The 144,179-nt window shown below is 40.0% G+C and overlaps 1 protein-coding gene across 1 annotated transcript; it reads right to left on the bottom strand.

Moving 5' to 3' along the window:
* Positions 1–38,019: 38,019 nt before the first annotated feature.
* PRKCH (protein kinase C eta) lies at positions 38,020–131,633 on the bottom strand. Its single transcript, XM_034433543.3, has 14 exons — positions 130,397–131,633; positions 94,535–94,598; positions 88,669–88,819; positions 85,911–85,945; positions 85,501–85,589; positions 82,287–82,416; positions 79,122–79,249; positions 77,339–77,482; positions 76,117–76,290; positions 71,122–71,276; positions 55,618–55,756; positions 54,352–54,540; positions 40,546–40,689; positions 38,020–39,610 (listed from the first exon to the last, which is right to left on the bottom strand). Exons 1-14 carry the CDS (start codon positions 130,754–130,756, stop codon positions 39,464–39,466), a joined length of 2,049 nt encoding a protein of 682 aa, XP_034289434.1. The 5' UTR covers positions 130,757–131,633; the 3' UTR covers positions 38,020–39,463.
* Positions 131,634–144,179: the final 12,546 nt, after the last annotated feature.

The raw sequence follows: 144,179 nt of genomic DNA, 5'->3' as shown, positions 1-144,179 counted from the left end.
ACTGCAGTTGTTAAATTAGTAACACGGTTATTAAGTGAATCTTGCTGTTCTGACCTAGGCTTTATGAGACAGTAAAAAACACACAATTAGTCACAAAAACCCTCTTTTTATTTCAACGGCTGTGAATTCTGCTCATTCATAGCCCATGATGAATCACAAATAGTTTGTAAAGAGTCCAGAGAAGTCTGCCACAGTCCTTTGGGATAAGGCTGATAAGTACCCACCTTTATCTCCCTTGACACGCTGCCAAAACCTAATTGGCAATTAGCTTTGCAAGGCCATAGGAGCACAGGGTCAAAACAGAGCTTCAGAATTTAAACCAACCGGCATGAACAAAGTTGCTCCCTGAAAAGGCTCACGTGCCTTTGCTCCTCCTTTATGTCTTATTGGAGGGGCCAATCATCTCTAAGCCTTACTCCCGAGTCGCCCCTTTTGTCTTAACTGTTCTTGCCTTCTGGCAGCTCTGTGCATATGCGCACTGGGAACAGGTTCCCCCTGTTCCTCTGCCTCGCTGATGTCAGACTCTGGAGGCTCCAGAGTCAGCACATAATTCCCAGATGGCCCCATCTCTGCCTCTGATGCAGAGCCCTCGTCTGAGCCTTCCCCAGACTCCAGGACTGGCCCATGGTCCCCAGCCTCCTCACTGTCCGACTCTGCTGCCAGCTCTGCAGGCTGCCGGTGGACCACAACACTTGCTTATCCACTGACTTTGCTTGTCAGAAGGTCGCAAAAGGTGATCACATGATCCTGGGACACTGCATGCAACATAAATATGAGTCAGTTGCCAAGTGTCTGAATTTTGATCGCAAGACCATGGGGATCCTGCATAAGTCATAAGTATGAAAAACGAATGTAAGTCCCTTTTTTCAGTGCCATTGTAACTTCAAATGGTCACTAAATGATCTATTGTAAATTGTGGAATACCTGTAATCACATACAGTCCTGGAAGTTGGAGTATAAACGCCCCCATATGACAGAAGGAGCTACTGAAGCTGAGTTGCCTACCTCCAGGCTTGGTTGGGTTCTGAAGTCAAGAATTGCAAATCAGAATTTCAGTCACAGTCCTAGGCCAGTTCAGCTGGGACGTGACTTGGTATTATATGTCGGTCACATGAGCAAGCTTAGTGTGTGTCATCCCAAAGTCTAAGACATTGAAGGAGGGGATTAATAGAACACGTTACTGAACTTCATTTGCACACTTCACAATTATGCCAGCTAAACTCTAGCAAGATCCACCCAACGCTGTCTGGAAGAAAAATCCAATTAAACATTCATTGACTTCTGCCTTTAATCTATAAATAATGCTTTCAACTCGAACCAACAGAGATTTATCAGTGGTTGCCACATTTCTTCTCCCCAGCCCAAATAGATGTTTCCACCCAGTAAGGTTTGGAGAAACCGCCAAATTGGCACACAATTAGAAAGTCAAGGAGGAACTGAATGACATATTATAGGGCAGGGTATGGCCAACTGGCAGGAAGATTATGAAGGAATACCCCATGCTGTAATATTTTATTACAGTTCCCATCCATCACTTGTGACTTTTTCACATGAAATTCAAGACTACCCTGTTTCCCCCAAAATAAGACATTCCCTGATAATAAGCCCAATCAGGCTTTTGAGCTCATGGCAATAAGGCCTAGTGCTTATTTCAGGGTTCAAAAAAGATATAAGACAGGGTCTTATTTTCGGGAAAACATGGTAATTGAACAGTTTTCCATGGCATCTCTGTGCTAGAACAGTTTTCTGATGAAAAACCTTGTAAGAAGAAAAATGTTTCAAGCCCAGAATGAATAAGGCTGACATCTTATAAATGTTGTGCTTTTATATGGCTTTCCACCTTGCTAAGTAAGATTTTTTTAAATTTGGGGTTATCTTAATGCCTACATTTTGGAAAATACAAAACTCCAACATGTTACATTGATGTTTTCTATAGTACGAAAAGAATCTATTTGCAGGGTGAAATACCACAGAAATGAACTCCAAATTTTCTTTCCATTCTCATTTCCACCCAGTTTGCATTGTAAATACTTGCATTCTCATCATCTTTTGCTCCCAGCAAAAGAAAAAAATTATAGGTTATCCATGGAAAGAAAAGTTGCTTATATTGGCTATAACCCAGAATCATTTTAAGCACGAAGAACTTTGCCACTTATTTTTAAATAGAATTGTGAATTGCAGCCTTTATTAGTGGCTGTTTGTTTGTTTGATTACATCAGCCTTAACCTGCTTTGACATCAAAATGCTCAAGGCAACCAAGGAAAATATGCTTAGAACCAAAAAGAAAACCAGCAAATGTTTCACAAATAAAGCATCATAAAAATAAAACAACTGGCAAATTGGATAAATATCTGTGTCAATAATTCAATAAGAGAGGAGGACTATATAAAAGGTACATTATAAAACAATATTCTCCCTTTTTATTAAAAACAAAAAACAAAACATTTTAAACACCATTTTTATTACGTTTTGTAAGCTACCCAGGGTTACAGTGGGTGACTAGCCATATACATTTGCTAAATAAAGAAATAACATAAATTGGGTAAACAGCTACTTTGGTGTAGTGGTTAAGGCATCAGACTAGAAACAGGGAGCCCATGAGCTCTAGTCCCACCCTAGTGGGATGGTCACTCCTAAAGTCATTTAGGAGTGACTTTGGGCCAATCATACACTCTCAGCCCTAGAAAGAAACCTTGCCAAGAAAAAAAAACCTTGTAGGGACTTGTTCAGGCAGTTTTCAAGAATTGTTGGAACAATTGTTCCAATATCTCAGAGGTTGCCACAAAGAAGAGGGAGTCAAGCTATTCTCCAAAGCACCTGAGGGCAGGACAAGAAACAATGGATGGAAACTATTCATGGAGAGAAGCAACCTAGAACTAAGAAGAAATTTCTTAATAGTTAGAACAATTAATCAATGGAACAATTTGCCTCCAGAAGTTGTGAATGCTCCAACACTGGAAGTTTTTAAGAAGAGATTGGACAACCATTTGTCTGAAATGGTATAAGGTTTCCTGCCTAAGCAAGGGGTTGGACTGGAAGACCCCCAAGGTCCCTTCAAACTCTGTTATTCTATATTCTATAATCTAACTGGACACAACTGAACAGGAAAAAAGTCTTGGTAAAATTATCTGCAGCACATCATATTGTGCAAACTCCGCTTACTTGATGAGTATTTATGATGCAATGTATTATACAAGTCCAGAAAAGAAATTAATTCAATAACCAAGATAATCATGTTGAGTAAATGTAACCACTTGGGCATACATTTCCTAATCTAGCAAGGCTTTTCTTACTAAATGAACTGTTTAAACTGTTCAAAAGGTTTTGTTGTAGCATCCCAAGTGCAACAGGCCTAACAGAGATGTCCACGTCACCAAACTGACAATATATATGTTCAATGACATGATCACACAAGTGCCACAATTACATACTTGTGTCAGTACAGTACAGTACAGATCTCTCAGTATGTCAGGTGTGCCTCCTTTCAGATTTCAGGAAAGAATGACCCCGACTCCATTTTCATAGATAAAGGTACTTTTACTGAAATTGAACTGAATGCAGCCAAGGAAAGCAAGATCTGAGGCAATAGGCGCGAAAATCACATATAGAAAGCATCCCCTCCCAACTGTCCAGCGTAAATCATCCAATCCAAAGGTCCTCCAGAGGTCAGGTGGAATCACACGTCTGGCAGTGTCATCAATCTGGAATGTCAGGACCGTTGACTCGATAGCAGCTTCAAAGGCACAGGACTGCAACTAAGATTCGCTTTCATTTCTCCTTTCCTCCCATCCTCCAGCACGCTTCCCCCTCTAGCAACTTCCTAGCTCCCCCTCCCCCATTACCATGGCAGCCAACAAGCAAGCATTGAAAGATCGGAGGCTGACACAGTAGTTGATGATGTATTGTCACCCCTTGTAATTATTGGCCTCCTAATCCCATAGCAATAGCAATAGCACTTAGACCTATATACCGCTTTACAGTGCTTTACAGCCTCTCTAAGCAGTTTAGAGAGTCAGCATATATTGCACCCAACAATTTGGGTCTTCATTTTACCCACCTCGGAAGGATGGAAGGCTGAGTCAACCTTGAGCTTGGAGAGATTTGAACTGCCAAATTGCAAGCAGCCGGCAGTCAGCAGAAGTAGCTTGCAGTACTGCAGTGCGCCACCGTGGCTCATAGTTTTATAGTTTATTTGATTTGTATACCGCCCTACTCCCGAAGGACTCAGGGCGGTGAACAGCCAACAATAAAAGACATAAATACACAAAATTTAAAAACCCGATAAAATCAAATTAAATTATTTGGCCCAGACAAATTAAAATACCCCAATAATTTAAAAACAGATTAACAAGAACCCAAGAAGAATCTGCATTCCATGGGAGTCTAACTTAGAACCAAGAAACACAAAACAAAGCCAATGTCCTAGTCCTAAAGCACGGAGAACATGGATGGTGTGTGATGAAATCTCAGAAGCCAGTGAGCTTTTGTACAAAATGGTGCTACTTTTAAGTGCAAAATGTTCCCATGTAGGCATGTTCACGGCCAACAGCAGAATCAACAGGCCTCTGTGATCAGTCAGAGGGGGCTTTTATTAAGAGTAAATGCAGCAAGGGAAGCAATTGCAGCTTGCATCATCTTTCCCAGCAGCTATTTTTTTTTTTTCATAAGTATTGCCTTAACCATCCAAAAATGAAGCAATTGGCACAGGCTTGATCATACTTGATTCATGGACAGGAACGGTCAGATGATGTTCTGGGAATCTTGAATTGCAAGTTACAACAAGAGCCAAACTAAACAATTTTTCTGACTGAATTTAAAAGGGACATCTGGAGTTAAAGTGGAAAGGAAAAACAGGCAGAAACAAGTCAAAACAGTTTAGTATCTGAGGCAGAATTTTCTGCTGTTATTTCTGCATTCCCCCACATAAACTGTGGCAGTAGAAATAAACAATAGACTGCATCATTAGTATGTATTTTCCTTTCCCTCTTCTGACCACTTCAGAAGGCAAAGACTTGCATCCATTTTGTATATCTTATGATTCTAAATAATGTAGGCACCAGCTGCTGTTGTTTCTATAGAACTATAGTACTTCTCACCATTGTGGAAAAGCTTGTGAGTAAATCAGGGGTGAAATCTACTTACATTCCCTACCGGTTTGGAAGTGCGTACTTTATGTCATGTGCACACTTGGACCCTCTGCGCATGTGCAAAGCCTTCTGCACATGCGCAGAGGGTCAAAAACAAGTTACAAGTAATGATATCTGGGTGGGTCGGTGGAGCCTTCTGTTGCTGCTGCTACCGGTTCGGCTGAATCGGTCTGAACCAGTAGCATTTCATCCCTGTCTACCCTGTCAGATTTCACACCAGGAGCAGCAATAAATATGAGTCCTCAAGAAATTCAAACTTGCTTTTAGTAATATCAGAAATTGCACAGGTGTGACCTGGCTAAAAAGATTACTTTCTGAAGCCAAAAATACAGCTATCAATCCTTACAGGGATACTAAAAATTGCCATGTACAGTACATCAGGAGTGGGTTCTACTTACCTTTACTACCAGTTCGCAATGGGGCCGCGTGCACGCTCTTCTGTGCATGCACAGAAGCTTCTGCGCATACACAGAAGAATTTTGATGACTTCGGGGACAGTGGGCGGAGCCTCCCACGGGTTTTACTACTGGTTCTATAGAACCGGTGCGAACTGGGGGCAACCCACCACTGCAGTACATGCACCGTGTTCGTGTTCCGTGTTCCATCACTTGTTCATTTGTCAAGAAGCAATTTATTACAAAGTGATTAATTTCTTTTCTGCCCAATCCTTTGTTTGGGTTGTGATTGTATAAAATGATAAGTTGAAAAGCTCACACAATGAGCAACTTAGCCACTATTTTACTTCCTCCCATTTCACATGGTTGTTTAACCAAGCCTTGTGTTGCATCATTCTAACTTGAAGCAGCCTACAGGACTGGAAACCGGTACTAGTAATCTATAATAATCCAGTAATGTCAAGGACATTGATTTCAGATAACATAGTAAGGCACAAAGTTTATTAAGTAGCAAGTAGCAATTTATATCTGGCAGGATACACATGCTGATTAGCTGAGCATTTTAGCTTGTAGTATTATGTGAGTTTTTTTAAAAACCTCTTTGTTGTATAGTTGCAAAAGATCTGGCTAGACCCTTCTGAGCGAAGTACCACTCCTGTTAGGTTTAGTTATTGCTACTCCCACTGCCATCACTACCATTACCTCCTAGAAAGATCACTAACTAAGGATGGTGCAACCATTAAGTAATGGTACAGATAGACTTTGACTTATGACTATTTGCTTTATGACATTTTGACTTATCACTGGCTTTGGAAAGGGTACTTTACATCCTGTAAAGCCCTTCTAATTGTTGCAAAATATCAGAACCCCTCCCACCCCAGGGGTGGGTTCTACTTATCTCCGCTACTGGTTTGCAACAGGAGCGCGCGTGCGCACTTCTGCGAATGCGCAGATCATTCATGATGATGTCCGGGTGGGTGGGCGGAGCCTCCCGCCTCCATTGCTACCAGTTCGCAAGAACCAGACCGAACTGGGAGCAACCCCCCACTGCCCCCCCCCACTATTAGGTGATTGTGATCTACATCCTTGGCAATCTGTTTGCACTTATGACTAGATGCCAAGCATTCCACGATCATGTGGTCACAATTTGCAATTTTCTCTGCTGGTTTCTCCAGAGAGTTAATAGGGAAATCATTGGGAAAGGTTGCAAGCTACTGCTGCCTGCTGAAATGACTCCCTGTGGTCTCTGGGGCCTGGCTGAAAGAGCTGCTGCCAAAGAATTTCAGTTCTGTTCCTACTTGAATTTCAGCAATCTAAATAGGTACAGAGCTGAAGTCCTTCAGCAAGCAGCTCTTTTGTTCTAGAAGCTGACTGAAACATTTTACCCACTGAAGGATTTCAGCTCTGATAGTGCAACAATCAATCATGAGTGCAGTTACTTGGCATGCCATTTATTGGGATTGGAGCTATAGGGTTGGTTCTCTTCGGTGATGGGATTCAAAAATTTTTACTATTGGTTCTATGGGTGTGGCTTGGTGGGTGTGGCATGGCTCGGTGGATGTTGCTTGGTGGGCGTGGCAGGGGAAGGATACTGTAAAATCTCAATTCCCTCCCCACTCCAGGGGAAGATCACTGCAAAATCCCCATTTCCTCCTGATCAGCTGGGACTCAGGAAGCAAAGAATAGATGGGGGCGGGGCCAGTCAGAGGTGGTATTTATTGATTCTCCAAACTACTCAAAATTTCTGCTATCGGTTCTCCAGAACTGATCAGAACCTGCTGAATACTATCTCTGGTTCCCTTGAAAAAATGCCCCCTTCTCGGTTGTCCTTTGCTTCTTAATACCTTCTGCTCCAGCTTGAGCAAAGCAAAGCAGCCCTACTTCTGATCACACTGAGCTATCATGAAATGCTGTATGTGCTGTGGGAAGCCACCTCCCTCCTAGAAGAATGAAATATTTTGAGGAATATTTTAAAAAGGCAGATTACTATATTTCCCAAAGGGAGAATTGGAGAAACATGTTTTTTGAAGAGGCAGAAAGCAACCCCGACTTTCCTTAAAAGCCCCAGCAGATACTGAGGCCAGCTTTTAGAAATGCAGATTTGGTAATCCATTCAAGACAGGATATTTTGAAACAAAGGCAGAATGGTAGGATTAAAAGCAGACATCACTCAAGATCCAACACAGGACAAAGTCATTAAGCAACAATAGGAATTATTACATCACCCTCAGAGCAGTCAAAACGTCAACCAAACTTAGCTCAGACAAACACCTAGAATTTGTACTTTGCCTATAGAACCAGCTATGACCCCTACATAACCCCTACATGATCACATAGAAATCTGACAACAGCCAATAGAATATTAAAGGACATGTTCCTGCATAGGAACAGGAAGCTCAAGTGCAAAGCTCAAAGAAGGTATAACACCTCCCCCCCAACTCCATTTTGTCAGCTGCACCAGAACATGTGCTTGGTGGTTCGATTCATCATTAAACCTTCTTTCCAATTAGCCTCCATATTTCTCCTTTCTCCTGAACCAGATGGATATTTCTTCCGAGAGTGCAATTTTTATATATTTTATTTATTAATTAAACAAATATTTATACATGTGTATTCTTTTGAGTGGTGATACTGTGCAGTAACTTGAGGATATATTGGGTTTGAAAGAAAAGGATCCAATTTTTTTAAAAAAACTTTTTTGCATAGCTTTTACGCTTTCAGCAATGCAAAAGTTTTGTTGTGTATTACAGCAGTGATACTGCCAATATTCTTTACCTCTCACTCAGCTTTTCTTTGTCTTCACTGTAAAATAAAACTCTGCTCCAAATAAAGAGCATTTATATTATTCCCTCTCCCCCCCCCGCATCTTCCCAAAACACGATGGATGTGGCACTTAAAATGCCTGCCAATGCAAAAGTTGACTTGATTGCTGGTAGACTGGCCAAATAATTGTTTACCTTCTAATAAGCATTGGCAATAAAAAAAAAAGAGGCTCTTTGGTTAAGTTTTTAAATGTCAGTCCACCAGCAGACAAATGTTGGATGTTTTATATTATATGTTCTCTCTTTCTTTCTCTCTCACACACATGTGCACGTACACACGCACACAAAACACACATTATGAAAAGAGTTCAAGTGGAGACATGAAATTAGTCAGAACAGTGAAACTGAAATGTACACCATGCTATTCTCTTTCAGCTAACCAACTGAAATGCAATACTTGATATGTCTCCATTTCAATTTAAAATACACTTAGTATATTAATATTTTTTTTGTTTTATATACATTGAAACTTTTTATTTAATTACAGTTACCAAAACAATCAAAAGAAGGAATGAAATAATTCTAGAGTCTGGGAGAGGGGATTTCAACAGACCATATATATTTGCGTTGTGTTGTCTGTTTGTGAAATAGAAGTTAAATTTATTGAGAAACGGATAAAATGAGCACAGAGAATATTATACTCATATTCAGAAGTACTTACACATCAAGCAATTGTGAACCAGCGCAAAGGTTAGGTTCTGGTGGACAGAGGGAGCTCACCTCCTTTATAGATAGGGGGCAGAATAAAGTAAAGGGATTAAACTAAAGGATGGAAACTTCTTGACTGTGTGTACGGGAAACAGCTTGAGAATAACTACCGGTAAACAGTTAAACCAATGGCTGAAAAAAGGCGGGAACCAGAAGTCTTCGGGACCAGTCTCATCTTCTGGGAGAATCTAAATACCATAAAGTGAATAGTGGATTAGATAGTTTACAAGAACAGAGGTGAACAAATGGGACAAATTTTAAAATTAATTCTACCTCCAAAGGCACAAGGAACATAATAGCAAAATAATGAAAGCATCAAGAAGCTATCTATATTATTTATTTGATTGATTGATTGATCGATCGATCGATCGATTGAACTATAGTCTGCCTTTTCTCCAGGAGCTCCAGATAATTACACAGAAAAATGTGCATTTACTTTATTTGTACACTTACCTTCTGAAGAGAGGGAGTGGGAGATTAGATTGAAATCATCTGTGTCTGAAATCTTGACTTGGAGCTCCCTAATTCTGGTTCAACATTATAACTATTATGTCATATTGACTATTTTTAATCTTTTTCTGTGGGCTGGGGAAATTAATCCAAGTTCAGAGAGAGAGGGAGAGAGAGAGGGAGAGAGAGGGGGAGAGGGAGGGAGGGAGGGAGAGAGAGAGAGACAGAGAGAGAGAGAGAGAGAAACTTTGGACCAGTCACTATTTCTCCAGCCAATTTATTTCATCAGATTATTGTGGAGACAGCTAGAGAAGAGTGGGTTGTATATGTTGCCTTGAACTACTACAAGAAAAGTAAAAAATACCTAATAATTAAATAAGCTAAATCTGCCATCCCCAATAGATCCTAATTTTTGCTTCTCCCACTGTCCGAATGGCAAAAATCATGCTATCCAAAGTTGGTGATTTTCAGTCAGATTTTGGCAGCTTGATCTTGAGAAAGCTCTAGGAACATAAATGTAGAGCTGAGGCCACCCGTTTCTGGCCTAATTCTCCAGCAGTAAAATTCCTCTTGGTCCACAAAAGCAATATGTGATTGGGTTAAGCTGCAAGAATGTGCTATCGTTGCAACATTTCTCAAATGTTTTCCCAGTTTGTTATGATTTGCAGATTGCTGAAAGACCTGTTGCCCAATAATCATCCTATAAACATAATAGACCACTATTTGCAGATTCTCTTCACATGGTCTGTCCATGAGGCCTCTGGCTCAGACAGATGTTTTCGTTTGGGAAGTTCTCAAAACCTAAATTAAAACGTAAGTAATTCTCTTTATTCTCTTCCCCCACTAGCATCTGCCCATCCTTTACAGCAAGCATGGATGGATTTCAGGATTGTAAAAACTGATTTCATTCATTAGAACAATACCAAGCCCCTGCCAGAGCATAATGAAGAATGACTATCATGAGAGATGGAGCCAGTTATTTACTACCTGAAGTGAGTCACACATTGAGATGCCCTAAATGGTAGGATGGCATCTTTCATATGTAGGATGACCTCTCCTGGAAAGTATCTGCCCATTCCACCAGGTCTGATAGGGTGGGTGCACTCCAGGTTCCTTCTTTAAATGTTGTAATTTCATGGGACCTAGGAAGTACACCTTCTCTGACACAGACGCTGCTGTGTGGAACACTTTCCCCCCTGAGATTTGGTAAGGTCTTGAAGAGCTGGCTCTTCCCACAAGGTTTGGAGTTGAGTGAGGCTAGTGCTCACTACAGTTGAATGTCTACATGGAGGGAGGTGTTGCCTTTGGTACATCAGGAGTTTGGTTAAAGTTTTTATAGTTTATGTTTTTATTATTCTGTGAACTGTCCAGAGTGGTGGTACATAAGATGAGTGATTTTATTGAACATTCAAAGAAATACGTAAATAAAATCTATTTTGCATGCATCAGTTGACCAGTTTGACTGTTATAGCTTAGTTCAGTTGAGGGAATGGTTCAGTGATGGGTTCCTCCTGGTTCGGCCCGGTTCAGCTGAGCCGGTAGCAGTGACGATATGATGTCACCGAACCGGTTCTCTTTGTTCGGGAGCTGGACCCTCCCCCCCCTCATGTTATTCTTACCTTTTATTTGGCCCTGCCCCCAATTTTTCGCTGCCTCCCGAGTCCCAGCTGATTGGCTGGAAGGAAAAAAACTGTTTAAACTCTTGCAGCGGGGCTTCAAAGGGCCGCCCTACAGCTGATCAGTGTTAAAAGGCAGTGTGTGGTAGACCAGTGTGCTCGAAAAACAAATGGGTAGACCAGGATGCTCGAAAAACAAATGGGTAGACCAGGACGCTCGAAAAACAAATGGGTAGACCAGGATGCTCGAAAAACAAATGGGTAGACCAGGACGCTCGAAAAACAAATGGGTAGACCAGGACGCTCGAAAAACAAATGGGTAGACCAGGACGCTCGAAAAACAAATGGGTAGACCAGGATGCTCGAAAAACAAATGGGTAGACCAGGATGCTCGAAAAACAAATGGGTAGACCAGGACGCTCGAAAAACAAATGGGTAGACCAGGATGCTCGAAAAACAAATGGGTAGACCAGGACGCTCGAAAAACAAATGGGTAGACCAGGACGCTCGAAAAACAAATGGGTAGACCAGGACGCTCGAAAAACAAATGAGTAGACCAGGATGCTCGAAAAACAAATGGGTAGACCAGGATGCTCGAAAAACAAATGGGTAGACCAGGATGCTCGAAAAACAAATGGGTAGACCAGGACGCTCGAAAAACAAATGGGTAGACCAGGACGCTCGAAAAACAAATGGGTAGACCAGGACGCTCGAAAAACAAATGGGTAGACCAGGACACTCGAAAAACAAATGGGTAGACTGGTACAGCTCTACAAGCAGTTAAAACCCTGGTAGACCAGTACCTCTGCTAAAGAATTGTCACATGACCATCAAGCCACGCCCACAAAATAAGACACGCCCACAGAACCAGTACTAAAAAAATTTAGAACCCACCCCTGGAATGGTTCAATGTTCTCCCCCACACCTGAGGATATCAGGCTAGCTTGGGAATTAAAATAAAGCAACAGAATAACACATTTATAGGTGAAGTTTGTCAAACATGATCCTGCCACTGGTTGCTCACTAGTTTACTAATTTGACACTCCAATACATTAAAACAGTCAGGATAGGCCTGGCTTGCAACATTGGAGCCAAGTAATACATGGAATATGGAATGCTACAGAAGTCCGAGATCTGGATTTCCTCATTATGAAGCTCTAATTTGCACAAGAAAAAATTAACCATCTGATCATTTGCCTGAAGTGGTGTAGGGTTTCCTGCCTAAGCAGGGGGTTGGACTAGAAGACCTCCAAGGTCCCTTCCAACTCTGTTATTCTGTTTTCTGATCATTATAATATTTGTAAATTCTGGCTTCTGGGATAGTAGGCATAATATAATGACATAGTCATATGTCATTAGATTTGTCTTTGAATGCATTTGAAAGGATTAGAAAAGCAACAGAGTTGGACATTAAGATAGTCAGATTGGATCAATACATGACAAATATTGTGTGTGTAGCATACATGTGTGAGCAAATATGTTATAGGTTGTAGGTGGAAGTTATGTGCAAAATCTATTTAATTTTATTACTGAATCTTGGAAATATTATGTGATTCTAACTGGCTGTCCATGTGCACTTTCTTTTTTCTTGTGTTATTATGCCAGGCATATTGTTATTGCTGGCTGTTTCTGAAAGAATAATTCTGCAAAGTCTGCACTTTCAACATTTTCAAGAGCCGTGGTGGTGCAGTGGTTAGAATGAAGTATAGCAGGTTAACTCACTGCTCACGCCAGGAATTCGAGTCTCACCGGCTCAAGGTTGACTCAGCCTTCCAAGGTCAGTAAAATGAGGACCCAGATTGTTGGGGGCAATACGCTAACTCCGTAAACCACTTAGAGAGGGCTGGTAAAGCACTGTGAAGCGGTATATAAGTCTAAGTGCTATTACTATCACAACTTCAAAATTTAAGTAGCTTTTGTGGGATCCATCATAACTTCATATAGTCGCTAAGCAAGTTCATATTAATTTACTTTATTATTTTAGTAATTCTGGTTGTAATAAAAAGAAGGTACAGGGATAGGATCTGAAAAGCTTATCCAAACTATTATTGCTCTTCATATACTTTGGACTTTTATCTTTCGTAATCCCATTCTGGATGAGTGTTATGGAGTTTGAAGTCCAACACAGATGGTGATTACCCATATTAAGAATGTTTGAAGCAGTGGGGGGTTTCAATTTTTTTTACTACTGGTTCTATGGGTGTGGCTAGATGGGTGTGGCATGGCTTGGTGGGTGTGGCTTAGTGGGCATGGCAGGGGAAGGATACTGTCAAATCTCCATTCCCATCCCACTCCAGGGGAAAGTTACTGCAAAATCCCCATTTCCTCCCAATCAGCTGGGACTTGGGAGGCAGAGAATAGACGGGGGCTGGGCCAGTCAGAATTTTTACTACCAGTTCTCCGAACTACTCAAAATTTTCACCCACCTCTGGTTTGAAGAGAAGAACACCACAATCTTACTGAAGCTAAACTGAGCAGGGTCTACTCCGCTTTAGGATTAAAAAATATTTTTGAAAACATGCTTTAATCTCTAGCCTTGAAAACCTGAATACAGATCACTCTATACGCATTATACATGCACGACATCAGTGGACTCACTTTTCATAGCTCATTTAAATTCATTGGCTAGTACTGTGGGTTTATTTATTTATTTATTTAAAACATTTATACAGCTGCCCCTCTTTCAACCAACTCTAGACGGCTATATAAATGTTTTAATTAAATAAATAAATAAAACCACGATAAAACCCAGAGAAATTAAATGAGCTATGAAAAGTGAGTCCACTGAGATCACGCACATATAATGGGTATAGTGTATAGTTAACTGTTTTAATCAAAAGTTACAAGATATATAAAATCATTTAAAAGCCTATAAAACATTAAGAACAAGAAAAACCTTGTGCCAATCCTTGTTAACATGCTATTCTCTAACCTTCCCCAACGCTTAATGGAAAGGTAAAGGTTCCCCTCGCACATATGTGCTAGTCGTTCCCGACTCTAGGAGGCCGTGTTCATCTCTGTTTCAAAGCCAAAGAGCCAGCGCTGTCTGAAGATGTCTCCGTGGTCATGTGGCCGCATCATTAAACACCAAAGGCGCACGGAACGCTGTTACCTTCCCACCAAAGATAATCCCTATTTTTCTACTTGCATTTTTTACGTGCTTTAGAACTGCTAGGTTGGCAGAAGCTGGAACAAGTAATGAGAGCTCACCCTTATCAAAATCCTTATCGAAGACTGAAAGGGTGAGAAGGCTTGCCAAACTTCCGGGGGCAAGGTGTTTCATGGGGCAGGAGTTGACATGGAAAAAGCATACTTTCTAGCTCCAATCAGATGACAATATTTGGGGGAAGGGACTAGGAGTGTACCTGCCTTATGTGATCTGGTAGATGTCCTTAGGGAAAGATAGTTCCCCATATAGCCCGCCCCTATGCCATATAGGGCTTTAAAGGTGATGACCAGCACTTTGAATTGCCCCAGGAAAGAAACTGGAAGCCAGTGCAGCTCACACAACAGAGGTGTTTTATAGATAAACCTAGGGCCCTTCATTACTGTGTGCATACTATTGCATTCTGGACCAATGGAAGTTTCCAAGTGATCTTCAAGGGCAGCCTGATGTCGTAATCCAGATGAGAGGAGATCAAGGTGTGAGTGACTATGAGCAAGCCTTGGTTCAGGGAAAGACGAAGCCATGACACATACAACCTATTATTTGATGTGGGCTGGTGGCAGTCCCACATACCCTCTAATATCCAGTTTAGGCACTAAATCTCAATCTCAAACTGTAAATCTGTAATGTAGCACAGTGGCTATAAAATACAATAATATTCGCCAACGCTCTGGAGAGACGGCATTTTAGGTCAAAGCCTCAAGCAATTTAAGATGCGATTATTTAATAGCTTGCATTGTGAAAGCAGTCAGTTTGTCCATTGCCTAAACCTGGCACTTGGATGTAAATACTTTCTATCTAAATTTAGGACTTCCCCAGCAGAAGACAGAATGAGAGGAATGGCATTGCTTTATTGAATATGCTTATTATGAGCTTTAGTGCAACACTTAAATACCTGGTGTTGAGGTGGGTCCTATCATGCCCAAAAATGTCCTACTACATTGAGGAAGGAGATAGTAAAATGGGGAGACTACAGGCATACCATTTAAAAAAAATAGTTTCCCTATATTCCCAGCTTGAGAGCTATTTGGGAATAATAGCATGTCACATTACAAGGAAGGTTGCTAGAAGCTGATTCCTTTCTGCAAAGATTCTTCTTTTTAATTTAATTTAATTTATTTAATAAGTTTGAAGGATTTGGAGGATTTTAAAAATTATGTTATGGAAATGGTTTCATGTTGCTTGTTTGTTGTTTTGATTCTTAACTTCCTGAAGTCTTACGAAAAAGGCCAGACTAAACTGTAGGTCCGTAAATTCCAACAGAAAGCCCATAGATTAGCTCATTTTTTTTTATCCATAAAGGGTTTCTTTAAAAGTGATAAAATTTCAATATCTCATAGGTGCAGTGGTGGAATGGAGAATTTTGTTTGATAGGGAAACAAAAAAAAGCTCAATTGAGTATTCCTTTTGCTGCTTTGGAATCTTTCCTACCCATACTCTGAAAATAAGATATAAGATCAGATGATATAAGATGAAATCAGATAAAACCAGATAAAACCAGATAAAATTAGATATGGCAAGGCAAGACAAGGCAACCTTTATTGTCACTTTTTTCTGTGAACATATTGGCACATATTAAAAATAAAAATTTTGATGCCCACTCTCAAATGAAACTATGTATACCCATACCCATACCCATACATGCATATACATATGCAATGTTAGTGGTTAATATATATATATGTGTGTATATACCAGAGGTGGGTTCGCAGCGGGGCCGCATGCGTGCGCTCGCTTCACTCGTGCACGCATTCACTCTTCTGCGCAAGCACAGAAGCATTTTGATGACGTTGGGGTCAGTGGGCAGAGCCTCCCGCTGGTTTTACTACCGGTTCTATAGAACCGGTGCGAACCGGGGGCAACCCACCACTGGTATATAAGCATTGGTGGGATTCAAGTAATTTAACAACCGGTTCTCTGCCCTAATGATTTCTTCCAACTACCAGTTTGCCAAACTGCTCAAAAAGTTAACAACCGGTTCTCCCAAAGTGGTGCGAACTGGCTGAATCCCATCACTGTATATAAGTATATGGATATATGTATGTATATGTATATTAAGAGAATAAAAGAATGGAAATGGAAATGGGCTGATCACGTAGCAAGAAGAACTAATGGCAGGTGAACTAAGGCAGTCATAGAATGGGTCCCACGTGATAAATGCATCCACAAAAGAGACCTAAAACAAGATGAATCGACGTCATCAGCAAATATTGTGTGCCCAATTTGCTCAGGACTGTATTGGTTGGAAACATGCAGAAGAGGCCTTCATCCTGCACTGGATAAACAATGGTTAAAATGATGATGATGATGATATTAATCACAGACCATTTAGAATACCTAATGGAAAAAAAGTCTTGAGAGTTAGCGGGGTTGATACTATATGGTATAAAGCTATTACAGAATCTCGTTGTTCTGCTTTGAATCCTGTGAAGCCTCCTCCCAGAAGGTAACAAAGAAAACCAATCATGGAGAAGATGTGTAGCATCCCAGACAATGGGACAGGTTGAATATTATGTACTTACATGGTATGCTAAGATTAGTTCCTGAATTAAATGCATTTTTCTTGTAATGCAAATATGACAAGTTGGATTCTCACAACACATTAAGACACACACAGAGAGAGAAATTAATCACATTAAATAGTTATGGGTTATCTTTCTGGAGTCATCCAATCAACATTGCAGTAAAGTAAGGGTAGTGACAGATTTTCTTTTATTTCAGTGATGGCTGGGGCATGATATGAATCTGCTAAACACCATAGAGGGAAAATGCCCTACAACTAACCAAGAGAATTTGAAGAATGGGAGACAGTGTGGAAATAAACCCTGAAATAATATCCAGTATGGTCTATTGAGCCACAGCTATCCTGGATGACAGAAAAATGATGACAAATGCAAAGTGAAATCATGTTGCAAATCCTGCTTTTCATACTTGCATCCTGAGATCGGACCAAAGCAGGTAAGTCATGAAATCTGGGTTATGATACACATTTTGTTCACCCTCTTGCAGACATCTGTGCAGGCGAAAGGACCAGCCCTTGATTTTTGCAAGGAAAGGAAGCAGGCGGCTCCCGACCGCACTTCCTCTCAAGTTCCAATCTAACCAAGGCAGGAAGGTGACCTCTATGACTTAAAAGTCCTGCTCTTGAGTGCCAGTTGTTGCCAAGAAGGCTATTAAGATACCTTCAGAAAGGAGGACTTACCAAACGGAAGAGCATATTGAGGAATGATGATTTTAAAACCGAACTGAAAAATTCTTATGGCTTGAGTGTTATCTATATACCCATCCAACGTACAAAGGCTTCCCATAGAGCTTTTAACCAATAAATATTATTTTGGTGATTAAAGTGATGTAAAAAAAAAACCCTCTCTCACACAATTCTCTCATGCATAGACAGGTAGTCCTTGACTTACAACAGTTCATTTAGTGACCATTCTGTTAAATCGTGGGCGATTGAAGGAAGACTCGACACAATGTAACTGTAACTCTTTTATTTAACTCCAGAAACAGCAATGGCTATTCTAGCCTGGGCAGCCCTTTATATAGGAAGGAGCTGTCCCCGGCTGCAGCCACTCACGTGCCTCCAATTTTCCCGCTCTCAGGACTAATTCCTGATTGGCTTATTTGAACTGTTACTTGATATCTAACACTCCTCCCCCCTAGTTCAGTGTCCGCCAGTCCGGGGTCTCTTATGCTACGTAGTCGCGTAAATAGGCGGGCCGTTTGGAGGTTCGACCGGACCTGCGCAGTTCAGTCGTCCCGGTGCCCTCGGGTTGGGAGGTTGAGGTCCGCTGCTCTCTCTGTGTGGGCTCCAGAACTCTCTCGAACTCGGTCTCCGGTGTGGATTCGCCTCCTTCTCCCACTTTACTTGGATGTCCTCTCCGGCTCCTTTCGGCGCCTGTCACCTCCTCCGTGGTCTCAGGTACGTGCTCGCTGTTATCTTCTTCCGGGCTGGTGTTTGGCGTGTCCAGACCTGGCGTTTGTGTCTTGGCCCGCTCTGGTACTGCTTGCTTGTCTTTTCCTTCCCCCTGGTTGTTGTGCTGGGGTTCACTCTCGACTCTCGTTAATCTTCCTCTGAGTTGGTCAATGTGCCTTTTCCAGAGCTGGCTGTCTGTTGTTTGGACCCGGTAGGACAGGGGCCCCGTCACCTGGGTTATTGTTGCTGGTACCCAGAGTGGGTTTCCGCTCAGGTTTTTTGCGTATACTCTGTCCCCTGGCTGGAACTCCCAGATTCTGCTCGTGGAGTCGGTTGGCTTCTCTGTGCTGTACTGCGGGTGCAGTCTGTCCAGAGGGGATCTCATCTTACGGCCCATTAATAATTCTGCTGGGCTTCGGTGGGTCGTGGCGCTTGGTGTAATGTGCTGGATGGCTAATAGTTTATCTAATTTGGCCTGAAAGTCCCCTGTACCTAGTCTCATGAGCGTCTCCTTTGTAGATCTCACCATCCGTTCCGCTAGACCGTTCGTTGATGGTTTTTTCGGGGCGGATAACGCGTGCCTTATTCCTTGGTCAGCGAGGAACATCTCGAAGGTGTTTGATGTGAATGGTGGTCCGTTGTCAGAAACTATGAGGTCGGGAATTCCATGTGTGGCGAATAGGCGTCTCAATACTTTAATCACTGCGTCTGCTGTGGTCGTTGTCATGAGTACTACTTCGAGCCACTTCGAATATGCATCCACGATGACTAGGAACGTATTCCCTTTGCAAGGCCCTGCGAAGTCGATGTGCAATCTGGCCCATGGTGTTCCCGGGTTTTCCCAGTCGTGGACAGGGGCTGAGTTTGGTGCTGCCCTCGACTCTTGGCAGTTAGCGCAGGAGGACACCCACGTCTCGATTTCCTTGTCCATCCCGGGCCACCACACGTAGCTCCTGGCTAGAGCTTTCATCCTCACGATCCCCGGGTGCCCGTCATGGAGTAATCTGAGTGTCTGTTGTCTTAGTGTGTTTGGAACAACGACTCTATCCCCCCACAACACGCACCCCCTTAGTCCTGACAGTTCATTTTGCCTCCGTTTGTATGGCAGGAATTCTGTGCTTATGTCTTTTTCTTCCGGCCACCCCTTCCAGATCCAATTTAAAATTCGCGCCAGTATTTTGTCCTTCGAGGTGGCCCTTGCGATGTCGGCTGCAGATATTCGGGCTTCCTCCATCGTCTCGATTAGCAGTGTGTTCATCGCTGGGGCTGGATCCTCCCCTGTTTCTGGGAGGGGCACCTGCTGAGGGCGTCTGCATGGTCGATTGATTTCCCCGGGTGGTGGAGCAGTGTGTAATTGTAGGCCGCCAGGAATTCCACCCATTTTAGCATTCTGGGCGACAAAATGGGGGGTGTTGGTTTGTCCCCTGCTATGATGCCTAACAATGGCTTGTGGTCAGTTATTAGTTCGAAACTCCGACTGTAGAGATACTCATGGAACCTTTTTATTCCAGCTACTGTGGCTAATGCCTCTTTGTCCAATTGGCTATAGTTCCGTTCGGGTTTTGACAAAGTCCGGGAGAAAAATGCGATGGGGGCCTCTGTTCCGTTTGGCATCTTGTGGCTCAATACAGCTCCAATGCCGAAAGGGGATGCATCGCAAGTCAGTCTTATTGGTAATGTCCCGCTGTATTGCACCAAAATTCTGTCCGAAGTTAAGAGGTTCTTTATATCTTCGAACGCTTTCCTCTCTCGCTCCCCCCATTTCCATTCTGCCTTCCTGTCCAGCAGCCGGTGAAGTGGTTCAGCAGTGGTAGCTTTCTGCGGTAGGAAGATATTATAAAAGTTAAGCAACCCCAAAAATGCCTGCAGTTCGGTTTTATTTTTTGGGGTGGGTGCTTCCTTGATCGCTCTCAGCTTTCCGGGGGTGGGTCTAATTCCCAACTCATCTATCAAGTATCCCAGGAACTCGACCTGAGTCTCTGCTAGTTGGCACTTGTCCCTTTTAACTTTGAGCCCCACTTTCTGGAACCTTGTCAGCACCTCCCTCAGCCGCTGCTTCAATTGAGCCGTGTCCCTTGCTGATATTAACACATCGTCGAAATATGGGATGACTCCTTCGATTCCCTGTAGGAGTCATTCCATCAGGCTTTGGAACAGCCCGGGTGCTACGCTCACCCCAAATTGTAGTCTCTTACATTTGAATGCACCCCTGTGTGTAACGATGGTTTGTGCTTCCGCAGTGGCTTCATCTACGGGCAGCTGCTGGTATGCTTGTGCTAAGTCCAATTTTGCGAAGATTCTTCCCCTCCCCAAGGAATGCAAGAGGTGTTGGACTACTGGTACGGGGTATGCGCTTTGTTGGAGCGCCTTATTTAATGTACTTTTATAGTCTCCGCACAAGCGTACTGACCCGTCAGGTTTAATCGGTGTCACGATGGGGGTTTCCCATCTTGTGTGGTCTATTGGCTCTAACACTCCCTGCGCGACCAGTTTATCTATTTGTTCGTCTATTTTTGGCCGTAGCGCAAAAGGGACTCTCCGGGGTTTGATTCGGATTGGGGCTACCTGGGGGTCTAAATTGAATGAGATTGGGGACCCTTTGTAGTTGCCTAGCTCGTTGTTAAACACCTCTGCGAACTCCCTCATCAGGTCCTCCTCCCAGGTGTCGTTTCCGATGTGATCGATGCCGGTGATGGCTAGCCCCAGTGGCTCGAACCACTCCATGCCCAGCAGGCTGGGCCTGTCTCTGTCCACAATCGTGAGGGGTAGCGTGGCTTTGAATGTCTTGTAGGCGACGTTGAACTTGCCAATGCCTACCACAGGGATTCGGTTCCCTTGGTAGTCGATGAGGGTGAGGCGCTGTCGTTTGAGGTCGTGGGCTGTGATGTGTGGCAGGAGCTTCTTGATTGTTGTCCAGGATACCATCGATAGGCTGGATCCCGAGTCCACCTCCATTTTGCAGGGTCTCCCCTCGATCAAAACTGTCGCCGCCATCTTATTTGCCCTTCCCGCGCTGGCATGGCCGATCACGATGGTTTGATGGGTCTCGCCTCGATCCACCCGGTGGTCATCGTTTCTTTGTCCTCGCCCAAACGGTTGTCTCTTTCCACTTGTCTGGAACTTTCTGTTGTTTGCTGGCGATCGGGGTGGTCTGGTCCTCCTGGAGGCTGGCTGGGATGCCCTGCAGACCCTCGCTATGTGCCCTTTCTTTTCGCATCTTTGGCAGATAGCGTCCCGGAATCTGCATTCGGCTCTTGGGTGGTTCCCTTCGCATCCCGAGCACCAGGCCTCTCTCTTCCCCTGTTGTCTCTCCTTGCGATCGGCTCGAAGGTGATGGACTTCATCCTCCTTGTCCTCTTCCTCCGAACCCGATTCCGCTCTTTCATAGTGCACGGCCGCCTCCTCCTTTACAGGCGGTCCACTTTTCATTTTCTTCATAGCCGCCGCCGATTTCTGGGAAGCTTCGGTTGCGGATGCTTCTTCCAAGGCCTCCTTGAATGTAATTTGAGGCTGGGCCAGCAACCTACTCTGTAACGTGAGGTCCCTCAGTCCCAGTACTAGACGGTCCCTCATGGCCTCTTCTAGATTCAGGAAATCGCATGCGGCAGCTATTTCTCGCAAGGTCGCCACGAACGCACTGATCGTCTCTCCCTCTCTTTGGTCCCTCCGATAAAACTCATGCCTTCTTACCAGGGATGATGCTTGCGGTGCGTAGTGTGCCTTGAGTATTTCTTGCAGCGTTGTCCAGGTCATGGTCTTCAGATCGGCTGGGGCAGCAAGTGCCTTTGCCATTTTAAACACTGCCGGGCCGCAATGGGTGAGAAAAAGGGCCCTCTTTCTCTGCTCTGATAAGCTCAGCAGATCGTTCGCCTCCATGAACATATAGAATCGCTCCATGTAAGCTTCCCAATCTTCCCCGGTTGGGTTGAATGGAGCGGGTGGTGTGATTGCAGACATCACGATAGCCGATGATCTGACCGGTATTATGCAGTGGATCGGATGGGTGGCTGATGATTGCTTGGAGATTGATGTGCAGTCCTGTTCCTTCAGATCCCACCTTCGTCACCAATGTTAAATCGTGGGCGATTGAAGGAAGACTCGACACAATGTAACTGTAACTCTTTTATTTAACTCCAGAAACAGCAATGGCTATTCTAGCCTGGGCAGCCCTTTATATAGGAAGGAGCTGTCCCCGGCTGCAGCCACTCACGTGCCTCCAATTTTCCCGCTCTCAGGACTAATTCCTGATTGGCTTATTTGAACTGTTACTTGATATCTAACACATTCGAAGTTAACAATGGCACTGAAAAAAATGACTTATGACCATTTTTCACACTCATGACCATTACATGGTCACATGATCAAAATTCAGATTCTTGGCAACTGATTCATGTTTTTATGATGGTTGCAGTGTCCTGGGGTCATGTGATCACCTTTTGTGACCTTCTGACAAGGAAAGTCAATGGGGAAGCCGGATTCACTTAACAGGTGTGTTATTAATGTAACAACTGCAGTGATTCACTTAACAACTGTGGCAAGAAAGGTCGTAAAACAGGAAAAAAACTCTCTTAACTGTCTCACTTAGCAATAGATATTTTGGGCTCAATTTTCTTCAACGTATACATGTATACATGTATGTATGTATGCATATGTGTGTGTGTGTGTGTTGCAGTTGCCAAAAATGCCAACACAGTTCTAGACTGCATAAACAGAGGGATAGAATCAAGATCACATGAAGTGTTAATATCACTTTATAATGCCTTAGTAAGGCCATACTTGGAATACTGCATCCAATTTTGGTCGCCACGATGTAAAAAAGATGTTGAAACTCTAGAAAGAGTGCAGAGAAGAGCAACAAAGAGGATTAGAGGACTGGAGGCTAAAACATATAAAGAATGGCTGCAAGAACTGGGTATGTCTAGTTTGATGAAAGGAAGGACTAGGGGTGACATGACAGCAGTGTTCCAATATCTCAGGGGCTGCCCCAAAGAAGTGGGAGTCAAACTATCCTCCAAAGCATCTGAGGGCAGGACAAGGAGCAAATGGGTGGAAACTAATCAAGGATAGAAGCAACCTAGAACTAAGGAGAAATTTCCTGACAGAACAATTAATCAGTGGAACAACTTGCCTCTCGAAGTTGTAAATGCTCCAACACTGGAAGTTTTTAAGAAGAGATTGGATAACCATTTGTCTGAAATGGTATAGGGTTTCCTGCCTAAGCAGGGAATTTATTTTTTATTTATTTATTTATTTTCGTCAAGCATGTATTAGATAACAGATATAAATATAAACATAATTATGAATACATGAAATGGATACGAATAAAAGGGAACATTAGGACAGGGACGGTAGGCCCTCCAAGGTCCCTTCCACCTCTGCTATTTTATTCTGTTCTATTCTATATATACATACACACACACACACACACACACACACACACACACACACGTAGAATTTTTGGCTTTCTTATTAGCAGGTCTTGGCAACATTGGTTACTCTAGGAAAGGTTTCCCTCACTTTATGCAAACTGGCTACTACACAATTTGCTTTATGTTGGGGGTGGGTGGGGGAGGGAGAATCATTATTATGCAATTTGTGCTAGCATCAACCATTTATGCTTGAGGTCCGGAAACTTGACAAGACTTCTTCCTGACAAAATTGCTTGAACATTTGCCCACTGCGCCCCAAACCCCTTTCTGTCCTCAGTCACACATTAATCATCATGTGGTGTTCTAGCTCTGCATCCTGTCTTCCACTTACTTCTGTTTCTGCAATAGTTACTACTACTGTTACTTTGGGGTCAAAATGGCCACCAGTATCTTGTTCAATGCTCTTATCTGAAAGGAGAAGGAAAGTAACCTTTTTAACCCTAGGAACAAAGTTGGACATACTACGCTGCATTGAAGCTAGTGAAGCATTCTCTGCCCCAGGCCAAGCTTTCAACTTGAGTGAATCTCTTGTGTGCAACATAATAATGGGAATAAAAGTTGTGGTGCTGTGATTCATTTTGCCACTTTGTCTGCAATGCTAAGCACATGCATTATACATTCAGCTGTGGAAAAGATGGAGAACACGTTTTCACAGTATGTAGAACACAGCACAAGGGGAGGGGAAACAGGTATGAGTAACATAACGTGTAAGAACAAGGCTCCAAAAATTACGAGCACATTTGAGTTTAAAATTTTACACCAGTTCCACAGCCCCCCTTTTTTACATTAGTTCGGTATCTTGCTTTACATGAAGCTTTTGGGAGAATATAACCCTAGGATAAAGTGAGAAAGCTGTGTAGTAAACTCTTAAAATTTTCATTGGCAGCTGTCAAGAGGAAGAACAACAAGAACAGCTCGGTTTGGTTTCCTTTGACTACTTCCTTCCCTGCGTCAAGAGGTAATTAAAAAGAGGATCAAAGAGACCCCACTTTTACATAGTCATATGCAACATAAAATGGGAGCTACATGACACATATGTGATTTTCAGGATTCTGTAACTCATGTTTCCCTTCCATAAATCTAACACATGAGAATGTGAGAATCCAGCTTTCTAAGTTGTGAAAAGCTGGCAGAAGCTTAGCTGTATTCTTATGATCTCTCAGTCAGATCCTACAGGATATTAGGAGTAGAGCTACCACACAGGGCTGCCAAAATCCCTATAGATGCCAACAGAGAGAGTTTGCAGCCATCTAGCAATCATCCTTATTTCTGAAGCTGTTATAATAGTTCTGTGGGAAAGAAAACAAAGTCACCAAGATTAAAAAGAAAAAAAAAGGCTCAGCAAAGGTAATTTTGCTGAAAGGTGGAGGCAGACAGAGGGCAAATGCTAAATGAGTTAGACTACCTGGCATAATTCCAAATGTCTACTCACCCTAATTGCTGCACTGACCTTAGGTTGAAAATAGTGCACAATATATTAGCTTATCGGTACAAGATACAGGTATCTCATGATGAAATATATTGAAACATTGAAAATTCTACCCTGAGTACATTTAAGATGCTGGTGTTAAAACTTAAATGGCTTAGAGCAGAGCACCTTCCCACCTGTCCTTATGAGCCCACACAGTCATTAAGATCTGCAGAAGAAGCCCTTCTGAAGATGTCCCTGCTGTCACAGAGGCTTACTTCCTTGGCAAATGGGAGAGGACATTTCCTAGACTAAGGAAGGCATAGTACAAAGTAGTGTTTCTCAACCTTGGCCACTTGAAGATATGTGGACTTCAACTCCCACAAGTCCCCAGCCACCCGTAGAGTTGGTCCACACATTTTCAAGTGTCCAAAATAGAGAAACGCTGGTATAAAGAGACACTATGTTCCACACTTATTCTCTGCCTCTAAGAGTCCTTAAGATCTATCTGCTTCACCTAACCTTAAACTATTAATATTTGATTTTAAATCGTGGTATTTCTTTGAAGTGTTTCTGTGTCTGTCTGTATGTTCGATGTTTTATATTTTATTGGTTTTTCATCACCTTGGGTGCTTCAACTACTGGGAAGGCAGCATATTCATCAAATCAACTATATTAAAATAAATAAATAGGTGCAGCATGTTCTACGAATGCAGCCACAAAGTTATCATCTCCAATTACAAACTTGAATCATGGGTTTTTTTGTTGGGAGGGGAGTGTTGCATTCTGGTTTTCTTGGTCTTCTTTTTTATCGTGATTACAGTTGTGGCATTCTCCCTGGAGGTTAATCTCTCATGCAAGCAGAGAAAGGTCAGTCTTTTCAAAAAAAATATATACCACAGAATCTGGCTCCAATGCTTAACCTTCAGATGTCATACTTTCAACCACAATTTCCAGACAATCTTCCTGAAATTTCACTGTCGTTTAAGGGACTGCCCCAAGGCAACTTGTGGTTTGGAGATTACAGTTTTACATCATATCCTTCAAATGACTCTAGTTCAAGTATAGGTGACTAAACCACTCCTCTTTTAACTCTTACTGGACTCTCCTTAGATTGCCAGGATAGCTTTTTAGTCTTCTGTATATTTTACAACTATATTTAGTAAATTACAGCTCTGCTGAAAATGCCTGCCAATTAACCATTAATTTATACAGGAATGTTAGGAAGTGGAGTCTCTTTCTGAAGAGTCCTACTTCACAAAACAAACAGGTCAGCTCTGTAAAGTCCTATACCACAGGCTTATTTCTTAAGCACACAAGTTGAGTGTCTTTTGAAAGAGGGTTAGATTTGTGTTCAAAAAAATAGTCTGACTGACAGATCACAGAGGAGGCAGTGTAAGGAGTGATATCAGAGGTGCTTCCTCTCAGTTCATCTAGCATCCCTCTTCTGCGCCTTGTGTCACTGACAGCAATGTGCATGAGTACTTGCAACACTTGGCTTATTCTGCAGTGCACTGTAACTGCGGTTTGCTGCAAATGAATGACAGTGCTGTCACCGGGTGATCAGCGACTCCAATTCTGACTTTATGGTTGGCAACAATCGGACATAGCTTATGGAAATAGCCTATGGGGTATGCAAAATGTCACTGCTGTTCCCCATCCCATTAAAAACAGTCAAACATATGGTATGCAAAATTCATTGTCAACAGAAGCACCGAAAACTGGTATGGTTGAGGATATAGAAAATATTAACTGAATTCATGGATTACAAAGATAGGGAGAACAACAAACTTCCTAGAGGGAAGTCTCAAGATTCATGATGAATCCCGATGACCCTACATTTTGGAACAAAATAAAAAATCAAAGGCCTGGATGTAGGATGGGGGAGCATCTTGTGCATCAATACATGTGAAAAATGTTCTGGAGATCTTGGTGGATCACTGACAGCACAAGAGCCAATAGTAATGGAGTTACCAAAATAAAGGGTGGGGGGAGGAACTGTAATTGTGGGCTACAATAACAAACATCCATGTTCTCTATTCTCTGATCACAGCTAGAATATTTCATTCAATTCTGGAAGTCACGTTTTAGGAAAGATATTGATAAATTAAAATGTGTCCAGAAGAGACCCATAAACATGATAAGGGGCTTGAAAATTGTATAAACACTGGTTATAAGCACAGGCTGTGTTTATTTGGAGAAAAGAAAACTTCAGGAGACATAGAAGTACCTAAAGGGCTGTCATGTGGAAGATAGGGCATTCCTTCTCAGATTTTCTCCAGAATACAGGACAAGAGGCAATAGGATTGAACTGAAAGATGCAGTTGTCAGTTGAACATCTTAAAAAATAACTCCGTATGGTAAAAGCTGTTCAACCATGGAATTATCTATTCCATGGTTGAACAGCTTTTACCATAAGGCAATGAGTCAGAGGTCGGTTTCAGCAGGTTCTGACCAGTTCTGGAGAGCCGGTAGCGGAAATTTTGAGTAGTTCGGAGAACCAGTAAATACCACCTCTGACTGGCCCCGCCCCCATTTATTCTCTGCCTCCCGAGTCCCAGCTGATCGGGAGGAAATGGGGATTTTGCAGTAACCTTCTCCTGCCATGCCCACCAAGCTACACCCACAGAACCGATAGTAAAAAAAATTGAAACCCACCACTGCAGTAAGTTAAACAAAGTTTGGATGGCCACCTATCATGGTAGTTTCCTGCAATGGACAAGTTTGGACTAAAGGTTTTCCAAGATCACTTCCAACCTTACATTTTATGATAGTATAAAAATGTATAATGCACTCATTTGGGTGACAACACTCAGATGGTCAAACTCAGTTTTCTTTTTCTGGTTTAAAACAGCTTTCTGAGCAACCTGGAATAACACTGTCCAGGGGTGGGTTCTAAATTTTTTTACTACTGGTTCTGTGGGCGTGGCTTATTTTGTGGGTTTGGCTTGATGGTCATGTGACAATTCTTTAGGATTTAGCAGAGGTACTGGTCTACCCAGCTTTTAACTGCTTGCAGAGCTGTACCGGTCTACTCATTTATTTTTGCAGGCACTGGTCTACCCATTTATTTTTGCAGGCACTGGTCTACCCATTTATTTTTGCAGGCACTGGTCTACTCATGTATTTTTGCAGGCACTGGTCTATCTATTTATTTTTGCAGGCACTGGTCTGCTCATGTATTTTTTCAGGCACTGGTTTACTCATGTATTTTTGCAGGCACTGGTCTACCCATTTATTTTTGCAGGCACCGGTCTACCACCACACTGCCTTTTACTGATCAGCTGTAGGGTGGCCCTTTGAAGCCCCGCGGCAAGAGTTTAAACAGTTTTTTTCCTTATAGCCCATCAGCTGGGACTCAGGAGGCAGCAATAGATTGGGGGTGGGGCCAAATAAAAGGTAAGAATAATGTGGAGGGGTGGGGAGCGGGGGGCGGGGGGGCAGAACTGGTTCGGTGACGTCATATGTCACCGCTACCGGCTCGGCGGAACCAGGCGGAACTGGGAGGAACCCACCACTGACACTGTCCTGTTTTTATAAAAAATACAGCTTCCCAGAATTATACCCATGTTTAAAAAACAAGCCAAGTATTGTTTCATCAGAATACTAAATCTGCATATAGAAGAAGCCCATGTAATGCCTAATCTAATCTGTGCTTCCAAAAGTGGTGATCAGTCACTAGCAGGCAGATCCCTCTGGAAAAACCAGGTTTCCAGATTATCCTACAAACCAAGATAGTGCCCAGGGAGCAACAGTGGAGCATGCTCACAACAGTCTAATATAGCCAGTAGAAACTGGGCAGATCTCATCACTCTGTCATCAAGCACACTGTCAAGGAAGTATGCAAGAGAGTAACCATAGCAAAAAAAAAAGTATGAGGAGGAAAGTGAAAACAGTACTCTAAAACAGGAATCATTACATATAAATTTAAGCTGCCTTCACTTTGGGCCAGAAATGAGACAAAGGTTACACCTTTCATCACGTTATTTAAAAATGATTCATGGGCCATCTTCATATTGTGATTCAAGGGATATGAAGTTGAGCCCCAGCTGTTGCTTCATCTTTCTGAAGGTGTGGAGAGATATGTGGAAGCAAGTTTATTGCTGACTTCATTTATATTTATAAGAACCGTTGTGAAAATTAATCTTAAATAAAATTTATTTGCAAAACTTTATATTCATCATTTATTTCTTATTTTTGACCTTCTTATCTTTAGATCCTAATAATGTGGACTTTCTTTTCTCTAGTCTCCCTAGTAACAGTAAATATGGTTTTACTTTTGGGAAATTAAATTAAAGAGTCAGAAAAATTGCTGAATTGCAAGTAAGATTTCTTCATTTTTCTAATTTATTTTCTAATATCTCTGGAGGAGGGTTCTTTTATGGAAGACATAATAGCATTTTGCTATCATGCATAAAAGCAACTTTTTCAGATTTTGAATTTAACTTTTATTATGGACCTTTTATTCAAGAAAGAGTTTTAACTTTTTAATATCTTCTCTTCTGTTTTTGATATTGCCTTTATCAGGACAAGTTTAAACTGAAGACTTATCTAAGTTATTCTGAGAAGTATTTATTTTATTACTTCCAACAGCAAAATAAGTTGATTAATAGTTGATATAATCAGGGGTGGGCTGCTGGGGGTTCACAGGAGTTTGGAAGAACCTCTAGCTAAGATTCTGTGCAGTTTGGAGAACCCCCAAATCCCAGTCCTGGCTGGCCCCGCCCACCCTGCCCTGCCCCCCTCAAGAGTTCCCACGCGGCCTGTTTTGGATGCAGGTAAGAGCAGGGCATGCACGGAGGCTCGGGGAGGGTGAAAAACGGGCCTAGTTTGGAAAGCTCCAGAGGGCTTCTGGAGTCTGGGGAGGCCGTTTTCACCCTCCTGGAGGCTGGAGGAAAGACTCCGGAGCCCAGGGAGGGCAAAAATGCCCCCCCCACTCTGGTGCAGGAAGCCGACTATGGCTACGCCCACCATGGCCACGCCCACCCAGAAACTGGGCAGAGAACCCCTTGCTAAAATTTTTGAAGCCCGCCCCTGGTTATAATGCACATCCCCTGACTTCAATACCAGCAAAATTTATTAGCTTATTGTCTCCTGAATCCTGTCCTACTTTACTTCTTAATTTATTACCTGTCCTGCTGATACCTACTGATAAAATATGATTTGAAAAAGAAAAATCCAAAGACTGACAACATTAATATTTTATTGTGTTTTTTTTAATCTAGGTGAAATGTTAATATATATTGCAAGTCCATGTATGATATGCCATATGCTAAATAAATAATTAAAGTGGGGAGAATGGGCATTTCTGCCATTTTTTATTTTACAGCTGTTATGTCAGCAGCAGAGAAACTTCTGCAATGGGAGGAAAGTTACACCAACTTAAGGAGTTCTGTCCTGTTCTAGATCCAGTAAATGTAGAGGCAAGGATAGATTCCATAATCAAATTACTGAAGTATCATATTAGTCCTGGGCAGGGATGTAATCAGGAGATAACCCAAAAATAGAATAGAATAGAATAGAATAGAATAGAATAGAATAGAATAGAATAGAATAGAATAACAGAGTTGGAAGGGACCTTGGAGGTCTTCTAGTCCAACCCCCTGCTTAGGCAGGAAACCCTACATCACTTCAGACAAATGGTTATCCAACATCTTCTTAAAAATTTCCAGTGTTGGAGCATTCACAACTTCTGCAGGCAAGTTGTTCCACTTATTAATGGTTCTAACTGTCAGGAAATTTCGCCTTAGTTCTAAGTTGCTTCTCTCCTTGATTAGTTTCCACCCATTGCTTCTTGTTCTACCCTCAGGTGCTTTGGAGAATAGCTTGACTCCCTCTTCTTGGTGGCAGCCCCTGAGATATTGGAACACTGCTATCATGTCACCCCAAGTCCTTCTTTTCATTAAACTAGACATATCCAGGTCAGTGGTGGGTTCCTCCCGGTTCGGTCCGGTTCGGCCGAGCCGGTAGCGGTGACGATATGATGTCACCGAACCGGTTCTCCCCCCCGCCTTCCCACCCCCCCACCCCCCCACGTTATTCTTACCTTTTATTTGGTCCCACCCCCAATCTATTGCTGCCTCCTGAGTCCCAGCTGATGACTAGAGGGAAAAAAACTGTTTAAACTCTTGCCGGGGGGGGGGCTTCAAAGGGCTGTCCTACAGTTGATCAGTGTTAAAAGCAAACAAATGAGGTCGTAAGTGCGAGGACTGATCGTAAGTGCGAGGACTGATCGTAAGTGCGAGGATCTTCCAGAAATGACTCTGACCAGCTAGCCACGCCCACCTAGTCACATGACCTCCAAGCCACACCCACAAAATAAGCCACGCCCACAGAACTGGTAGTAAAAAAATTTAGAACCAACCCATGATCAAGTTCCTGCAACCGTTCTTCATGTTTTAGCCTCCAGTCCCCTAATCATCTTTGTTGCTCTTCTCTGCACTCTTTCTAGAGTCTCAACTTCTTTCTTACATTGTGGTGACCAAAACTGAATGCAGTATTCCAAGTGTGGCCTTACCAAGGCATTATAAAGTGGTATTAACACTTCACGTGATCTTGATTCTATCCCTCTGTTTATGCATAATAAGTAATACAACACTCAAAGCAAATAGGCTATGATCACATACACATAGTTTGAATCAGATATAAAGAGGTTCAAGGCAAGGAACCAGATAGCAATAGCACTTAGATTTATATACCACTTTACAGTGCTTTACAGCCCTCTCTAAGCGGTTTACAGAGTCAGCATATATTGCCCCCAACAATCTGGGTCCTCATTTTACCTACCTAGGAAGGATGGAAGGCTGAGTCAACCTTGAGCCTGGTGAGATTTGAATGGGCAAATTGCAGGCAGCTGGCAGGCAGCAGAAGTAACCTGCAGTACTGCACTCTAACCACTGCACCACCATGGCTCATGATGAGCAGTATACAATGCAAATGGGATGGAGATGTTGCTCCAGTTGCTGGCTTGTGGCCATCCCAAAGACTTTTATATCTCTGTGACTGGATCCTATTGTTCATTAGATTTTCTTCTCAGGAAATCCATTTGTTCCAAAGAATCTCTCCTTTTCTCCCTTTTGGATCTTGAACTCCTTAGGTTCTTGGCTGGGGTCTGAGCTCTGACACAAATACTGCTACCAGGACCCAGGCATTGAAGAAACCCAGTTTATGGTTCTTTGGGTTCTGCCTCATCTTTGGATCAGAATTTTAACAGGGTGTCATATCAACATGCAACATCTGAGCAAGAGCACGTAAACTGTTAGTACCGCTTTATAATGCCTTCGTAAGACCACACTTGGAATATTGCATCCAGTTTTGGTCCTGCGATATTAAAAAAATGTTGAGACTCTACAAAGAGTGCAGAGCAGAGCAACAAAGATGATTAAGAGACTGCAAGCTAAAACATCTGAAGAACAATTGCAGGAATTGGTTATGACTAGTCTAATAAAAAAAGAACTAGGGGTGACTTAATAGCAGTGTTCCAATAGCTAAACGGCTGCCAGAAAAAAGAGGGAGGTCAACCTTTTCTCTAAAGCATCTGAAGGCAAGACAAGAATGCAATGAATGGAAATTAATCAAGGAGAAAACTCACCTAGAAGTAAGGAGAAATTTCTTGACAGTAAAGCCAATTTACCAGTGGAACAGTTTGTCTTCAGAATCACTGAAGGTTGCTAAGAATCAAATGTGCAGCCATTTGTCTCAAATGATGTAGGATCTCCTGCTTGAGCAGGGGTTGGACTAAAAGACCTCCAAGGTCCCTTACAAATCTGTTACTCTGTTAATTCTCGTGCTAGCAATGAAATAAAAAAAAAAAACAACCCTGTCTTTCTGGATACATAGATCCCAACCTTACCTAGGGTAATGTGTTCTAGAAGTGTTGGATTACAGCTCCCACCAATTTAAAATAACTGGCAATGATGATTCATAATCCAATTCATTTAGAGCAGGGGAGTCAAACTCAAGGCCCAGGGACCGGATCCAGCCCACGGGGTGCTTAGATCTGGCCCACAGGGCCGCCCTGGAAACAGTGAAGGACCAGTGTCAAACTCGATTTCATTGAGGGCCGCATCAGGGTTGCATTTGACCTGGGGAGCTGGGATGTGCCTGGTGGGAATGGCCAGCTCGACATCACTCATCGAGGCTCCGTTTTCAGCCGTGACAGCCTCCTGCAACCATCTGCCAGTGAAAATGGAGCTCAGGAGGGCCGCACTTGGCTTGCCTGGGCTCTGTTTTTATTTTTTATTTTATTAATTTAATTTAATTTAATTTATATGCCGCCCTATCTCCAATGGACTCAGGGCGGCTCACCACAATAAAATCCTCAATAACCACAGTACAAAGTTAAAATACCCAATTAATTATCTGGTATAAAAATTAAAAACCCATATAAAACCATTTTGGCCATGATGGCTTCCTGCAGCCCTCTGCCAGCAAAAATGTAGCCTGAGGAAGCCACTCACAGCCTCCTTAAGCTCCATTTTTGCTGGCAGAGGGATGCAGGAGGCCATTGCAGCTAAAAACAGAGCCTCGATGAGTGATGTTGAGCTGGCCACGTCCACCCTGGAATTGCCCCCTCCCCCCAGGCACACACACCCAGCCCCCCAGGTCAAACACAACCCTGATGCGGCCCTCGATGAAATTGAGTTTGATATCCCTGATTTAGAGAGTGCCAGAGTTGGAAAATTCTGAGCACAGGACTGGATGATTCACAGGCCTGTCTTTCCTGTTTCAGCTAGAGTTCTGGGACCTCTCCTGACCATTAAGAACCATGATAATAATGCATGGAAATATGCATGGAGCAAGGAAAGAACCCAAAACTTATAAAAGTGATGGGGAGTTTAGTTCATAGTGACAAAAAGTGCTAACAGGCATAGTTCTGAGCTTGAAAGATTAAATTCAGGGTATGATAGATAAATGCACTGCCTGGAACTGAACTTAAAACACTGACTCATTGTTAGCTGCAATGTTTACTCAACTTTTACTGCTCTCAAACCACACAGTGTGCGACATCAGATAATATGCTTGGTGAGAGGAGGTGTTGTAATATTTATGGCAAGATTCAGTAAGAGCTGGTCAGATGACTCTTCTGAGCTTGCAATTTGGAATAAGGGTCACCGAAATCTCCTTTGAGTTGTATGCTGTTAGGAAAATGGGCAGTTCCTGCTGCCCTTTGGATTGAGCAAGTATTAGCATAGATATAGTGCTTAGGCCAAGTCACGTGAACAAGTATTCCAAAAGCAACAGCCATGAGAGCCCTTGCTTCACAGCTAACAGGAAATTTACTCAATCAGGAGAGAGCAGACCAAGGAAATAAGGAACAGCTTTCAATGCAATAAAAAATAAGATTCTGCCATGCTGCTGTAACCCATATCCTCAGATGGTAGAAATAATATCTGATCATTAATCAAGCAGTAATATATAATGGATGTGTTTAAGGATGTAGCCTGGTGGTACAGTGTTTAGAACGCAATATTGCAGGCTAACTCTGCCCAGAGCCTGGAGTTCAATCCTGATTAACTCAAGGTTGACTCAGCCTTCCAGCTTGCTGGGGCAATGTGCTGACATTTGTAAATCACTCAGAGAGTGCTGTAAAGCACTATGGAGCAGTATATAAGTGCTATTACTATTTAACCATATCGGAAGCTGATCCTGCAAACAAAATACAGATAGCCATAAAGTGCCTGAAAAGGAGACGTACCTATGGAGGAATGAATTGAGTTATAGACAAAGTCTGCAGAAGGCAACAGTTTGTTCCAAATGTTCTGGGGTTAAGAGACATAGATGGTTGTTTCATGTTCTGCAGTTACCCAATGCTGCCTAGCTACTGACAGTGACAAATTGATCCAACAGAACCGGAGGTGGTCCTCGCAAAACCTGGATGTAAGTTGAGAGCCATCATCCAAGTCCCTGTACTCAAAACATACTAGAGAAAGAGTTGTATAGTTTTCTGAGTAAAAGGGAAGCCTTTGCCAAAAATGAAACGAGCATTTTAGTAAACAAATCCGCTACAGCCGAAATGGTTTATACACTTTTTATATGTAGAAGATTGGTAGTAAAAATCCATGGATATTGTGTCTCAGGGCCCAAGAGGGGGAGGGGAGGGTCCTAAATTAAACTGTTTGATTTCATCAGGTCCCCTTGGCCCATCGACAGACATGGCAGCGTGGAACATGGACCTTGACTTCTGCTCTAACCCTTGACCTCCAGACTCTGTCAACACCCATGGCAGTTTCAAACACTTCCTCTTGTCCAGCATTTCTATTGTCATAGCAAAGTTGCAATATTTCTTCCCTTATACAAAGGAGAACATATAAAATGCCATTATGAAACAATTGTCTGTCAGTTATAGAAAAAGGGAACAAATCATTCTGTAAGTTGCCCTGGAGATGGTACCTCTAAGTCCTGACGTGTAGATCCTATTGTTGCAATCTAACCCAGGGGTCTCCAACCGTGGTCACTTTAAGACTTGTGGACTTCAACTCTCAGAGTTTGCTGGCTGAGGAACTCTGGGAGTTGAAGTCCACAAGTCTTAAAGTGACTACGGTTGGAGACCCCTGATCTAACTCCATCCTGCCTTCCTGGACCCAACTTTTCTGGAAGGTGTATAGTTAGAAGAGAGACAAAGTTGTTCAGGTTCAAGATTATGAAAAAGATGGATTTTATTCAAGTTTACATGATAGTGCATCTGGTACTGGTAGCTTCCTCTGTGACCCTGGAATATAGGCGATACGAACAACCGAAATGGAAGAAAAATTGCATTGATCTGATCTGACAGGGTGTGAGCACTTGTGCTTTTGGGAAGTACCCTAAATTTTTGAGATCTGTGTGCACTTGAGTACTTACATTGGGTAGATGCTCCTTCCAACAAACATCTCCATTCATGGAATGCTGCTTTTATCTCAAGCAGTTCTCTTAAAAATGCCACAGTTACTTTTACCTGGAATCGGGTATAAAAGCTGGAATAAAATACACAAGGCAAGATATTCTGTCTTCCCTTTGCTGAAGCTTGAAGGAGATTAACCTAAGATAGCCTGAGGCATCTGTTTGCACATCAAAGGGACAAGAGGGATCCAAATGTCTGAGCAGTGGCTTGGGGAGAGAAGATTTATTTTAAAAATCCTGATAAGTTGCTTGCTGTTCAGTAGATAATTTAAATTTATGTCCTTTCTTTAGAAGTTGAGAGTGTGGTCTTGTGTATTCAGCAAAATTGGGGCTAATTCTATAGATATCGCAAAGACCAGAAAGATTTGGACATCCTTCACATTTCTAGATGGACCTGGAAAAGATGGACCTTATTTCTGTAGAATCCATTTGTATTCCATCTGTACATATTCAGTAACCCAAATAATCCAATTTGGGAAAATCAACCAATCATGTTTCCAACTTAATAAAACGTTTGGGAAGATATTTGTGACATGAGTCTCGTGCAAAGATGGGACTTTCGTAGGAAAAAAATCAGTTTGTACTGATCATCAGTACACTTCACTTTTGTCCAAAGTACCAGAAAAGATTTAATTCATGAACCTGGAGAAGACTCCAGGGCAATTAGTCAATCCAAACTCCATTCCTGTCGATTTGAATTTGCCATATTGGGTGTTAACGTCTGTTAAATATTCATAACAGAGATGAGTTTCAGCAGGTTCTGACCAGTTCTAGAGAACCGGTAGCAGAAATTTTGAGTAGTTTGGAGAACCGGTAGTAAAAAATTCTGACTGGCCCCACCCCCATCTATTCTCTGCCTCCCAAATCCCAGCTGATCCGGAAGAAATGGGGATTTTGCAGTAACCTTCCCCTGGAATGGGATTGGAATGGCGATTTTACAGTATCCTTTCCCTAGAGTGGGGTGGGAATGGAGATTTTACAGTATCCTTCCCCTGCCACGCCCAAGCCATGCCCACCAAGCCATGCCATGCCCACCAAGCCACACCCACAGAACGGGTAGAAAATTTTTTTGAAACCTACCACTGATTCATAACCCCCTTTCATTTTGATCAAATAATATGTACTTCTCAAGGTTAGTGAACTAAGTATCTATTGAAGGTGGATCATTTCTTTACAATACATTAAGATGAAGGTTTACTATAATTTCATCTCCTCTCAAAAATGCTAGCTATTAGATCCCCCCCCCCCCGGTAAGCAGGAAGTCTCTACATCCTCCTCCTGTAGCCTGAATTGGTACATTCCAGGAAACAGTTGTTTTTGTAAATTAAATCAGCCAAGTGATGGTGGTTAGAGACCTGTAATCAGTCAGATATCTGAGGAAATAAGGGAGCCAACAGCTCTCATCTCACCATTTACTTGGAATGTGGTATAAGTTGACCAAATATAATGAATTAACTAAACTTTACACTTTAGCTGTAGATTTTCATAAGCTCGCCCTTGAGAAATGGCTGCTATAATTGATTTGGGTACAGAGGTCACCAACAACAGATCATTACAGGTGACAATTTATAAAGAAATAACTTACTGAACTGAACATGCAAGACCATTTAAGGAGAGTCCTAATATTAGACAGAATGAAACAACTTCCTCATAGCATTGATTTTGGGTGCTTTCATGCTTCCCATTTCAGTAATGTTCAGGGCAGACATGGGGCATGTATTGTGGGAAGTAGAAAGTAATGGGGAATCTCATTGAGAAGACAAAGTATTCTCAATTAAAGTTGGATATAACCCTATATTTCATTCCCCAAGATTGGTCCGTATGATTGGGGGGGCAGGGATTTCATAATACTCTAAGAGAAATTTTGAATATCCTTAAATATAATCCGATTTGAGGATTTCAGTAGTATCATCTTGCTGCATGCTATATGCTAAGTTACTATATGTTTGCTTTCTGCAGAAATTTGTGAACCCTGTTCTACATTATTTCTTGTATTTTACCCAGCTTCAAACTTCCACTCATCTTTTCAATATTTTGATGAATTCATTGTTATTACTTTACAGTTCAAATTGATTTATGAATAAAGTTGACATCTGGTTTAATTAAAGTTGGATTGATGTGCAGTAATTAAAGTGTGGATTGGAGAGGTATAAAGCAGAATCTGGTAACACCAGGATACTTGGATTATTACGTGCTTTGAAAATGGATATAGATCAGAGGTCTCCAACCTTGGCAACTTTAAGACTTCTGGACTTCAACTCCCAGAATTCCTCAGCCCAGCTTTGCTCAGCCAGGTTGGAGACCCCTGATATAGATAGATTAAATTTCCTGACTTGACCATGAGTCTCCTAGCTCCATGTTACTATTGAGGCAAAGACACCACATGTTCACAATATATCAAACATTCTGTGGGTTCTCTTAATTCAGTTTTAGTATATGAATTAAGTTACAAATAGCTTCAGTGTATTGTCCTTCATATATGTGGACAAATAATTTAACCGCTACATTTTTAAATTTCAATGTTTTAGAAAAACGAGCAGCTAAGAGTCAGAAATGCCATCAGTTTGTAAAGGGAATCGAAGTAAAATTGTCTTTGAATAAAAGACAGAATCAGTTGCACTTTGTTCTGCAAAATCCAGGAGAAAAGAATAAAAGTCATAAAAAAGAAGAAACCCCTAAAAACTAAATTAGCCAAAATATACAAAACCTCAGTATTTTACAAATTTGCAGATAATATTTCCCTCATTCTAATGCAGAGGTAGCAGGTGGATTGATTCTCCCATTCCTTCACATGGACACATATCTTTAACATGACAGTGCACTGTGGTGTTCCCCTTTTTACCTGATTGTCAGTATCTGGTGGATAATGATAAAGATAGATGATGGAATCCTTCCTTCCTTCCTTCCTTCCTTCCTTCCTTCCTTCCTTCCTTCCTTCCTTCCTTCCTTCCTTCCTTCCTTCCTTCCTTCCCTCCCTCCCTCCCTCCCTCCCTCCCCTTTTTCTTTCTTTCCTGTCAATGTGTATAATTACATATATTTGTAAATGGAAGTCCAAAATGTTTCAAACAGATGTGTACTCACTCAGATTTGAGGAAACCTGAACCTATAACTTCTAAGCAAAGTAGTAGCACATGTAACCTTTCCCTAATACAGTTCAAACCAGTCAGCCCTATTCCCTTTTTGCTTCCTTGATTGCAGAAAGTAGTTCAACTGAGTTATTTTGTGGGAAAACAGTGCTGCAAAAAGGTAGTTTTGGCTCAGAGTTGATTTTGTCTTTCTAGAAATTCCCCACAGTTACTACAAAGTTACTTCAGTAGCCATTCAGAGCTAACAAGCTCTACCCATTCCTCTTTTGTGCATCATTCATTTACTTGTTCCCACTGAGCTCCTCACTTTCATTTTTCTCCTCTTTACTCTGATGCATTGTATAAGTCTGCCTGTTGGATGGTCCAATTGAACAAATGTCTAGGCAATCCCGTATTCCAATCCTTCTTTGTTGCTGAATAGAGTCCAGTCAACATGGAGCTAAGACTCTAATTCTGGATCTGTATAAGAAAAGTTTCTAAATTCCTCTTGGTTGATCATGGATAGTATTCCTTCTTCAATGGGAGTCAAGATTGGCTCTTCCTTTAAAAATTCAGGATCAAAGTTACTCACATCTTCCTTTGATTTCTGGCAAATGAAAATAAAATAAATATTAGATGACACTATTACTTGAAGGATACTGTGTTGGCAGAAGCTAGAAGGACACACAGTTTGAACTATAGATAATAGCTTCTTATCTCCCCACTGGAGTTGGGAAATATGACCCAACACACAAATGTGAAGAGTTCTTATTGCTGACAGTATATTCTATGGAATATGTTCTGAATTGATGAAGTGCTTAAAATATTGGTCTAGGACCAGGGAAATCCAGATGCCTCACCTATAAATTTTGCTGGGACTTTGGGCTAATAGGCTCTCTCATAGCACAATCTACCTCACAATCTTGCTGTTGCCATAAAAGAAAATTGGAGAAGGAACTGCTCTATAGGCTGCCTTGAATTTCCGGCAGAAAGGCAAGATATAAATTTAACTCTGAAGAACTGACCTGTCCCTTGACAACTAACAAATAAATAAAACAAATGTTTCCTCATTTGGTTAAATTCTGGTGGTCAGGCAAACCAATGCAAACCTGGTATTTCTCAGATTGGAAGTAGCCAATAAGAGTTCTGAATGTGGGCAGCATCTCAGCAAAAGCACATAAGCACAATTTGGGCAATGTCCATATTCATTAAAAACAGAAAGAAAGAAAGAAAGAAAGAAAGAAAGAAAGAAAGAAAGAAAGAAGGGAGGGAGGGAGGGAGGGAGGGAGGGAGGGAGGGAGGGAGGGAAGGAAGGAAGGAAGGAAGGAAAGAAAGAAAGAAAGAAAGAGAAAGAAAGAAAAAAAAGAAATGTCAAGGAAGTCACCTTAGATCAAGTATGTACTAGTCCATTTCTCTACTATATTAGCTGGACCCAGATTGAACCATTATATATTTTGCATGTAATGCATGTATTCCTTTACTGGATGTGATCTGTCTTTGCATGGATCAATACACACACACCTCACAGCTTTAAACACTTACGATTCGAGGTCGGAAAGGTGGCTCAATCTGGCGTTGGTTTAGCAGATCCCAATCCAGTTCCTTAAAGTATGGATGCAGGAGAATTGCCTTCTCTCCCCCCAAGGCACTACTGCCGAGTCGCATTTTAGGGTTCTTTGTCATGAACTATTAAAAAAGAAGGGGGAAAGGGGAAGAGATTAACTCTCAGCCATGCAATGTCAGTTTAATGACTGTCCTCACAGTCACTCATGCCCTTGCCACTTCACGGTTAGACTATTGCAACATGCTCTACATGGGGCTACCCTTGAAGAGTGTTCGGAGACTACACTTGGTCCAGAATGCAGCTGCGCGAGCTGTTGTGGGTGCACCTAGATACACCCACATTACACCAATTCTCCGGGAGCTGCACTGGCTCCCTATTGGTCTCCGGGAACAATTCAAGATGTTGGTTATTACCTTTAAAGCCCTACATGGCTCAGGGCTAGGCTATCTTCGAGACCGCCTTCTACTGCATACCTCCCAGCGACCGGTAAGATCCCACAGAGTTGGTCTCCTCCTGGTCCCGTCAGCTAAACAATGCCGGCTGGCAGGCCTGCGGGGGAGGGCCTTCTCTGTGGCTGCCCCAGCTCTCTGGAACCAGTTACCTCCTGAGATCCGGACTACCCCCACCCTATTGGCCTTCCAGAAAGCGGTGAAGACCTGGCTTTTCCGGCAGGCCTGGGGCCGTTGATCTCGCTGTTGCAATCTTGCGAGATCCGGCCATGAATGGTGTGCATGGGCTTTTGATGTTTTAAAATGTTTTTACAATGTTTTTTAACAACTTTTCTATGTTCGCATTATTTTTGCTGTAAGCTACCCAGAGTCCCTCGGGAGTTGGGCGGCATAGAAATGCAATAAATTAAATTAAATTAAATTAAATTAAATTAAATTAATATTCACCCAATATCTGAATGCAAGTGGTCCTCGATTTACAATCACAGTTGAGCCCAACATTTATGTTGTTAAGTGAAACTTTTGTTAAGGGAGTTTTCCCCCATTTTACGATCTTTCCTGCCACTGTTGTTGAGTGAATCACTGCAGCTGATAAATTGTTAATCCGGTTGCTGAGAGCAAATCAGCTGATAGTCGGGAGGCTGATCTAATCAACTTGTGCTAATGAGGCTGTGCTGAAGCTGAAAGGAGCTGTTTTTTCTTGCTGTTTGCTTGCAAGGAGGTAACTGCTGCAAGGCAGAGGCCAAAAGATGAGGGCCAGTGGGCGGGCGGGGCTACATTCAGTGTATAAGTCGCACCTAAATTTTCACTCCCTTTTAGGGGGGAAAAGGTGTGTCTTATACTCCGAAAAATACGGTATCTGCCCATACATAACATACATATACACATGCTATGCACACGCGCACACACACACACACACACACAAACATACAGTCCATTTTAAATACATAGTGGAAAGAGGAAACTTGAGAGCTCACAAGGTTGATGCTATGTGGAACAAAACTGACTGAATCTGGATGTTCTGCTTTGGATACCACGAAGCCTCCTCCCAGAAGGTAACAAAGAAAACAGGCCATGAAGAGGATGTGTAGCGTCTCAGACAATACGGCAGACCCTGCTCAAGCATCGCTTATATGCTACGTCCTGGATAGTAGGAAGTGAACTACCAATAATCTTTTCTGCCAACCTTGCTACTCTCTGTACCGCCTTCCTGTCTGAAGCCGTAATGCTTCCAAACCAGACAGTAATGCAATACAACAGGATGCTCTCAATCGTCCCTCTATTGCAGTGGTTCCCAATGTGGGGCCCACGCCCCACAGGAGGGCAATTTGATTTTTAATGGGGACAATTTGAACCTTGTTTAAACCGAGTTAATGGCCTTTTAGGCTTCCTCCATGTGAGTAGGAGTTCACTTTTTGAGTAAAGTAAGAATCATATGTCACAGGGGGGACATCAGGATTTTAGAGATGCTTAGGTGGGGCATGGCTAAAAAAAAGGTTGGGAACCACTCCTCTATAGAAAGTGGTGAGGACAGGGGGAGGAAGATCAAAGCTATTATCAAAGCATATTATGATAATAATTTGTTCTGAAAGCTGATTTAAAGATTCCTGGAAAATATATATATATATATATATATATATATATATATATATATATATATATATATATATATATATGCATAACACAATTATTAAGGCCCATTAAAGACCCAGGGGTTGCATTTTACAGTGCAGAAATCTTGACTAGTTTTAACCATAGTTTGCTTTGTGTTAGCATGCAGTGCAAACTTAGCTAGATTTGTGTTTAAGTTTCATGATTCATTGAACACAGGTTGGCCTTAGCTTATGACCACAATTAGAATCAGAACTTCCATTGCTAAATGTTATGATCATTCACTGAGTCACGCCCAATTTTACAACATTTTTTGCCATAGTCATTAAGCAAATCGGGCTTCTCCCAAGGACTATGCTCGTTGGAAGCTAGCTGGTCGCAAATGGTGATCACCTCACCTCACCTCAGGATACTGTAACCACAGTAAATACATGCCGATTGCCAAGCATCTGAATTTTTTATCACATGACCATGGAGATGCTGCAATGATTGTAAGCACAAAGACTAGTTGTAAGTCACTTTTTTCAGCCCTATCCTAACTTTGTACAGTTGCTAAATAAATGGTGGTAAGTCGAGGACTATTTGTAATGAAAACTCAAGAAATGGCTTAATTCAGTAATCATACTGAGTATATGGTGCAAATGCAGACACAATACTAGCATGTACAATCATTAATATATGCAAAGAACAAAAGTGATAATGATGGTTTAATCTTAAATCCCCTAACACTGTTCTAGTGCTTATTGTAAACACTGGCGCTCTTAATGTGCTTTGTGGTACCTAATTAAGCTCTTTATAGGCAGTGGCCTCTATGTCCAAAATTTTTGAAAGCTGTCCAAAATTTGAAATAAAAAGAAATAATTGGCCTCTAAGCATCATTCATAGTTTGCACTCAAATTGAAAACGTCATTCAACGGGATGTTTTGAATAAACAAACCATTACTTCTGAAGGATTTCTCAGTAAAACTATCCGTTTCTAAATCACATCTCCTTTCCTTATCATTGATGTCATTCAATTTAACTGTTTGTGCAGTTTCTACAGAAGAAGAAATTTCCTTATAGAGCTTACTCATCGGTGAATGGGTTGATTAACCTAGAAGTTATAATTATAAATATAAAATAACAGCAAGCATGCCATGGTGGAAAAGTCTGTGACCAGAAGAGCTGGGTGCCTACTGCTTATTGTATGAAATGGGTGTCAACTGTGGTAGTGGTGGGTTGCCCCTGGTTTGGACCAGTTTGCAAGAACCAGTAGTAAAACCTGTGGGAGGCTCCACCCACCAACCCGGACATCGTCCGGAAGCTTCTGCGCATGTGCAGAGGCATGCACGCATGAGCGAAGCAAGTGCATGTGCGCGCTCCCATTGCGAACCGGTAGTAAAGGTAAGTAGAACCCACCCCTGAACTGTGGTGAGAAATTTCAGGTCTCTGCTTTTCTTTATTCAGGTGCTTCTTGGGGTTAACATCTGAACAGGACAGAACTTCCAGGAGATTATCACCTACAAAGAGAAGTCCTTCAAATGGCAAAACTGTTCATAATTAAAAAGGATGACATATGGCCACCTGCTGTCTGCAAAGAGGAGAACCTGAAGCAAAACAGTGTCCCAAACCTAATTCTTAAAAAAAAGGCTATTTTCCAGATAATCAACCTATTCATCTTTCTGTCCTACTGATTCCAGCATAAAATGTGACTCAGAATGAAATTTGACTATTTCCAAATAGTATATTGCCCATCTTCCTTTTTTCAGAACTCATGCAGTTCAGATCAAGGTGAGTTTGTCCAGAAACTGATCCAAAGTAGTGCTATTCATTCTCTTTTTAATGGCTTCTACGTTTCAGAATAAAACCTGTGCTGAAAGGAAAGTTCCACATCCACATAAATATTGAGGATACATCAAGGTATTATGTAATTACAACCTCTTGATAATAATAGTTTGATTGCTGAAGGACAACTGGGAGTGCTCCTTTGTCACAGAACTCTCAAAAGCTTCTGGTAATTAGGATCTCACCACAAGTACTTTTTGCCAGCCTACAAGTCCTGTGAATTAAGCCTGTCTTTTAGTCTGCACTACAAGCCTGCTAGGCATTATTGATGACTGCAAGACAAACTTGGTCCAGTGAATACCAGAAAAACCTGCTTCATTTGCTGATTTTGTCTCTTAAGATGAAAGTTTAAACGAGTTCGCTTTTTCTGTCTATTATTCAGTCCTTTCTGCCTTGATGTCTATCTTGGCTCAATGGTGCAACTGCCTCTGGAGCTGGCTAACCACTTTAACTGTGGTTTGTTTGACCTAGTACAAGACTCTTGTCCCAAGCCAGTTCAGCATTTTAGAAGCTTTTTATCTCCCCTAATATTCCAGACCAGAGGTGGGTTTCAGCAGGTTCTGACCAGTTCTGGAGAACCGGTAGTGAAAATTTTGAGTAGTTTTGAGTAGTTCTGGAGAACCAGTAGTAAAAATTATGACTGGCCCCACCCACATCTATTCTCTGCCTCCCAAGTCCCAGCTGATCAGGAGAAAATGGGGATTTTGCAGTAATCTTCCCCTGGATTGGGGACAAAATGGAGATTATACAGTATCCTTCCCCTGGAGTGGGGTGGGAATGGAGATTTTACAGTACCCTTCTCCTGCCATGCCCACCAAGCCACACCCACCAAGCCACACCCACAGAACCAGTAGTAAAAAATTTTGAACCCCACCACTGCTCCAGACCCTTGCTGCAGCCAAAAGGAAACTATAACCAACCACCTGTGGATTGTAAGTGCTTCAAAGTGAATGTACTGTACTTTAAAAGATGATCACCAGTTTTGATCACGAATGAAACCAGCTTTGAAAAACAAAGATGCTTTGCAACCTTTGGCTCGCGTGCTTATAATCAATACAGTCTAATGGTATGTATTTGTACTAAGCAATACTCACACAGAGCCATATGAATACGTGTGATTTAGGTATCCTGGCATCAAGCATATTAATTAATTAATCTTGTTTAATTAAACTCTTCCCGTAATGCCCAGGCGCTGAGTCATGTAAGCTACCAATGAGACATCTCCCAAAGTTTTCAGAATTCTTAGAAAGGGAGGAAATGAATGTATTTTGAATTGATTAGATAGAAAGACATAAAGCTTAATCACAGACTTTTTTCTTCCTGTTTTAATATTTCTGAAAAACAGGCATTTGGTTTTTGGGGTCTTTTTATAAAAGATTCATCCTTTGTATTAAATAGTGCCCCAGAAAAGAAGAGAAATGGTTTGGTTACTATGCCTGCAAGCATAAAACGATTTAATTTATGTTGCTACTTTATTTCACCCAACCCTTCTAGTTACTGTCATACAATTATAGTTCTTACTCATTTGGTATTGCAAACAAACACAATTTTTTATTGTTGGTTGAATAAAGTAAATTGAAACAGAAGAAAAAAAACTCTAGATAACAGAATCTAACCTGAAAAAATATGATATTCAATTTTTTAACCCTATAACAGTCAACACCCTATTACAGTGTTTGTATTTTAGGATAATTTAAAGTATAACTAAAGATCCAACATGAGTCAAGGGAATTTTGAATTGCGTAGACTTTTTGAATTTTACTGCAATAATATTGTTCTTTTATGAAATCTAAAATTGTTCTTGTTCTTAAAATAAATTCTTTAAAAGGAACTTGCCATTACCATGAAATAAATCATACAGACAAATTTAAATAAGGTGGAAATAACATGGGCTTATAGGTTAAAATATCAGTTTTCTGTGAGTAATGGCATGCAATAAACAGCTCAAAACAAAAACATTGATGTAAGGAGTAAGACAAGAAAATTAATTTTTAATCTAATTGCCCTTCTAAATAGACTCACCTTGACAAGATGGGTGGCATAGAAGTCTAATAATAAATTTAAATAAATAAAATAAATAAAAAAGGGATTAAAAATTCAGCCACCTTGTTCATCAAAAAGAGCTAAAGAGAACTAGCGCTAAAAACAAGAACAGAGAATTTTTTCCCAAAACTTTGCTCTAAAAAAAAAGAATCGTTATTTAAACAGAATAATTTGTCCCCATCCAGAACAGATGAATAGTCCCCAGAACAATACATGGATTTGTATATGCAGTATTATAGATTATAGAATCTATAGATTATTTTGGCACAGTTGGACTTGATCCAGGACCTGAATCTACAACCAATATGAGACCGTAACTGTGTGATTGGGCTCAGGCCTGCCCTCTCATTCATAAATAACCCCATTTTTTCCTCACAAAATCCAGAAAAGATTAGAAAAAGCCAAGTAGCACTTTTGCAGATTAACACAATTTAATTGAACAAATTATATACCAAAATTTTTTAAAAATCTGAAAAGATTTTTGCTAACAGAGTCCTGATTTGAGACTCTCATAAAACGGACAAAGTTTCCTCACAACATCAGCAACTCTGGTAGTAAGTACTGAGGGGGAGAAACTTTCATTGCGGTCAAGTAGAAATTTGATTACTATGTACTGTTTCCATCTTTCAGGTTTTTTTCCATTTCCTAACATATGAACATTGAAGAACTATTTTTCCTTTCTTACAGCTTATTCGGCCACTAGGCAGGGCAACAGTATACAGTATACTGAGAAAGGCGAACTCCTTTCTCAATTTTGAACCAATCAGTGGTTCCGTGTCCAGTTCTCACGTTGCTTCTTGACCCGCATATAGGTTTCTCAAGAGACAAATAAGATGGTCTGGTACTCCCATCTCTTTAAGAACTTGCCACAATTTGTTGTGATCCACACAATCCAAGGCTTTAGTATAGTCAATGAAGCAGAAGTAGATGTTTTTCTGGACCTCCCTAGCTTTCTCCATGATCCAGGGTATGTTAGCAATTTGATCTCTAGTTCCTCTGCCTCTTCGAAATCCTGCCTGTACTTCTGGTAGTTCTCGGTCCACATACTGCTGGAGCCTAGCTTGTAGGATTTTAAGCATAACTTTGCTAGCATGTTTAATGAGTGCAATGGTGCGGTAGTTTGAATATTCTTTGGCATTGCCCTTCTTTGGAATTGGAATGTAAACTGACCTTTTCCAATCCTGTGGCCACTGTTGAGTTTTTCAAATTTGCTGGCAAATTGAGTGTAGCACTTTTACTGCATCATCTTTTAAGATTTTGAATACCTCAGCTGGAATACTGTCACCTCCTCTAGCTTTGTTGTTGCTCAGATTTCCTAAGGCCCATTTGACTTCACATTCCATGATGACTGGCTCGAGGTCAGTGACCATCCCATTGTGGTTATCAGGGACCTTAAGCTCATTCTTGTATAGTTCTTCTGTGTAATTTTTCCACCTCTTCTTAATCTCTTCTGCCTCTGTTAGGTCCCTACCATTTTGGTCCTTTATCATGCCCATCTTTTCATGAAATGTTCCCTTCATATCTCTAATTTTCTTGAAGAGATCTCTGGTCCTCCCTATTCTATTATGTTCTTCTATTTCTTTGCACTGTTCATTTAAGAAGGCATTCTTATCTCTTCTAGCTATTCTCTGGAATTCGACATTCAATTGGGGGTATCTTTCTCTTTCTCCCTTGCCTTTCTCTTCCCTTCTTTCCTCAGCTATTTGTAAAGCTTCCTCAGACAGCCATTTTGTTTTCTTGCATTTCTTTTTCTTTGGGATGGTTTTAGTTGCTACCTCTTGTACAATGTTGTGAACCTCTGTCCATAGTTCTTCAGGCACTCTGTCTATCAGATCTAATTCCTTAAATCTATTTGTCATCTCTACTATATATTCATCACGGATATGATTTAGTTCATACCTGAGTGGCCTAGTGCTTTCCCCTACTTTCTTCAATTTAATCCTAAATTTTGCAATGAGAAGCTCATTCATTCATGGTTACATTTATATTGTGCCCTGCTCCCAGAATCTCAAGGCAGGATTACTCCCTGCCTTGCAGTGTTAAGTTCAAAACAACTAGCCTGTAAGACAAGTAATTGCAGTAATGTATATTAGATTCGTATCCAGTGGTGGGATTCAAATTGTTTTACTACCAGTTCTGTGGGTGTGGCTTGGTAGACGTGACTTGGTGGGGGTCATGTGATTGAGTGGGCATGGCCAACTCGACATCACTCATGGCAAGGTGCAAGCAGGCGGGTGGGGCGGGCAAGTGGCAACCGGGTGAGTGAGCAGCGATCAGGCGACTGGGTGGGCGGGGGAGGGTCATCCAGAGGTGGTATTTGCCGGTTCAACGAACCAATTAAAATTTCCACTCCCGGTTCACCTGAACCAGCTGAATACCATCTCTGTTCGTGTCCTATGACTTTCCACCACCACCACCCCCTCTTCAGCAAATGACAGTATACCTGAACCCCTCCTTCAACCTGGCACCCTTCAGAGTAAGCGGGAAAGGCACACCAGATAGCATGACTGGTTCTGGGAACTGAAGAACTCATTTTATTAAGGGGTGAGTTGAAGGCCTTCCCCAGTTTCACAACCTCTTTTACAGGCTGCAGAAATGACACAGATGGGAAAATTTCTTTCCATGCCCAGTCTCATTTCATTAAAAATATCAGACAGTACAGCTTTTGGCTCAGCCTTATTATGAAAATAAAAGTATGAACTTTGAAAAAAAAGGGGTTTTTTTTATTGTCTCACCTGTTGCTATGTCCACAGCTTTATTGCTGGCTGTGGTTGGTGAGGATAGCTTTGAACTATTTTAAATTACTCTGGAAGGTTATTGAAAAGCATAATAAAAATCTTTAATTATCTAGCCAGTTCCTAGTTGTGTTCATTAAAAATTGGTAATTATAGGCACCAGTTACAATCCAAAGAAAATTGCAGTATATAGTCTTCAACTTATGACCACAATTGAGCCCAATGTTTCTATAATAAGTGAGACATTTGTTAAGTGAGTTTTGCCCCATTTTATGACCGTTCTTGGCACATTTGTTAAGTAAATCACTGCAGTTGTTAAGTTAGTAACATAGTTGTTAAGTGAATCTGGCTTCCCCATTGACTATCTTGCATAAAATGTTAATAAAAATGAACCAAACAAATGTGAAATACAGACCAAGTGAACATGTTTTGCTCTGATGCATCTTTTCCCATCTTTGAAACAGCAATATGAATCACCTTCTGGGATGAGATCCCAATAGTATGATAGTACAGTTCCCAGCAATATTATAATTCTGACAATTATAATTCAGCCCAATTGAGAGAGCAATGAACTCCCTAACATGATTTAGAGCAGGGGTCTCCAACCTTGGCAACTTTAAGACTTGTGGACTTCAACTCCCAGAATTCCTCAGCCAGCTGGCTGAGGAATTCTGGAAGTTGAAGTCCACAAGTCTTAAAAGTTGCCAAGATTGGAGACCCCAGATTTAGAGCATGCTGCTTATGATTGGGCTATCATATCATGAAGTGTGATGGATCAGGGAGAGGGACATTCTTCTGTTGGAATATGGGTAACTGAAGTTGAAGAGATCTAGCATAGTCTTAGAACTAGGCTGAAATGGGAAGTGAAGAAGATCCCTTTTGGTTGGGTGGCTATTGTGAGAGTGCTAGATTCATAATCCTGAAACTGGCAGGCTGAGTTCCTCCAGAAATTTCCTAACTCAAAACAATAAATTTAATAGCAAGAACATTTCCAGAAACAATATATACGTATTGCCCTCTGTGAATCACTGGAAATTCTGATGATGTAAACTACTGGAGTATTCTCATAAATATATTTCTGCAGAGGAAAATCCTTATTAGTTTCCAAAGGCCATAGTTTTACCTTTCTGGATGGGAATTGCTAATTAGGCTAGAAATGCTGCAAATATTTGTCTGGAAATATAACCTCCACAAGTGTCTGTTCAAAAACAAGCCTCATTGAATTCAATTCAACTTATTCCCAGAAGCGTAAATAAAAATTATAGCACAAACGTGTTAAGAAGGGAATAAATGGCAACTTTGAGAAAGCAGGACAAACACATTCCAAAAATGGCTTGGGAAAACAAAACATTAGCATTGCAATGACAGCTGAGGCAGATTTATAATACTAATTTTGTTTTGATTTAATGTTTAATTGATTTACATTATTTCATAACTCAAGTGATTAGAACAGATGAGGACTACTAGGCATTTAAATAAGCTATTAACAAATATTAACAATAATAATTAGTAGGTGCCTTGGGTGAAATTCCAAAACATCTGGAGCATTGCTTGAATACCATCAGCATTGACAATATTACCATCAATCAATTGTGAAAGGCAGCTTTACTTGGAGTAGTTTACACTCTACGAGGATATCTTTAACATCGTCGGATAACATCACCTGCCTAACCCAGGTCCTTGGAATGGACTTGATAGGTGGATAAAAATGCCAGATCCAGTCTAAACATCTGGCTGATTGTGTAACCAACCATAATACTACTTTCACAATAGAACAAATGTATACCTCATTTCAGAAAACAATGTAAAGACATTTTGTTCCAGAAAGAAATTTATTTTGTAAATACTAAATTATAATTTAGCAGGATATTGACAAAGATGTGGAATTTGGTAAAATCTGTTACTTGTGCATCTCTTCTGCAAATCAAAAAGACAAATGCTGCTTCAGAATTTTTACAGTACTTTCAAAAGGGAGTTTTGGTAAACATGCAGTCTGAGGAAACCATAATTTCAAGATTGAAAACAACTTAAAACACATTGTAACTGTTAGTAGGTGAAAGAAAAACCTCCCCCTCTACTTCCCCATTCCTAAAACTTGTAAAGTTGCTCTCCAAATAGAACAATATGGGTCAACTGAGGCTCCAGGACCACATCCTGTCTTAAAGTCCACTTTCTGTGACCCTCAAAGCTCCCTCCACCTAAACTTGCAAGTTGGCTCAATTAAAGGCATTTGTTTCAAAGGGAAGATGTACAAAAATGTATTAACCCTAAAAGAGGATCCAAATGGCTAAAAAAAAAAGTGGGGGAACAATCTAAAATAACCCTGGTCTTGCCTATGTGTGTGTGATATGGTCCCATCTAGTTTGCATAACTGCCTTACCTGCCAAAGCTCCTAGTTTGGGTAATGAAACATTTGCAAAACAAAAAACAAAACTCCAAGTTCAGAGAACACCAAGGACCCCTCGTTTTCATCCCAGTTGTTATGGGTAGTGTGTGGTATCTAAAGGTTGTCCATCCCTGCAATAGAGCATTATTACTAGTCCCCACCCTACCCCGGAACAATGGAGTCAAAAGGTTGTTATGAGGAATGCAAAAATGAATTCAACTTCTTTCAGCCACACCTATCCTACTACATTAGAGCTACAATTTAGTCCCGTAACCAGATGGAACAAATGAAGTCTATTCTTCCATTTATTTTTCCATTTATTTTCTTTAATGAATAAACAGGAGGAGGAAAGCCTCTGAGAACTAAACCTTTCTGACAGGGGTCCTTAATAAAATCCAGCCCCAAGCAAACAGCTTAAAACTAGACTGAAGTACTTCAGCAATAGCATTTAGATTTATATACTGCTTCACAGTGCTTTACAACCCTCGCTAAGCATTTTACAGAGTCAGCATATTTTCCCCAACAATTTGGGTCCTCATTTTACCAACTTCAGAAGGATGGAAGGCTGAGTCAACCTTGAGCCTCGTGAGATTCAAACTGCCAAATTGCAGGCAGCCAGCAGTCAGCAGAAGTAGCCTGCAGTACTGCATTCTAACCACTTCACCACCGCAGCACAAAATGGTCAAATTTCTGAAGCACAATTTATGGCTTCTTTGGGAGACTGTTTAAAGATGGAAGTGGAAGCCATTTGTCTCCCAGAAGCACTTTGAATTGTGCTTGTCTGGGGCTCCCCAGACAAGCACAATCCAAAGCATACTGAAAATGTCTCCTCAAATGGGGATGAAACATTTGCACCCAAATTGCCAAGCTCGGAGCTAAAACCAATACATACATACATACATACATACATACATACATACATACATACAAACATACATACATACATACATAATTAGAGAATTGGAGGATCATAACATATCATAGGCAAAACTCCAAAAGTAAAAGACTCTTATATTTTATAATAGTGGTGTAGGAGGGGGGCATTGCAACTGAGCTTTCATGATCAGAGCTAATTCCTTCCCACCACAATCAGGTCAGCTTGAGCAATGAGGGGGCAGGAAGAACCTCTGCTTGCTAGTGAAAAGTCCCCAGATTTGGATGAAAAGACTTGCAAACGCCCCTCTCTTTAAAATATAAGCATTTTAAAAATGAACGAGTTGTATTTGGACAATACTTGTTACTGGCTTTCTTATTGCACAGAAGTATTAGTGGTCTCGGAAACCCACTACAAATTTGTTCAATAAATAAATCATTGGGGGGGGCAAAAGAAGAGTTTGTGTAGGTCCAGACAGGCATCTCCTTGTCATCACTATTGTTTTCCTCCTGATTCTTTCCATTCAAAGGATCTGGTACTAAAGAGAAAATTACTATTTTGTCTCAGAGACCACCTCCAAAGAACAAAACTAGGAATTACAGACACCACCTGTCTTGCCCTGTCTTGTTTTTGGTTTAGTTCTTGTTTTTCGTGAGATAATATTCGTGGCACTACATGATTTGCATTGGACTTTTCTAGCTTTAACATAATTTGACCTGCTAGAGCCGTGATGGCGAACCTATGGCACACATGCCACAGGTGGCACATGTAGCCATATTGGCGGGCACGCGAGGTCCGCTCCAGTATGCATGTGCACACCGGTCAGCTGATTTTCAGGCCTTCTGGGCCCACCAGAAGCAGGGAAACAGGCTGTTTCCTGCCTCCGGAGGGCCTCGGGGGGTGGTGGGGAAGGCCCGTTTTTTGCTGTCCCCAGGCTCCAGAGCCTTTCTAGGAGTCTGGGGAGGTATAAAAGATAAAGAAGGGTAGTAGTGTGGTTCAGTTACACAATTATAATTACAGTAGAGAAATCGTAAATCAAATTCAGCCCAAATCATGCCCCAAATGACTAACTATGCCCATGGAAAAGTTACTCTCTCTTAACAAGATGTATTTCACCTTTTGTTAAATAGGGAGAAGCAAGGAGAATGACATGCTTCTCCAAGTTCATCTCTATAAACATATAACATAACTCCTCTTGGTAGCACTTTGAGACAACTATTGATAAGCTACAATAAGGAGTCACAGAAGAATGGAGGCAGGGATTATAAACCTATTAGGACAAAAGTTCATCTGGAGAAACCTTTTTAGAAATGACCTGTCATTTCAGGGACATATAGAAGAAGACCTTTATTTGTCTCCATTGCTACCATCCTACAGAATATATTTCTTCAGAAATGGAAGCTGGTCCCAGCACTCTCTACCTTTGCCCAGCCAAGAGTACTTAGCCATGTTGGCTAAATAGGATGGGACCAGTTAAACTTAGGTGGAGATTACCAGGAAATCTCAGAGCTGTGAAATAGACTGGAAAATAAAAAAAACCAACAGCAAATTGTTTCTTTATTGTGGCCAACAACCCTATATGGATATTTTATGATGATACTAGGAATTAAGGCCAAGTTGGAGATTTTGCCATTACTTTTACTCCCCATCCAGCTTCTCTTTTCTAGGGTTTTAAAGATTTTATTTTTGCATTTCTACCACATTGTTTTTTGCATTTTGCATTTCTACTACATTGTTTTTCTCTTGTATATGTGTATTGTCTTAAAATCTAAGCTAGCTTCAGGGTTTTCATGTCTGTCTTACAAAGCACATTAAGTAGAGGAAACTACTACAAACAAAAATAGAAATTAGGATATACATACAGCTTTCAAGATTGTCACTGCATCTTCCTGGAGCCATGTTGGGTAGGCAATTTCATCATTGAGAATAGCTTCAAAGAGGTCATCCTCATTTTCAGCTTCAAATGGAGCATGGCCACAAAGCATCTCATAGAGGAGCACCCCCATCGCCCACCAGTCAACATCAGGACCATAAAGCATCTCCTGCAAAATCTGCAATTAAAGAAAAAGGTAGAAATCATTAATGCTATTCTGAGTCTTTACTATTCTTCACCTGATAACTGTTTTGTTACCTTATGACCTGTATGTGTCAATACAATAGATAAACATTTCATATTGACCCAGAGACAATTTTATCCCAAGGTTACAAAATGTATTTTTTTTTTACTGTTGCTTAGCCTTCATTTGATAAATGAAGCATGAAGCAATGAAATATTGTACAAAGGTGTCATCACAACTCTAATTTTCACACGTAGAATTTTTATATCATTTAATTTTCAGGGAAGTCAATTCATGTGACATCAGATATAAGAAAATCAAGAAGTATATGAATGTGTGGGCCAAATGAGAAAGAGACACATTATAAGGATCAGAAAACCAATTCCAAAATCTGAAATCATACTAACCCAGTGTATGATTTGAAATATCCAGACATAAAAGGGTATTGTATAAGATCAATGTGCTAATATACACATATATATTATATCTAGGGGATTATTACTGTATTTGTCTGTTCCCATACCCAAAGAGATTTACTTCCACTTATAAATGTGAAAAACAATTCCTTTATGATACATCATCATAAATTGGCCTTGTATGGGCTCTCTACTCAGAAGTACATGAGTACTCCCATGCAGGGGTGAAAGCTTTTGCAATATCCTTCCCCTGGAGTGGGGTGGGAATGGAGATTTTGCAGTATCCTTCCCGTGCCACACCCACCAAGCCACAACATGTCCACCAAGCCATGCCCACAGAACCGGAGTAAAAAAAAATTGGATTTCACCACTGCTCCCATGGGTACATCATCTCTATTACATACATATAAGAAGACATAAGCATGGGCATATAGGTCCATGAAAACCTATATCCAAATGTTTTACAGAGCAATTTTAAGCAACAAGTTGATGATAACTGTACAAATTATGCAGCTATTTGCTTATGCTGAATATTTTATTTTACCAACCAGGCCAAGCAGATTTTACAACAAAATTTGTTTGTTTGGATCCCATTAATATAATGTAAATTTGGGTTTTAAAACCCATTTAAAGAAAATGGAAAACTTTCCTGTACCTCTGGAGCAATATAGTCAGGGGTTCCACAGAATGTTGCAGTGGTGATCCCATCATGGATTCCTTCTTTGCACATTCCAAAATCTGCCAGCTTGCAGTGGCCCTCATGATCCAGCAGCACATTGTCCAGTTTCAGATCTCTGTAAGAGATATTGATATTATCACATCAGTTTATCAGTGGTAAACTGAGGTAGAAACAAACTAAAACGAATCAACAAATCCAAGATCAACACCATCATAGATGATAATCACAGCTGCTTAGCTCATGGAAAGTTTTCAAACATGATGCTACTGTGTATATATTTTCCCATGTGCTGAAGTTACATGAATGTTATGGAAGTTCAACAGAAAATGGAAATTACTGCCAATATAGAAAAACCAACAATCTCAGCATTCCAAGTGAAAGATCAAACTTGAATCCATTATAGCATAAAGTCGTATAGTTAGAGGGACTTTGTAAACTATCAAAACCATCCAAATCTGAATAACCCATAATCAGAAAGACTAGAAACCCTAATCTACTATCCTAGCATTCACTAGAATTCTTGCTGACTTCTCTCTTCCCTATATTATTCAAACAAAGCTTTTCTCCTGAGCTTCATACAACGTTAGAAAATTAAAAGTAAATAAAGATAACATAATGACAGCAATCGGACATCCTTGCTGATTTCTCTAAATCCTGCAATAGTATTTTGTAAAGAAACCTTTATCTTAAGCATTTAAAGTAATAATTTTCAAAAAGGAAATGTATCAGCATACACAGAAATATATAAGTAATACTGAGTTGAAATCAAAAGATAAGCAGGAAAGTTCAAAATAAAAAGTGATGTTAAGATAAGAGATTGTAAGATGGAAACAACATTACAGAAAGGATGTCAGAATAATAAAGGGAAAAGGTTAATATTAAAGTAATAAGAAAAAAGAAATGATCATTTTTGGAGAGAAATAATGAAAAACCAGTTGACCTCAAGGGAAACATAAGACAAGATAGGTAAAGGTAAAGGTTCCCCTCGCACATATGTGCTAGTCATTCCCGACTCTAGTGGGTGGTGCTCATCTCCGTTTCAAAGCTGAAGAGCCAAAGCTGTCCGAAGACATCTCCGTGGTCATGTGGCCGGTCATGTGGAATGCTATTACCTTCCCACCAAAGGTGGTCCCTGTTTTTCTACTTGGATTTTTACGTGCTTTCGAACTGCTAGGTTGGCAGAAGCTGGGACAAGTAACAGGAGCTCACCCCATTACACGGCACTAGGGATTGGAACTGCTGAATTGCCAACCTTTTCATCGACAAGCTCAGCATCTTAGCCACTGAGCCACCATGTCCCTTCCCTAATTTAAGATAGTGAAGTATAAATTTATGCCAGAAGGCTTATAGACATGTTAAAATGACCCTTCATGTTTTCCCCCTTTTTATATAAATGTGAAGTTCTAAATAATTTTTCTTGAGTTATATATCAGAGGTATATCATTTTATAAAAATTCTCTTTCAGGTTGTAACATAATGTAAATCTCAATCATTTTAACCACATATTTTCCCACTGTCCATTAGTATATTGTGTCCAAAGTTTTCCTGGACAAAGTTGTGCCTATTTTATCATATAGTCTTTCATTTGATCTTCTTCTGTTTATGGTTAAAGTTTATAGAGTTTACAATTACATGTTCATTATTTGTCCATAGTTCAATTTCAAATTCTGTTTTCTGCTGCTTAATTTCAAGTGTCCCATTATGTACCTTAAATCTTTCTCTTAACTGTACATATGAAAACCGTTGTAAATTAAATCCCTCTACAATAGCTTGTTATTTTGATTTTGTTTTTTTCATGTTTCTCTCTAAAGGCATTTTCAGGCACAATCTAGGTTTATATCTGTTCCATATTCTCAATAAGGCACTTCTAAATCTACATTGACCTTAACTTTATCATATCATAGAAAACCATGTCATCCAAACCTCAGATCATATTCTAATTCTAAAATTCTTTTATTTCTCAGCAAACCCAGTTTCAAATTAGGTAATCCTAATATTCTCACTCCTTTGCATATGGAAATATTTGATAGTTAACTCTTTGTTTTAGTGCTTGTTATACAAACTTAGATATATCTTTCTGCCATTGTTTAAATCAGAGGTCCTCAGCCCATGGTCCATGGCCCGGTACCGAAGCTGCATTTGCACAATTTTCGGTCCATGGAGCTGGAAACTTTGGGAACTGCTGGTTAAATAGTACATCAGTTGTCAGAATAGTTATTGTTTGAAACAAAACAATAACTTGGCAAAACATTTTTATCAAATAAATTCTCTCTAACATTGATAATGTAATTTCTCCCATGTTAACATGTCCTTTTTAATTTCTTTCCATGTCTTAACATAATTATTCTTGTATACTATACAATTCATATTAGGCATTGTAATATGGAAATATTCAACTTTTTTTCAATATTAAAACCATTTTTTTATTTGCTTTTTGATGTTCATATTCTTTGTTAACATCTTCCTTTTGTTTTTTTTAATTTTAAATCCAGCTAATACCCCAAAGTGATAGGTTTTTCCACCAATATTTCTATTCCTTCCAGAGGATCTTCCAAAATTATCACCAAGTCATCAGCAAATCCTCATGATTTTAAAGTTTCTCTTTTAATCTTTGGTCCAGCGATTATGTCATATCTTGTCATATATATCTGTCCCATACTTCCTTTTTTAAATAATAATGTTATTAAAATTTACATATATAAAAATATAAAACTAATATAAAATATGGAAAATATAGAATGTTTTACAGAAACATTTTCCAAATGTTTCAATGTCATGTGTTTCTATATATTTCTATAGGAACTAGAAACCAGGTTTACCATTTAAGAATTATTTTATGGCCTGTGAATACAGCAGACACATTGGAACTCATCTGTAATCTGGAAGACATTTGATTTCTATAAACCTTCAGTAGTGTGGTTTTTACTTATTCTTGGCTAAAATAGGAATTTATCTGAACTAATGTTTACTTTAGACTCATGTAACATCATGATGGACTGCTAAATCACAAAGAAGCCATATATTTCCATTGGCTCAGCAATTCCATGATGGGCAAAACAATTAAAGAGATCAAGTCTAAGAGCTCTTAGTTCTAAGGACTATTAACCAAAAGGACACAAGAAATGTTGAATTAGACTAGGCCAGTGATGGTGAACCTTTTCACCACTGAGTGCCAAAAAAGGAGCATTTCATGCGCTCGTCAGGGCCATGACCAGGAAGAGGAGCTTCCCAGGGGGCATGCGCGCACTGGATAAGGTACACACCAGTACACACCGGTTACTGCCGCATATGCACATGTGCCGATAAGATGGCATGCGCAAGCTGGAAAACGGAAGACTAGCTCTTTTGGTTTCCGGCACTGCCGCATGCGCAAAGGCCAGCTGATCATCACGTGCACATGTGCTCCAGAAACCCAGAAGAGGAACAGGTGATGCCACACATGCGAGGTGACATGGCTCACATGTCGCTTCGGGCACACATGCCATAGGTTCACCATCATGGGACTAGGCTCATCTTGTCCAATACAAAGTACACTGTCTCTGTATATCTAAACCCGGTCTAATTAAGCCCACTGAGAGCCATTTTAGTAGAGTGGTTATAGCACTGGGCTAGAAACTGGGAGAGGGTGAGTTCCAATCCTACTTTAAAGTCAGCTGAGTGACCTTGGGCCAGTCACTCTCTCTCAGCTCTAGAAAGAAGGAGGTAATAGTAAGCCACTTCTGAAAAACCTTACCAAGAAAAACCAGGCAATCACAAAAAGTCAAAAACTAACGCAAAGAGACAAAAAAAAAGCCCAATCAAACAACTAAATGTGAACATAATAGAGGTGTAACAGAATATGCCTATTGAGCCGGAAATGGATAGAAACAATTATTTGCCTCTTGTAATTATTGGAATCCCAAGAATAGCCAAGGAAATTGATGGAAGTTCTAGGTTTCAAGCTCAGTTCTCAAGTTAAATCTTGGAAATCCAATTCAATCCCTGCCCAACTGAACTCTGGAACACTGCTGTCAATCAAGACTTAAGAAGTAGCAGCATGTAAATTGCAAGAAATCAGTTCAGGCCTATATTATTCTTTTCTTTCCTTCATCATACAATGGCAGGGGTGGGGGGGATATGAGAGAAAAAAAGTGTGTCTGTAAGCAAAAGTAGCAGCAGAGATAAAAGGTATCCTGATCCATTTGGGACACTGGATTTGCTACACTCATGGTGCCATTCCCAAGAGAATCTGACCACTGATCCCCAATATAGATAGTGCTGAACTAAACAGGCCAGTGGTCTGTAATGGCTTAAATGGGACAATGTCATAGACATAATTTCCCACTCTTTATAAGTAACAACTAATCTAGAGCCTATAACTTCAGAGACAATATAGCTCTGAAAACCAGTTGCTGAAGGAGGCTACTCCCTGCTTAAGGACATCCATTGTTTGGCCATGTTTGGAAATACGAGATATTTGAACTCCAATATAGATTTTGCTATTATTCTTTTAATCTGAATTGATTGGATTCTTTTTGGATTCAGACAATGAGCATCCTGTCCAGAATACTACGGTAGGATATGAAAGAGAAATCAGTAGTGGTCATCCCTTTTGCACAGCTCTGTTTTTCTCAGGTGTCTGGAGTCTGTGTCCTCCATAGCATTGCTAGGACCAGAGGAAAGACTGGCAATCTATCTTCTTTGAAAACCACAGGCACTGAGTGTTTAAATCCACGGAGCTGAATTAAATAGGGTTGGCTTTTCTGGTTCAGTGTCCTATTCTCATCAAGGGGAAGAGGCTTGTTGGTAGTAATTTGAGAGCTAATTTTGGATACACCAAATATTCTAAATTCCAGGTCACTGGAAAAAATTGCTAAGTGGTCTCAAGGAATCTAGTCAGCCTGAGTCATCTGGGGGAAAAAACTGAAAAAAGTAATACTATTCAGTTTTACTGGACAAAATTCGGGTAATGTAATTTTCCAAGGCAGTTCCATTTATCGGAACAGTAAAGAAAAACGTGTTTGCTGCAAATATTCTGACATAGTGAACAAATTAGGAGTGAATATTCACTTTGTAAATAGTGAATATCCAGGAAGCAAAATTACTTCTATGACAAAGTACAAAGTGGAACGTAAAATTCTTGTAGAGCCTCTCCTATGTTCTTCTCAGATTCTACTCAAATTCTACTCAGATTCTACTCAAAAAGATCCATGTAATTAGAGACTAATGAAACTTCATTGCTTTTTCAAATCAAGAATTCTCAAAATCACAAGTTTATCCTAATCCTTTTGTTTAACCAGAGATTCCACATGCATACCTGGTCATAAAGGTAAAGGTTCCCCTTGCACATATGTGCTATTCGTTCCCGACTCTAGGGGGTGGTGCTCATCTCCATTTCAAAGCTGAAGAGCCAGAGCTGTCTGAAGATGTCTCGGTGGTCATGTGGCCGGCATGACCAAATGGCAAAGGTGCACGGAATGCTGTTACCTTCTCACCAAAGGTGGTCCCTATTTTTCTACTTGCATTTTCTACATGCTTTCGAACTGCTAGGTTGGCAGAAGCTGGGACAAGTAACGGGAGCACACCCCGTTATGCAGCACTAGGGATTCAAACCACAGAACTGCCAACCTTTCGATCGACAAGCTCAGCATGTTAGCCACTGAGCCACCGCGTCCCTATTACTTACTGGCCATAGTAAGTGCTAAAAGTAGGTTCTCTCTGCTGCTAAAGTATAGTCCCTAATCAAATATGCATATTAAACTGAAATTCACTGCCTACCTTAGGAGAAATTCTAAAATTGATGTGTTTATACTATATTACAATATTAGATTTATTCCAGGGAAGTCAGTCATCCAAAAGCATCCTGAAAAGATGGACAAGAGCATACCACAGAATAAATCTGATCCTGTGGGCCTCCTGAGGGCCTCCTGTGACACTTTCCAACAAGCAGAGAAACACATTGCATTAAGAGAAAAATAACAGGATGCAAATAAAGAAATACTATTCAATGAAAGGGTCTCTTTGTTTGCTATCAATTTCTTCGACTACAAGGTAAAAAATCTTTCTCCCCTCCCCCTAGTAATTTTAATAGGTATAAAATGGGTATTAAACTTGGTTGATTGAAGGGAGAATGATCTGGGTTATATAGATTAACAAGAGGGAGTTAAGTCATTCACCTCCCAATAAGAAAGCCAGGCTGGTCTAACAGTCAAAAATGATTTTACAACCTGCTGTTTGTACTGAGAAACCACAGTTTCCTTACTGCCATTAAACTGACAAGGAAATTGTCAAATTGACATTAGTACAATTGCTGCTTGTTAAAGCCATACAGTCTTGGCTGCCTTTCCAACTAATTTTTCATGATACCAAGGACCCTTCTCACAAGGAAGTGGCCTAAGGCATTGCCATTGACCATGGGCAACTGTAGACTGCTTTTAAATGGGGTTTATCAAGGTTTAAATTAATTTCTTTTTCAGCCAAGGGGAAGATTGTAGGTGTTAAAATAACTTCTCAAATATTTCTGGAGACATTTTGTTCATGATACAAAGATTCTGCGCTTTTCTTCCAGTTTTTTTATAACATGTATTGTTATAATCATCAATCTGTCTGTTGTTGTATAATAATGTTCCTTAGCAGGGAGTCCTATTTTAAAGAAAGAATAATAGTCCTTTCATGCAAAATGGGATACAGGGACATTTCCCAGAACTGCAAGGAAAATACCACTGAACGTATGATGATAATTCCTTCCAGAAAGTTGATGACATGTTGACTGGGTAAATCTCACGATGCTCAAACAACCAAAGGTCTGTAAGTCCAACAGATTCTTTCATTCCCCTGGATGGAGACAGTGGAATTTTCATAACCTACTTAATATCCTGTAACTCATTCATTCCTAACAGCACTGCTATTCATAAGATTTACAGGGGGGTGGGAGGAGTGGAGAAGAGAGAAAGAAAGAAAGAAAACTTTCCTCCTGGAATCATTGGTGCAAACGACATTAACTCCAGAGCAAAAAAGACAAATGTCTCCTAAATGTTTGTTCTTTGGGCACAATTATTTTCCTGCACTGAAACTAGTGGAGGAAACTACTGAGCATTTATATCTCCAAATTAAATAAACGCATTTTCTCAGCCAGCTCACAGGACCATGAATAGGCCTCCTCTTATACTAGGAAAATAAGTCAGGTATTACGACCTGATGTGCCCTTTCAACAAGGTCAGTAACTTCCTGGTACTTCTGAAATTCAATTCATCTCTCGGCCATAGCATGAATAGTCTTAGGGAATCCTGCAGGGGTGCTATTCAGCAGGTTCTGACAGGTTCTGGAGAACCGGTAGTGGAAATTTTGAGTAGTTCGAAGAACCGGCAAATACCACCACTGGCTGGCCCCAGAGTGGGGTGTGAATGGAGATTTTGCAGTATCCTTTCCCTGGAATGCAGTGGGAATGGAGATTTTGTAGTATCCTTCCCCTGCCACGCCCACCAAGTCACAGCCACCAAGCCACATCACACCCACCAAGCCACGCCCACAGAACCGGTAGTAAAAAACTTTGAATTCCACCACTGGAATCCTGATGCATTGTTACAGCTACTTTAGAATGTAACAATTGCCTATATATTACAAAGAGAAGGAACCAATGTAGCATAATTCCCACTCTATTCTAAAATACTGAACAATGGTTACCTCTAAAAGGCTGATTTAATTATTACCTCTAAATTATTACCTCTAAAAGGCTGATTTAATTATTCTATGGTGCATCATCTCCTCTAATGACATTGAAGCATGGCCCCTTTATACAGTTTGGGAAGACAGAACTGTTTTGGACCAATTAAATAACAGCCGAAGTTTGAAAAGATATTTTTTAATTCTGAACAACTATAAGTTAGGACTAGGTCAGAATTGTTGAATCTACACGCAGCTTCCTCATGTGAAAATGCTGAACTGTGGCTGCTGCCAATGGACTGGTATGAAAAAAGGGATACAAGTATTAGAAATCACTTGAATAAGTCAGTAAGCGTATAACTAAATAACTGGATAACTTAAGGACAAAGAGGGCAAATATAAAAAGTTGAAAGAGGGACACATAACCAAGGCAGAATACCAGCAAATAGTCCGAATCTGCAAAGATGAAGTCAGGAAAGGTTAAGACTCAGAATTAATTAAGACTTGCAACAAATGTCAAAAATAATTTTAAAAAAGTTTCTTTCAACATATAAAAAAAACGAGAAAAAAAGTCAAAGAAATGATCACAGAAGATGGTAAGGAAGTGACAGTCTGCAGAGAGAAAGCAGAACTGCTTAATTCATTCTTTGCATCTGTCTTCATGCAAAAGGAGAAAAATAGCCTAACCTACCAAATGCAGAACCATAAAAGAGAGACTAGGAATACAAGTTAAAATAAGCAAGAAAATGGTAAGAGAACATCTGTCTACCCTAGACAAGTTCGAATCACTTGAACCAGATGGATTACATCCCAGAGTTCTGAAGGAGCTGGCAGAGGTGATCTCAGAAGCACTGAACCAGATCTTTCAAAGATCCCAGAGCGACCAGACAACTAGACTGGGAAAGTGGCTCAGTGGCTAAGACACTGAGCTTGTTGATCAGAAAGGTCGGCAGTTCGGCGCTTCGAATCCCTAGTATAGGTCTCCTGCATGAGCAGGGGGTTGGACTAGATGACCTCCAAGTTCCCTTCCAACTCTGTTACTGTTGTTATAATTTCAGCTTGTCTCCTTCAACTTTGATATTAAATATATATATTTGCATTAAAAAAAAACCATGCCAAAAATAGGTGACATTTTTTTAAGGCTTGATACCAGGGGTGGATTCTACTTACCTTTACTACCAGTTCGCATCGTGCCCGTGTGCACTCTTCTGCACATGCGCAGAAGCTTCTGTGCATGCGCAGATCACCTATGATCTGCGCATGTCCGGGTCAGTGGGCGGAGCCTCCCGCCGGTTTTACTACCGGTTCTTGCAAACCAGTCCGAACCAGGGGCAACCCACCACTGCTTGATAGCTTAGAATAAGGAATGCAGAGCCATATTTGAAGGCCACTACTTTAACTGACTGCAATAGAAACGGTGACCCCTTGCATTTCTCCTCCCACTTCAGGTTTAGATGAATCTGCACTGAGGTTGATACAAGAAACCTGCCACAAAGCTCCATCATATCCAATTGTGCTGATTTCAGCAAAGTCACTAACGGAAGCTCTTTCCTTTGGTTCTTGTTTCTTCTTGCCTCCTGTGCCAATCCAATTATATTGCCTTGATGTGGAAATATATTTAAAGAAAATGGGTGCCCTGTACCACCCTTCAGGAGTGCCAAAAAGTGACTCACTGAAATTACTTGCAGGTGGCCATTCAGCTTAGAAAACAATCTGTGGCTGCACAAAAGAAAATGCCATGTCAGCCAAAAAGAAAAAAAATATATCTATGCATATTAAATTGCAGAGATTTCTTTAGAAAAGGATTTTTTTTTTTTTTACTCTTTTTAAAATCCATTAAAACTGCTTCCAAGGCTTTGGAGAACTCAGTTGCTGGAGATTGTCCAGATGTTACTCCTGGGTTTCTTGGAATACAAGGAGGTGGGGGAATAAAGATGGGGAAAAATAAACTGTGATTTACTTGGAAAAAGATGTATGACTCTAGCCCTAAAATATAGGCTTCAGCCCTTCAGCTGAGCTACTGTAATACCTATCCTAGGCCCTAATTATAAAGTGTAATTAAAATTATAAATCCTGCTGTCAGCAAAGGCTTGATGTTTAGATATTCAGCAGCCTCCACTGGTATTTAGGAGTCTAGTTTGGTTATCACAATTGTTTTAATTAATGCCTATGGTCTATTACTAAGAGTTCTGCCAGGCCTTACCAAACCTAGCCTTGCCTTTCTGCCTCAAACCTCCTTTTGTCTATTTTAACTGAACATTTAACTCAGCATCTTGAAGGCTCTCAAAAGAGTTGGTTGTTGTGCTTCAGTGCTCCTGGCACACCTGCAGTAGTAGCCATCACCAGCTACTTACCTAATGGTTTATTTATTTGTTATGTTTCCACTCTTGTGGTATATTCCTGTTTATTTGAAAATTAAAAGCAAACAGAGAAACAATATCATGAAAAATAAAAAGACACAAAAATAAGAAAGCTCTGGTGGATCAGGCCAAGCCCATTTTAATCCAGCCTTTTGTTTCTTGCACAGCCCACCAGATACCTCCAGGGATTCTTTTAAACAGGAAATGCCCTCTCACATCCTTATTTCCTTGCAACCGAAACTGCTCCCTATACAACTGAAAATATACTATACCGAACTTGGAAGAAACACATTTTACAAGTTTTACAAATCATGAGTAGATCTGTCCTCCATGACTTTATCCAATTTCATTTTACAGGTATTCAAAAGGATGGCCATCATCATCCGGAGAAGGGTGGCATATAAATCAAATTAAAAAAAAAAAAAGCCATCCTCTCAATGTAATGTCGATTCATGCCATTAAAAAGTGGCTGGAAGAAGAGGAACGTCTCTTCCTGCCACTATTACTATCAATGTGGGAGTAATTTCTGCCTGGTTATGGAAGGCTAATAAATACCCACTTAGGAATAAAACCAGGAGCATGAAAGACATCTTTCTACTAAATCTTATTCACATTCATATGTGAGCCAGGGTAAAGATTCCTCAGCCATTTTTACAGGAACTGTAAAAGGCCTTGGAGACAAAAAGCAGAAAATCCTTCCAGTGGAAACTTACATATCTCCCATTCTTTCTTCTAGTTGTTTTTGCCACAGTCATGTTTTCCAGAGTATTTCTTGTAATGCACAGCCTACTATCTGAGCTAAGGTAAATTGCTCACCATTGCATTAAAGCTGACTCATGAAAAAAGCAATTTTCTGGAAGGAATAAAAATGCATTTTACTTAAGAGATTCATATCCGACACTCGTTTGTTTAAGAACTGAAATAAAGATGGACAGTTTATAGATTACAGTTTCAATGGGGTCATTTTGTCTCTGAAGCTGCCTTATGTTTCTATAGTAAAAAAGAAACAAGAGAAAATATTTGCTAGTTTGACTAGTTGTTTTCATCCAAACAGCTCTTTGGACTGCTTCATATGCAGCCTAACCATTTTGGTCCATTAAGATTGGAACAAATAAACAATCATTTTTAGATCTGCTTCGTCAAGCGAGGACTAGAGGTCTGTAATTAAATCTTTCGGCTATTCCAAACTGTAAAATAAATAGAAGAAAGAATTGGAGGTATATGAATTTCTATTCCAAACTGAATCTTAGAATGGAAGGCAATTTGGAGATCATAAAATCTAATCTCACTCCCCACCAACCCACCCCCAGTGCAGGACTAGACTACTATAGTGTACTATAGAGTTAGAGCATCTGCATATAAACTAATTGTACAATTTGACTTCCCAAAGTCTTGAAGATAACCATTTTCCCTAGTAAAACCCAACTGAATTTTACTGTTTTATGCAACAGAAGAGGAAAATTCTTAAACAAATGTAATTGCATTAATTATTGTTGAACTACATTTAAATTCTTTCACTCCAATTCTACAGACCTTGTACCAACAATCCACTTAGCTTAATATTAACTTCCTTGACCAGCAGAAACTCTCCAATCTCTTAGGTAGAGTGTCTGCAAACCCATTAGCCTAACTTGAACCCAAGTACATGTGTGTGCCAAGGATTTGGTTAATGGGCTTTCTCAACCCAATTCTCACAAGATGATTATGAAAATAATAAGAATTCTTGGTACATTCATAGGATCTGAAGTATGGAGGCAGAAAAGACTAACAGAAAAAGCAATAAAACTATCTTCAAGAGATGGCTATCCAGTTTTTCTTAAAAAAAAAAACCACACACACACACAACTTCATGAGATGGAGAAGCCACCATCTCTGTGGGTAGGCTGTTCCACCGTTTGTACAGATCATCTCAACAGGAAATTTCCCCTTATATTTACAGAAAATATTGTAGTTGCAACTTGTATTCATTATTTCTCTGGCAATCAAAATAATTCCTGACCATCTTTTCCATGCCGCCCTTTGATGAACAAGTATGTATTTCCAAAAAGAGCCATTAAAACTTTGTACAGAACCTGCCCAAACAAGGGAGGATGAGCAAATGTTTTTAAAAAGTAAAGTGAACAATACATGGCTTAGAGGAAGCCAAGCTTCAATAGATGTATGCCAAGAAACATACCAGTATTCTGTCTTTACAGAGAAAAAAGGGAGGGGGAAATACTGAGAGTGACTTTATTTTCAGAGCAGTGAAACATGACAGATTAAAGCTGTGTTATGTGCTTAATAAACTTCTTTGCTGCAGATCTCTAATTTATCAAGAGGTAAGATCCAAAATTGTTGCTGCACTACCAAGCGACAGTTCATGTTTTCTGCATGCCAGCCAAACCATAATGTTACGTGCCTCTTTTACCTACCGGTAAGCCTCTAATTTAGACATGTTCAAGCCTGCGTGTGATATCATCAAGAAACATTAATAGCCAACAACATTAAGACAACTGTAAGAGGAAACTGGCAGCAATACAATAGCCTTTTATACAAAGCAAATTAGTCTGATGCCCGCACCAAACTCTCTTACGTGATCTCTAACATTAGACCTCTCACATACACAGTTGAAGAGAAAGATCAGCATTCTCTGAATGTCGCAGCAATGTTTAGTAAAGACCAGAGTTTAGACTGATTTCAAAGGCAATTTCAACAGCCCTTTATCCTGCGCTGTCTCCCATCACAGAAACTAAACCATCCCACACGATGCATGCATCTTGAGTTTTCAATGTGCCTAGCAAAAGTTCCTTATCTTTTGACAAATCCCATTCTCCACCTCTTAAATCTGTTGATGGTTTCCATGTCAGAACATAATGAAAAGCTAATATGCTACAAATCAATGAGCTAGCTCAGCTATTCTTGTTATTTACTTCTAGCTAGCTGCAGCCCTGTGCTTTTTTTGGAATTGTGTCAACCTGTCCAGGAAAGGGATGATTAAAGCTGAGGCAATCAAGAGATTCTTGGGAGACAAGAAGGAGGGACAGAGAGCAAGGGGGGTAGCAGCCTAACATTTTGTGAAAATGTCCATCCTATCACACACTCCTGAAATTCCAGATGGTCTCAAGGGTTCATACAGTCTGGAAATAACAGTGATGCCAATTCCATTAGCAGAGAATATATGTAGCTCAGGACAGAATGGCTGGATGAAGATGATTTGGCAGATTGTTTTCACAATGTGTAGCAATTCAGGGCTTGGAGAGGCTCCAGCTTCATTCCATGTCCTTGGCCACTGAACCAGATTTTTGTTTTGTTTTGGAGGACTATTGATATGGGGACGTCTCCCTTGAAAACCTTTATGTTGTGGTAAGTGGGACATGAGGCTGAGCTCACACAAAGATGTGCCTGTTCTAAGGAGATCCTTAAGCATGTCCACTGTCTAGATAAGTATCAATATCACAAATATTTTCCCTTTAGAAACAATATTCTATCTAAAAACCTTTTTTCCAGAAATTTCATACATTTCATTTTACTAAGTGCAAATTTCTAAAGATCCAGTTTATTAAACTATAAAACTGTCTTTCTGTACATGCTTCCTGGGAATTTGCCTCATTATTACCGTGTTTTCCTGAAAATAAGACCCTGTCTTATATTTTTTTTTAACTCTGAAATAAATGCTTGGTCTTATTTTCAGGGAGGTCTTATTATTTTGGGGCTTGTGGAGCAAGATGGCGCTCCTCTTGCCGTCTTACCTGATTTCCGGCTCTGCATTTAAATATTTTCAGAAAGGGCTTATTTTCGTGGAGAGGCTTATTTTAGCGCATGCGCTCAAAAGCCCGATTGGGGTTATTATCAGGGGATGTCTTATTTTTGGGGAAACAGGGTAGTTATTAGCTTTGTGAAGAGTTGCACATTTGTTTTAAATAAAAGATTACATGAAAAAATATTCAGTAGAACAGTGTCCAAGTTGCAATACTAATCAGCTTACCAGAAATTTTCTTGAACTCAGTGACAGTTCCCAGTAAACATGCAACTCTCTCTCAAAAGTGTTATGTATGGGATCCAAGAAGAGAGATTGCATTTGTCTTTTACAGCAAAAAAGATGATTTAATCAGTTCCAAGAAAGAGCTTAGCTGGCACACTCTTTCCTTATTCATGTCTTATTGAGTACCTTTTCCTTCAATTAATTTTGACCGCATGAAAATGTGTATCTGGTTCTTCACTCTCCTTCATTATGTTTTCTACATCAAAACCATGATTATTTATGTAAACTAAGGATAATCCTCAATTTATGATGAATATTGAGCCCAAAATTAATGAATGTCAAGCTCTATAACAACGTGAAGGAAGAATGCAAGAAAACAGCTGAAGAAATACACACTGTGTCAATTTATATTACGCAAACACAATTCAATCTGCACATCTGACTTACGGATTTAGCAACAGCACTTAGATTTATATACCACTTCACAGTGCTTTACAGCCCTCTCTAAGCGATTTACAGAGTCAGCACGTTGCCCCCAACAATTTAGGTCCTCATTTTACCAATTTTGGAATGATGGAACCCTTGAGCCAGTGAGATTCGAATGGCCAAACTGCCAGTAATTGGGAGTTAGTAGGATTAGCCTGCAATATTGCATTCTAACCACCATGCTACCACGGCTCTTAGAACCATTTGATTGACAGAGTCCTTGGATAAATTAGATACTGAAATCAAAACCCACTACATTTAGAGAGAACAACTTTCAACGAGCAGTTTTGCAACTTTAGGGCATACAATTGTTCAGAGGTTGTTTTGGTTATCCTGTGTGATATTGCAATACACAATGAAAACAAAAATCATTTTGGCCTCCTAGCATGTAAGTCTGTCTAAGAATCCAAAGAGGGGTCACATAAGCTAACTCACAGGACAATCTGTTCTAAAAGTATTTTTTATTATGGACACGGATTAGAATTCAATGGAAATACTTTGTGCAATTCTTCCACTCAAGCATAATATTTTGCTTCCAAATATGCAGCAAATGTTGTGCCTCATGGTCACCATGTCCTCAGGCAAGGAAAAAAGATACTCCCAACTAATTCTGCAACTCTGTCTCATTCCCATTCTCACAGACAGTACCATTTCCCCAAAAAAGCTAGATTTCAAATTGCTACACAACAAGTGTTTTTAGAATAACAATCACCAACATTTGATGATATTCAAGCAGATCTCCTGAATGTCCTCCCAACTCAGGTCTGAATACAACTAAAAAAGGTGGGATTTGATTGGGAATTGCTCATGTAGCTGCCCATCTCTGAGCAGCTCCCTATCAAATCACATCTTCCACAATAATGCCCCCAACTCAATTAAATCTGTCAATTTTTCTCTTTCAGTGCAACGAAGCCATCCCATTTATGAACTCTAGCAGGCATATTAATCACCATCAAGAATTCTCTCCAACAAAAAGCAACACTTGATTGAACCTACCAACAAAACAACAAATCACAAATTCTTTTTGCTGACCTGTAAATGATGCCTCTCTCGTGAAGGAACATGAGGGCTGAAATGATTTCTGCAGCATAGAATCGGGCTCGGACTTCATCAAAGCGACGGGATTTCTGGATATGGAACATCAAATCCCCTCCATTCACAAACTCCATAACAAAGAAGAGGCGATCCTGATCAAAGGCAATACCACATACCATCATCAGTGGAAAGATGTTAATTGTATTTCTTTTTCTCTCCCCACATAGAATTTCTTTTTAAAATCCCTTTGAATTGAAACAGCCGCAAAAAGAGCAAAATATTCAGGATTTTACCCCCATAGACCAAATTACATGGTATTTGACCAACCTAATTCAATCCTGGAATGACCTTTTTGTTCTGGATTGGACATTGGAAATCTGGATTTGCTCTCACTGCAACCCCAGTTCAGAGTGCCTGCTATACATTCAGCATTTATATTGACAGAAAGAGATCAAATGTCCCGTTTTATTGAAAATAACTCTTTATTTGAAAGGCCATTGGAGGTCTGACCTCCATTTGAAACAGAGTTTTATTTGAACGGCTATCAAATGCAAAGAAGGTAGAACAAATGCTGATTCTCATCCTGCTAGTCAACTGGTAGCATTTGGGCAGAAGGCTAAGCAAGCATATCAATGGTGAGGTAGTCCCAGCGGTGAAATCCAATTACCTTCGCTACCGGTTCGGGATGCGCACACATGCCTCTTCTGTGCACACGCAGAACCTTCTGCACATGCACAAATGGTAAAAAAAATGGGACGTCCCGGCGGGTGAACGGAGCCTCCTACCACCGGCGCTACCGGTTCGGCGAGCCGGATAGAACTGGGGGGGGGGATTTCACCTCTGGGTAATCCCCTCTGTAAGGTGAATTGGTTTATATTTCTTACATAATTATAACAATGGTGTCTACATAAAAAATAAATGCACTTCCACTTTTTGAGGATGGGTGAGTGGATAAATAATCATACTGGTTTTTGGTAAATGCAAGAAGACAAGATCTCCTTTAACTGTTTCAGTTACGAGTCAATGAGTTTGTCTGGCTATAAGAGTTGCGCAATCAATGTGTAGTTATGACTAAGTAGTGGCAAAGGAGCCAGGCAATTTGTTCTTCAGGAAGTTCTATCAGGGAAATGAAGTACTTATACTGAGATCAAGCACAGACTACATACTGTAGATGACAAAGACTTATTTTCTGTTATTCCACAGAGTAGGACAAGAAACAATGAGTTAAAACTATAAAGACAGACATTATGAGGAACCTCTTGACAAAATGAGTTATTAACTAGTGAAACAAGCCAGTTCATGAAATGGTGACTTCTCCTTCACTAGAGATCTTCAAACAGAGCCTACATAGTGATCTGTAAAAGCTGTACTGGAACAGGAAAGAGACTGGATGACCTCTAAGTTCCCTTCTTACTCTATGATTCTATGACACTTTACAAAATCCTCTTAATGAGTTAAATTTATCTCTCTGCATGCCTATAACTGTGGTGGCGCAGTGATTAGAATGCAGTACTGCAGGCTACTTATGGGGTATTTTAAATTCAGCCAAATTATTTAATTTGTTTTTAATTCATTTTAATTTTTTTGTATTTATGTGTTTTATCTCGTGGCCATTCACCGCCCTGAGTCCTTCGGGAGAAGGATGGTATAGAAATTTAATAAAATAAAATAAAATAAATAAATAAATACTTCTGCTGACTGCTGGCTGCCAGCAGTCTGGCAGGTAGATTCCCACTGGCTCAAAGTTGACTCAGTCTTCCATCCTTCTGAGGTCAGGTAAAATGAGGACCCAGATTGTTGGGGGCAATATGCTGACTCTGTTTACAGAGGGCTGTAAAGCACTGTGAAGTGATATATATATATAAGTCTAAGTGCAACTGCTATAGCTATATATTTTGTTTAAAAAAATTACAGAATAACAGAACACATTTGGAAGGGACCTTGGAGGTCTTCTAGTTCAACCCTGTGCTCAGGCAAGGAACCCTATACCATTTCAGACAAATGGTTGTCCAATCTCTTTTTTAAAACTTCCAGTGTTGGGGCATTCACAACTTCTAGAGGCAAGTCATTCCACTGATTAATTGTTCTCACTGTCAGGAAATTTCTCCTTAGTTCTAGGTTGCTTCTATCCTTGATTAGTTTCCATTCATTGCTTCTGGTCCATATTAATATAGATATCTACCTATTTATGGACTTGAGCATGATGAAATAACATAACACTATAACAATGTTGAAACAGTTAAAATGGGTATCCTGGAATCCTTTGTTTTTTTCTGATAACTGACTCAAAAGCAAGATTAGACAAACAGTTTATGCTGCCAGTTTGCTAGAACTAATGATATCATGCAGCTTTAAATATATATGTATGACAAGGGCAGAGGAGTTAAAAACAAGTTTGGAGGGAGTATCATCATTAGAACACATTGTGCCAATCTCCTAAACTTGGGCAGGACACGGACCTCATGGTGATAGGAATAATATGTTATGACGGAAAACCAGGGCTGCAAAAGATTTCCTCCCTTTTCTGCAAGAAACCGAAAGCTTTGTGAAGTCAAATTAAGGCGTGGGGCTCAGTCAGTAGTCTCTCTCTTCGGCAGGAACATAAAAAGTAGTGAAACTGAATTAAAGAGCTGCTGCTGGCTCTTTGCAACTACTGTAATCTCTTCCGCAATTAAAAAGGGCAAGCTGCTTTTTCGCTTGCAGTTTCTGCCACCTAGTGGTTACCCTCCCTTAAGCCTCAAAGATTTGAGTGGCAATTTAAAGACAAACAAAAAAGTTCTACATTGCACATGTTTCGTGGATCAGATTCATGGAGTTTAATCTCGAGGAAGGAATATCCTTTATCCATTGCTTTATGGGAAGAGCAAAGGAAAAGGAGAAAACACTAAAAGATGAGAGGGCAGAAAAAAATTCTCTATAAAGTGGCAACCATTAACCACGTAGCAGCTAGATGCAACACCAGCAAGCTTATATAAACAGGTTAATAACATGTGTGATAAGAGGCCTTGTTCTGTGCTTAATCCAGGAGATACAGGTAATTGTCACTCAGCAATGGTAATTAGGACTGGGAATTCCATTGCTAAGTGACAGAGTCATAAAGCAGGACATCATGTGATTGCACTGATTTATGACGGCAGTTCTGGCAGTCCCAGTTGCTGTCTGTCAGTTGCAAATTCTGCACGGTCAAAGTACCATGCAGTCATGTGATCACTATTTGTGACCTTGTGCCAACATCCCCTTGACGTTGCTTGCCAGAAATCAGCAATGAAGGTTGCAAATGGTGACCGTGTGGGACACTGCAACTTCATAAATGCCACAACTGGGCAATTGTGGTTGCCAAGTGCCCAAACTGAGATCAAACGACTGTGAGGACATTGTGCTGACTGCAACTATGAGGACCTGTTGTAAGTCTCCTGGTAAAGCATGGTCATAACTTTGAATGGTCGCTGACCAAGTACTCGTTAAGCAAGAAATACCTCCATGCAATTAAACAACCTAACAAATTCCAGATCAGTTGTTTAATTATGAAATTAGTCTTTGTAATTCCTTAGTTCAAAGAGAGCAATCTTGAGGATGTTTGACCTTTGTGTCTCAGGAAATTGAAATGATTCCCACTTGAATATTACCATTTCTGATATCAGACATATGTCCATCTTCTGTTTCAAAACCTAGCCAACACTAGCTGATATCAAAAAAGCTAAGTAGGTTGGTGCTTGGATGGGAAACCATCAAGATATCCCAGACCTATAGACTAGACTGGGAAGTCAAAAACCATCCTGTGTGCAACCGACAGTTATCGTATTTTTTCTAAGAAAACAGCATGGATATGCTGTCAATAGGAGTTGAACTTGTCTCAACAGAGAAGTTGACATTGTCTGTTGCTGAGTAAGGACTGATCAGTTTGTTCAGTGTCTGCATATTCCTTATTGGAGGATCAGCAGGTCCTCTGAAAGTATGGATAATATTTTTTGTGATGATGATGTCAGAGTAGATATAGAGCAGCGGTGAAATCCTCTGAAGTCTGCTACTGGTTCTGTGAGTCTGCTACTGAGTGCGCGCCCATGCAGCGCTAAAAAAGGAAGCCTTCCGAGTCTGCAAAGGTAAGTAGAACAGTGAGGGGGGGGAAATCTGCTGTGCCATGCAATTTAGATTAGCTAGAAAGCAGGAAATCCAACGATTCTAGCTAATATAAATTGCATGTCAACAGCTGATCGTCCCCCAGCTGATTGTCGGAAATACTGGTTCACCTGAACTGGTAGCATTTTTTACTACCAGTTCGGGAGAGCCGGTCCGAACCGATAGCATTTCACTCCTGATATAGAGATATCTTTTCATCATCTTTATATTTTGTATAACTCAAGGTGGCATATATAACACTCCCACTACATGAGCAGTGGAAGGATATGCAGATATAAGCATAAAACACTGAACATATTTGCCCTTCCACTAAAGTGAAGCAACCTCAGCTCAGATCGGTTGGACTACTGGCACTAACAACATTTTGGTTTCAGGGAAGAAACCTTTACCAGAACGGAAACTAGAAACTAGAAAGCAAAATTGGAATAAAAGATTTTATTCAAAATCTGTGCATGTCTGACAGATATACCAGCTGAACATTTTTTTTTTGCAGCAAATAAGAACTAGATGGTCTCTAGGGACTCTTCAATTCTGTAATTCCATTTGATTCCAGAAAAACTGCAGGATCACAAACTCTAATGTAGGTCTTTTCCCAAAAAGTATTTTTATTTTGTGATCGTGCTGATTCAATACGGAAAGGAGGGAATTCAGGACTCCCTGTGCAACTCTTCTGCCTCATTCACATCACTGAGAATTCATTGTCCTTCATTTTGTGAGCTTCCTATTTTCTTCATTCTTCTTTCTACAGAAAACTATGAAGAAGGGTTTTTTAAAAAAATAGAATTGCTGCAACAATTCATAACTGGTAGCGCCAGAAGCCTTTGCCTCCCTCCTGAAGTTGTAAGGAATACTTACAGCGGTCTGAAAACAGCAGAAAAGCTGAGTGAGGAAAGGATGGTTTCTTGCTAAAGTCAGGATCCGTTTCTCTGTTAGGGTACACTCCACGTCATCATCTTGAAGAATGACATCTTTCTTCAGCACTTTGATGGCATAAAGATATCCCGTCTCTTTCGTTTTAGCCAGCATTACCTTAAAAAGCAGGATTTTTAATTGAAAGCAAAACAAAACAAATAATTACGGAAGGATCTCAGAAACAGCAAGACATGATCTTTCCTGTTAACAGGTCAAACCTAGGTGTATTTGTTCAGAAATTAAGTAGTCCTCGACGTATGACTGGTTGCTTAGCAACCACTTGAAGTTACGACAGTTCTAACAGTTAGGGACTCCCACAGTAATGTGACTGCATTTCAGGCACATTTATGGCTGCCTGTAAAGCTCCACAGTCACATGACCATGCTTTACAATGGTTTTTGCTGAAAACCAGCATTTAATTCAAACCACACCCATAGCAAACCATTGGTTCATTTAATGGCTGCAGTGATTCGCTTAACAACTGCCACACAAAGGTCATAAAAATAGGTCAGTCACATGGGGGACCCAATTTACAACTTTCATGAATTATGAACAGGCTCCATTGCGATTGTAACTCAAGGACTACCTGTAAGTCACATGACATTAGATGGGGCCTCTCTGAATAAAAAAAACACATTGGCTGAATTCACACAGGATGCTGAGTTAGAAACAAGGCTTATGCTACTTTATTTGTTTTAAGGGACACAACAGCCTTTAAATGACATGTTAGAAATTGCATATGAAGAGCAATTGAGGTCTCAGACTTTACTGAGAACTTAGTGAAAACAATGTAAAACACAAGAATAAATTTTAAAAACCCTTCATTTTGATTTAAAGTTAATAGCAGAAAGCATCTTCACAATTTAAAGGGACATGATGCAGTGTCTCTTAATGAATGTTATGCCCTTAATGCTATTTCTTATAAAGGTGGGGGAGCTGAGCAGATGTCATGGTTCAAAACAAAAATCCTGACAGGACTGCAATTTTGTACTTCTGTTATAAGAAATAATTTAGAAGCCTCTAGGTTTTAAGACAAAAATCAAACTAAAGTTATAGATTAATGTAATATATGAATGCAACTAAACCTTCCTTTAATGCAAATTCATTTCAAATAACCAAAAGTTACACCAGTATGGAAACTTCAGATCTCCACAGAACCACTTACCTTTCCAAAACTGCCTTTCCCCAGCACTCGGATGAATATGAGATCTTCAATTTTAAGCCTACTGGCTGAGACTTCAACCATCCCACTGCCATCCTTTGTGCTGTCTTTTTTCTGGCGTCTCAACGTTGATCTTGAGACTAACTTCTGTAAATATGAGTCATGAGTTATTTTTACAAAACAGCACTCAAATTTTCTCTGTGCCTATGAAGTTCAGAAACTCAATTTTGAAAAGAAAACCGTAACACTTTGAACATGGCATGAACAGGAGGAGGCAAGATGTACCTACCTGAGATTTTGGACATTAAACCTCATAAATAAATTAGCTTGACCTAATGGGAATTGTAGTCCAAAATATTTAATTCACCCAGCTCGGCTTTAAAGAGTAGAACTATTCTTTAGAGGAGAGGGGAGGGACAGATATGAATGGAAAATGTATTGTATGTTTGTTGATTAAAGCAAGTGTGCAATAAACTGAATTGACTTGAATTACAAAATGTATTATACAAGTATGGAGTTGAAGATTGATTTCTGAATACAGTAGGAGTGGTATATGACGGAAATAAACCATGCATGAGAATTCACTGAAAGCTCAATGCTTAGCTCAACAATGAATAATGAATAAAGACAAGGGTGTCTGATATCCTCTTGATGGTGTAATGAATTTATGAATAAATGTATAAGGAATGTTTATGGTGACAACTGCTTAAGGACATGAACCTAGGTGGATTTTGTATGTAGATGATGAATTGTTCTTGGCTGAAAAGCTGAATGGTTCCCAGAATTATGGAACAAATGTATGCAACTGGAAATTAAAAACTAAAAGACCAAGGCAGTAATATTTGGCAGATAAATGAAATCAATAATTGCAAATTATATCAACATGTCAAAAACTAAGGCAAATAAGTAAATGTGTGCCCTGTACCTTGAGAGAATGTTTACTAAAGATGGGAGAAGAAATAAGACATTTTAAGATGTGAAAATGCTGGTAGAAACGTAGCAGGGTGATGTGCAGCCCATTGCAAGGAATGAATGTTTGTTTTAAAAAAGTGAAAATTGTTGGACAGAGAAGCAGTTTTCTCTACTTTGTCACACAGAGGTGAGAATTGGATATACCAAGAGAAACATAGAAGTAAAGTTGAATGTGATGAAAATGGTTTATTTAATAAATGTGTGTAGTAAAACAGGGATGGATGGATGGATGGATGGAGGGAGGGAGGGAGGGAGGGAGGGAGGGAGGAAGGAAGGAAGGAAGGAAGGAAGGAAGGAAGGAAGGAAGGAAGGACAAATAAATTTGGACTGAGCGCCAAAGTGAATAATTAGTGTAAAACAAATAGACTTAAGTGGTTTGGATATATAAAGAGAATGAATGAAGATCAAATTACAAAACGAATACATGAAGGAAGAGCGAATGGGTGGAGAGGAAAAGGAAGTTCAAGAAAGTCATGATTGAGATGGGAAGTTTAAAGAACAACAGAGAAGGGAAGATGTAAAATTAGTTTCCAAGGATAGAAAGTCAAGGAGCGGAATAGAAAATAGTCTTGGTTTAAACTATATTAGTTATGTTTCCTTTTCCTTTCCTTATTACTTTAATCTCTTTGGGCTACTATTTCGTATTCCTTTCTGTTGTTTACCCTGAAAGGGAATAACATGCTGTCTATGCATGAATAGTCATGGTTCTGATCTCATCCTGTAGTGCATAAACTGTAAGCAACATATGTACACGGGTGTTTTTTTAAATCCAATTCACTGTGAAGAAGAAGAGGAGGGAAAACCAAGTTCTTACCCCATTTGGAGAGATATTTCCAGGTTGCAGTCCCATACATGCCAACGTCTTGGCTAGTTCTGCTGCATTCACTCCGCAGTTTGGAGCTACATTGGATTCGCACCGAATGTGTACATTTATTTTACACACTGAAAGTGAAAACAAAAGTTTTCAAACATTATTTCTGCCAGGGGCTGACACCGGAAGAACAAAACGATGCTTCTTTCCTAATGACAGCATGGGAATGCATGAGAGAAATCCAGTCCTTATTCTCTCCATTTGAACCACAGATCAAGGTGTGTTTATTTATTTATTAATCGTCTTTCTATGCCACCCACTCTCCGAGGACTCTGGCGGCTTACAACAATCAACAGTATACTAAATAGCAAATTGCCCCCAACAATCTAGGTCCTCATTTTACCCACCTCAGAAGGATGGAAGGCTGAGTCAACCTTGAGCCGGTGAGATTTGATCTGCTGATCTGCTGAACTAGCAGTCAGCTGAAGTAGCTGCAGTACTGCACTCTAACCACTGTGCCACCTCGGCTCTTCTTTATGCAGAGTGTTCAATCATACCACATGAATCCAAGCAGTTGTGCTTTATTTAACCATTGTTAAACAAAACACAGGATGTATGCTACACACCAGTTTGATGAATATCATCTTACCTTCCCTGTTTAATGCTGAATCTGCAACACAAGAGTTAAGTACAATATCCCTCACACAGTGGTGAAATCCAATTTTTTTTACTACCGGTTCTGTGGGCGTGGTTTGGTGGGCATGGTGTGGTTTGGTGGGCGTGGCTTGGTGGGCATGGCAGGAGAAGGATACTGCAAAATCTCCATTCCCACCCCACTCCAGGGGAAGGATATTGCAAAATCTCCATTCCCACCCCACTCTGGGGCCAGCCAGAGGTGGTATTTGCTGGTTCTCCGAACTGCTCAAAATTTCCGCTACCGGTTCTCCAGAACCCGTCAGAACCTGCTGGATTTCACCCCTGCCCTCACAGATCATCACTCAGCTACTGTTCATTTAGTTCAGTGGTCTCCAAACATGACAACTTTAAGACTTCTGGACTTTAATTCCCAAAAGAAATTCTGGGAGTTGAAGTCCACAAATCTTAAAATTGCCAAGTTTGGAGACTCCTGATCACTTCTCCTGGACTTGTTCCATATCTGAACAGTTCATACTTAACGTCTATGGAGATTCTCAGTCATCATACTTATTTACAATACTTTTTGTACATACTTACAAACCCTCAGTTCATACTTAACATGCAAATCAATATGTACCTTAATTGAACACAATATGGAAATAAAGAATATCAAAGTTCCTTTCCTTGCCATTTCTATCCTTTATTCTTATCGAACATGGGTATTTCAGCAGTCCCTAGAGCCCCAGGAATTTAGTAGTGAAATTAGGCAGCACATTGCTGGAAAAAAAATGAAATCCAAACAGTGTACAAGTTTTCACTTATACACAACTGGGGAAAAACCTAGCTCTACCTAGATATGCTGATATCCCAGCACTTCCAACTTCAGAATAACAGGGTTGGAAGAGACCTTGGAGATCTTCTGCTCCAACCCCCTGCTCATATCCTATACCATTTCAGACAATGGTTGTCCAAGCTCTTCTTAAAAATCTCCAATGTTGGAGCGCCCACAACTTCTGGAGGCAAGTTGTCCCATTGATTAATTGTTCTAATTGCCGGGAAATTCGTCCTTAGTTCTAGGTTGGTTCTCTCCTTGATTAAGTTTCCAACCATTGCTTCTTATCCTGCCTTCAATATTGTCACTTTCTGGGTGCTCTGCTAAATAGTGCCCCTGGCCACCTCTATTTTAAAAAAGAAAAAAAAAAGCTCTGCTGCCTAATCCTGCTCTAGAATATTGGCAAGCAGATATGATCTATCAGCAATGCAATGCCTGATAATTCAGGCCTATTTTCATTCCTCTCCCTAATCTCCTCCTTATGAAATATACTACATTTATAGCCAAATCTTAGGAATGCCTAACTAGGTAATATAGGTAAAAACTGGTACCATGTTTCCCCCAAAATAAGACCGGGTCTTATATTAATTTTTGCTCCAAAAGATGCATTTTAGCTTATTTTCTGGTTAGGTCTTATTTTGGGGAAAATACAGTACTAAACACCTCTGTCTGGTTGACTATCTTAACTGACGCTTATTTTGGGGGTAGGGCTTATATTACGAGCATCCTGAAAAATCATGCTAGGGCTTATTTTCCAGTTGGGTCTTATTTTCGGGGAAACAGGGTACATGCCAGTGGTGAAATGTAAAATTTATTACTACCGGTTCTGTGGGCTTGGCTTGGTGGGGGGTAATGTGACTGGCTGAGCGTGGCCAACTTTTTTTTTTTTTTTTTACTTTTAAAATCATTTTTTCTACCTACTCTTCGGCTGAAGAGGTTGTAAAAAAATGCTTTTAAAAGACTCTGACGATCCCAGCTGAGTTGCCTGATCATCAGAGGCTTTTTTTCTTTTAAAAACATTTTTTTTTTGCTTTTAAAAGAAAAAAAAAGCCTCTGACGATCAGGCAACTCAGCTGGGATCGTCAGCGCCTTTTAAAAGCATTTTTTCTACCTTCTCTTCGGCTGAAGAGGAGGTAGAAAAAATGCTTTTAAAAGGCGCTGACGATCCCAGCTGAGCCACATGATCATCAGAGGCTTTTTTTTTTACTTTTAAAATCATTTTTTCTACCTACTCTTCGGCTGAAGAGGTTGTAAAAAAAATGCTTTTAAAAGGCGCTGACGATCCCAGCTGAGTTGCCTGATCATCAGAGGCTTTTTTTTCTTTTAAAAACATTTTTTTTTTGCTTTTAAAAGAAAAAAAAGCCTCTGACGATCAGGCAACTCAGCTGGGATCGTCAGCGCCTTTTAAAAGCATTTTTTCTACCTCCTCTTCAGCCGAAGAGAATGTCAGCGCCTTTTAAAAGCATTTTTTCTACCTCCTCTTCAGCCGAAGAGAATGTAGAAAAAATGCTTTTAAAAGGCGCTGACGATCCCAGCTGAGCCACATGATCATCAGAGGCTTTTGATCGGGGGGTAGTGCAGCCTATTCTAGTGTTGCATCAAGTATGCCCTCCCTACACACATACACACAATTCAGAACAGGAAAACTAAATGAATTCCTCAGAGAAGGACTCTCATCTTTGTGTAGATTTTCAACTTACTTTTGCACTGGAGCCCTTGTCGCAAGATTCCCCAGAGGAGAGAGCCACAGTGATCACAGAAGGTTGGCACTTTGTAATTGTGGATTCTGAATTTGTGTGGGATATTGATTCCAAATCTCTGCTCAGAAAACTGAGGAAGAAAAAGCAGCAAAAGAAGAAAAGTTGGTGATAAGTGATCAAATAATAACGGTTGACCAATCCTTATTTCTCAGCTTGCAGTTCTTGAAGCAAGGCAGACAGAGCATGTTATTCCCCCCCATTTGATAGGTAAGGAAGAAAAGAGAGAGCCAGAGTTTGGGGCTTAAGGGTTTGATTTAATGTTTCTAAAACGTAAAGTCGGTGTCATGAGTTTTCTTCTCACAGCAAATAATTTGGACAGAAGGAATGAATATCAGTTAGGACAAGAAGTTAAAGTTCCAGGGTTGAACTGTGGGGTCCTTAGTATTCTTTGAGCTTGTTTGTTTTCTTGCATTACCTTTATCGATGATGTTACCTATTTGGGCAATGAAATGTCTGCAAGAAGACAACCAAGCCCAGAGAGCACCAAGGACTCCAAAGTTAAATCCTTCCCCCATCACCACTCATAGCTTGTATTTTTGATTCAGCTGGTCCCAAACATGCCAGCTATGGATACTTGTTAAAGCAAAAACCAGGATCTACCATCTCTTCTCACAAAAGAAAGCAAATCAAATCACATCTAGCTTGATTTTGAGGCTGAAAAATGGTTTGCCCAAAACTGAGTAAACCCAGATGCTCTTCCCATCCAATCAGTAAAAATCACCATCTGATTAGCGTTCAGACTTTTAATTGATGTTAGCACAAATTTCAGATAACTTAACAGCTACTCTAAAATAAAGGCAATTTTATGATGGGCTGTCAATCAGTTCAGAGTCAGTTAAATTACTTCTCATTTGTTACTTTCCTGCAAATGTTACAGGCTTAATTAATGCTCTTGTTAGATCTTATATTTTAGGCTGATTTTAACCGTGTTATTGTAATGTAGGTACTGAGGAGTCAATATGAAATGTTTGCATCTACCACTGTTAGTCTTTTAACTGTATTATTTCAATTACTTCTACATCTGAACTCCCCACATTCAGAAAACCAATATTTCAGGGAATTCAGGCTAGATTCTTCCTGATCTAGTTTCTACATGAGGGAATCCTTAACCTGAGAAACATTCAGACCTGCTCTTTCTCATCTCTCTTCTCAAATGATACAATGATCAAGAAAACGGCTGTGTATTTTTCTGAACATGATTCCTGAATTTATCCAGATGGCAAAATAACAATTGTTTCACAAATGCCATGACATAATTCCACATCAGATATAATGCTTCAGCTGAACTCCTATATATTAAAATAAGACAAAAGTTGTAACACATTGGTACAAGCCTGATATCTAACTAAACTGTGAAACTTGAGAACCTGATATAGAACTAAAGTCAAAGTGCATAATATAAGACATAGAGGTAATATGATTAAAAGATAAAATAAATAAAACAAAACAAAACAAAACAAAAAAAGATAAATTGAGCATTTGACAGCATAGGTTATATGTTCTTCGTTCAGACAAACCTCTTTGAATGCTGAGGCTATCGGTACTTAGTACTAAAAGATCATAATAAATATAGGTAGAACAATCATTGGTAATAGTGAACTTGTAGCAGATTTAATTAAGTCAAAGTGTTGTCAATGAATCTTGCTGGCTATTAAACAACAGTTGGTTTTGCTGATCACCTTGACCAGCTAAAGGATAGCTGAGATTTTAAAAAGTCATTATGGTCTGGAGATCAACTTAATGAAAGTGTGATAAATTTGTGCTGTTGATCTTGATAATACTGACAATAAAAATGCATGCAGGATGGCTTCAGTGGCTTCTGGTTTACAATAATAAAGACATTCATTATATGGGTCTTCCAGAATTTGCAGGGCATTACAATGTGCAAACATGAGAGCTCTTTGAAATTTTGGCATGGTGATCAGATTAAGCTATCTACTAGGCTTATGACTGGTAACCTGTTTCCTTAAAAAGGCATTAGGATGAATGAGGCTCTGCTCAGTTTGGTGCTCAAATGTATTCATTGTCTGAGGTTATCCCTGGCCAAGTCATATCCCATTGTTTTTAGTGCATTAGGAGAGCAGCCATAGTGGTACAGTATCCTTAGACCATCTACTCCATTTCATGATGGTCACTAGAACATAGTAGGCTCACAAAATGTAAAGACTGCTTACTTCTTTGCAAAACAGACATGGCATTTAAAAACTAACAGGGAACTTCTTGGACTTAAGCGAATTTCAAATATAATTCTTCAATTATAACTTAATTAAATTCCATAATTAAATATAGAATAATACTTGAATAATTTCAAATATTCTTCTCATCCTTCCTATTACCTATCTCCTTCTACTCATGACTATAACCTTGTTGCTTGTATCTTTATTATTTATATTGTTTTATTTAGTCTCCTAGTATGATTTTGATTGCTTATTTAGAATCCTATGACTATTACTAAGTGCTTTATCTTATTATTCTTGATTAATGTATTTTTTATGTACACTGAGAGCTTATTCACCGAAGACAAATTCCTTGTGTGTCCAATCACACTTGGCCAATAAAGAATTCTTATTATAAAATCTAAAAACCAATCAAGGTGAATATTTTCTTCTAACAATTTACTTGAATTAACCAATTATGGTAGGGCCTTAAAGTTATAAATAAAACAGAATAGCAGAACATTCTCTTTCTCTGCACTTGGTTACCTTCTTTTAATTGTTGCCATGACTGTACACCGCCCAGTCACATTAAGTTCAATGAATGGCCATATAAATTTGTTAAATAAATAAATACATTTGATGTTATCTTTATTAGCACTGATTGGATGATACCTTTACTCTTTGCTTTGCCACATCAATTTTTCACAAACCAATGGAGTTAAGTACCAGGTAAATAGAGGCATGAAGCTACTTCAAACATCAAATAAAGCATAATGTAGATAATGTATTATCTAAGGAATAATACATTATGTCATAAAGATGCAGTTGACAACATATTTAATTAGTCAGATGCTACTGAGTTAGGTTTTGACTCCTGTATGTGTTATCCATCTTGATCTGTCTTTAGTAATTCGTAGCTATTCCAAAACCATTCCCGTAATCCCTTTGGTCCGGAATTAACAACATGCAGAACTATAAATGTATAACTGTGACTTTACCTTCATATCCATCTTCTTTTTATTATTCTGGCCCGTGCAAGCTGTAACTATGAGATGGTGACAACGTTTGTGCACAACACACGTGCAAACTGGAAAAGAAGGCAGAAAAGGGAAACAATGGAAACTATCAGAAACTAATACAGAAAAGTAAGATTTGCTCTTAGATGAACTAAATTTTTATTTCCTCTGATCCAAACAATCTGGGGTATGTGCAAAGAAGGACAATAAAAAAGGTCAGGACTGGAAATTTACCCTTTAAGGACTGAAAGGCAGAAAAAAGTTTAAAATATTTAGTGAGCCACAAAAAAGTATTCGTTCTAATCTCCCATTCACTGCAAGCAGATTGTGTAAAAAGGAGAAAATGACAAATGTGTAGGGCATAATGTAACCCTAACAATAACTTACTGTACCTTGGCACTGGTATCCCTGCTTTCCAAATACTCCCCTGTTGAAGATAAAGCAGAGGCAACATATGACTCAGGATGAGATCAAACACTTAAAAAGTAGGTCAGGTAATCTGACACAAGAACAAAACAAAGGTTGAGAGGCAGCTGCGAAGTTCAAAATGTATATTGTATCAGCAACATGGGAAGAGGTAAACTCAGCTTAAACTCTAAGAAGACAAAGTTATTGTTCATCCAGAAACATTTAGGCACTCTGGAAACTTTAGTACTAATGATGGAATCATTCTCCCTTTAACAGAGCAGGTGTGTCACAGGATTCATAGTTAGTGTTGGAAGAGCAAGTGGAAGCTGTGACTCAGGGATACTTTGACCAGCTTTGGCTGATATGCCAAGTATGTCTCCTTATCCTCTCCATCCTTGGTGAGGATAAGGCATGCCTTTTCCACCCTATCTTGACTACTGCAATGTACTAGGTGAGGCTGCCTTTGAAAATAACTCAGAAGCTACAGCTCACACAGAATGCAGTAGCCAAATTGTGGGTGGGTGGAAGCTGCTATTTTAGGATAGCACTTATTTTGCAATGCTGCACCCAGTTTAAAGTGTAGGGTATTACTTATGAAGTCCAATATGGCACAACACTGGGTTTCATCAAGAACCGCCTTACCCAAAAGGATTCTGCCTTCCTGTTTTGAACTATGAGGGAGGCTTGCTCAAGGTTATCAGAGCTGAAAGGGATGTGAACTAGAAGGAATCTCTGCAAGACTGCCCCCATAAGATAGAACATGCTCCTTCATTCTTGGTATTCCAAAAATCTCTAAAGGGCATTTAACTGGTGGACACAACACAACCGTTTTCTTTAGTTAAGTAAAACCAGTTAGAAATGGTGAGTTTTCATTTATGGGTTGCTTATTTTGCTTTCATTGTTAAATGACCAGAGTCAATTGATTAAGGTAGTATAAACATTTTGTAAATACATTTTAAAATACATAAAATCCAAGTTTAGATGATGAATCTTACTTCCAGTATTAATAAAACTCAGAATGAATTCCGACTAAAATTTATAATCAAAACTGTAAGAGAAAAATTTAAATACAAAATTCAGTGCAAACTCTTAGTAGGATGTAAGCACCACAAATCTCCATGAGATTAATCTCAGGAACATGTGCATCTGTCATAGCCTATCAATCCCATCCTTTCCACAAGAATTGAGATAGAAATCCTGTTAGGTTTGATGTAGCTTACATAGAAATAGATGAGCTTTGGCTAATAGCCACAGTGTTGTTTTATTTTAATGATCAAACTCTATGAACATACTTATGTAAATTGTAATAAATGTCCCTATATTGTACTAACTGGCACCCAAAATGTTTCAGCCCACTCCAACAAACAGTTTGCAATACAAATTTCTTTCTTCAGTTAATGAACAACAAGAAACATATTTATGAAAACATGCACTCATTGCTTTGTGTTTTAAAAGTGAGAGAATTTCATAAAACTGTTCTGAGTGGAACTATTTAGGACATTGCAAATATCATCCAATAAGCAGTCTGCATTATTAACATTTGATGGAAAGATCCATGCAATTGTGTTGACATATACACTGGAGGCATTTTAGGAGCATAACATGGATGGTAAGAGGGCTTTAAAGTTTGACCTGCTCCTCTCCTCTTTTGCTAATCAGATCTAGCCAACTGAACACATAAAAGAGCTTCCATGAGATCCAATGGAAGCTTTTTCACCAATGCAAACAGAGGCAAGGGCTCAATCTAGGCTGAGATTGTCATGGGGAAAAGGCGGGGTGTTAAAGCCCTAAATCTCCATGCCTGAGTCCTAATTCCATACAGTTATTAGTTGTGAAATTAATGGCTTGACTTGTTTGCTCCAACCAAAATTATTTTATACGTATTAGATAATATATAATTAATAGCCAATGATTGTAATAAAACCAGATGATGAGAATTTAGCAGAATAACAGAGTTGGAAGGGACCGTGGAGGTCTTCTAATCCACCCACTGCTTAAGCAAGAGACTCTATACCATTTCAGACAAATTGGCTGCCCAGTCTCTTCTTAAAAGCCTCCAGTGATGGAGCTCCACAACTTCTGAAGGCAAGCTGTTCCACTGTATCAACCATTTCAATCAAAGTAATTTGCATGTTTTAAAACGAAAGCTACAACTCTCTGTTGCTGAACCCTAAACTTCAGATCACATTCTACAGTATCTACATTGATTCCACTTTCTTCACCAGTACCGGAAAGTACCTCCAACTCTTCCCCTGCAGAATTGATAGTTTGCATAGCTTTGATTAAAGCTGCTTTCAGGGAAAGTATTAGATCTTAAGTCAGTGATTACTCTTGTTCTAAACTCTCTTTTTGATCCGAAGAATAAGTGTTTTGGTAGCCTGCTCTTGACTTGTTTAGGGATTAGGCTGCTCATTCTGAATTCAGCAGGTGGCAGCAGCTGGCTTTAAATATGTGGCCCAGAAATTAAGCAGGGTCAGGGCCTGGTTAGTACCTGGAGGGGAGAATTCCAGAGAATGCCAGGGCTGTAAAACAAAGCTGGGGTGTAAACACACATCCTGGAAGGAGGCAATTCTAAATCACTTCTGAACTGTGGCCAGGAAACCACATGGATGTATTTATAAAGTCACAAGGAATTGAGATCAATCCAAAAGGAACTTTATACTTAGTAAAAGGGGCAGGAATTATGGAAGCAACTTCCTGGGTGAAAGCTCCCATTCAAGCCTGTTTTCATTTCAAGCATACCAGATAAATTCCCGACAGTGTGAGCAGTACGTTGGTTGCCGCAAGTATGTTGCCATAAACTTGTGTCCGTTGACTTGGTGAACTCTCCTGCGCATGGCCCGTTGGCGTTTCCGTGTGAAGTTTTTAAAGATCCTGTCCCTCTGGAGTGTTCCTGGGAACCCAAAGAGAATGGTTAAACAAGTGAATAAATTGCTGCCTGTCATTCAAATGTCATGACTTCTCCTCTATTGCTGTTTTCCTTTAATTTTCCACCCATGTTTATCCCAAAGCAATTTATCTTTAGCTTCTTCCATTACTTTGCAACATCCTGTTTCCTTTAGTTATCACTTCATTCTCCCTGTTAACCTGTTAGCAAACCCTAAAGCAAGGTTCCTACTAGACTGCGTGGGTTTCTTCTAGCCAATCTTATTTTTAGTATCCTTTTCCTTTGGTTTCCATCTCCTATCTGAAGTCTCGCTTTCTCTTTCGTACATCAAAATGCAGAGCTTGATTTAAGTGTAGGCACGTGGCATTATGAAGGCCAGTTTTACTCTTTTGGGTGCTAAAATGCCTTAGATCACAACTGACAAAGTCGTATCCTTTAAGTTTCATCAAGGTATCCTTAATTCAGGAAGTAGCAACTCCAATCTTTATTCCATATGATGTATTCTGAATATTCAAATATATCACAAAAAGTATGAAGTATTTTGAATATTCAAATATATCACCAAAATCCAAAACATTTTACAGTACCTTATATTTATTAGGAGTTTCCTTGATTTTTTTTAAAAAAAACCTTGAATTTATATTAATGTTGTTGTTGATTAAATAAACTCAACTACAGTTTTCCTGAACTGAATGATTAGTCTTTTTTCCCTTTAAAATTTTTTTATCATTAATTTCTTCCAGTTCTTCAAATCAGCTATTTTAATATCCACATGGTGCATACTTCCTACTTCTACATGTCACATGGTTTACATGTTGGATATGGTTTCAAGGCCTTCTGTCCAGTGAATTAATTTATAATCCAATTATTTTTAGAAGGAAAGAGAAATGTTATCTCTCTCTCTCCAAATTACATACAACAACCCCACAAAGGAGACAATTCTAGGAACAGTGAGTTGGTGATGAACTTAAACTGGCATTGGGTGCCCCAGAATCTTTCCAAGACATTGAGAGGTTTGGGGGCATATTCACTTGAACCCTCACCACTGCCATCCAATTTGCTCTTGATATATCTTATCTTGATATATTTTTTTGCTCCATTGTCTTTGACCATTGAAAATAACAGCCTAATGAAGGTTGGAAAGTTCAAAGACTAAAACAATTTGGCAGTATAGTTTATCTGATTAATTTTGCTGCCGTGAATGAAAAGTCTGGATTCATCTCATCATTTCCAAATTCTGAACTATACTTCACATAGTCCGCCACCTTGTAAGAGGTCCAGGCCCACTGACCCCATTGAAAAAGACTCTGCTAGTCTCTATTATATTTTGTAAGATCAAGGCTGGGACTATGAACATGCGAAATTTTCAGCAAGAGCAGAATCTAATTCTGTAACATTCGGTAATTCGGTAACATTGTACTGCAAACTAGGGCATACAAAACCTTTGCCAGACCAATTCTCAAATACAGCTCGTCTGCCTGGAATCCACACTGTATATCGGACATTAATACAATTGAGCGGGTTCAGAGGTATTTCACAAGAAGAGTACTCCACTCCTCTGCTCACAATAGAATACCTTATGCCACCAGACTCAAAATTTTGGACTTGGACAACCTGGAACTACGCAACCTATGGTCTGACCTAAGCATAGTACACAAAATTGTCTGCTACAACCTCCTACCTGTCAACGACTACTTCAGCTTCAACCTCAATAATACACGGGCAAACAATCGAGGTAAACTGCTCCAAACTCGATTGCAGAAAATACGACTTCAGCAACAGAGTGATCAATGCCTGGAATGCTCTACCTGGCTCCGTTGTTACATCTTCAAACCCCCACAACTTCAACCTCAAACTGTCTACCGTAGACCTCACCCCATTCCTAAGACGTCCGTAAAGGGACGTACATAAGCACACCAGTGTGCCTACCGTCCTTGTCCTACTGTCCCCATTTATTTGTACTCATTTCCTGTGTTCATGTCCATGTTTATACTTATACTTGTTACCTTGTACATGTTTGACAAACAAACAAACAAACAAACAATAAATAAATAAATAAAGCTGCAGACCATGCCTAGTGAATGACACAAAGAGCAGCCACTGGTCTTATTGATAATAATGTCCTGTAAAGGAATTTGGAGTGGATCTTTGGGAGGGAATAATAAAGCTGTTAAGGGGTGTGGGGAGGAAAGAGTGAACCACTATGAAGGGTTTGGATAAGAAATTACAGGGAAATTACAGTTCAGGGGAAGGATGTATGAAAGAGCAACTCAAAATAGCCCCCCTTTCATTTTCTTTGGTATAAGATGGAAAAGTGAGAAGTTTGGAACAGGCTTTCAAGATTCTGCTCATTTGACCTATAATAATGAAGCAGCATTCTTGGAATTCCTACAATATCTGCTTCTTGATTCGGCCTACCTGGAAGGGCTGACCTGTCCCTTCTTAGGAGGTTTGATATACATGGATGTGTTAGGAAACCCTGCAAGAACTTGCACATCTCCATTCTGTATTCACAAATAGCACCCCAAAATAGCCAGCAAGATCCCTGTTGATGGGGGTTGAGGCCAAGCCATCCAGGGTCAGGAAAAAGGACAAAGTTTTGCTTACTGCCGATGTCTCCGGATTCAGCCTTCAGTTTTCCACACTGAAGTGCTTGGTACGCATTTATTGTTTCATAGGTGAATTTATAGAGCAAGCAGAAGGAAATAATTAAACTACTAGTTAAAGCATGGCCACATAGATTCAGCTTGATTCTACAGTGGTTACCATCCTGCTTTTAAAGTGTTAGTTCTATATTTGAAAAGCTGACAGGTACAAGTCTGGATTTTGGTGTGGCCCATCTACAGAAGGAAACTGAAGATGACAACCCTGGCTTGCAGTCTTTCCCCTACTAGGGCAAGATGTCTTTATTTCTGTTCCATAATAATAATAATTTCTCATTTGGTACTGATTTCTCATTCGGTACCCGAATAAAATTTGCATAGGAAAATTTCATGCAAACTATATTCCCCCTTTTCTCCTTTTCAGCAATGTGGAAGTGGCCATTCTATTCTGTTCTCTTCATAATCTGGTTTCCCATGTAAAAAATTTCCCACAGTTGCATAAGTGAGCAAACTAGATTTTTCTTCCTCCCAGATCCATGGCAGGTCAAAGGATAATTATGTCTAGCATTCAACATTTCATTACAATACTCCTAACTTTGCAAAATGTACAAGGTGACCAGGACGCCAGTTTGTTTTTCTTTCTTTTAACAGCACCTCCTGTTTTTCCCCCACCCCACCCCCAAAGCAGCACAGCTCTTTCTGCAGAGGCTGCTTCTCCTTTGCAGCACCTTCCTGGAATAACCACACTACCACACATTTTTGCTTCTAAATGAAAGACCAAGAGGCCTGGCCACTTCATGCATTTTAAAATGTGGGTCTGAACTCTCCTCCTCCTGTGTTAGTCCTTACACATTTTCTCCTTCTGACATAATCAACTTTACAATTAGCAGCATGTCTTTGCAGGGAGCATATGGAGCTGCAGTTTATGCATCATTCCTTTGTAACTTGTTTTATTCCAGGTTTCAAGTTCATCCCAGACTTCAGTTGGTTGCAACTGTCTGATACCAAAACCTTGCAGAAGGTTGAAATGACTCAGCAGCCTTCAGTCCTCAATCTCTTTATACTCCCTTCGATCCTTGTAGAATTGAATTGAATGGCATACACAAAGCTTCGTTTTCAAGCAGCAACTCAACAGCTTTCTTCAACAAACACGGTGAAGGGTTGGGCTTATTCTGAATTGAAAACAGCACCGCCTATTCTGTGTCTTTACAAAAAGACACAGGAATAGCTGCTCCCCTCCTGAGTCACTAACTTTCTTCTCCTGCAACATCCTGGATTTGGAACCCAGTGCCAAAGAAAGCCCAACCCAGGCTAACGCAATGGAACGCTGTAGTGAGATTTCTATATGGAAATAAGACTGTAATACAAGTTTCTCTAGTTACACATTGTTACTGTATACTTTCTTCCTCTCCCGCGCTCTCCCACAAGCAGAAGAGTGGAAGCAGAAATGCTTTTCTCCAATTTGGATTCATATGAAGAATTCATGGTTTGGGCAAAACCTTTTAACTCAATCCCATCTCTAAACTATAGCAGGGGTTTTTTTTTCTTTTATAGAAACATAGTTCTTTCTTTTTTTTAATAATGACATTCAGGCTGTCCACAATCACATCATCCTGTCTACTTCCTTTCTTTTGTAAAAGTCTGTCCCTTCCTGTTCAGGATCTGCTACAGAAAAATTGGGGGGGGGGGGGGCAGAATAAAAATTATTTTGGAGCTCTCCTTTGAATAATTCTTTCCATAAGAAATGGAGATGTAGAGCAATGTGTACTGAGTGTGTTGGTACATGCATAAATTTCCAAGTTGGTAGAAAGTGAACTGCAGGATATTACAAGGTAGTCTTTAAATTAGAGATTGTGGCTTGCAAAGAATATTGTATGTGTGCTTGAGGAAAACCTGGGCTTTAAGCTAAGACTGGTAACCAAATCTATAGCTTTTCTATCTTACTTAAAGAGTAAGAAAGGAGATGGATGCAAATGGTAGGAGTAAGTAAATAAATGAAATGCATCACGAGAAAGCTTCCATTCATCAAAGCTATGATTAGTGATGGAAATCAATCAATGACCTTTCTAGCAATGGCATATGGAATAGTGAATTAACAAATGAAAGGAAGAAAAAAAAGATATCTCATGTATCTGTGAAATTAAGAGGAAAGCAAAGGGTAAGTCTGAAAGAAAATAGCCTGAACTTTTTGGAGTGGCACTGATGAATACCTGCAAGGAGGTAAGATGTAGGCATAAGTATGAATGAAAAGGCTACAGAGTATGGCAAAAAATACAAACTGACATCATCAAGGATATAAAGCAGGTCCACACTAATTATTGATGATACCAAATCTGTGGTAGAACAATCCATAACAATTAAAAAAAATCACCATAACTAAAACTCACATCAAAGTTCACCCAACCCCTTTTGCAAGATGACCTTCAATCACCAAAGGCCTTCCAGAAGAAGGCTGTCCTCACTGTTTTCTAGATGGCCTGAGCCAAGGGGGTTAGTCAGGGAGACACTCTGGGAGAGTTTCCCTATGGAGAAATGTCAAATAGATCACTAACTAATTGCAATTTCACATTAACCATGATAAATGCAATACAATGTGTTTGTTAACTTGCAGAGAAGGTAGGAGAAAGAAGCACTGAAGAGGGCATGAGACAGTAGGGCAAGCTTATTTTGGCAGTAAAAAAATGTTGCTATGGTTTCAGTCTAGGGTACAATAAAGATTCTAAATTAACCATACCTTGTGGTTTGTCTGGGAAGTTTCAAAAAGCCCAACTAAGAGGGAAACTGACAGCTAGATATGTGCGCAAGTCCCCAGTTCAGATCTTCCTATGAATTACAAATCTGCTTAGTAGGGTCTTAGCCAACCACTGTTCCTCAGCTATCCTATTATGAAGATAGGACTCAGTGTTCTGAACCCAACGTAAGGGTTACTGAAGATGTCCAGTGCAAGTTTTTCTCCATTCCAACAAAGCATGCATCATTTGGCAATGATAACATTCTTCTGTTTATTCAAGTTTTACATCTGTTGCAATTGGAGCTTAATGTCATGCTATGGTGTGTGTGGAAGTATTCGTAGTAACAATTACTAGACTAGAGAGAAAAGGTACAGTATACCTCTTACCTTCCGTGAAGCTGCCTGAGAGGGTTATTGCTATAAATACTTTCCCTTCAGGTTCCAGGTCCACCTGCAAGAGAAGAGAAGAGAAAAGGAGAAATTGTCAAATGTGCTTTGGAAATAGATAGGCCATATTAGATGTAACCCCATTAGTAACAACTTGACAATGACCTGGAAGATAAGACCTAGTGTGGATGCTAAATATTAGATTTGGATCCGAGTTCAGGATTTCACCACAAAAAGTAGAAGCATTTGTCCAATGAGGCAGATTCATCCGAGCAATGAAACAAATGTTGTAATGTTGCACTATAAGTGCCTCCCTTATCTACATGCACGTCACATCACAATGCGGGTACAAAAGTGGTGAAGACTGCATCACATTGCGATCATTTCAGTATATGGTCTCCAAACCCTGTGTATACCCATGCAGAAAATATCTATGTTAACTGCAATCCCATATATCTGCTGTTGCTGTGGAAAGCATTTGAATTTACCCATGCATAAGCATGGGTAAATGCACAGTTTTCTGTTGAAAACTGTCCCTACTTGTCTGTATGTGCATCCACAATTATTTTGTTTTGTTGGTGATCTCGGTAAAAGGGCTGTCTATGCAGTGTCAAAAACATTATGGAAACTTTGAAGGGAGTTTTAATACACCAAATACACTTACATGAACATTTGTGAAGCATATCTTTTGAATAGGTGGCAAAGTCTTAAGCTCTCATACCTGGACCTAAACAATATTTCTGTATTTGATTGATAGCGACTGTAAGCTACGAAAACTCCTGGAGGTTACCCAATAAATATACTGTACTTATCACAGCAAACATAAATCATATATAAACCATTCCCCCAAACAAACAAACAAAAGTAAACCACAACACCCAGATGTCAATCAATCTACAATTGGGTACGTTTGCATTAGAAGTTAGAATATCTTGATTGCCAAACTTCAGATTCACACACAATATTTCAAAGAAAAGATCAGCTTGCACTGTTTAAGTCCATACAAATTTACATCTCGAGTCAAGATGTGTCTATTCCTCAAGTGGTTGAGATCTTAAAGCACTCTCTACTCGCTTTGCTCACACGCGTGCCACTTCTGCACATGTGCAGATCGTATCTGATGACGTCCAGGCAGGTGGGTGGAACTGGGGCGAACCGGTAGCAACCCACCACTGGTATAGATATAAAGAGATATAGATATAAATACAGATATAAAATTATGGCTCAAATCTCTTTGCCACTGTTTTGAAGTTTAGATAAAAACACAACCCAAAGCAATTATATTTCTGCTAAAGAAAATCAGTACTGTATTTGTTTTTCACAAAAAGGTCATGTTTTTTAACAATTCTTTATTCAAAGATCACAGAATTGGGAGTTTTGTTTTTCATTCCTTTTATAGCAATTCCAAAAACATCTGCTGAAATTCACATCACCCCATCACATGCCTTCTATAAAAAGCTCCCTCCTTTTCTTCTTGATTAAAAAAATGTGACGGCTAAATGTAAATATAAATCTAATGCACCACGTGTAACATTTTGCAACAATTAAAATGGTCTGAAAATAGGGTTCTCTGGAAAGGTGACTCAGTGATTTCCAACAGCCATTCCTCGTGGCTGAACTTGCAACCAGACCCAAAATAAACATTCTGTTAAGCCATTGTAAAAGGGGAAGGAGCACTCAACACAATTTGCAAAGTCAGTTTAGTGTGGAGAGAAATGCACAGTAGAACCACTTAGAAATACTCAAGTTTCCAAGTATGGTTTGATGTCAGACTTACGGAAACAATTACCACTACCACCACCCCAGACAAACAGATGAGTAAATTGATGAGCTCTAAATAGGCAACCAAAGCAGAGAAAAGTTGACTGGAAAATAATTCAGTAGTAATTAAATTGCTTAGTAAATTCCTATTTTAAACCCTATAAACTTCAAGATAAACCATTACAGAAACTTTTTTCTCAGATGAATGCATTTTTTTTCTTCTTTTTCGTAGAAAGTAATGAGGTAATGTCTCTGATATCACAATCCATGCGAGAAATGAGAGAATGGGGGTTTCCAGTGAGGATTCATGGTGAGCTCGACGTCTCTGAAGCATTGTGACAAGATTCACAGCTAGACAGAAATTTCTGGCTGGCCAAGATAAAGGAGAGATCCCAACACCTGCTCCTTGTGAATAAGCAGGAATGGAGGTGTCTGCAATGGGCTCCGTGAGCCAAGTGCCTTGGAGTCAAGGGATTCCCACCAAGTCCCCAGCTTCAGTGTAGCCTTATGGACACAAAGTTCTGCCAAGATTCATTTCTTAAGCAGTTTTGGATATTGCTTTTTAACTACTTTTCAACTATTAAAAACCTTTCAAACAACATATCTTACAACATGCACTAGGAGCTTCCTTTAATCCTTAGAAAAAGAAAATTTAATTTATTTTTAGAATAAACAGTAAATAGCATTGATTTTGGAAAGTTATAAATAAACTAAGGGTCCTGATGAATTTGAAATGAGATTTTGAAATTAATAAGAATCCTTCCCATGGGAAAGTGCTCTTGTTTTGGAATTCTTAAAAGAAAACATGATAGGATGAGAATTTGAATGTTGGACACTAGAAGGAACCAGAAAATAATGAAAGTTACAACTAATGGGAAAGTATGCTTAAATTTGATTTATTAACACGGAATGGAGAAAAATACTTTAACATTGGACATACTGTAGCATATTTGTGACATATGGATCCAGAAATTAACTTTAAAGGTGTCTACCATTATAAATGGACTGATTTTAAAAGATGTTTTGGAAGAAGAACAAGTTTTACCAGGCAAGACCGAATCTGGTTTGAAAGTGGATTTAAAAACTGACAAGCTACAAGAATGGTATGGGAAAAGATGTTAAACTGGATATACAAATGAAAGTAGCTGATGTCTTAATAATTAAAAAGAATGTACAAATGTCAAACCAAAAAAAGCAACTTGGATAACTTCCTAATATTGGATTTCCAAAAGAGATCTGTTAAAGTTCTGGAGAACTTTATGAGAAGGGATAAAACAGAAATTTAAAAAACTAGCTTTACAATATTATTTGAAGATCAAGGGATTAAAGATCAAGATTATTAAAAATAGAGGAAGACATAAAAAGTGGTTTATTCTATCAAGATTAAAATATTATTTCTGGTAGCCCTTAATGGACTTTTGAGACCAGGACTGAATGACAAGATTTTAAGGATCTGTTTTGATTCAAGATCATATGAAGTGTTAATATCACTTTATAATCCCTTAGTAAAACCTTTAAAATCCCTTAGTAAACTTGGAATAATACATCCAGTTTTGGTCACCGCAATAGAAAAAAGATATTGAGACTCAAGGAAGAGCACAGAGCAGAGGAACGAAGGTGATTAGGGGAGTGGAGGCTAAAACATATGAAAAACGGTTGCAGGAATTAGGTATGTCTAGTTTAATGAAAAGAAGGACCAAGGGTGACTTGATAGTTGTTTTCCAATATCTAAGGGGCTGTCACAAAGAAGAGGAGGTCAAGCCATTCTCCAAAGCAGCTGAAGGCAAGACAAGAAGCAATAGATGGAAAGTAATCAAGGAGAGAACCAAGCTAGAACTAAGGAGACATTTCTTGACAGAACAACTGATCAGTGGAATGAGTTGCCTCCAGAAATTGTGGGTGTTCCAACACTTGAGGTTTTTAAGAAGAGTTTGAACAACTATTTGTTTAAAATGATATACATTTTCCTGCTTAAGTAGAGGGTTGGACTAGAAGACTTCCAAGGTCCATTCCAACTCTGTTATTCTGTTACATATACATTATATTTTGATGAGAGAGAGAGAGAGATACACACACACAGACTTTCTTTTTTTTCTTTTTTTTTCTTGTAGCTTCTATTAGTCTTTAACTATTTAACTTAATGCTTAATAAAATTATTATTAAAAAAGAAGAAATGGGGCAGGAAGGGATAAAACAGAGCCCATGGTCAAACAAGAAGCTCTGTTTAAAGTGACAAAAATATACCACAGAGGGTTTAGACCAGGGGTCAGCAACCCACGGCTCTGGAGCCGCATGTGGCTCTTTCATCGCTCTTCTGCGGCTCCCTGTTGCTCAAAATATGCGTTACAACCGCCAATGTGTGATACCCACCAGCATGCGATTTATTAAACCTTTCAACCCCCGGTAGGCCAACCATGGATAAATTCAAGAAAAGAAAAGTTTCAGAAGAAAACAGAACATTTAATTCAACTACACATGCTACACATCTGTGGCCTCTCAGGAAATAGTCAGGCATGGGAAAGGTTTTGTGGCTCCCGGTGTTTTTTGTTTTTTTGTTTTCTGTGGGAAATGGGTCCAAATGGCTCTTTGAGTGTTTAAGGTTGCAGACCCCTGGTTTAGACTTTGTGTATTCCTATTCCTCCTATTAAAATGAGCTGCTGTCATAACCTACCATTTGAAATTTATTTCAAACAAACAAGATTAGCCACAGATGATCTGTAATCTGATGGCCAACAAATTATAATCTAAAGAAGAAAGAGCAGCTTCCGAAACCTTCCAATAATAGAAGGGATAAATGACCAAGCCTGATGCTTGCTCCAGATTTTTATTTTCACACTAAAACACTAATTTCCAATTTAGAGTTCCCAAACTACAATTGTCATTGGTCCCAGATGGAAATAACAAAAACTCTCCCTTCATAAAGATGCCAGTTTCTATTTTCTTATGAAGCCTTCATTTTTTGCTTCTTCTTTTGCATCATGATCAGCTATTGCTCTGGTCAATACCTATTTTGCTGAATTCATTTAGAGATTCTTCTATTCTACAACATAGGTGCAAAGCCATAGGCGACATTCCAATTACAAATTGACTAGCAAACAGTTGACTAATACAGTCTGCTTCAGAAAGTAATACAGCACAGGATGCATTGCATAGTACACAAACACACCAAGCAAAACACTGGGACTTTGGCAGTCTGGAAATAAGAACAACCTTCTGGATCAGGGCTGTCAAACTCCCAGTCCACGGGCCAGATGCATCACACACTGGATACACCCATGTCCGGTTTAGCGAAGAGGGGGAAAGTCCTGATACGTCACGTGATGCCACCATCACAATGTGAGTTTGACACCCCTGCTCTTGATGTAGATAAGGATATTCCAAATGTCCAAATGTCATCGTCTCCTTCAATTGCAATGTAAAAGTATGCCTCGATTTAGCACTTAGCAGTAGCACTTACACTTACATACCACTTCACAGTGCTTTGCAGCCCTCTCTAAGCCGTTTGCAGAGTCAGGCTATTGCCTCCAACAATCTAGGTCCTCATTTTATCGACCTCATTTACGATTTATGACCACAACGGAGCCCAAAATTTCCACTGCTAAGCAAGACTGTTTTTAAGTTTTGCTCCATTTTACACAGTAAAATACAGTTGTTATTTTACACTTGTTAAGTGAATCTGATTCGCCATTGACTTTGCTTGTCAGAAGGTCACAAAAGGTGATCACATGACCCTGGGTCACTGCAACCATCACAAATACATGTCAATTGCCAAGCGTTTTTGATCACATGACCATGGGCACGCTGCGACAGTCATAAATGTGAAAAATGGTAATAAGTCACTTTTTCCAGTGCTGTTGTAATTTCAAATGGTCACTAAATGAATCGTTTATGTTGAGGACTATCTGTACACAGATAAAGCAGCATGGCAGGTTATCCTACTACCGCAAGGTGCATCATGCAATCTAAAGAGTAGATTTATAAGCAGTAAATTTATTAGCAAAAGGTCTTAATCTTAGACGTGGGAATCCAATATAGCATAGCATAGCATTTAGACTTACATACCGCTTCACAGTGCTTTATAGCCCCCTCTAAGCAGTATACAGAATCAGCATATTTCCCGCAACAATCTGGGTCCTCATTTTACCAACCTCGGAAGGATGGAAGGCTGAGTCAATCCTGAGCCTGCTGAGATTCGAACTGCCAAACTGCAGGCAGCTGGCAGTCAGCAGAAGTAGCCTGCAGTACTGCATTCTAACCACTGTGCCACCGCAGCTCTTGAAATCCAATACATTATTTTGAAATGTGCTCCCAGAATCATATGCAGCTCCCAAAATCATATGCAGCCCCACTGGCACACTTGATCCAGAGCCAATACTTGGGTTGCTTGTCCAAACAAGGAACATAGGTGTATATGCTTGTGCATAAATTTGATGCAATTCACATTGGCTGCTCTTCTGTTTCTTTTTCTTCTATTAATTTGTCACACAAAAAACAAGGGAGGCAAACCACATGACTTACTAAACAACTACAGATTCTAGTACTTATGTTAGTAGAATCCGAAGTTCATTTTGAATACCAGTTTGGTATAGTAATGAACGTGCTGGCCAACAACAGGAGATTGTGAGTTCTAGTCCTGCCTGAGGTATGAAAGTCAGCTGTCACTCTCTCTCTCAGCCCAACCCATTTCACCGAGATGTTGTTGTGTAGAAAAATAAAGAGGGAATATATCAGATATGTTCACTGCCTTGAGTTACTTGTAACAAAAGTAATAAAGGCAGGATAAAAATCTAATAAATAAATAACAAAAAATAAATACTTGGCTTCCCAGTGCTATATTCTAGTTACTAGAATCATTTAGTTGCCCAAATTATGGGTTCACACTTGGCTATTATTTGGGCAGGAGGAAATCCCAAGTCTACAGACTAGGTTGGAAGTGAAAAAAACATCTCGGAAAATGCAATAGGAAATCAATTTTGTCATATTGACAAGAAAAAAACTGGTATGTCCATGTAATGCCCAGACTTTTGTATTTAATTTAGCAGCCCAGGGATTGTTTATAAATTAGTAAATTTCCTGGTTCATGTGTCACTTCTATTAGGAAGTCAGAATACTGTCTTACTACTGCCCCTAAGCCTCAAATCTCCATCTGCAATATGGGGCTAATAAATACTAATGTAATTATTCAGACTAAATGGATGCAGTCCTCTAAAGTATTCTGTCAAAATAATATCAGCCTGCAGGCAAAGATTTGTCTGAAACACTAGAATGGAAAAGCCAGCATATCATTTTTGCTCATCTCATCCAATATTATCCATTTTGAGAATCAAAGTTAAAGTGACATTTCATTCACTTTTATATTTGGATGATTGGTTTTTATTTTTACAACACAAAAACATCAACTGATGGGGCAGATAATTATTTGGTCATTTCTCTCCCATCCCTCTCTGATAGACCCCTGAGGAGAAAAAATCCTTCTCTGAAGCTGGCAGTTGCATCAGGAAGACGTTTTTGTCCTACTAAGTGCTGTAGAGCAGAGGTGTCAAACTCAAGGCTTGCAGGCTGGATCCGGCCCATGGGGTGTTTAGATTTGGCCTGCAAGGCTGCCCTGGAAACAGCAAAGGATCGGCTTGCAGTGCCTCTGCCAGCAAAAATGGAGATCGGGAGAGCTCTGTTTTCACTAGCAGAGGGTTGCAGGAGGCCGTCGCAACCGAAAATGGAGCTCAGGAGCTTGTTTTTGCTGGCAGAGCATTCAGGCTATCACAGTCACCCCCGACACGAGTGATGTCATGCTGGCCACCACCACCACCCAGCCACGCCACCCCCACAAGGTCAAACACAACCTTGATGCAGCCCTCAATTAAATTGAGTTTGACACCCCTGGTGTAGAGCCACCTGTAATGCCTCATTTCCTATATCTGGGATTGGCAGTGGCTGTCTAGAATTTCACACCAAGAATGAACACCACGGTCAAGGCACCTTCTTTCACATGTGGTGGACATGCCCGGAAGCAAAAGGATACTGGAATAAAATTAGGAGATGGTTATATGAAATAACTGATGAAGATATTGCATTAACACCAGAGATTTTCCTCCTGGGAATAATAAAGAAGCCATATAGAAAGGAAATGATGCATTTAATGATCCATATAATTACAGCCGCTAGATTGGCATACGCACAGTATTGGAAAGAGAAAATTCAACCACCAGAAGAGCTTACAATTAAGAAAATACTCGAGTGCGCAGAGATGTCTAAATTAACCTATGAATTAAATGATGAAAAGTCAGTTTACTATATGGTGTGGGAAAGGTGGTACAAGTGGTTGCATGATAGAATGAAAGAAAGATCTAAAGGTGTATTAAATAATGGTTAAAAGTGAGTTAAAATGTCACCAAGTATTATCTATGGAAATAGTTAAAACACTGCACATCCGATACAAATTGAAAAGCTATATTATGTATATGTTGTTTCATGTTATTGTTTGAATGTTTGTTTGTTTTTTCTTCTTATTTCTCTTTTGTTTTTGTCCTTTGTTTTTTGTTTGTTTTTTTTAAAGAAAATCTCAATAAAGTTTAATTTAAAAAAAAAAGAAAAAAAGAAAAACATCTTATATGCCACAATCAAAGTATGGAATAAAAAAGCCATAATACTCAGTTAAGGCAACTATAATACTGTACTGCAAAACAAGACAATCTTAAGTTTATAGAAAAATGACCATCTCCATGAGTTTGTTTATTGGTCTTAAGTTGCTCCAGTCTTCTTAACCCAATGATGGCAAACCTCTGACATGCCATGCCATTTTCAATGCCATGCCAAGCCTCCAGACTCTCTGGAAGTCATACCAGAAGGCCCTCTAAAAAGCATGCAAAACTAGGCTTGCTTTCCCACTCGTTCTGGAGGCTGCAAGACCTCACAAAAGCATTTTCTGGGCCTTGTGCAACCTGGAGCTGCTTTGCCTAAGCAGACAGATTATTTTTTTTCAGGTCCTACCACAAATACACCATATTTACCATGGGGGAAATAAATGTGTTTTTTGTTCTCTAAAAGCCGAGTTTCTCAGAAGCTAAATGTTGTGGCTTTTGCCACAATCTCTTAAAAATGCAGCATTTCTCCTCTAGGGTGATCTATATTCTTTAAACTCAGAGTACGCATCTACCTAACTTGGGCAAAAAACAGAAGACTGGGGGCGAAAGAATATGTCATTTATTTTTCCTATTTCGTCACTTCTTTCCTAGGTGAGCACAGTGCTTTCACAGTCTAGTTTCTGGAAATATTTTAAGTAAAGCTACCAGGGAGTAAACAAAACATTTTCTGCATGCAAATGCTAAACGTGATACCCTGGAGGCAAGAAGTAGGTGGTAGACAGGCAGGAATAGGCAGTCTAAATGGAGCTCAGTATGCATTTGAAAAATGAACTGTTTAGACAGAGGTGCCAAGCCTGGATTACAGAGCTGATGGAGCTACAATGACTCTTGGTGTCATTGCCAGGCTGGAAATTGTTATACTCTCTCCCTCACAGTGGCATTAAAAGACAGCAGAGGTGATGTCAATGGTTTCCTTTATCCAAAAGTCACCAATATGAAGTCACTGTTATTGGATTGCTGGAGCTATAGCAAGGTTCAAAGTACCTGAGAAATAAAATATGGGCATATATAGCTCCTTCATACATTGTCTTATGCCCAGTGGTGGGATTCAGATTAACAACTGGTTCTCTGCCATAATGACCAGCTAGGTAGGCGTGGTTCGGTGGTCATGTGACCGTGTGGGCGTGGCCAACTCAACATCACTCATGTTGATGGGCGCTTTGCCTTAGCTGTTAAAATGTAATAAGGGTTAACCAGAGAGGCAGTTTCTGTAAGCAGGGCAATAAAGATTAGGCTAGAAACAACACCAGAATGTTTCCTTCCTGCCTTCCTTACAGGATTAGCCCTGTAAAGTAGAAAAAAATAAAATAAGATTTCTTCCAACAACCGGTTCTCCGAACTGCTTAGAAAGTTAACAACTGGTTCTCCCGAATAGGTGCGAACTGGCTGAATCCCACCACTGCTTATGCTACAGCACATTACTGCCCAAGGAGCTGCTGATCCAGTTCTACAGAGGAATTATTGAGTCTGTCATCTGCACCTCTATAACTGTCTGGTTTGGTTCTGCAACCCAACAAGACAGACACAGACTTCAGATAATTAGAACTGCAGAAAAAACAATTGCTACCAACCTGCCTTCCATTGAGGACCTGTATACTGCACGAGTCAAAAAGAGGGCTTTGAAAATATTTACAGACCCCTCACATCCTGGACATAAACTGTTTCAACTCCTACCCTTAAAACGACACTATAGAGCACTGCACACCAGAATAGAACACAACACAACACAACAGAATTATTTATTGGCCAAGTGTGATTGGACACACAAGGAATTTTTCTTTGGTGCATATGCTCTCAGTGTACATAAAAAGACAAGATACATTCATCAAGAATCATAAGGTACAACACTTAATGATAGTCATAGGGTACAAATAAGCAATCAAATCATACTAGGAAACAATATAAATCGTAAGGATACAAGCAACAAAGTTACAGTCATGCAGTCATAAGTGGGAGGAGATGGGTGATAGGAACAATGAGAAGATTAATAGTAATAGTAATGCAGACTTAGCGTTGAGGGAATTATTTGTTTAGCAAAGTGATGGCATTCAGGGAAAAACTCTTCTTGTGTCTAGTTGTTCTATTCTATTCTACAGCACATTATTTGTCCATTTGATTCAGTGTGGCTGGCAAGGGCTCTTCAAGGACAAGCAAAGGAGGGGAGCAGAGGGGATCAGCTCAGCATGCAAAATGTCCCAGGTTTAATCTATCCCATCATGAATGACAACATGGCAGGTATTTTTAAAAAATCACAGATGATGGAGAACTGAAGTCAATATTCCCAAATTGTTTATCTGCAGTTGAATGCTATTCCATTATCCTCTACCACGATGGTCATTTCATCTGGTGTCCAATACATCTGGAAGGCATCAAATGTTAGTAGGTGAACTCAGAAAATTCTGGGTACATTAATGAAGATGAGTATCCCTTCCAATCACAGGACAAATGTTCCCCATCCATCTGGCTTCAAACGCTGGTTCCTTTTATTTCAATGAAGCTGCCTGTCAGAAAGTGTTTGCCTTAAACACCAACTGCTTAGGCCTTGGCTTAAGTTTGTACTTTTCCTCCCCTAAAAGCTGTCCAGATTTTGAATAAACTCTACTTTTTACATTTCTGCACTAAGAGAAAAACAGGCAGAAAAAGCCTCCCTAAGCACTGTTTTTCCATGGAACCTTGTATGCATAGGAAAAGAATCATTACCATCATTACACTGATTTTCCCTTGACAGACTTCCCTTTTTTTGTGCCTGCTGTTTTGTGGATCTATAAAGGTTGAGGAGAGGGAAAGGAAGTCAGCTGGAATTCATTTTTATGTTAGGTTGAGATTTAATTACAGACAGGGGTGGGCTTCAAAAATTTTAGAAAATGGTTCTCTGCCCAGTTGCTGGGTGGGCGTGGCCATGGTGGGCGTGGCCTAGTCAGTCTCCTGCATCACCATTTTTGCCCTCCTTGGGCTCCGGAGACTTTCCTCGAGCCTCCGGGAGGGCTAAAACAGCCTCCCCAAGCTTCGAAGGCCCTCTGGAGGCCGGAAACTGGCCCGTTTCCATTTCTGTTTCTGGCCTTCCCGAACTTCCGGTAGGCCCGTTTTTCACCCTCCCTGAGCCTCCATGCGCACCCTGCACTTATCTGCATCCAAAATGGGCTGCGTGGGGACTCTTGGGAGGGAAGGGGTGGGCGGGGCCAGCCAAGAGTGGGATTTGGGAGTTCTCTGAAGTGCACAGAATCTTAGCTACAGATTCTCCTGAACCCCTGCGAACCCCCAGCAGCCCACCCCTGATTACAGACCAGCAACATTTATATTTCTCTTTACAGATTGCTTTTGTCTGATTGGTAAATTCTGCAAGGTCAGAATGCTTCATCATTCCATCATTAAAGTTCCATCATTAAAACAAAGGTCTTCTCTGAGGCTACTCTTGCTTCAGGCCCAGCAGTCCCATCCCCTCCCCCCCCAAAGAAAAGTCCAGATGGCCCCAATTCTTGAGAAGACCTGGCTCTTTCAGCACACCATGGGACAGCGGGGAGAGTTGTAACCACACTTTTTCAGACCAATTGCTTGCATTTATGCTGGTTATTTCCCAATAAGCAGGGTGTTAAGCTTAGTACTGAATATTTTCTTTGTTGTTGTTGCTTGTAAAAGGATGCCTAGAACTGCTACAGTGATTGAGGCATCTTATAAATTGATTACATTGAATAAATATATTTAAGTTAAATTAGATTAATTTAGATTTTAATTTTTTTTAAAAAAAGATATTCAGATGCTGTGATATCTCTTTACCCGCAGAGATCAGAGTTATGCAAGGAATGATATTCCCTGCTAGACACTATGGAAGTGAATGTTGGTCTTTGAAGAAGCAACACAGGAAGAGTATTGATGCTTTTGAACACTAGTGTTGGACAAGACTCCTGGGAATGCCATATATTCCATATAATCAACTAGGTCATTTTAAATGTTTCATTACTCAAACTAGGTAACATCATCAGTGCTCCTTGGTGCACCAAGATAGAAGTGGGTTGCTGCCGGTTTGGACCAGTTCGGGCGAGCCGGTAGTTCCGACCACTGGCTGGGCCCACCAACCCACCCCGGCGCTATCCTGTCCTATATATCTCATTCTCTGGCTCGCTCACCCCGCCTATGCAGCCCAGTTGATTTCCGTGCCTTGCCCGCTCTAGTCACCGCGGCTGCCTGAGTAGGTGTACACATGAAATCACCGTGTGTCCGAAGCCCCGTGCAAGCTCACATTTTCGGTTCTGCACTAGATGAACGGGGTGTTAAATTATGTAAAGCCCACCTCTGCACCAAGGATCCTTCATGTCAACCCTGAGCTACAAATATTCTCCTTTATTAGGTCTTTATTTAAAATTATACCTCTTTATTTTCAATGGGAGCTTTAATAAATTTGGGTTCCAAAAGCTGAGTGACACTATAAAATAAATAAATATAAATATAAAAAGGATTAATTCCCTGAATACTTCAGATTCTGATAATCATGGTCTCCTATATGTCAAATTTCATTAAAAGGTTTTCATGTAATTCATTAAAGTGTATTCTTTATTATTAGTTTATTCTTTATTCTTTTTTATTAGTTGGTCTGAAAAAGTGCTACGACACTCCTTCTGACTTCTGGTTCAGATACAAAATAGAAATTAATTAGGCAATTAACTGAGGAGCTGCATAGCAATAACCCACAAACATGAGGTGTACATAGCCCAACCACATTGTCCATTGTGAATGCTGTTTCTCTAGAACTAAAGATGTGACTCTTACATAAACCAAACATCTTATATTATAAGATATTTTCTTTTCTTTCTTTTCTTTTCAGGTTAATTGAGGTTTGCCTGTTAGCATTTCATTTGTTTCTCTCAACTCCATCAGTATAAGAATTGTTTTAATGGAAAAATGCCAAGTTTAATTGTCTCACATCAACTGGTTGTACTTGATCTTCCACTTCAGTGGATGCTTTGCACAGATACCAGTATCTGCCCGCTTCTTAGCAAGAAGTGTGCATACCTATGTTTATGTGTCTTGGAAATCCTCTACTGCCGATGACTAATTCAGAGTTTCTATTACGTACATCAAGTGTGTGATTAACAGGTTCTTTCAGTTTGGTCAGACACCTGTTCTTTGGGGGTTAACTGGCTTTTAAGTGGTGTATTTAATCAGTGAAGGAATTACTATTCTGGAAAAAGGCACAAAAGGCCACAGGTTTGGCTTGCAAATGTCAAAGTCAATCTTATCAGACATATCTGCTAATACAAGTGTAATGGTAAAGTGTCCACAAACAATAATGTGTCCCCAGACACATCCCTTGATACCTCCCAAAGGTCCCTCTCCTAGCTTCCTTTACCAAAAATAAAAATAAAAAAGATGAACAAGTAAATATCTTGCAATGAAAGCAAATATATGTGTTTCAGGATAACGTTGCAGGACCCAATCTGAGTCGGTCACCAGGACCAGAAGTTTATTCTTCCAAACTTTCGGACTCGTGCTGGAGCCCATCCTCAGGGAACTTCTCTCTCACACACACACATATTTTGGAGAGAGAGAAGTTCCATGAGAATGAGCTCCAGCACAAATCCAAAAGCTTGGAAGAATAAACCTCTGGTCCCGGTGACTGACTCAGAATAGATCCTGCAAGTAAATATATGTATATTTGGGAAGCTGAGGTACTATCTCCAATGCCAACTCCTTCTCTGGGTATATATTCTCTTCCCAGTCATTCCTAGATACTTCAAAAATGTTTTGTTGTTGTTACATTGTTTCTTGTGCCTTCGGGTCAGTTTTGATTCTCATGATTACATGGACAAGCTCACGCAACTTTCTTGGTAATATTTTCAGTACTGATTTGCCGTTGCATTTTCTCTAAGGCTAAGAGAACCTAAAAAGCCCAAAGTTACCCGGCCAACCTCTGTTAGGATTGGAACTCACGGTCTAGCCTAGCACCTTTTATAACTACAGTGAGTTGACTCCCCACCTCAGGGATAACGGATGACCGAGCCTAAGACACTTTGCATTTGTTAAGGTGCTGTTGGATGGTGCCACATAACAGCAAAAATACTACTTTACTGGAAATACTATTAAAGAGCAATCCATACAATACAAAAATCAAGACAATAATTCAGGAACACAGCAGAAGAATGATTATTAAGGCATGTTTTGTGACAAAGCTCTTAGTTTGCAGCGTGATGTGGTTGCTAAAAAGACAAATGTAAGATTTGGGATATATCAAGAGTAGCATTGTTTCCAGACAACAGGAAGAAACAGTCCCACTCAAGCTTGGACATGAGCACGTTTTAAGAAGGTCCAGACATCCGGAGTCGGTGTGAAGAACAAGAGCAGGAATGATCAAAGGCCTGGAAATTAAATCCTACACAGAGCAGTTGAGAAAATGTAATGTTTTGAGAATAGATGATTGAGAAGGAAAGCACAGTGTCGCATGGAGGCCCATGACCTCTGTGATCGCTGAGATCCTAAAACACAGGATATGAAACAATAGATTCAAGTAGCAGGAAGACAGATGTTAACTGAATGTTAGAAAAAGCTTGTTAAAAATCAAAAGAATCAATTATGAAGGGATTTATCACATCCCTTCCCTTCCCTAGATATATTCAAATAGAGGTTGGATATTGTTTTTTTAGAAATGCACTAGATCAGGGGTGTCAAATTCGATTTCATTGAGGGCCGCCTCAGGGTTGTGTCTGACCTTGGGAGGGCAGGGGGGGCATGGTCAGCTTGACGTCACTCGTGTCAGGGGCACCTTTGGGGACCGTCCCGCAGTGCTCTGTCAGCAAAAAGGGGCTCCCAATCTCCCGAGCTCCATTTTCGCTGGCAGAGGGTTGCAGGAGGCCATCCCAGCCGAAAATGGAGATTGGGAGCCCATTTTCTCTGGCCGGGGCACTGCGGGACGGTCCCTCCCTGTTTCCAGGGTGGCCCATAGGCCAGATCTAAGCACCCCATGGGTCAGATCCGACCTGTGGGCCTTGAGTTTGACACCTCTGCACTAGATCCCTCATTAACTAAGCAATCAGTTAGGGCCAATGTTTTAAACTGCCTCTTTCACATTAGCTTTCTATGTTAGATGGTTATATTGTTTCAATACAAAATAAACCAAATAGAAGATAATTTTACAAAAATTAGTTAAGTAGTCAGTCCGCTATCTGAATACCAGTAGCTCAGAAACATGAACATATGAGTGTGCTAAAGTGGGTGCCATTTCCTTAGGAGTCATTTTCAAGGCTTCTAGGGGCACCTGATTGGTCATTATGGGAACAGAATGATGGACAAGATCCACTATGGTGCTCATATTTTTGTGTACAACGAAGCACACAAGCCTGAAGTATACCTGATTAAACCAAAATATATAAATCTTAATTGGATCTTATATAGTGTCATGTTCAGTGAATCAAATATGTTGTTCCTCAACCTTGTACCCTATAGATAGGATGGACTACAACCTACAACCTCCATTATCTTCAAGAAGCATGGCTGTGTAAGCCATCATGAACATGCTGGCTGGTGATGACAGGATATGAAAACTCATGTTGGAAAAGCAGTAATTGGGAAGGCTGATTGATTCATGGAAGTTATCCAAGAGGTATAAAATAAGGGAGGAGAACTTCCTCATCAGTTGTTCTCTAAGAGAGACGGAGATGCCTTTTGATTTTCATTTTCAGGAACAAACATAGATTCCATCTTCCTACAGTATAAATTTTCAATCTGTTTTATGTCAGTGAGCAAAATCAGAACTTCTCAAAGAAGAATTTTGCAAGAGGTGCCAAGACTCATGACTGAACCTAACCTTCTTTAATGGCACCATATTCCCACAGCTCCAAGGGCTGTGGGAAGAACACAGTTGTGTATGTGTATAGACATATGTAGATACTAAATTAGTACTAAAATCCAAAACCTAGGAAAAAATCACCAGTTAGTAAGTAGCTAACACAAATGGGAATGTTGCTAAAGTCGTAAAGATAAAGGGAAAAAGCTTTTAATGCTTAAAAAAAACAGATTCAGCTGACATCCAAATCACTTAAAATGCTTCTGTACTTACAATCGGTAATCAAAATTTCTTTTCCAGTCCTGGACATAATGAAGCCATGCACTGCCTTCCCCCTGCCCTCCCCCGCATACTTTGTTTTCTCTGAGACTGTTACTCAAGAAAGTCTGCCCAGCTTTTGTGGAGAGTTTCACCCTACAACAACATCTACAGTATTCACATAAATTGCCTGCGCCACTTGATAAACCTGTTTGATCAGCCCCTTGAAGCCTATTCTAAAGGAGCTCAGAGCAAAATGTTACAAAGCTTTTTATTAAGGGATCTAATTCAGTAACCACTGAGTTCAGTGATAACACTAGAGGCAAATATAATCTGAATTTCCACACTTCAACCTCTTATATTTTTATATTCTCCCATTGCAATAGCAAGCAGGTTTTATATATGATAAATAAATCATTTATAAAGCTAATCATGGTTGTAGCCTATGAATGAACGCTCACCTTCCCTTAAATCCCTACCCACAGAAATTTAGTAAATCGGGAAGAAGAGTTTATACATTAGTTCTCTTCTAAGCAAAAAATAAAATTCTATGCAAATAAAAATATAGTATGTCAGGGGTTAGAGTTTTAGCTAAATGTTCTACACTGTACAAAACTGAACTCCCCTATTAAACTAGACAGAAAGAAAATTCAAGATGATCTTGGCACAATGAATTTCATCAAGTGAAGAGAGAATAGTGCATTTAGTTTGGAAAAATCAGAAATAAAAAGAGAAGATGGAAGACCTTGAACTGACAGCAGCATAAATAAAAAGAATGTGGAAGGGGAAGAGTAGAAAGTAAAGCGAGTTTCATTCATGGTGTAATGCAGTAGTTGAAACTTTAATGCAATTCTACATTAATAGAAGTATCCCTAAATAATAAAGAAAATTCAATTCCGCTTTGGTGAATTCTCTTTGGGAAGACTCACTGATTTCTAGGGACAATAAAGTAGTTTGTTATCAATAAAACAGAAAGCTTCAGAGATGGTGTTGAAGATGTTATGAGGCTTGGAGAGTAAGTCCTACAAGGAAACTAGAAAAGAGCTGGATCTGTTGAGCCTTGAGAAGATCAAATGAAAAGGTAAAATGAAATCGCAACTATCCAACCCAGTGTTTCTCAACTTTGGCAACTCTTAAGAATTCCCTTGTCAGCATCTTGGAAATTGAAGTGCACATATCTTAAAGCTGCCAAGGTAGAGAAACACTGGCCTCATGTAGCAAATATATTTTGCTCCACAAAATTTGAAACTTGCTACAGAAAAGGGAAGTTTTCTCCTGAAGTAGTCAAGCACAATACAGATTAATTTGGGGTTCCTCCAGTTTTGAGAACTTCAATCACACAGAATGATAAATGAATTTGTGCAATGCCCTCATGAATAAACTAATGGTTTCAGCAGGGTTTGGTTGGGCAAGAAATACAAATACACTTCCAATAATATTTTAATCTATATAGCACAGGCTTTCTCCAACCTTACAGTACCTCACTTCCTGCTTCAATTTTGCCCAGTCAAAGCATGAAGCAAAAACAGGTGTGAGTTTTGTGAACTGATGAGAAGGCCTTAATTAACTTCCTCAAATTGAATGTTTGAATGCGTCTTCCAAAGAGCGTCTTTTTCATTATTTTTTTCATTTTCATTTACTATTAAGCAGTCTTATCATACCTTTCCAAGTATGTTGAACTACAACTCCCATGATTCCTAATCAGCACAGTCAGTATGAATTGCATTCAAATACACAGCTCTATACATACCAGAAGCTACAGACTTAAATCTTTCCCATTTCTACCAAGAGATGCCATGGAGGAAATAGAAAACCTTCAGCATGTTATGCAAATATTTTACCTATGAGCTAGAATCCTTTGGCAATGTAAATCACACTGAGAATACTATGCAGATTAAGAATTAATAGAAGTGAAAAAATTAAATACTGTATGCAAATTAAAAAAAAATTGAAAAACACATGAAAAACAATGGAAGTGCCTTGCACGTTTAGAAGTTTTCTGAGAGTCTGCCTCTTTCTTTTTCACCAAAAAAAAAACCCCCCAGTGTAAAAATGCCTTAATTAGTAGAGTGGAGGCACCCTTCCTTGTAATCATTTCATTGTCCTGTAGCACAATTACACTGTTTCTAAAATGCAGTTCATACCACAACATGACACCTGAGTAATTGTAGGGTGTGTTCACGTTCCTCAGTGCCACATCATACTTCTTGGGCTCTTCTGCTAATAAGTTTAGACCAGTTCAGAAAGAAAAGGAGAAAAATGTACTTGTTCAAAACATAGTTGGAGAGTATCTATAAAGAACGGTTGCTGGAATTGAGTATGTCTAGTTTAATGAAGAGAAGGACAACGGGAGACATGATAGCAGTGTTCCAATATCTCAGAGGTTGCCACAAAGAAGAGGGAGTCAAGCTGTTCTCCAAAGCACCTGAGGGTAGGACAAGAAGCAATGGATGGAAACTAATCAAGGAGAGAAGCAACATAAAATTAAGGAGAATTTTTCTGAGAGTGAGAACAATTAATCAGTGGAACAACTTGCCTCCAGAAGTTGTGAATGCTCCATCACTTGAAGTTTTTAAGAAGAAATTAGACAACCATTTGTCTGAAATGGTACATGTTTCCTGCCTGAGCAGTGGGTTGGACTAGAAGACTTCCAAGGTCCCTTACAACTCTGTTATTCTGTTCTCTTCTTAATCTTAAACTCATCTAGTCCAATTCATGTTCGTTTTGTGTTTTTTGCACAGGGAGAATTAATTACATGCCACTGAGTCAAGCCCAATCCCTAGGAATCCCATGGACAAATATCCAGTATCTTGACCTACACCTATAGCTCTTCCAAGCATGTTTTAGGAATCTCCTTGATCCTGTCTCATCACCCATAACAGCAGCAAGATTATTATATGCACAAGAGGAAAAAGTATTGAAATTTCCACAATAGAGAAACGTACTGTAAAAAATGATCAGAATCAGTGGAAATGGCAAAACAGACATATTTGGTCAGAGAGAAGAGAATAAATGTGTCAGGGAGGGGGGGGGAAGGCACCAGGCTAGAAAGCAGGAGACTGAGTTCTAGTCACATCTTAGTCCCATGAAAGCCAGCTGGATGACTTCACACCAGTCCCTCTCTTTCGGCCCACCAACAAGTCAGTTGGACTATTCCTGTTGCAGCCAACAGATTGACACTGGATTAATCTGAAAAAAAGCAGACCTTGCACTTCAAGAAAATGAGAAGATCATGACGTTTCTTAGAGATCGACTACTATATTCTTCTTGAGCCAAAAGAATAGGGTAGAGATATAGATTAGGTTCCATCCTTTGAAGCTGAGAAGGTACAGATCATAAAATTCATTCTTGATAAGCAGATATTCAGGTGATTTCCTGCCCCTTTTTTGAGATACACATTGATCCTGGACACATCACTGCAATGCCGTTAATGAGAGAAAAAAAGAGGAAATTTTGTATCAAATTGGGCTCTGTTGATTTATAGAGATCTGTTTTTAGCCATAACTTCAGAAAAAAACAATTCCCACTGTGTGAAGAGTGCAAAATATATTTATTTATTTATTTATTTATTTATTAGTTAGATTTACATGCCACCCTTCTCCGGAGACTCAGGGCGGCTTACAATGCATTAAGCAATAGCCTTCATACTTTTGTATATACCTGCTTAGTAGGGCCCCCCACCCCCCAAGCGGTGTTCTTTTTTATACAAAGTCAGCTTATTGCCCCCACAATCCGGGTCCTCATTTTACCTACCTCAAAAGGATGGAAGGCTGAGTCAACCTTGAGCCTGGTGAGATTTGAACTTGCAATAATTACAGGCAGCTGGCAATTTAAGTGCTACTTTAACAGCACTTAGTCCACTGCGCCACCAGGCTCTACAGGCCTAAATTTTGCAACATCCCTGCATATCTGAGCATTGCAACCTATTACAGATATAGCTATGTTGTCCTCATTATCAAAAATTGCAGCTCTATTTGGTGCAGCCAAAACACAAATCAAAAGAGGTTGTGGGCAAGTGTTATTATATCTTTAACTAGAATATAAGAAATATATAAATTCTCTTCCTGAAACTATTTATAGACATTAGACACAGTAATCCTTCCAATTATAAGATATTGTAAAATGGAGCTTTAAAGTTGTAAAACTACTTTAGTAACGCAATATTGTTTTGTATTATCAGTGCAGTACAATATTGCATCTATTATCTATTGGGTAATGAAATGTCTACAAGTAAACAACTAAGCTCAGAGAACACCAGGGGCTCCATAATACAGTATTCATTTAAGATGATTTTCCATTACAGGTTTTTTTTTTACGTCTTCCATTATTTTCCCCAAACCATCAATTTATATGCCTCAAATTTGAACAGAACATCAGTATTATTAACAGTTGGCTGTTGGATAATCACAAAAGAGAAGTATTCAATTCATTCTTCTTCATATGTAGCTCCCAGTGTGACCTTAGGCCACTGAATCTTCCTAAGCCTGGCCTAGCTCATAAAATTGTTGTGAGGAGAAATGGAGAAAAGTACATATGCCGCCATAAGCCATTCAGAAGAAGACCGGGATGTAATCAAATTAAAAATTTTAATTAGTTTCTCAATAACCCAGCAAAATATATTATACATACTTGCCTAAAAGCAATATGAAATTTTTATAGTTCAAGAGAGCAAAGTTCTCCATTGTGAAAGCTCTTCTACAAAGACCTTTCTCCAAACTTGCTGGTTATTTATGGTTATTTATTTGAAATTCCAAGCAATGTTTCAACCCTTAATGAAAAGGATGGAGAGTAAGAGCAATTCTGGTTTTCAATGGTTTGAAGCAATGGAACACCTTATGTTGTCTGTTTTTACAGAACTCAATTCAGGCTCTGCAGACATGCTTGAACTGGTTGCTTTTCTCGAGGAGAAAAAGCAGCTGTGTGCCCGGGCCAACCCAAGTATTTGCAACCTGAGGCCAAGGACAAGAGGGCACCTGCTTCCACTGATGCTAGCAGATTAATATCTCTTAATCTTGCTGGGCAACACCTTGTCCCACATCTGAAAATAATAGGCTAGCTTATAGGTTGCAGGACAATCACGTAACATAAATTGTCTCCTCTAGTATTTTCCTGCTGTATCCCAACATGTGCTATCCTAAGGCAGCCTTTTAACATCTTATACAACTGGGAATTGACTTTTTCTGCCATAAATCAGAATTGTCTTTTCCCCAGGTTCTATCAGGAGTGTACCCTGTGTCAAGGCCACAGGATACCTCTTGCTTCACAACAAAAACATGTTCCTTGTATTAATTCCTTTGATTCCCAAGGATGGTCCCCGCCATCCCCAAGGGTGCTTCCACATCCAGAAGAAAAAGGTTGTGATTGGAATAACACATCGTACTAAATCATGGATTATTTAACTCTGATTATTTATGTATTTATTTATTAGATTTACTGTACATGGCTGCCCATAACTTTACATAAAACACTAGCGACTGAATTTATGCAACATGCTAAGTCATGAATCGTAGTATATAAATCATAGTGATTGAGTTCATGCAACATTCTAAGCCAACGTCAAACAAAAGACACTATGTGCAGTGTGTGAACTCTGTGTGGGAGGGCTCAGTTTAAAAGGAAGAATGTGAAACTGGTTCATATTACTTAATCCATCACATTCTGTTCAGCCCAGCTTTTTTTCAATAGAATCATACTTATTTCCATAGAACAAGTGTCTGCAAATATACTGAATATGCATACGGTTAACAGCAAGGAGATTATCTAGATATGCCCCCCTATATTTTGTATGTGCCTCAAATATAAAGTAGGAGCAGCACTACACAGAGTTGGAGCAGGTAACAGTAATGAGCTAGCAGTTCCCAGTCCCAATTTTAAGTTCACTAAAACAAATAATTTTGCACAAGCTACACAACTTGGACATATCCCTTTCTCCCTTTAAAATAAATAGTTGGAATATCATACAGAGTTATTACAAAGATTCCAAGAATAATATAAATGGAGAATTCTGGGCATTTGAGTCCTGTCAATTAAAAAAGTAGGACCCAGGAAGTGTATCTACTCTGTCCCAATTTCTGCCCTCCCACATTTTGTTGTTTTCCCAGGCCTTGGAGGCAGGGTGATTATGGAGGTCCCTTTCTGTTTTGCGTTGCTTTCCTTTATTTTGATTTGATTTCTTCAGGGGGTTTTATATATTTTATTCTTCTGATCTTCTTCTTCTTTTTGTTAAGTTAGTTTTTATTATAAACTGCCCAAAGTTGTTTGGGAGTTAGGCAGTCCATAATTTTTTTAAAAAAACCAATAAGTTTTTTACATATTTAATATTTTCCAAGGCTACTTCTCCACAGCCTGAATTGAAGGAAATGATAACCAATGTGTAGGCAGGCAATGGTTAAGACAAAGATTGTCAAGGAAAGCTTTACACTACCTCTGATTCAAGCAATTCCCAGGGTAATGACTTAATTAGAAAACCAGAAAATGAAAAAAAATGAGAGATGGAAAGAATTCAGAAACTTGTGAGATTCTAAACACCCACACCACACTTCTCTACGCTGTGGCTTTATCAGTGAGCGACATGGGTGCTGGGCTGAGTTCCTGTGGAAACAGTTACTGCACAATTCAAGAAACGAAAGAAACGAAAGGTCTCGGCTTCTGAAGCTACTTAGACTCAACAAACCTCAACAAGCTCCTTTCTCAATTAATTAACTTCAAATTTTATGCCGTGTTTTTCAGTCCCCATGGGGTTTAGGGACTGGTTATGGTTGTTTTGAAATATTCAAAAAGTTTTCAAACAACATCACCAGCATGGCTTTTGCTTATATTTAACAGAACATAACTGCAAGATAAATATATTCAACATCATTAGCTGAGAGGTGCCCACAGACATGTATGTTAGTATATAAGATCTATATTCCACTTTCCTAGACAACTGATATATTACAGGGCAGCTTGACAATATCATGTAGGTAGAAAGGGCAATAAAACAAAAAGGCAATACTGATATAAAATTTAAAGCATTAAGGTAAAGGTAAAGGTTCCCCTCATACATATGTGCTAGTTGTTCCTGACTCTAGGGGGCGGTGCTCATCTCTGTTTCAAAGCCGAAGAGCCAGCACTGTCCGAAGATGTCTCGGTGGTCATGTGGCCAGCATGACTAAATGCCAAAGGCGCACAGAACGCTGTTACCTTCCCACCAAAGGTGGTCCCTATTTTTCTACTTGCATTTTTTACGTGCTTTCGAACTGCTAGGTGGCAGAAGCTGGGACAAGTAACAGGAGCTCACCCCGTTATGCGGGACTAGGGATTTGAACCGCTGAACTGTTGACCTTTCGATCGACAAGCTCAGCATCTTAGCCACTGATCCACCGTGTCCCTATTAAAGCATTAAAGTGGCACAGAAAAAAAGAGTGAGCTGTGAAATGCTAAGAATTCGTACAATCTGGTTCCCCCCCCCCCCGCTTTTTTTCAGGCTACAATTCGCATCAGCCATAGGCAGTACAGCCAATGATCAAAATGATAAGAATTTTGATCTATACTATATAAACAGACATGTCTTAAAATTAATTTTGACTGTGGCTCCTCCAAAAGGGCCAAAAATTGTTTCTATATTAGAAGAGGGAAATGATGAAGCATATGACTTATTATCATGTGGTTTTTATCTAGCTTTAATTAAAGTAAACCACATCTTTTTGGTTGGCCACATTTACTCTGCCACTGCATTCAAAGGTCAAACATGGCTTTTAGTTCAGAAAACTAGGTGCTCACCCCCAATCCTGCAGTCTAAAGCAGCTCAAGGTTGAAGAAGATAGAACAAATTATTGAACTGCTTCTTCAGTTCTGAAGAAGAAGTTCCTTGGGTGACAAGCGAAACATCTTCAAGGAAAAAACAAAGTCCAGTTACCTTTTGGAAAAGCACCTTTGGAGCAACCATGACCTGAATGACTGAGAATCTCCATAGAAACCTTCAGGGTAAATGGAAGGGAAATCAACTTCTTGAAGGAAAATGGGAAATAAATAATTTTTTGAATTCTCTTAATCTAAGCATCAGGCTCTTAATGTATCACAGGATCCAATTTGGGTCGGCCACTGCGACCAGTGGTTTAGTTTTCTAAGCTTCCGGACTCATGCTGGAGTCTTAATGTCAGTGGTGAAATCCTGCCGGTTGTGTCTGGCTTGTGCGAACTGGTAGCGCCGGCGGTATGTGGTTCGGCGAACCAGTAGTGGCGGCAATGCAAGGCTCCGCCCACCTGCCCGGAGGTTGTTACTTCCTGGTTTTTAACCCTCTGTGCATGTGCAAAGCCTTCTGTGCATGTGCAGAGGGTAAAAAAATCAGATGTGATGATGGTGTAAGCACGAGCGAAGCGTGCACGCGGGCACGGTGCTCACACTTCCAAACTAGTAGGGAAGGTAAGTAGATTTCATCCCTGCTTAATGTGTCCTTTGAAATCTAGCAATGAGGAAACAAGGCCTAACCATTTATTACTTAAAAGTGTATTTCAATGCTTTGAAGTCTGCAACTTCCAGAATTCTCAGACAATAAGGTCAGATTATGACTAGTTGGCATGCCTTGGTGATACCAGATGAAATTTTAGCAAATATGGTTTCAGCCCATCCAGAGGGCATCAGACTAGGAAAAGCCTGATTTAGATCTGGAAAGAATCTCAAGATCATCTACCCCAGAACCTTACCCAATGGAAGCTGCCTAACAAAATATGTAAAAATAATTTCCTAAACGTGATCAAGGAAAATTACAGGGTAAGGTGATCCTTTAAATATTTCACCCCCAGGCCATCTGATTGTGTGAAGAAATGGAAAAGAAACTAAACTGATCTACTGCAAAGCATGCATATCCCAGCAACTCATTTATTTCAACACAATTTCTTAGGCACAGAAACTATAGGTTTCTACACCATCTGACATTGTCACAAATTGGATAGTACTTTATTTGTGCGAATACAGTACCAACAAAAGAGGTAGCAACCTAGGATTACATCCAATCCTCTGCCTAGTTTGAAAACACCATTGCAATTAATTTAGGTTATCTTTTAACCTAAGCTAAGCGTTTGGCTGAAGAACCGTTTTGATGTGTTTATTAATCAGATAGAAGAATGCATTTATTCTCAAGATTTCATGCAAATTGGACAGCAGAGAAGTACAAACAAATAAACCAGAGCAAATAAGTTTCTCAGAAGGTTCTGGGCAGATTCTGGTGCCAGAATAAAGTCAAATCAGCTAAAACTTGTAAACAAATAGATTATAGACAGTTTATGGTTGGATCATGCCACTTCAGAGTTCTGGGAAGGTCTGCTTCCATGTCTGACTGTTTCTCTATGTCTGGGGCTGCAGGAATTCTCGGGGACAGTCAGAGAGAGCAAGGCTAAGTTAGACCAGAAAGACAGAAGCCAAGACATTGAACTGTATGTTTGTCTGCTTTTTGTCATCACTGAGAAAGAGCACATTAAAAAGCCATTTGCAATTGTAACTTTCAAGAGAGAGCAGACAATTATCAGAGAAGAATTTATAGAAGTTTAGGGTACACAGAGAGAAGACCTTAATATCCATTCCAGTTGAGGTATTTCGTGACCTATTGCTCATCAGTGTTCTTTAGCACAAACACGCACAGCCTAATCAGGAGTGAGCTGCTGGGAGTTCATAGGGGTTCTGGAGAACCTCTAGCTAAAATTCTGTGCAGTTAAGAGAACCCCCAAATCCCACTCCTGGCTGGCCCCTCCTACCCCACCCCTCCCAGGAGTCCCCATGCAGCCCCATTTTGGATGCAGGTAAGTGCAGGGTGCACACGGAGGCTTGGGGAGGGTGAAAAACGGGCCTACCGGAAGTTCGGGAAGGCCAGAAATGGGCCCATTTCTGTCCTCCAGAGGGCCTCCGGAGCCTGGGAGGCCATTTTCGCCCTCCCGGAGGCTCAAGGAAAGTGTCCAGAGCCCAGGGAGGGCAAAAATGCCCCCCCCCGCCATGGTGCAGGAGGCCGACTAGGCCATGCCCACCCAGCAACTGGGCAGAGAACCCCTTGCTAAAATTTTTAAAGCCTACCCCTGAACCTAATGACCCCTGAGAATAAGGTTGGTTGTTGAATACAATAAAAGAATGCATGGAAAGAAATGGAATGCTTAGCAAATTGTTTAACACTAAGCACAGAGTAAGTCAAGGAGATATGATGTCCAGTTGGTTGTTTTAATGTTTTTATGGAAGAATGTAGGCAGAAAGCTTCTGGTGACAGGGAAAGTGTGCTGATTCAGAATACATTAAACTACTTTTATGTGCAATTATATGGATTGAAAATAGAAATGATTTGAACAAAATGCTATCACCCTGGTCCTAGATGGTTATATTTGATATGGAGAATGGAGTCAACCATTGAAAATTATACATAAACAGTAAAAAGAAACAGAATGTTTCTATACCGTGGTAGAATGTTTACTATGTAAAAGCTGGTGGAAAACTTTATAACATGCAAATGCTGGTGGAAAGATAGTCAGTGATCTGATGCAAGAAATAAATGCTTGTTGAAAGAAGCCAAAATAACTGTCTGAGAGGTGCTTCCACCCACCTTGTTATATGAAAGTAAGAGTTAATATGAAAGTAATGTTTTACAGTATAAAACATTAGGGTTTTTTTAATTTGAGAAGCGTGTGTAGTATAATAAAGAAGAGATAGGATGTGTGATAAAACAAGAAGAGACAGAATTAGTGGATGCTCAATTAAAGTGAATTGAATACCAGAGAGACATGTGTATGAAAGAACTACATCCAGATGGTTTAGTCAAAAAGAAGGAATAAATGAAGACGAAACTGCAAAATAAATATATGAAGGCAAAGTAAGTAGATAGAAAAGAAGAGGAAGACCAAGAATGTCTTAATGGGATGGAGCTGAGAAGATCCTCAAATTTATTTGAGGATCTTCTCAGATTCTCTGCATACCCTCATCTCACAAGTATATAAAATCACTTTTTAATGTAAATATGAGATGCTGTAGAATCTAAAGGATAGAGCTGTGCAATTTACAACATATGGCAGTTCACAAATTGGTTAAATTAAATAAAACTAAATAAAAAACCCAAAAGATGCAAAATGGTAGTGATCTGTTACAATATTCAAAGAATTTCTCAGGGGGAAAAATATGATCCCAAGTGATTTGAAAGAAAGAAATACCTGAATGTACAACCTGCTAAATCATAAAAGGTTGAAGTATACCCAGTCACTGAGTTCCTACAGAAATAATAAAGAATAATGAGTTTGAGCAGAGAGAAAATAAATTACACGTTTGTGCAACTTCTGCCTAAAGCAGGGGTCTCCAACCTTGGCAACTTTAAGACTTGTGGACTTTACAAAGCTGGCTGAGGAACTGTGGGAGTTGAAGTCCACAAGTCTTAAAGTTGCCAAGGTTGGAGACCCCTGGCCTAAAGCACTTACCAATGATTTAAGGGATAATCTAATCCCAAGCAAAACTCCCATCTTTTCCCTCAATTTCTGACAGTCATTTTAGATGTTTACTAAAGCTATTGAGGAGATGATACATCCACTTCTTTTCCCCATTCAGGTACAGCAATCTTCTCTCCCCATGAAGATTTTGCCCTATACAGAAGAGGAAGGGGCTGGGACACCTATCATTGCTTTATATAATAGAAGCCGTCAACTCAATATTGATTCTGCTTGAGATGAAGAAAGGAACATTCCCAATCTGGGAAACCAACTGTCATTCTGGTGTATAGAGTCTGGAATCATAAAATACCACCTTGATGGAAGAAGACAACCACCATCATGATATGAGCTTCCTAAATAATACAACTAGTTTATCCCAGTGCTTGGCTGAATTGGTCTGGTCCATAATGTTCTTCTTGGGTTCTTATGAAATCCATGTGCTCATTATAGTGGCAGCAACTAGACTGAGGAAGCTTAGGTCATTTGGACAATAGCTTCAAATGATGAAAGTATGCAAAGAATTACACAAAATGGTACTTTCATTCATGACTACCCTGTTGGCTGCATATTCAGCAGCTAAATTAAGAACCCCTAGACTTACCAGATCTCCATGTAATATGGATTTATGGGTCAAAGAAGAAGCCCCAGTTACAACTAAAAAAGATCACACTTCATCAAAAATTACCAGAATAAAAATAACACAGTGACATCTAAGAAAGAATACAACTGAACTAATCTGAAGTTTCTTTAGCCCGATCTGAATTTTTAACATACAGTATATGTGTTATCTAAATTATTTGTGAAACATACTTCAGAACCAACACTGTTATATACTCTGTTCTATTCATGTCACTTCTGCCCATAGAAGATCATTCTCGCTGTGGGTTATGTGTGGGTAACTATATTTCTCAACCTGAAACAAATTTGTTCAAACAAACCCCACCCACTCCCAAACCTAAAAGATGAAGTGAATTAAGCAGCTACACATTTGTTTCATTTTGCTTAATACTACATCGGCAGGAAACCATGGGAGAAAGATGGTTTGTAAACTTTTTCATGTCACTGTAAACCACCTATTTTTCTCCACTCAAAAAGAGATGCAGGAGAGAACCAAACCTTAACCAATCTACCTTGCAACAACTTAGCAGAAGTATTGTCCTTATCTGTCTTATTTGCAGAACTGTGATAAAAGAATCTGTGGTAAAAATTTTAGGTGACATCCCCCCTAGAGCATCTTCTAAAATCATCCAACCATTGTTAAGTGGATGTAATAATAAATGGATGCAATAGCAATAGCATTTAAACTTATATACCACTTTACAGGACTTTACAGCCCTCTCTAAGCGGTTTACAGAGTCAGCATATTGCCCCCAACAATTTGGATCCTCATTTTACCGACCTTGGAAAGATGGAAGGCTGAGTCAACCTTGAGTCTGGTGAGATTTGAACTGCCAAATTGCAAGCAGCCAGCAGTCAGCAGAAGTAGCCTGCAGTACTGCACTCTAACAACTGCACCACCATGGTCAATAGGTTTTATATCACCTCATATGATGGCTGAGTGATGCAAGATACAGTAAGTGATCAATAGGAAATGGCCTTATTCAAAAATTGTTTTACCTTTATGCACACGAGTTTATCAATTATAAAAAGCTTATGCAATAATAAATGTGTCAGCATTCAAGGTTTTTCAAGAATCTTGAGCTTGTTCAAGTAACCAGCTTACCCGGATCACTTAAAAACGTAGCAGCATCATTGCTGTTAGAATTCAACAGGTCACCTTGAACAACTTGCAAAACATTTTCCTAAGGTACTAGTGGACTCAAAATAGCAGCAGAAGGAAACAGCCATGTCCATTGTGTAGCACTACCACTTGGAAATGGCCAGTATAGTTATTGCAACTCATACCAACCATACCAACTGATTTGTAGAGCCAGCAAAGTTTGGCTCTACAAAGTTCAGCTAAGTTTATAGAACTACAGCTTGAAACTTCCATCTTCCAAGTATGTAATTTGTTAAGTAGGAGAATGACTCTGGAGTACCTTTCTTCACTCTGATTTCTTTTCCTTGGTGTATCATACTTTAAAACTTCATTTTCCCAATAGCTGGAGTTTCATAAAGAGAGACATTGAAACATTTCCAATACTACTTGTTGCTTTCAGTTATTCAGAGATCCAAAGCTCACAGAAATACAGGCGTACAACGTTCATAACTTACCTTCTGATCTAAAAGCTTCACTTACTCTCAGTCAGACACAACCCTACCCTATCCAAGGTCTATCTAAGCAAATTTGATTTGAGAAACCTACTATCCATAGTATCTCTTTCTAGGGGAGAGTTCTGAAGCATTACGCTTACGACTTATGACTTTTGATAAGGCTGGGATGGCCAACTCTTCTCCTGCCTCTTAGAACTTTTCCATTTGTCTGGCATGGCCTCATGGAGTTCAGATGGCAACCATCTCATGCATTACAAACCATGTTTTGTCATAAGACCCATCTCTTGTTTTCATAACTATTAATTGTTAAGTCCTCTTAGAGATTGCTATTCTGGAATTTTTCACATACTGCCTAAATTGAAATCTTCCAGAACAAATCCTTCTGCCTCTCTGATATACTTTAAATACTCTGTTTAGACATACTAATTCACAACTTCATACTAATACATACTAATATACAGTATATGATAACTGCATAGGCACGCTCAGATATTAAGGGCCTGCATTCTGCTTTGGATTGACCTTTCTACCTGCTCTCACAGGACTGAATATTTTTCACAGTGCAAACCCAGTCCTGATCTCCCTGCTTTGCACCAGGAGTGGAGTATGAATGCCTGTAGGATAACCTAACTGAGGGAGCAATAAATGAGCTAGCCTTTTTGCCATCCAGGGTCAGTTGGGTAGCGAGATGGGTGGCATACAACTTAAACAAACAAATAAATTAAGTTTTACCAGCGGATAGATATAACCAACAGGCAACTTGTTGGAGAGAAAACAGAAAAGAAAGACTGGAAAATCTTTCAGATGAGAAAGACAGAAAAGAAAGACTTGTGGAAAACTTGTCCTGGTAGATCTTCATCAAGCTCTTTTTTTTAAATGCATACACAGTGCATATAGTGTGGGATCACTCCCAAAATCTTATTCTTTCATCAGAAAACAAAAGTTGCAATATAATAAATACTTCAAATAAATAACATATACATGAGACCTACTCTGTTTTAATGTCTGGGTCTTTTAAGCATAATTATTGTAATTTGTGTTCAAACATTGTTATTTGTGATTGTCATTTTCCTTAAGAACCTAGCAATATATTTGTATATATGTATGAAGATCAACTTCTCCAGCACCCTACATCTGATGTTTAAGTCTAGCATTTCTGCCTTAGCACACAGACATAAAGGATTCTCCTTAGTTTTTATGACAAATGCTCTTTGATAAATCTTTTCATCTGACAAAACATCTAACCCAGCCTTTTCCAAGTTAGGATTTTATGTAGACATCTCGGATTATAAATTCTTTGACCACAAGTTGGGTAGTTGGAAACAAAGATCATTGTAGACCAAGACACCTATCTTTGGAAATGCATGTAAGATTGCTACTAATCATGGCAAATTGCATATTTTAACTGTGTGCTGTGTGAAAAAGCCCCCCATTTTATACATCCTGAACTGATCAATAATTTTCATATTATTTCCTACCCACCTTGGCATTTACAGCTGTAGTTGCAGTATGATTCATTGATCTTATTCATAGCATAGGTGTTAATTTCAACAGTAAAATGTAGAGTCTGTACATTCATCTGAGACTGAATTAAGATTACTTCTGCCATTCCCAGTGGTGGGGAAATTTGTGTGTCTGTAGATGTATATACGTGGGTAGATGTACCAGAAAAAAGAGAGTCAGAATTAGCACTGAGACTGGAGAAAGGATTCCACAAGAGCATGTCACTCAGAGAAAACCTTTTTCTCCAGTTGTGACAAGCATGAAAGCATTAAAATCAAGTGACAAAGATGATCAGGGGACTGGAGGCTAAAACATATGAAGAACGGTTGCAGGAACTGGGTATGTCTAGTTTAATGAAAAGAAGGGGAGACATGATAGCAGTGTTCCAATATCTCAGGGGCTGCCACAAAGAAGAGGGAGTCAAGCTATTCTCCAAAGCACCTGAGGGTAGGACAAGAAGCAATGGGTGGAAACTAATCAAGGAGAGACGCAATTTTGAACTAAGGAGAAATTTCCTGACCGTTAGAACAATTAATCAGTGGAACAACTTGGCTCCAGAAGTTGTGAATGCTACAACCCTGGAAGCTTTTAAGAAGATATTGGATCATCATTTGTCTGAAGTGGTGTAGGGTTTCCTGCCTAAGCAGGGGTTGGACTAGAAGACCTCCAAGGTCCCTTCCAACTCTGTTATTCTACTCTACTCTACTCTACTCTACTCTACGCTACTCTACTCTACTCTACTCTACTCTACTCTACTCTACTCTACTCTACTCTACTCTACTACATTACATTACATTACATTACATTAAATGGCAAGGACTCATGAACTGGAATATGAAATTATCCAAGGTGTAGGTAACACAAGGATGCTGAACAGAGGTAATTAACCCTGAAATAATTATTATAGAATGTAGAAGTTGCCAGAGATCTCTTAGGTCATCAAGTTCATTCCCCATTCAATACAGAAATCCCCTAATCCCTAATTGACAGGTGGCCATCCAGATCCTATTCGGAAAAACTCCAACAAGAAGGAATTCACCACAATATGGACAGTTTCACAACTTAACAACTGTTAACTTCATCAAATTCCTCCTAATATTAAGCCTGGATCTTTTTTCTACTAATCATGAAGACAAAAGGGACTTCATGAACAAGTCCAAAAAGTTAGCAATCTAAATGAACCTGATTTACCTTTGTCTTTTAGGACTTTTTCCCCATTCTAGCCCACAGCCCCAGGATTTTCTAATGGTTTCCATCCATGTACTAACTAGTTAGTGGATGTCTAACTTTTGATATCAGCCCAAGTCACCTGGGTACTGCCACCTAGTTGGAACTATGACATAGGAGTAAATAAAAAACAGATACAATACACATTTACCTTCTGATAATCTTATTTCTTTACTTATTAGAATTTACAGACCATCAACTAGCAAGGTTTCCCATAGTCATTATGGTAACCTCTCTAAGGGGGATCTACGATTGATTTCAGAATCTTCCTGTAATATATAGTTCATTCTCAGGCTTAGCTGGCTTCAGCAGCTGCATATTTGAGCAACAGAGCAAAAAAGAGGAGAAACTGTGCACCCACGATAGGCCTTTCGGCAGTGTGAAATCCATTTTTTTTTACTACCGGTTCTGTGGGCGTGGCTTGGTGGGCGTGGTGTGGTGTGGCTTGGTGGGTGTGGCTTGGTGAGCACGGCAGGGGAAGGATATTGCAAAATCTCTATTCCCACCCCACTCTGGGGCCAGCCAGAGGTGGTATTTGCTGGTTCTCCGAACTACTCAAAATTTCCGCTACTGGTTCTCCAGAACCTGTTAGAACCTGCTGGATTTCATCCCTGCCTTTGGGGTCCGCAAAGAGGTTGGCCATTTCTGATTTAGAAATGTTTCTCTTTGAATGGCAGAAGCAAATCCCTCTTGACTTGGCTGTGATCAGATCACAGGGAGCATCTTTATTTAAAGTTGGAGCAGAAGTCTCATTTTGAGGAATCACATTCTCCAATGCCAAAAATGGGCATGGCCCTTGTTTAGAATAGAATAGAATAGAATAGAATAGAATAGAATAGAATAGAATAGAATAGAATAGAATAGAATAGAATAGAATTCTTTATTGGATAAGTGTGATTGGACACACAAGGAATTTGTCTTGGGTGTATATGCTCTCAGTGTACATAAGGAGAATAAAATATATTCATCAAGAATAAAAAGATACAACACTTAGTGATAGACAAGGTTACTAATAAACTATCAAATCGTACTAGAAAACAAATAAAAACAATATAATTGAAAGATACAAGCAACATGGTTATAGTAATAAGTGGGAAGTGATAGATACTAGTAAGGAAGAGTAGAATAATAGTAATAAAGTCTTAGTAAATAACTTGACAGTGTTGTGGGAATTACTTGTTAAGCAGAGTGATGGCATTCGGAGGAAAACTGTCCTTGTGTCTAGTTGTTTTGGTGTGCAGTGCCCTATTGCGTCTTTTTGAAGGTAGAAGCTGAAACAATTTATGTCCAGGATGTGAGGGCTGTAGGTTTTCCACTCTGGGGCTTTAAGCCTCATAATGTGACAAAAGGAAAGAAGGACAGAAGAGAAAATTTCTACAGTAGGCTCAGTCCTAGAATCTAGATTGGAAGTGATCTTATTTTATTGGTTTATTATTTGTTTATTTTCCATATTTATTATTTTTATAAACAACTCAAGGTGGAGAACCTATCCTACACAGTTTTCTCCTCTTCTTTTCCCTACAGCAACATCTCTGTGACGTAGATTTGAATGAGAGAGAGTGACTGGCCCAAAGTCATCCTGCTGGCTTTCATGGTTAAATCAAGTTACAGGACATCTAGTCCAACTCCTAGATTTATGAAAAAATCCTCATAGTACCCCAAATTACCACGTCCAGCAACGAAGGAGGACTTATGATTTCAGGAAGCGGGCTGTTCCACTGCTTAATAGATCTCAACGGCTCCTGCATGACAAATTGTACTATGCTTGGATTTTAAAGAATGGTCCATGAGTGTCTTTTCTCCACAAGATTTTAATTGCTAGAAAACTTCCCAAGGTATGTCTCTTTCCTATATTTCCTATTAGTGGGAGAATCAGTAGGCAGTCCTTCCTTCAAAATGTATCAATGCATCTGTAGTTGCAATACACAAACATACTACCTTGCCTCTTTGATCATGCAAAGTACCGTTTAAAATACTTTGCTTAATGAGGTATGGGGCAGGGGAAAGCATGAAATCTGCTTAGAAGTCAACAATATTGGATTTATTTCATGGTGGATAGTACATTCAAGTTCAAGAGTCTTGAAGAGACTTGACTCCTGTTTCTGAAAAAGTTGAAAAGTTGAAAAGAAAACTACACTATATTTCATATTTCAGCCATACACTGGCCCATGAAGAAACTGAAGAACTGATGCTGTGGGCAAATGCTGAGCAAAAGATTTTCTTCAAGAAATAAGCAGGATTAAGAGAAAGACTAATAAATGTATATCCTTCTTGGAACACATCATTAGCTTATGTAATGTATGGCTATAATTTCCAAATGGCCTTGAAAAATAAGAAACAAACATAACTACCTATAGTGCAATCTTGGAAAAGTTTCTAAACTTATACGGGTAAATATTCAAATTACCAAATTCAAATTATCAAATATTCAAATTGTTCGAGATCGGCAGAATTTGATTCTGTAAAACAATACTTTTACAGAAAAATGTTAATTATCTAACAATTTTTGAAATAAATACATTCTACTAGAGAATTCAGTCATTTTTTGCTCTTGTAATTAGAGTTAGGTTCATATTTTGTACAGTTCCTTTTTACATAACTGTATGCATTTTCATTTATTTTGTCAATAAGAATTAAATTTATTTGACCACCCATATATTGATTCCAGGTGGCAAACAGCATTAAATAAATGGACAACTACATAAACAATAAGTATATCGGCAGTTACTAGCCAGATATATTTTGGAAAATCACATGCCAGATGATAAATAGGAAAGAACTATCTTATTAATCATCCTATGTTTATGAACTTCTCTAAATCCAGATAAGCACAATCCAGAGATGCACTTCCGGTAACATTCATATTATTAAGAAGAAGAAATAGCATGATAAATCATGGATTCCCAATAATAAAGTTCTAGGATCCCCAAAGACAAGGGTTTGGTATTTCCTCCGGCCTTGCAAAATAACTTTGATTCATCTCCCAAGTCAAACAATCTGCACAGGCAGACCAAGGGGAAACTCACACCCATGTGTAGAGTCCACTACTTACCCATCCTTCAAAGCTGTCAGAAGACCCTGTGCCATGAAGCAGATCGTGAAAGGGCACCGTGCAATTGGCCACAAAGTCATCGTAGCCAATAGGGGTGCCATGGAAGACTGCCAGCTCCAGCTGGCGCCCATCGTTGACAGGGGCAGAAAACTCCTCGTTGTAAGTAGGTCTGTTAGTCTTCTGCTTGGTGCTGGTTTGTCCCACACGGACCTGGTCCACACTCACTGTGATGTAGGGGTCCAGCAGTTGGTATCCCTTTTTGAACAGGGAATGCCGGAGTGACCAGCGGGTGGGCTGGAGCCCCACAGCCTCCCCAATGCGCACCTTCATGTATCCATTAAACTTCATCCCTCCGGACATGGCAGGTCCCAGCTAAGCCAAGACAAGGAGGCTTCCTCCCTATCAAATAGGAAAACTTCAGTTTGGGGCTTTCCCGACAGTCCCAGCTGCCTTGGGACACGAGAGTCCTCCTCAGGGGTCAGGGCAGCCCAGGGTTCCCGATCTCCGGCCCATGCTGGTGTGTTCACACGCAAACACACACACACACCCAACTCAATCCCTTTCTGGCTTCAGAGCCGGGAAGGAAATGAGCCAAGCTGCTGAATCACTTCACTCGCGGCTTTCTTCGCCTCCTGTGAGAGCTGCTGGGATCAGGGATCCAGAACACAAAGGAGAGACGCGGGGGGAGGAAGCCATCGTTTCAGAACAGCCCCCCACCCCCCACAATTGCCGCCAGGCCCCCGAAGTGCCTGCCGGCCCTCGAGCAACCGAAGCCTGCCCTGCTCTCCGGCTCGGAGGCTTCGGTTTCCTCCCGCCTCGTTCCTCTCTCTCTCTCGGTCGCTTCTCCACCAGCCCAGGAAGAAACTGCCTCAAAGAAGCCGGCAGGGTGGCTTTTCCTGTCGGCGCAGCTGCTCCGAAGCGCCGGTTCACCCACACAGCCGCCCGCGGTTCAATCCAGTCCTCCGTTCAGCCAGCTTGCTTGCTTGCCTGCCTGCCTGCCTGCCTGCCTTCGTTCCTGGCTGTTTCAGAGCAGCTTCGGCTGAGGGGGGAAAAAAAAAAGGCAAATAGTTATTAAAGGGAGGGAGACACCTGAGGGATGAGCCTGAAGAAGGCAGGGCCAAGAGGCGGAGCTTGTCAGCCGTCCTGCAGGGACTTGTCCCGACCCGCGGAGACAGCCGTGGGCCGCCGCCGCCCAGCGCTCGGCTTTGACGGCGCTCCTCAGCCAGGCGCAGTTCCTGAATCCGCAACACACAAACCCTCCGTTTTAAATGTCCCGATAGAAGAGGATATCTGTAGCTCAGGGTTGCAATGAGGAGTCCCTTGGCGCTCCCTGAACTTGGTGGTTTGCTGGCGGACGTTTTATTACTCGACTAGGTAACAAACATCAGAGGTTACCCTTGAACAGATTAACAGAGTTGGAAGGGACTTTATAGGTCAGTTTTTCTCAACCTTGGTAGCTTGAAAATGGGTGGACTTCAACTCCCAGAATCCCCCAGCCAGCTGGCTGGGGGATTCTGGGAGTTGAAGTCCACCCATTTTCAAGGTTCCAAGGTTGAGGAACACTGTTATAGGTCATCTAATCCAAACCCACCCACTCCACCCCCAAGCACCTTTAAAGCGCTCCATGGCATAGGGCCTAGCTATCTTCGAGACCACCTGCTGCTACCGACAACCTCCCAGCGACCCGTGCGCTCCCACAGAGAGGGCCTTCTCAGGGTGCCATCAGCCAAACAATGTAGGCTGGTGGCCCCCAGGGGGAGAGCCTTCTCTGTGGGGGCACCTACCCTCTGGAATCAGCTGCCCCCAGAGATAAGGAGAATCCAGGACCTCAGTGCCTTCCGCCGTGCCCTTAAAACCCACTTTTTCCAGCAAGCCGGGCTGGCTTAGGAAGAAATTTTTTTAAAATTTTTAAATGTTTAATTGGTTTGTGGTTTTTTAAATTTTGGGCCAAATTTATATAGATTTTAATTGTTTTTAATATTTGTATTTCATGTTTTTAATTCTGGCTGTGCACCGCCCTGAGTCCTCAGGGAGAAGGGCGGTATATAAATTGAAAAATAAAATAAAATAAATAAATAAATAAAGCAGGAGACTCTACCCCATTTCTGACAAACGGCAGTCCAATCTTTGCTTGAAAGTCTCAAGTGATGAAGCTCCCACAACTAGTCAGGTAATGAAACATCTTGCAAACAAAGCACCGGACTCGGGCTCCACCGTTTTTTCAATGTTTTTCCTGGTCCTCAGATCTTCGCCCATCCACCAAGTTTTACCTTCACGACGAGTTTAACTTTCAAGTTTCCCCCAAAAGGTGTCTCCCAAAATCACATTTTAATCTCGACAGGCAATTTCCTTCTTTGGACAACCCCAGCTGGAAAATCCACTTCTTACCATCCTCGGTTCCAGCCCAAACAAATTAGTATCTAGTCAGAGGACAGGAGTGGCCACAAAGGCAGGATGATGGGATGTCTCTAATCTATTTTGAAGCTCAACCCACGTGGAGTTGACTCTTTGTTTTTGTTCTGCATTTCAAAGAAAAGTTTTTCCATTGTATCTTCAATTGTTAGTGGATCAAGTTATAAAGTTATAAAGTATAAAGATCAAGTTATAAAGATATACATTTGATTCAAGTTAGTGAATCAAAACCTGTCTTAAAAGACAATTTTTTGACATTACTGGTATGATTTGGAGGGCAAGCATTTTGGTGTCTTTTGGGATTTTAATTCCAAGTTGATAAGCAGAGGTACTACTGCTTTGGGAATGAGATCTACTTCAGTGACAGAGTTCACACTATGCTAAGCCATGGTTTGTGGAACAAACCAACGTAGCTATAGTCACACATATCAAGTTGGGATCACATAATACCTAAACCAGTGGTGAAATCCAAATTTTTTTACTACCAGTTCTGTGGGCGTGGCTTGGTGGGCATGGTGTGGCTTGGTGGGTGTGGCTTGGTGGACGTAGCAGGGGAAGGATACTGCAAAATCTCCATTTCCACCCCACTCCAGGGGAAGGATATTGCAAAATCTCCATTCCCACCCCACTCCTGGGGGAAGGATATTGCAAAATCTTCATTCCCACCCAACCCTGGGGCCAGCCAGAGGTGGTATTTGCTGGTTCTCCGAAATTGTGAGATTCTCAAAAATTCCACTACCGGTTCTCCAGAACCTGTCAGAACCTGCTGGATTTCACGCCTGACCTAAGCCAAAACTAAAAATATTGCATTATAGTGTGGCAGCCATCTATTTATGTGGTGGTTAAGAAGAACAAATCTTGTTGACACACAATCATCATAATCAAGCTTTGGTGTGCCCAATGCATGGCTAACTCATCTCTCTCCCAGACCATCCTTCCATCAGACAACCAAAATTTGGGCGTAAAACAAATAATTTGAGAAATAGTTTGCTGTAGCATATAAGGTGCTGACTTATTTTTATTTTATTTTTTATTTGATTTATATGCCGCCCTTCTCCAAAGACTCAGGGCGGCTTACAATGCGTTAAGCAATAGCCTTCATACTTTTGTATATTTATACAAAGTCAGTTTATTGCCCGCACAATCTGGGTCCTCATATACTTATAAAGTATAAAGGGGAAAGGATGATCAAAATGAACAAGGAATGGATGATTTCATCTTTTCCTCCATTATTGGAATTTTGAGGCATTTTTTTCCTATTTCTTGACTCTATCATTTGCATTAGGAGAAAATCCTCTATTATGATCAATATATTTTAACCTGAAAAAAACCATTTCTTTAAGATTTTTAGAAGATTCCTTTTCCCTTGCCATAGTGAGAATATGTGTAGCTTAAAGCTGAGTTGTTGGGTCCTTGGCATTCTCTGACCTTGCTTCTCTTCCTGCAAATGTTTCATTACCAGTCTAGCTAACATCGTCAGTGCATGGGGGAGTAGAATTAGCTGGCTGTTTTTATGTATTGTAGCTTGGCCTGCCAGCTTTGATGAGTTACGTAAGCTTAGACCTTCGCAAACAGACATTCTTCCTCATCATACAGCTGTTAACCAACCTCCAGATAAGCAGAAACTATCACCAGATATTAGAACAATCACAGAAGAAACAATGCCCCACCCAAAAAGCTAGGAAGAAAAGAAGAATAAAATTACAAGATATGAATCAGTAGCAATCTCCACCACCACTATCACCCCGCCCCCATGCACTGATGATGCTTCATTGTCTAGTAATGAAATGTCTCTGTGAAAAGAAACAAACTGTTTTTGTTATTACTTGTTAGTGTATTTTGTTATTACTAAGTTAGTGAATAAAAAAGGAAAGTTAACCAAAGTATTTCAGTTCCACAATCTGCATGTTCTTCTAATATAGAATTGGAAACTTACAGCCATTTGCTTCTGAAATACAGCTCCCAGTGTGCCCAACCAATATATCAAATGAATTACCTAATCTTTTCAAGACTGGATTACTGTAATGCAATGTACATGTACATGACTACCCATGAAGACAGTTCAAAAGTTTTGGCTGGCTCCAAAAGTGAATATCCTTATTGTAGGATTTCACATTCAAACACTAAAATATTTTTATTTCTTACCAATTAATCTGGACTGCTTTGTATGAAGCTGCCCCTACATTGACCTTCCACAATTTGATGTCTTCTAAATCTATTAGGCCACAATTCCTATAATGCCAAAAGCAAAGGGTATTATAATATAATATAATACAGATAGAAGATATTCAGTTGATATTATGGTTCCAAATTACTTTTCTGGCTAGACCAGGGGTCAGCAACCCGCAGCTCGGGAGCCACATGTGGCTCTTTCATCCGTCTGCTGCGGCTCCCTGTTGCTGGTCGGCTTCACAACTGATAGGGCTTTCGGTTAGGACAGGTAAAGGAAAAAGGATGCCACGCTAGGAGGAGACTCTATGGGTGGGGGAACTGACTTCCAGTCGGCAGAGGAAAAAGGACACCATGCTAGGAGGAGATTCTATGGGTGGGGGAACCGACTTCCAGTCGACTCCAGAATTGAAAGGGGGGTTTCCAGTTAGTACCTTTGTGGTTCTTTGGGTGTTTAAAGTTGCTGACCACTGGGCTAGACAATTGGCCCATTGTGACCAATTAGCATATTAGGTATTAATAGCTAATTGTCTGCAGATACTAGGCCCATGAACCATTTGTATATCCTTAGCAAGTGCTCATTTATCATGTCTTTTAGCATATGAAGACAATCAACCAAAGTAACACCGGATGTTCTCCATTGGTGGCAATAAATTTTCCATAGAAAGATCCCCAGGCAACCCTTTTTACTGGTTTTACATAGGTAGTGATGATTACAATATTTGACTTTTATGAGCCTTCAGCTGTAATAATTAAGTTTCTTTCTTACTACATGGGTGAAATATCACATTGCAGGAGCAGATTTCCTGCTCACAGGACATTTTCCTCCCCTCTCCTCTACCTTGCAACATCCTCAGGAGCCTCCAGACTTTGTTGTGGGTGGTCTCCCAAAATTTCAGAGCAGATTTTGAGGACAGAGGAAAGGACTGACTCTTGGCCCAGTCCTGCTGCTGGAAGGTGAAAACCATTCTTAGATTCCACCCGTTACATACAGGATTTTTTTTTTTATGTTCATAGGCTAAATTCATCGCTTTTAGTAAACAAATTGGGGAAATAAAAATAAGACATAAATACTCAAGGTAAACAGATCCGTCTTTCATAATTCCTCTATTCAACCAATGTCCTACAGTGCTTCTGAAAAGGATGGAAAGAATTTCACTGCACTGTGAATCTGTTAAAGGAAAGATAACTTTCAGAGCTTGGTTTAAAGTTTTTTGCAGAACATCACCAAAATCAATTAGGGTGTACTCTTGAAAAAATGGGTGGGGAAAATGAAGATAACAGATTACTGTTAAAATGTACTGTGGGATTTTGTTCTTAAAAATCAAGTTCAGGCACATGCTGCAGCTGATTTAATTCCCATCTTTTCCTGGAAGAACCCATGGTTTGTGAACAAATAAAACTTCCCAGGAAATCATGAGCTCCTAAGAATACAATGATGAGAGAAACAGCTGTAGGAGGAAACAGAAAGCACATGAGACAGACATAAATAGTCAATAGCTACAGTAAAACTCAGTCAAGTTAGTTCCTGTTTTACAGAACTATGGTTTTACAGTACAGTAACTTTATTTTTAAGCTTGACTTCAATTTCAAGAAATGTTCAACAGCTGCAGTGGTAGCCCCAGCCAAAGTCTTCTGTTCAACGTTTCAGACAAGCACATGTGGCCTTTTCTATTCTTTCTTCCCTAAACACTTGTTTTTCATTCTGTCCCCATCCTCAAAAAATTAAGCAGCCCATACTCAGAACATACTCAACCTTCACTAGGATTGTTTTGCAAGAATGTTGCCGTTATTTTTCCTTTCTGTAATCAATCGTTTCCCAAGACTCTGGATTACCTGAAGTGGTGCTTTGGGCCTAAGTAATAGACTCAGTCCTGAAGTTTAAATGAAAAGAAACAACAACAACAACAACAACAACAACAACAACGATAATGATGATGATGATGATGATGATGATGATGATGATAATAATAATAATAATAATAATAATAATAATAATAATAATAATAATAATAATAATAATTTTATTTCTATACCACCCTTCTCCCGAAGGACTCAGGGCGGTGTACAGCCTATTTAAAAACACAAGACAAACATCAATTTAAAATTTAAAATTATTAAATAAATTTGGCTCCATTTAAAACCCCAAAAATTTAAAATACCCCAATTTAAAATTATCATGTTGATAGCCAGGCCTGGCGGAACAACAAGATCTTCAGTGCACAGCGAAATACCCGGAGGTTGGGGATCTTACGTATTTCCGGGGGCAGTTCATTCCACAGGGCTGGGGCTCCCACAGAGAAGGCCCTCCCCCTGGGTGTCGCCAGCCGACACAACTTGGCCGATGGCACCCTGAGGAGACCCTCTCTGTGGGAGCGAACTGGCCGGTGGGAGGCTGTTGGTGGCAGAAGTCGGTCTCGAAGGTACCCGGGTCCTATGCCATGGAGCGCTTTAAAGGTGGTAACCAGCACCTTGAATCGCACCCGGAAGACCACTGGGAGCCAGTGCAGCTCGCGCAGGAGGGGTGTCACATGGGCACAACGAGTTGCGCCCATAACCACCTGCGTGGCCGCATTCTGGACCAGTTGGAGCCTCCGAGTGCTCTTCAAGGGGAGCCCCATGTAGAGAGCGTTACAATAGTCCAGCCGGGAGGTGACAAGGGCGTGAGTGACCATGCGCAAGGCATCCCGGTCCAGAAAGGGCTGCAACTGGAAATAGAGAAAACGGTACGTTTTTTGTTGGATTTATATCAGGGGTGAATTCCAGCAGGTTCTGACAGGTTCTGCAGAACCGGTAGCGGAAATTTTGAGTAGTTCGGAGAACCGGTAGCAGAAATTTTAAGTAGTTCAGAGAACCGGCAAATGCCACCTCTGGCTGGCCCCAGAGTGGGATGGGAATGGAGATTTTACAGTATCCTTCCCCTGCCACTCCCACCAAGCCACACCCACAGAACCGGTAGTAAAAAAATTTGGATTTCACCACAGATTTATATAGCTACCCATGTCATGTGCATGGGATGCTAGGTAGTGTATACAATTAAAACAAAACTAAACAATATGTTTTATCCATTAAACAGTTGAAAACAATTAAAAGCAATTGTGCTGAATGAGTTTCTACATCACCAAAAACAACAGCAGCAGAATTCCTAGGTCTGGGGCTTTCAAACTTCAATTCCCAGAATCCTTCAGTCAACACAGCTACAGTACCCTATAGCCAAATCTACCTCTTCTTGCTGAAGCAGCGTTAAGCAAGTCTCTGCCTGTGGGATTTTGCAGTGTAGACATCACTGAGTCTGTCCTCTCTTCAAAAGAAAAAGAAAAACCTTTCCTACACATATAAAGCCAGCACTTCAAAAGAAATAGATGAGAACTAGCTTTTTACTCCCAGAAACACAATGGATTGGAATTCATGGCATATTATTAAATGAGATTTGATAATGTTCAACCTATCATTTCTAGATCAGCAATGAATCTTTCTTCCAGTATTAATCAGTTACGTAAATAACAGACAGTCACATTGTAAAGACTATCATTTGCTTTTTCCTATTAATAAACATGCTAGCTGTTATATCTAATTAACAGTGGTAATTAAATTCAGTTATTTTTAATTTGTTAAAGTTTTTTTCAGAAACAAATGGAGATAACTTCCCTTTTCAATTGGATGAGAGAGAGGGGGAGAGGGAGGGAGGGAGAATGTATGAGTGTGTGCATATTTTGGAAAGGTAGATATCTAGACATTGGATTCTTAATGTAATGCTCAATAGGCTTTATTGCTCATAGACAGACAGACAGACAGACAGATGCATCCTGGAGAAAAAAGTGCCAGTCTCTAGCATCATATTTCTTTCCAAGAACATTTTAAACTTTCCAAGAACATTTTAAACTTTCAAGTAGGTTCAGAAGATTCTTAGAAAACAAAAATGGTAAATGACAGCATCACAGTGTGTCTCTCTCTGTTCAGAACTAATATAATTCAATTAAACTCTGGAGATCACATGGGAGGCATTAGAAGGAGCAGCAAGGTGTAACTTCTCTAATTTGATTTCTGAGAAGAGTGCTTTCTAATTTGCTGTACTGTCCATGGAAGCCATTTTGTGAGTACAGTATACCCAAATCACCTACCAAGACTGGGGACATCTGATTTAAAACTATTAGAAGACATCCATTCAAATCAGTAGCTGATTCCCATTGACACCAATGGCTTTCGTCTATGGCTGCTCCCACAAGAGCATTTCTACTCCCAGCACTTTCCATGGCAGTGTGATCCAAGCCCCAATCATCTGTACATGCATACAACAATGGGACATGTACAAAAGATGTGGGGTTGAGGTTGTGCTGGCACAACTGCCATCTTGCCTTTCAACCTCACCACTCCAGATACCCACATATGGATGCTGCTATCTATTTCCCAATCTCCCTTTAAGTGCTTCAAAATGACTTGCATCACCTTCACGTCAGCTGACTTTGAAACCCTGAGCCTATGCTTAGGTTGATCAGTAACCATCAGACGAGCACAAGGAATGGCACTAGAGACCGTGGTCACTAATGACCCCATTGAGGGGAGCAGGAAGCATTCCTGTCTTGGTGATGTAGCCAATAAATGGCAGAGTTAGCCTGCAAGGAGGTGTTGGAAGAAATATCCATCTGGGTCAGTTCCAAGCCAGGAGAAAAACACTGGAAACATGGAGGCTGATTGGAAAGATGGTTTAATAATGAACAGAACTACCAAGCACATGTGATTCTGGGTAGCTGACCACATGGAGTTGAGAGTGGGTGGGGGTTATACCTTCTCTTGGGCTTTGCACTTGAGCTTCCTGTTCCTGTGCAAGAATATGTATTCCAATGGCAGTTCTCAGACTCCCATGGGGCCATGTAAGGGTTATGTAGAGGTCATAGCTGAGATTGTCTGAACTCCCAGGTTTGGTTGAAGTTTGAACTGCTGAGATGATGCAATGAAGAGACTTGTGTTCTGAAAGGGTGTTGGGCAATCCCTATTGTTGCTGAGGGCTAATCCTACCTTTGTTGGATCTTGGGTGAGGGTATTTGCTTATGAATAGAGCTACCTATCGCTTTATCTCTTAAGTGCTGACATCTGCTGTGGGCTATTAAGGAAGGTGAGGGCTGCTTTCCAAGAGCATGTTTCTCCATTTCTCATCCAGGGAAATATAATATTCTTCCTTTTTTACTATTTCTCAAAATATTTCATTCTTCTAGGAGAGGGGTGGGTGCTAACCTTCTACAGAGGAAAGTACTGTAAGCACAGCAGCAAACGCAACAGGAGCACCCAAGCCAAAATAAAAGGGGGAAATATTATTTTACAACGATGGCAGGAAAACATGCCCAGAGGTTGCATTTATGAGGTGAAGTGAGGAGAAACTCCTAGTCTGCAATTGTACAATTGCCATTTTAAAGTCTAGCATGCTTATTTTATTTTACTGGGCTTTAATTGGGTTTTGATCACATGTTTTATTGTACCCTGTTTTGGAATGTTGAAAATGAAAAGTGACATGGAATTGTTCAATAAATAGCATGCATTTCAGCTCTGAGGACAATAAAGAGGCTTTAATTGGGCCATCTCATTGCAGATCAGTCCTCCCAGTAAACCAGACAGGAAACATGACTAGATGAGCTAAATCAGGGGTGAAATGCTCCTGGTTCAGACCGGTTTACTCGAACCAGTAGTAAAAAAGGCTACTGGTTTGCCGAACGGTAGTAAAAAATATTTTTTAAAAAGTTCTGACAATCAGGTGAGCGACGCGCGATCTTCGGAATGATTTTTTAAAACTTTTTTAGCATTTTTTTACTACCGGTTCTCCGAACCCGTAGTTAAAAAGGCTTTTAAAATTAAAAAAAAAAATTCCAAAGATCATGCGTCGCTCAACTGATCATCGGAACTTTTTTTTTTTTACTTTTTAGGCACTTTTTTACTACCGGTTCTCTGGAACTGGTAGTAAAAATGCTTTTAAAAACTAAAAAATAAGGCTCCAACGATCACAGCTGTGGCGTGTGATCGTCGGAGCCTTTTTTTTAACCTTTTAAAAGCATTTTTTTACAACCTCTTCGGCTGAATAGGTTGTAAAAAAAATGCTTTTAAATGGTTAAAAAAAGGGACTGAAGATCGTGTGCCACAGCTGATCACACACACCCACACGCTGTTCTACTTACCCCATGCCTCCTTTTGGCATGCATTGTGCGCGCACATGTGCGCGTGTGGGCACCTCGCAATTGCTGCGTTGTGCACACTGCGCATGTGTGCACGGCACACGTTTGGCACGGCGCGCACATATGCAGCCAGCAAACCGGTAGTAAACCAGTTCAGATTTCACCACTGAGCTAAATCTACTTAATTGTAAGGCTATATTAAGAGAACCTTGCAAATCTGAAGGTACAAATATCCTACTGCCACATTTAACTTCCTGATCTTTTCTAAGTTTCTTCCTCTGACTGTTAAGCCACCGGCAGCATTTCCCTGTCTTGTCTGATTGTTTTCTAGACAGCGTCTTTTTCCCCCAAGATCATCCACACATTCCATTACAACTATGGCAATGCCCATAATCTAGGTATGATGGTTTCTTTCAGCCCAAAAGCCAGCGTAGCAATTCTTTCCATGTTTGCCAGCTGGTGGTAGCAAGATGGGGAGAGAGGAGGCAAGGGGCAGTGAGGTAGGGTGGTAGGGTAGGCAGATACAGGGGGAGTGGGGAAGAAAATGTCCTCCAGGAAGGAGGAGCACTCAGGCACTTTTGATGATTAGCAGCCAGATATTCTGACATGACATCTTGCTCAGGGCCCCCTCAAATATGGCAGTGTTACTAAGTAGATTTCAAATCCCTCATCCCCATCCAGATGGCTGGGGATTATAGGAGGTGAAACCTAATAGTTTAGCACGACATCAAGTTGAAGACAGCTGGGATGTAAATGATTTCGGTTTAAATCAGTTCTCGGTCAGCTTAAAGAAATGAGATAACTAATTTTTGCTGAATAACAAAGACCAGGGTATATATTGGAGGGTGGAAATATACCTGCTCCATATATTTGCAATGTAGAGAGGATATTACGGATATTCTCAGAAAGTTTTGTTGTTGGAGTCTTGTCCACTCAGAAAATCATTTTGATTTATTTTGATTTGAGGGGTCTTTGGTGCTCTCTGAGCTTGTTTGTTTCTTGCAGAAAACATTTCAACCCTGAGTTACAAATATTCTTCTTTATTATTTTGATTGATACACTACTTTTCTGCTATGGCCACTCCTATCTGGCCAGGCGTATCACAAAATAATTCTTTATAAGCAGGCAAAATATGAAGGCTAAAGAGAAGTAATTTGCCCAAGAACCAAAATATAAGGAAAGCTACTAAATCTGGGGTTTTAAAAAATTTGAACAACCATTAAATAGCAGCAAACTGATACAGAAAATTGCATTTTTTTTCGGCCATCTGTAGCAAGATCACAATTATTATGAGTTTGAATAATTTGATATTCAGTTTAGTGCAAATTATAAATTGATACCAGGACACATTTAATGAAAACCAAAATTTAGTTAATGCATAGCTAGCAAGTATGTATGTTTTTATCATTGAGGTTTTAGAAACTGTTAATATTTGTTTGTGCAAAATGGAGAAGAGGAAGATTCTGTCAGAGGAAAGCTGTAACATGGAACACTCTCAAGATATATTTCCAGCTGCAGAAGTCGTGAGGCAAAAGTCATGGATGCTGATGCTAATCTTGATTGAAGTATGCAAATTTGCTGAGATTTGGATAAAGCATTATGCATCCACCAACATATCAATGAAGCTCTGAAGAAAAAGAAACTGTCTAAGATATTTTGAAAGACAATAAAAATGTAGATTTTTTTTGTTTTTTTAATAACTATTCTGAGACTTTGTTAAGAATAAATTTAAATTATAAACATATTATTTTATCCTTTACTGAAATATTTATTAATCTACATAGAAATAATTTTTTTTAAAAAAAAATGTTACTTATTTCCGTGGAGCTGGAACCAATTACCATGTTTTCCATAGAAATATCATTTTGAACAGATCATTTAGTAGGAGCCGTTATCCGCACTAATCAAGACATAGCTAGTAATCTGGATATTCGCAGTCCAGTTCTGACCTCTACCTCTAACCTTAGTCCTAATATAAGGCAGAGCTGAGACTAACCCTCAAATGCCAAACTAAGTTTAGAGCCACTACAACAGAACAAAAACTGAAGATGCTCAGAAAAATATAGGTAGCATGTACAAACCAGGGGTAAAATTCAGCAGGTTCTGACAGGTTCTGGAGAACCAGTAGTGGAAATTTTGAGTAGTTCAGAGAACCGGCAAATACCACCTCTGGCTGGCTCCAGGAGTGGGGAGGGAATGGAGATTTTGCAGTATCCTTCCCCTGCCACATCCACCAAGCCCCACCCACCAAGCCACACCACGCCCACCAAGCCACACCCCAGAACCAGTAGTAAAAAAATTTGAATTTCACCAGTGGCACAAACTATACCCTCCTCTTACACACACACACAAACACACACAGAGAGAGACTGGTCAAACATATACAACCTATACAAATGCATGTAAAACAAGGAAGACACAACTTTATGAGGAAAATAATTAAGGCATACACCTAGAAAACAATACATGTGATGTGAACTGAGAAATGTACAGTACGATGCAGGGGATTAACCCACTTCTTTCCAAATCTACTTCTCTACTTCCTTCTCCTCTCCTACCCTCCCCACCTCTCCTCTCCCCTCCCCACCTTTTTCTGGACAAGTATATTTCTAAGCAATGTTTGGGCAGCAGCTAGCTACCTGTTTTTTTTTTATTATTCTTTATGATATTGGAAAGATATCATAAATCATTTGATATCATAATGATATCATTTATGATAAAAATGATATTGGAGCTGGAGGTTTGCTTGCTTAAAAGCTCAGATCGGCTGAGAACTCAGAACTGCCTGGCACTAAGAAGGCAATTCATAGACATTTGGAATTAGAAAAAGAATCAGTAGTAAGGGATTGGTTTGAGATTATGGAAAGCAGCCATGATTTTGGGTATTTCTCAAGCTACAAGGAGGTACACAGAATAATTTACTTAAACCAAGGATTGGCCTTCAGGAACAGATTGTGAGGTGTGGTCTTCTTAGAAAGCCAAATATTATAGGTTGACAGAGGTTGCTGAAACGTTGCAATGCCGTCAATTCCTAACTTTCA

This window comes from Pantherophis guttatus, chromosome 1 (assembly GCF_059756535.1).
Source record: "Pantherophis guttatus breed Tessera chromosome 1, ASM5975653v1, whole genome shotgun sequence".
Taxonomy (NCBI): Eukaryota; Metazoa; Chordata; class Lepidosauria; order Squamata; family Colubridae; genus Pantherophis; species Pantherophis guttatus.
Note: the sequence above shows the minus strand (reverse complement) of the source record. Positions and strands in the feature narration are given on the sequence as shown.

Bases quoted from the DNA above. Each gene is read 5' to 3' on its own strand.
- PRKCH (XM_034433543.3), bottom strand. From the start codon at position 130,756: ATGTCCGGAGGGATGAAGTTTAATGGATACATGAAGGTGCGCATTGGG. The intron at 94,599-130,396 runs GTAAGTAGTGGA...CTTCTCTTGCAG, and splicing joins CTGACAGCTTTGAAGGATGG to GTGGACCTGGAACCTGAAGG. The intron at 39,611-40,545 runs GTAAGTGTTTAA...TTCATTTGCCAG, and splicing joins CACCTTTCCGACCTCGAATC to AAATCAAAGGAAGATGTGAG.